The sequence below is a fragment of the Trachurus trachurus genome (genome assembly GCF_905171665.1).
Source record: "Trachurus trachurus genome assembly, chromosome: 6".
Classification (NCBI taxonomy): domain Eukaryota; kingdom Metazoa; phylum Chordata; class Actinopteri; order Carangiformes; family Carangidae; genus Trachurus; species Trachurus trachurus.
Window position 1 is genome coordinate 802,009 of NC_139897.1, and position 105,796 is coordinate 907,804.

The 105,796-nt window shown below is 43.0% G+C and overlaps 1 protein-coding gene across 1 annotated transcript; it reads right to left on the minus strand.

Moving 5' to 3' along the window:
• Positions 1-7,038: 7,038 nt before the first annotated feature.
• On the minus strand, positions 7,039-98,716 carry LOC310987838 (neuronal cell adhesion molecule-like). Its single transcript, XM_083974292.1, has 30 exons — positions 98,534-98,716; positions 57,347-57,419; positions 35,433-35,612; positions 33,469-33,574; positions 31,906-32,099; positions 31,378-31,500; positions 29,915-30,085; positions 29,319-29,375; positions 28,226-28,337; positions 27,919-28,103; positions 27,597-27,731; positions 26,435-26,578; positions 26,216-26,327; positions 25,959-26,125; positions 24,498-24,645; positions 24,087-24,211; positions 23,718-23,747; positions 22,824-22,925; positions 21,794-21,991; positions 20,944-21,014; positions 20,503-20,728; positions 20,249-20,364; positions 19,259-19,463; positions 18,700-18,822; positions 18,095-18,271; positions 15,646-15,765; positions 13,476-13,637; positions 12,619-12,750; positions 12,141-12,219; positions 7,039-9,175 (listed from the first exon to the last, which is right to left on the minus strand). The coding sequence occupies exons 3-30, from the start codon at positions 35,515-35,517 to the stop codon at positions 8,929-8,931; spliced, it is 3,852 nt and encodes a 1,283-aa protein (XP_083830418.1). The 5' UTR covers positions 35,518-35,612; positions 57,347-57,419; positions 98,534-98,716; the 3' UTR covers positions 7,039-8,928.
• Between the last annotated feature and the right edge of the window lie 7,080 nt (positions 98,717-105,796).

Below are 105,796 nucleotides of genomic sequence, written 5' to 3' on the forward strand. Positions count from 1 at the left end.
AGCAACAAGCAACAGGTGAGGAGACAGGAGGGCAAAGAAACCTGATTGGTGGAGACACACAAGGAGCAGGGCAGGGCTGACGAGGTGAAACACAGGACAGGTGTGCAAGGAGAGTGAGGAGGGAAAACACAGGAAGTAACACTGAACCAAATGCACAAGAACAGAACTACAAAATAAAACAGGAACTGAAGAAAACAAGAGTCCAAAACGGCTCAGGGCCATGACAACCTCCATTTCTTCTGAGTGCTTCAGTCATTCTTGATCTTTCCTCACCTGCAGTTGATGCAGTACTGTATGTTTTTCAGTCTCGACTCAATCAGACCTGCCCAGTGCCTACACACCTTCAATTAGTCATCAGTCCCAATTTGCTCCTCAACAAGCACTCACCTTCTTGCTTCAGCTTTTGACTGCTCCCTATAAGGGCAGATGTCACTGGCTCAGTGAATGATAATTTCCCCTACTGATCAGCCAGCAGCACCCAACCACTCTTGTTTCCTGGCTGCTCTGACAGCAGGGAAGTAGAGTTGGCTTCCATTATGGCAAATACACTACTTTCATTAGGCTGGTATAATCAGGCCTTATAGGTGGGAAAGTGCTGGCACTCACTGTCATATTATTATCACTATAGGCCTACCATCTTCTATTCCTCTTTCAGCATGTATTTTGTTAGATAAATTTAGGCTAATTGAATTACTTTAGTCAGAGGACATTTCAACACAGTGGTTTTACATCTGGGGTATGTCACTGGTGGAGGTTATTATTACATCTCTGTATGACTGATTCAGCAGTTATTTGAATGCTCTTCAGATCAGTTATGTAAAGTATAGCAGTTAACGTTAGCTAAATGTAACCAATCAGATGTGCTCTGGGCAGGACACCATGACACGTGCTTGTTGAGTTCACTGTCAGATCTCTTGACATGTTTTTTTTTATTTTTTTAAACAAAACAAATCACTGAAGTGCAAGTTTTAAAACGCCTTGAAGTGGTGTAGCTCAATGGGTGCACAGCGTAGGAGCAGCTACTGCAGCTAGTGACAACTGCTGGCCTGGAACAGAGGGAATAGTTACAGTTGTCCATAAGTCATAGAAAGGCGTCTCATGCCTGTAGCTAACTTTTAGCACTGTGTATCACAGTGAAATGAGTGTGATTAGCATGTAGCCTAAACAAAATAAACCATAGTAACAGTAAATGAGATAATTAACTAACTGCAGCGCAGCTGTGAAGGCCAAATTAAGAAATAAAGCATTTAATTTTTAGCATGTGTAGATGCTAAAAATGTATTCTATAGAGGGCTTTTTAGAGTGAGTATATTATTAGTATAGCTTTTGTTATTAACATGCAGTGACATGGCAGGCGGTTCGGACTGAAAACCAGTGTAAAGCACTATACAGTAAAATACCTCCAACGACCAATGATATAGAGATAAAGAACTGCAGACTTTCCTCATACTAGATAGGCTCACTGATCACTTTCTAAAACAGCATTTTAGTAGCAGCAGCTTAGAAATGGAAGTTAACATGTAGTCATAGTGAGCTGCTGTCTGTCATTATTTCATTCTAGACATATATTTAACTTTTTTTTTAATTCTTGTTTTTGTTTTGTTTGTTATGTCAACTTCTGTTTCGTCATGAGGGATGTCACAATGTTTCTGTTAAGGGGCAAAATCTGATGAAGCTACAAAGCTGTATCCCCAGATGGCTTATTGACATCAATTTATTTTACACTGCATAATCAGTGGTATAGCCTATCTGTAATTAGCAGCTAAAGCTAGAAGAACAAAATCACCAGGGTGGCATTTCTTCTTAAGAAACAACATTTTCTCATTTTCTTTCCCTTTTTTTCTTCTTTTTTTGCAGCAAAAGTTTCAGACTGAGATCTCACAGGGCTGATCTAAGTCAGTCTGAATGACTAGACACCACAAGGAGTAGATGAGAACTGGCTGTGTCTACAGTCTGCACATTAACTGTCGGCCAGTGTTTCATCAGTCAGATATCAAAAGGGCACCTCTACTAATTACAACGCCTTGGCCATGTGTCGATCCAAACATGAGACCGTCTCAATCCCCTGGGATTAGATTTAAATCTTGGATGTAAACACCACACAGCAAATAATAATCTGCTGTGGCGGCGCCCCATAAATAATGCAGGAATCTCTGAGAAAGAGCAGGGTAGAATTAATTGAAGGACTTAGCCCCCTTGGATGAATTTGGAAGAACATATCAAAGAAGTTCTTTTGAATGTGATCAGAAGCTGACTTCACATGAAGGTTATTGCTTTATATCAAATTGAGTTTTACTGCTTTTGTTCTTCTACGCTGTTGTTATTACTCTGACTTTTCATCATAAAGTATATTGTTTCCTCTGAGATGCGAACTGTTTTTGTTAATATGCGAGAAAACGTTATCTCTACCCCCAGGGTGATGTTTTGGAAAAATATGTCACTCGTCAGAAAAAAGCAAGGCCAAAGGAATTTCAGTAACAGTGAGTGAATTCATGACATCTTAATAGAGCAGCATGATACAGGCCTCAAAAAGGATATTATTTTGTGTACGGTTTATCTGAGATCTAGGTGTATTCAACCCGCAGACAAACACTTTTGTTCCTCGTACAACATGGCAGTGCAAATAGAGATAGATCCCACTGGTGAATAACACTGTTACGAGGCCGGTCTCTGGGGTGGATAAGAGGAACGGCAAACATACTGCTGTCTGGAGGAAAGAATAGGCGACTGTCATCTATCTGCCTTCATCTATCTGCAGAGAAGGAGGAAGATGGAGGAGGAGGAGGAGGAGGGGTGGGGGAAGGAAGGAAGGAGGGTAAATGTGATTTAGCCCCAGTGATCTCCATTGGGGGCTCATGCAAAGGTAACCCCCCCCACCATGCACCACCCATGCAGCTCAAATACACATGGGGGCTCAAGGGCGTGGGGGTGGGGTGGGATGGGGGGTGCATGGGGAATATGTATTTAGGTGTGGAGAGGGGTATAATCCTGGAGGTATCATGATAAAAAAAAAGGGGGGAGGTGGTTTGGTACTGTAGAGTGTCAGATCGATGGGACAAAGCTGTCTCACTTTATATTGCATCCATCCAAGAGGAGTGGAGAGCAGTGATCCCCCCCACCCCTCCATCTCCAAAGGTCTTCTTGGGTTGATAAGAACACTGGTGAAGAGGTGATTCCCCCACTCTGGTGTTTTCAAATAAACCCAACCTACCATTCAGGCTCCCAACAGCTTGGCTTTGACAGATACGTGTATGTGTGTGAGTGTGTGTGTGTGAGTGAGTGCGTGATTCTGCGTGCATGTTGGCAAACCGTTCGTCAGCCATATGGAAATGTCACAGAGTAATCATACACAATTATCCTCCCCAGCTCTCTGAGCATCAGAAAAGGGCAGATTTACATAAAGGCACAAAGGCTCTGCCACTTACATCTAAAGAACAGACGCCCTGAAGCTCAGCACACACTTAAAAAAAAATACCAGAAAGTAAATGATGGTGTTTTTTTTGTAATACCTGCTGCCTTTGATATTCTTTATTCTGCATCATGTCTTATTGGGAAGCTTCAGTAAATACTGAAAGATCACATCCCTCACTTTTGCGCATGTGGGATACAAATGATGTGCTTTAAAGCCGCCGGGTTGTTTAGGAACAGGACATGGCAAAGAGACCATGTAATGATCTTTTTATCCATTGAAAGCAGACTGCAGGTAGACATAAAAACCAGCTGTAGATCAATTCAAAGCAGGCTTTCCGCCCAGCAGTAAATCAAGGAGCTGGAGACAGAGGCAATGGGGATGGATAATGGATGCTGTGGCAGACGTACAGCTGACACAGAATGACTCCGCTGAGGATTGGATGAGGAATTAGGGGAGTGGTGGGAGGGGAGGGGGAGAGGTAAGAGCAGTGAGCCTCAAAGGTGGGTGGATGGGTGACTGAGGGGTAATGGGGCAGCTGCTTGTTTGGTGGCAATGATCACCAATCAACGGACAAATAATGTGATTCTGTTGCCATGAAAGTGAATAGCTAAGCCTCTTAGAGGAAGACTTTGTATTAGAGGACAGGGGATGTCAACAGAAGGCCAAACAATTCATAGGCTTAATATAAACAGTCGGCTGCAATGTAAGTCAATTGAGCATATTGTGATTTGAATAGAATATAGTATCTAATAAAGCATATTTTCATCCATTCTTTAAAAAATATTGATCAATTTTATTGACAGTTTGAATCATGTTCTTTGCATTTCAGATTTAATGTGTTTTTTATAAGAGAAAAAAAAAGCCTGTTGCTTATTTCAATCAGCGGTGTAATTGCCTCTTATCACTAGGTGGCAGTAAAGTCAAGAAGGTAATCTGTCAAAAACAAACTGATGAATCATCATCCAGTAGCTGAAGGTCATCAGGTCTTTGAGCTCATTGCTGCAGAGAGTGAGAGTCATTTGTTTTGGTTGAAGTAATGTAGACATTATTCCAGCTCGCTGCAGAGCCCTCATCCTTCAAAAGTCTCTTGGCTTCATTATGGGGAAAAAAGAAAAATTAACCTCCAAATCATACAAACGTGAATCAGAAATCTTTTCCCCCCGCTTCTGTTATAAACTGCAAAATATTCTGAAAAATAAACCCCACATAAGTTTACACTGGAGAAGGAATCAGTGTACCTGAAAGAACAGAAGGATGAGTTCTTGCCAGGGGGAGAGAGAGAGAGCATTTCCAAGACACCAGATACCAGACTTTCTCACTTCATGACACCATTGCTGTGTGATAATGCACCAGATGGCGGGCTGCTCTCTCGCTATTACCCTGACAATATGACTGTAATGGAAGTGGAAGTGCCACAAGTGAACGCCAAAATAAAGATGGAGCCCAACTGTTGTGTTCCATAAGGTCTTTCTATAGCTGCTTCGCACTAAAGATACTGAGGCAGGTGAATGCATCCATATTCACACAGCCCACATTCCCAGCCTGCTGCTGTCCCTGCTCACTGGAGTTTGGGGGTACATGTAGGTGTACGTTTGGTGATCATTTGGATATCCATTTTAAGATGCTCTTCTCATTTTCAGAGGTTCTGGAGGATAATTGGCACAGTTTACATCAGCTCTGTACAGCTCTATATCACTCAGGCATGTGCAGCAGGTGGTATTGGTCCAGTACCAATGCAGATATGCACACAGATGCACAATCATACACACACACACCAAACAAACTTGTGAGCACCTGTAATCATGCTTAGTCTGGGTCCAGCTGTATGTCTATGGCCGGTGCGTGTGCAATAATGTAGTCACATAATCTTTGTGTGTGCAGATGTACAGTATGTATGGCCGGTAGGTGTGCAATAGTGTAGTTATGTGTGAATGTCTATGGCCGGTACATGTGCAATAATGTAGTCAGTGTGCAATCATGTAACCATGCTCAGTCTGGGTAACGTAATCATATTTAGTCTGAGCGTGTGTAATCTTATGTTTTATAACTTAAAGCAGAAGTAAGCGGAATATTTGTGTTAATATAAGTCTTAAATAGTTTTATCTTCCGACAGCAATCACTTATATAGAGTGTTTGGTCTGAAACACGGGTCTGTCAGTCACTCTGCTCTGCTGTAAGCCGAGGAGAAAACTTTCCTTGTATCCTACAACCTTTATCCAATGAGGAGAGAGAACGGCATAAAGGGGCGGTCCTCTCTGTGTGTGCAGCGAAGGGATGCACGTGAATGTGGTGACGTAGGGACGAGGGCGGTAGTGATGCGCGGGCTGACCCGTAGCCCGCGGGTCAGCCCGCGGGTCAGCCCGCGGGGCGGGGCGGGGCGGTGCGGGTCAAGAAATCTTTACTTTATTTGCGGTGCGGGTCGGGGCGGGTCATTAAAAAAACTGACGATGAAGTCCAGAGTGTGTTATCAGGGCCGCGCTGATGTTGAGGGGAAAGCCGGCGGAGGTGTGAGGGAACCGGATGAGACGGCGGCTGGGAGCATCAGCAGAGCGGGGTTGGTTTCACAGAGAGCAGAGACCGGGGAGGATGAGAGGCGGCGGCCACCGCGGCTGCTACACGCTGCACTGTGACTCTTCCGCTCCTCATGAGCTCCACAGTCCACACTGACAAGCTACCGGCAACACAACACCTCTGTCTGCCCTTTCAATTTAAAAAAGGCCGCTGTCTGACGTTTAATAGCAGCGGGGCGGGTCGGGGTGGGTTGTGAAAATAGATGCGGTGGTGCGGGGCGGGCTGGGGCGGGTCAAAATACTTCATAGATGCGGGACCCGTGGGTTGGAAAAAAACCCGGCCCGCGCATCACTAGAGGGCGGGGACTGCTAACTCCATCAGCTGACAAGAAGTTAGCCAAAACCACCGGATCGCTTACTTCTGCTTTAACGAATCATGTCCAATCCTTTAATCCTTCCGCAATCATGTAAATCTACTTCTTTTGTCTTATGGGTCCTCTGTTTTTATGGACTTTTTATGTCAACTGTTTTATGTTTAGGGACTACGGATGAACAGTGCTAAGTCCGGTGTATTTACAGTGAATACTCATGTAGGCTACTCAGTGTCCATCAATATGCACTGTCCCGTCTAAATAAACAAATAAATAAAATAAAATAAACACACGCAAAAAAACTAGAAAAAATTCAGTAAAGAGCTCAAGTACAGTTTTGAAATATGTGAGTATTTTCATTTATGTTCCTTCTATGTATCTGTGGTTCCTGAACTTTTACATACAATAACACACAATCATTTAATAAAACACAGAAAACAGCAATAATGACAATACATTTGTGTAGCAGAAATGAATCAATTATCATAGAATGAACCACCACCAGATGTACAGTATCATGTAAACCTTTGGAGTGGACCTGGCCCTCAGGTTAGGAACTGAACTATCAAATAATGTTTGGACTTGGACACACATACACACACCAACACACATACTATGAATGCGCTCAACGTTCTTTTTGTAGCACTGAGCGTACCTGAGTCACATGGTTTTAACAGAAGAGACTGAAAGATGAAATTAAAGCAGATAATTATTTATTCATTCATTATATTTCCAGTAGCTTGAATATCATACTTGCACTAAAAGGATAAACTTAAATAGAGACAAAGAAAGCATCTGTTAGTAGAAATCTCTTTCTTAAATACAAAACCCTTTGCAATACTGTCGGAAAAAGAGCATCATTTTGGCAGTATAATGGGACTGCGTAGAACCAATACAAATCAAAGTAATATCATCCTGTGCATCAATTTATATTGTCCCTACACCCTCTAGGTTGTTGTACAATACCAAAGTTATACAACTCGCTGACGAGCAAATCAGAAAACAATCAGAATCCAAATTCATATGCACTTCTCTGTGCAGTTGGTTACAGTACAATGTACACTGTGCACAGCAAGGAGAAAATGAATATAGATATTCTCTACAGTAATCTATATTTAATACAGTCCTATCAACAAGTTAAACAATATCATGCACAATATTGCCTCTCTGTCTGCCTCAGAGGCTGCTTGTCCCTGTACAGTCAATTAAAGTATTTACAAATTCAACAAATACACGTCCTTAAAAAAAAATAAAACTTGATGCAAGTTAAGAGAAAAGAAATCTTGATCCCATCCAAAGGCCCTCAAGTGTAGTTAGTACAAGTGAACTTTTTTTTTTCCTAATGGGAATTGAATTTTGTACCATATCTGCACACATGCATTGCACACGCACACACACAACCGATACTCAGATAATCATACATTCATACACTGCAGAAATACAATCAGGTACTGTACATACTGACTGCAGAGTTTGTGTACCAGAAATGGTTTTAAGATTTGAGCCCGATCCAGTGTGGCTGTAGGTTTTGCTTCTTGGAAGAATCAAAGCCAGTCCAGTGTCTCCAAGTCTTTAAAGAGAGAGATTTGAAAAAGGATGTGATGTATGAATTGAATGAATTGCTCCTCTCTCCACGGGGTCTTCTTCTCAAGCTTATGTTATCCATCCTGGGATATGACTTCTGCAGTCCAACTATTGTCTCTGTTCCAGTCACTGAACTCACTTCAGAATTGAGTTGTGGTTTTTTCTTTTGTTTTGAAGGAAAGGCACTACCTGCTGAAGGAGCACTGCAGGGACTGACACCAGAAGCTGTGATACCCTCAGAGTTTCCCCACCAGCCCTCAGATCAAGCTCAATAAGAGGATGTCACATGCAGGGCAAAGGTCATTTTGACATGCCATGCAGCATTTTCAGCTTCACTCCTCCATAGGTGCAGATGGATCATTCAACACAGTGGTGACAGATGAAGATGTGTCAATCAATGCAGCAAATCTAAGGCGTGCTGTGTGCACTGCTCCCAGAATTCAGTTTACAGATAGTTCATTTATATAGAAGTATATATACACTCACTGTACACGATCTGCATTGTGCATTGTAAATGCATGTTGGAAATACATGAATTAATTACATTATTAAATACAGATTCCTGTACAAGCCTCTGTGTTGGAAAGAAATACATGGGATAATAATGATTTAGTGTAGACACTGATTACTATTTGAACATAGTAGATAATATAATAACTGATAACAAAAACAAGTATAGTTCAGACGAGCACTGCATAGTCCTGGTACAGCAAGAATGCAATACTAGTTAATATCAAAGTGTTAATTTATATAATATATAATATGGATTTAGGTAATATTGGGTGTTTCATGCACTGTTATTAACTGGTTGTGCTATTTCCTATATAATGAGCTATGTATGGGGTTTCCACACCACTCCATAGAGAGAGAAGATTTCCAAGTGAAAACAGAAATGCCTTTGCTGAGTCGTGGGTATTGAACGTGGCATGTGTGGCACCGGGGATGGACGTGTGATCATAAAGCCATGCAGTGTTGGGACAGAGAGATGTGGGGGATTGAGCAGTCAGTCAGTCAGTGCAGCGCCTCATGCTGGTCTGCGAGGACTGATCAGCTACACAAAAGAGTTCAAGGAGTTCATGGCGTTAATAGGAGACGGGGCCTCTGAGCTCTCGTGGCCCTCAGCAGTGTCCCTGCTGGCGCTCTTTCCGCTATACTGGCCGATAAACGAGCCATCCTCGTTGAACTGTCCGTCTCCTCCTTCCCCGTAGTCAACTAAACTGTCGTCACTGTCTTCTCTCTTAACTGTCCCATTAGACGGTGTGCGGCTCCCTTTTAACGGTTTATGGTCCTCATTGTCACTGAAGGAGAAAATAACATGCGGGTGTTACAGGTGAGATGATGTGACAGATGCAACAAGGAGATTAGTGGTTTACTTTTTTTAGATGGAGCACCAAACAGCCAATGGTTACTTTTACAGTACCACCATCTGCTGTGAGTTCAGAAGGTCACGAGAAAGTTTTTTTTTCCATGTTGAAAGTAAGTTGACTTTTTTTTTTTTTTAACTAAACCCAGCAGCTTTCATTAGTATTCAACAGTGAACACTTCTGCCCACTGCACAGGAAGCAAATTTGAATTTGGCTTGCTCCATGTCTAAAAAACTGCAGCTATGAATGATTAGTTGGTTTCCATCAGGCAACAGGGGAATAAAGCTCAAGCAATCATACCCTGTTCAAATTCCCCCTGAAACCAAAAAAAATGAGGTGGTAAATGTGTTGTTTGACAAAAGCATTGCTCCCCTCCCCCGACCACCCAAAGACAGAGGTTGTGATGGAAAACAGAAAAAATCCACAGCGATGGCATGAGTACGTAACACTTGGAAAGCAAAAGTTTTCAGCCAGACATCCCCCAAAGCAAGCATGATAATAATCACAAATTGGCAAAATGCATGGAATAATCTGCAAAGAAAGTTTTCTTTGGATATCAGATAGACAACATTCCACATCCATGAGTTGAATATCAATGGGATAAGATCAAAAAGCCATCATGATGCTGGGATATTCTTATAAATTATAATCAAATATGCAAAAGCATTTTCAGGAACGAAAAAGGACAGTAAAAACTGACTTGAGAAGATTTCTCTATGCACCGTACATGATGAAGGCTTTATGACCAAATATTAAACTTGATGACAGCTGTGAAAACCTGGGATGTGTATACAGCGGGCATTTTTCTCCACAGTGACCCAACTATCCGCTTAACCCTGCTTGCATGCTAGGCTTGCAGAATGATGACCCTCACACCCCCCCTCACACACCACCGTCACCCTTACCTTTCCTGAGACCTACACCCCTGGGTTCGGATGAGGAGATCCAGCTGATATCCCACACAACACAACAGTCACTCCTAGACATGATTGCACTATGCACACACTTTAAAAAGAAGTTGTATATAAGCGTGGCACTCGGACGGGTACATGTAGAGTCTGAACTGACAGTATGCTCTCCTGCAGTCACACAAGAACAGCTCAGTTGAGTTGAGTTATGCCTTTATTGACATACTTTAAGGTTCCAGCTGAGCCTAATGAAACAGCATGGATATCACTTTTACTCTCACAAAGGCACTATAATATTTGTACACTTTGCCTTGTGATTTATTGTCTACTGTGTTCTCTGATGTTTTCTGTGGTGTAATAGGCTCTTCTTCATAACTTCCAAGACTATAAGTTTAACGATTCTACAGTTTTCTTATTGGCATAAAATCCCATGAAAAGACAAAAAAAAACAATGAATTAATTATGCTCACATACAGTGTCATACATTTCATTCCCTTGTCGCATAGAGCTCCATTATTGTTCTAAATCTGCTAATAACATATGGCTAAACGGTTTAGCCTTATTGTAAACCCAAAACATTGTGCAGGGAAACATGCTCCCTCATTATGGACACTGTGGTCTATTTCTAGTCCCTCCTTCATCATTCTGCTGCTTTAAATGTGTAACAAGTGTAACATATCACCTGCGGAAAACAGCCCCCAATAAATGCATATACACCCTTTTATTACAAAAAGCTACAGCATCCAGCTGTGATAGGAAAATGTTCTGCTTTTAAAACACAAAAGTATTTTGTTTTTAATGTTCTTAAAGATTTAAATCTTTGTTACAAGAACTGAAAGAGAATTACTCATTGTAGATTTTGGTCTTTTCACAGAATTTCTTTGACAATAAAAAAGTAGAATTCTCCAGACTCATCCTTTAAGATGATTTCTTCTGACCTGTTATTAACAGCATTAATTAGCTCTTGCATACTCTGTGATGTCTGCTTCTCTCAAACATGCTGATAATTTCATAGTAGATCCATATGCATCTATATATTGTATATCTATATATATGACCAGTAATTCCATTCAACACATTATTGCCTAGAGCAGATTTTTTCAGATCTTCACACCATGCACATCACATATTATATATATATATATATATAGACTGTATATATCGATATGTATTTATCACAGCAGAAAATCCATAGAATAGATTTATGTATACATAATACAAAAAGGAATATAAAATATAAAAGCAAGACATCTTATAAATCGACTTATATAAAAACAATATTCAAAAATGCTAGCTATACAGAAGTAAAGTGCTTCATTTTTCTTTATTCTGCGTGCGATTGGAGAAGCAGCCTAAAAAGAGGATGCCAACAAGCATAGCTTGATAACTGCTGGAAGTGAGCAGGAATGATCGCTTCAATGATTTTCAATCCTCTGGGTGTCAGTAGCAATACACTAGGCAAAGTGTTAATACTATATACTTTACACACAATGTATTATGAGTAGCTTATTAGTTGAAATGGGATTTGACGATTGGGATCATTTTTTTTGTGTGTGATGAAGATGAATCTAGCTTATTTTTTTCCTGACTGTCTGTTTTGAAGTTTTAGAACACCCAACCCCCCAAATCCCTTGAACCTGAAGAATCCTGCTTCTCAAATGACACCACAATGTCATATCAAGTACATAAAATACAGAGTCCAACATAAGTAGCATCCAGGACGTCCCAAAACCCAGGAGAGAAAAACAAAATCTTGTGCTTCACGGTGGTAGAGGTTGAAATGTGAGGGGGCACTTCTTCTTGTTTTGAATTTCTGTTACTGGTGATCCTGGATCATTTATTGGTCAGCTGTAAGGGTTGAGAGGAGGGAGGGAGTGCAGAGCTCCAGCCCTGCCAGAGAGAGGAGATCTGGGCACAAATCAGGGACGGGGCAAGGGTTGATGGGTAAAATTGGCTCTGGGGACTCCAGAGGCCGGAGCACTTTCTCTCACCTGTATTCCCCAAAAGTGCAGTCGTCTTCTTTCATGGGCTGGAACTCTGGGTCTGTGTGTGCGTCCTCCTTCTCTTTGACTGGTGGGAGAAGAGGAGAGAATTTAAACAATGCGGCTTATGAAGCAGAGAAACCTGTGAGGGTATACACTCTTTTCTTGCAACTTGAGTGTTCTGTTTTACTAACAAAATTTAGAAATGTACTTTTCATATATTGTCTAAAAAAGTTCCCTGTTTTAATGGAAAACATTTTTTCCATAGATTTTCTGTGATAGCAAGTAATAACAATAATCATTTTGTGGTAGACAATAAAGACATTATCTTTACACGGAGAAACCTTTCATGCGTTTATGGTGAGAATAAAAAATGTCAATAAAACACAGAACAATATCGTAATGTAATTGACCACCGGCAAATAAAGAAATAAAGAGTGGGTTTATATATGAGTGTGCCTATGATGGTCTCTGTCTGACTGCTCACCTGGGTATTTCCCTCCTTTATTCCTCTGGATGAAGCAGATAATGAGGAGGATGAGGATCAGCAGGGCGATGGCACACATGAGGCCAATGAACCATCCCTGAGTGGCGATGTCCACCTGTCTGCTCGCCACAGCTGGCCAGAGGAAGAGGAGGGGAACACTTCATTTAGGACTGCACTTTATTTTCTCCATTTTAAAGGAAAGACCAAGGATCTATGATCCATAATTATGTGTTAAAACAAAGATATAACATGTAATAAGTTAGCGTTTAATGTGTTTTAGCATTGTCCTAGCTCAAGTTAGAGATTTCAGTTTACGAGTGGACCATGACTGCTTATGGTTACAAATACGGGTTAGATTTAGGTTTGACCCAAATACAACTTTTATGTTAGACAAGTTAGAAATCTCTTAGATCGAGTTAATGGTGACTTGAAGTCATTGAAACCACATTAGTGCTGAATGTAGATCAATCTTTGTCTCACAGCCGCACACAAAGACTGCCACGGACACACAGAAACACAGACATACACACAATTACTGTACACACAAACGGGTAGGTTTACGGGGTTATATTAGGTTGGATATTATAGCACTAAACATATAGTATTTCACCTTTATATTAGAGTGAAATCCAATTTTCTAATTACCAAATCTACAAGACTGACTTGGTTATGCCGACATTAGGTAAACCAAACAATCATGCACGCTGTATCTACATCACTACAGTACAGTACATGCCTTGCATATGGAGCAAACCCATGCTTGACTGGGCTCAACAACACAAACTAATACACACTCTACACACGACACAGTGCAAGGCCAGGCCGAGGTGGAGGCGACCGCCCAGGAACTGCCTCACCTGGTACCGTAACCACTAGCTCCTCAGAGTGGTGGAGCGGCTGGTCCTGGTGCCCTTTGGCCACCAGACGCACCCTATAGGCAAGGCCCCCCTTTAAGCCCTTCAGCATAACGTTCTGAGAGCCGTTCACAAGCTTTTTCTGCCATTCCTCTTCCCCTTCACCTGCAGGAAGGACGGTCATGAAGAGAGGTTTGATGGAACGAGCACAACTTCAAAAGAGCCACAGAGGTCAGCACATCACTAGCTGGTTGATTAAAGAAGCATCTACAAGGATGAGATTACACTACGGCCTATGCTAACTGTTTTAACTTACTTTAACAGCTCAATCATTAATTTAATCTATATGAATGAGTTATTACAGAGGCCTTGGGAGCACAACGAACTATAATTTCACTCACTTCACAGCACATGTGTAGGATTTAGAAAAAAACGTAGGAACCTGCAACCAATTACAGAAATGTTACACCTCAAAAAGTTTCATAAGTCTCAATCGGGTAATAAAAACTAAATTACTGTTCCCTTGAAACAGGGCAGTTGTGTTCAGTGTTAAATTGTTGTTTTCTCTGTTTGTTTTGAGTAATACCACACAACATGGTTTTTAATGTCAGTCCATTACTTTGGTCCAGACTGAAATCATATCATCATATCCACAGGATGGACTGAAACAGAGGATAATTCCTACTGCTGTCAGTTATCATCTTCCCTGGTGGTTTTTAGTGAAATGTCTTTCCATCTAACTCCACTGTCAGATCCAAACCTCAATTAATCCAAAACTTTATCGACAATCCCAATAGCATCAGTTGTACTTTGTGTTTTTAGAAAATTTTTGCATGCTAGACTAGGATGGTGCAAATATATAACACCTGTTAACAAGTTAGCATGGTCATTGTGGCTGTTATTACAGCCTCACAGAGTCATGGCAGTTACAGCCTACACTTGTTTTCTGAACGCTGCACATGTGTTGTCAAATGGCTGACGCTGTTTTCATCATTTGGTCTGTTTGCATGTGTTCTCTTAAAGGTACATTGTGTAAGAATTACTCCCATCTAGCGTTGCGGTTGTAGATCGCAAGCAACTCAGTCATATTTTTCATGCTGCATTCACGTGAAATCGGTTAGATGGCAGACGGACGACAGCCGCTGCACGTAACGGCTTAAACAAGCCTCTATGTAAACAAGTGGTCCGTCAGCACGAGGCAAAACAATACACGTGACAATATGTTGTCATGGTGATGTGGTATTGTTTACCTGACCCACGTTTTACCGGCTTTCTCTCCACTTCTGTGACTAAAATGACATCTGGTTTGACGGCTGTTTTTCCGACAGTCCTCACAGTCCTCACTGCGTTACCGTGGTGACTTTTCACAGACGTCACCTCGACCCGAGCCGACAGCTCCGATGTCTCCGCTGAGTTTCCGTGGTTTCCTACCGTCACGCTGCCACTGAACGTAAAAACATGGCGACACCACATGGCAGCAGCACCGAGCTTACCCGCTCCATGGAGATATGAATGATATGAACGGCTCATTCAGAGCTGAAAGGAACACTTCACTTGTTGATGGGGGGGAGTACTGGTTAATGAAAAACAGACTTTTGAATGAAATAATCGATTTTCGTGAATAGATAACAGGAGAAGTTACACAATGTACCTTTAAGTGACACAGGGTTGCGCTCTCAGGGCCGCTCATCATAACGTGTGGAAGAGCTAAATGTGAAAAAGGTCTGACTAATGATATTTTCTACACAACTGGGATCTATGACCATGATATCTCCCTAATCTAATTCATTAGCAGTAGGTGTGAGAGAGCCATACTACAACAACATGGTGCTTGTCATCCTCACTGCAGGTGGATAAAAACAATGGAGAGCCCCTCCAGTCAAAATCAATTGGCATAGCCGGAATGGTCGTGCTGCTTTTTGTGAAGTTTCTCTACATTAACTCCAGCAAAGATTATCACGGGGAAATGCGCGCAACTCTAGTCAATAACAGCACTGGGTAATTAGCAATCCAATCACAGGCAGCCTTGTTTATCACATCTGGGTCCACGTTGGCAGAAGCCAGCAGCGATATGACTGCCAATATTTCTATTCACCTGCACAAGCCAATAATGAAGTAGGGATCTCTTGCCACCTATGTGTAGAGCTAACACAAACAAAGACGCGTTGCTTACTGTTTTGCACTATGTATTCTACATAAATGTTTTTTCCCGGGCCCCAGTACTCCCAACTGATCAGGGCCCCGTCCTCTCCGACCGAGGAGCTAACGTTCCCAAACGGACTCACGGGCCGCGCTGAGTACACAAGAGAGAAGACAACCATCAAGATATACTGTAGGTCTGTTGATCAAAGGACAATCCAATGACTGGCACTTAAAGGGATAGTTCACCCAAAATTCAAATTTCACTCATTATCTACTCACCCTCATGTCGACTAAGAGCTGTGAGAATTTTCAGAGTCCTCCGTTCCTTCTCTGAGTTACGGGGGGGGTCCGCGCAGCAGTATTTGTCCATATAATGGTTGTCAATGGATACCAACTTTTTTTGTCCAAAAAGACACACCAAAAAACATCTGAATACCTCCATAGTGCTCGTCTGTAATGTCCCTCTTGTATTGAAGCCCTGACATGAGAAATTGTACCGCTGGTCAGTGCAAATCACAGGAAGAGCAGTGAACCGAGACACTGGGAGCTTCCGCTACAAACAAGCTTAAAATATTTAAATTATTTAATTTTTTCGGAACAATTTCTCATGTCGGGGCTTCAATACAAGAGGGACATTACAGACGAGCAGTATGGAGGTATTTGGATGTTTTTTGGTGTGTCTTTTTGGACGAAGAAAGTTGGTATCCATTCACAACCATTATATGGACAAATACTGCTGCGCGGACCCCCCCGTAACTCAGAGAAGGAACGGAGGACTCTGAAAATTCTCACAGCTCTTAGTCGACATGAGAGTGAGTAGATAATGAGTGAAATTTGAATTTTGGGTGAACTATCCCTTTAAATGCTTTCATTTCATTATAGTCTCTGAATCTAGACAATCACAGCCTTGTACTATAACAATGTCAAGTCAGGAGGAACCATGAGATGGGATGAGAGGTTTGAGGATTTCCTGTATACTACTGTCAGTATAGAGGGGTAAAGATTGCATAACACACAAGACACACACAAAACACTTTCCACAGACAGGGACACGACAAACACTGAAGTCATGATACACACTGCACACAGATCACTGGCACGCCAAGCAAAGCCTCGCCATGCAGCGGGAAGCAGCACCAGAAAACACGGAAGAAATGAGAGGAGGTCAAAGTTGCCAGAGGCGCTTACAATAAAAAATGTAGCCAAGTGCTTTGAAAAGACTTGTGTAACTTTATCACATGACATTATAAAGGCACACATCACACGGCATCTTTATCTAACGTGGCTTTGAACTTCTCCAGCTTTGAACTGCACTGGAGCGTTTTGGTGGGCAGCAGAATTTAAAAGAGGTAGGGGGGGAAATTCATGCTCGTGGTGGGTTTCTGAAGCCGCAGTTTGAACACAGAGAAACAACAGGACGGGTGAGACATTCAGCTGGTCATGCTGTGTCATGCAAGAGTGAATGCAATGTAAAGTGATCGGTCTGAGGTTTCATAACAGCATGGGTCACCGTTTACAGCAATGTAACTGGATCACACGCATGTTCTACACTACAGGAACATGTGTGTGATCACTGGATGGAATAACTAAGTACAGTATGACATGTTTGTAAAATATCCAAAAATAAACTCAAAGTGCTGTGGAATGATGTGCATTAAACTATACATTGAACATTTCACATACACAAGTATAACATTACATTATTAACAATCTGATGATTACGATCACAGCTAACATTTTCATCAATTCTTTTTCCATTCTTCCACTAAATTGTCTTGTCTAGAAAATGTCAGAAAATTGCTTGTTGTCTGTCTGCTGACTATTTCCAAAGACCAACATGGCCGATATAAAAGATAAAAGGGGTTTCTGAGTTGTTGTCATCTTGTCAATTGGTTTTTTCGACTAATTTATAAATGAAGTGGTGGTTTCTGCACTACTTTACAGAGGACACTCACCATCAGAACACCATGCTTTACAACAAACTGCATTCTGGGGTCTGGGGTCAGTTTGTCAATGTGAACAATACTAAATCAAGACAGAGGGGCAGTTGTGTGTGATTACAACACAAGCCACAACTCTCCTCTATAAGACCACACTTGATTTGTGTAATGTTTTGACCATCTGGCCTCCATTAGGTCTTACCATAATGTTTTTAATTTGATCTTTTTTTATAAGAAATGAGAATGTGAAAAGCCAACTCTTCCAAAAAATATTAATCTTTTGACTTTTTAACCATCCTGATGAAGGTCAGATGGATGAAAACACTGAGTAAAGTATGGTGAACTGAAGAGCTCTGTGATTAACTTTAATTTTTTTTGGCTGGACTTGGACTTAAAAAGTTTGGATCTTGCCATCTTGAAAAAAACAACAAAAAAACACATTTATCACCTTACAGTAAATATAAGTGTATGTTTCCAGCTGCAGAAACAAGAATACTGTTTCCATCAGCTTCTTTTAGTCGTCTACTTGTGTTGACTTACCTTCATCCATGATGGTGGATGCTTCCTGAGTAATGGCTGGACCTTCTCCCTCGCTTGTTTTCGCGTTCAAATAAAACTTGTAGCGTGTGTTGTACTTGAGGTTGGGCAAAGTGACTGAGGTCTCATTGGCCAGCAGGGCCAGCTGCTCCTCTGGGCCCAGCTCATTGGAGTTATTGACTACAGGGCGGAGGGAGGTCGGGTGACAAGAAAAAAACGGGATGGAAGGGGGGTGGAAGTAGTAAAGGTAAGTTGAATGGAAGGGGAGGAGGGGGTCGTAGATGGGGGTCGAGTGTCAACATGACAAAGGTGGAAATGAAAGCATTTGAAGCACGGAGGTGTGGGGTTCAGAAGGTGTAGAAGGTGGGAGTGACAAAAGTTGACTTGTTAATTTGTGTTGTAATTTAAGCAAAATGACTTGTTTGAAAAGATTTTAGACTATTCTCGTTATTCCTATCTGTCTCATTATCCGACTTTGAACAGAATGGCAGTACAGGACATGGAGAAGAATGACAAAACTACAAACTACATGACAGAAGGTGACATTTAACGCTGGGCTCACTGAGGCCTGAAGCTACTGTAGGATTCATTACTTTAAAAAGCCTCACCTGGCTGATACTTGAGGGTGTAGCCAGTGATGCGTCCGTTCCGCTCGTGAGGAGGACTCCACTGAAGGGTTAAAGAGTCTGTGTTTGAGTTGGTGGCCACCAGAGAAGTCGGCATCCCAGGCGCTGTGGAGGGAAAAAAAACACAAGATCATGAAAGCAAAGCTACTGTAGGGTAACATCATAATAATAATTATCTGAATCAATGACTGTGGAGGATTTTCAACCTTCACATAATAAAGTATAATGAAGTGAAAGCTGCAACACCCACACACTGAGCCATTCAACTTTTATTTTCATATATCTTTAATGGTTTGCAGTGGGAGTATTTCATTTATTGATCAAATGCATTTTAAACTGAATCCACCTCGTATTTAAAGATAACATGAGCTGTCATAAGATGCTGCGGCTGTGTTAAAATGTAACCTTCTTATTAAACAGTGAAGGAAGGTCGGCTTTGTGATTTTCACCATAGACGGAAAAAATAATTATCATTTTGAAATTCCTTTACAATTCATAACAGCAGACAGGTTAAAAAGAGAGAGTGCATGTCTTCTCTTACCTCCCTCAGGCGTCTCAAACTTCTGGGTGGGGCTTGGAGGACCTTCTCCTTTGCCATTAAAAACTCGGACATTAAAGGAGTAGAGACTGAAGGGGTGCAGGCCGGGCAGCAGGCCGCGGCTGTGGTTGCCACTGAAGGTCAGGATCAGCTTCTCCATGTGGTTGGGGTTGTGTTTGTGGAGGCTGCGCTCTCTCCAGTAGTACACCTACAAGATGCAGTTCAATTGTAGTGAGCATGGCTGTGTCTGGTGGCAAGGCAAGGTATCTTTATTTATATAGCGCATTTCATACCAAGGCAAATGCTTTACATAAAGACAAAACTTTTTTTTTTTTAAAGAACAGCATAAAAACAAAAAACATAAAGCAAAACAAAAGCAGGAGCAAAGAAGAATAAAAAAGCAAAATAAAAGAAAATAGATAAAGTTTAAAGTTATTAAAAAGAGCTCAGCTATAAGCACATGAAAATAGAAATGTTTTTAACCTGGATTTAAAAGTGCTTGGGGCTGATCTCAGTTCTGCTGGAAGTTTGCTCCAGTTGTGAGCAGCATAACAGCTAAATGCTGCTTCACCATGTCTGGTTTGAACTCTGAGCTCCACTATCTGACCTGAGTCAGTAGATCTCAGAGCTCTACTGGGTTTATACTCTACTAACATGTCATTCATGTATTCTGGACCTAAATCATTCAGTGATTTGTAGACCAGGAGCAGAACTTTAAAATCTATTCTGTAGCTGACTGGGAGCCAATGTAAGGTCTTCAGAACTGGGGTGATGTGATCTGATCTCTTTGTTCTGGTTAAAACTTGAGCTGCAGCTGTTTGGTATTTTTTGGGGGAGTCCAGTCAGAAGACCATTAAAGTAGTCGAGTCTATTGGAGATGACTATTGAGCATGAATCAGCTTCTCTTGATCTGTTTGGGGCATAAAACCCTTAAAACCCTGCTGGTGGGATTGTTGCACATGGCACATTGCACGTCGACCCTTAATACTGGACCTTGTATCCTTTGAGATGTCCCCGGATCACTCTGGGAGGCACCGGCTCCCAGTGCACCTCCACCAGGGTGCTGTTCAGCGGCACAACGTGGACAATTTTTGGAGCTTCTGCAGGCACTATACAACAGACAGGGGACACAACAAGAGTTAAATCTAACAGCCAAAACACTGAGTAAAATGTTACATGTCAGACAGCCAAATGCATCAACTCAGGCTCTCGCACACAGTCCAAAAGAGTCCGTCGGCCTAACTCACAGTCCTCTCCAGAGTAGCCGTGGGCAATAGCGGGCTCGGGTCCAGCTCCGTGGTCGTTCACAGCCTGAACTTTCAGCTCATATGGAACAAATGTGGGCGTTCCAGAAACAACAAACTTGGAGTTGTTGGCCACGGTCACTGATGTCCAGTCGCTTTCCATTCCCTTCTGCCTCCACATTACTCTATAATGAAGCCCTGGAGCGTTGGACTGGAAGCCTGTCAGCGGCTGCAGAAAAGAAAGTTTTCAGTGTTTTCAACTCAATTTTCAACAGAAAACTTAAAGAGTTTTAAATCATGTAATTTATGATTGTGTTGGCAGATTAGAAAGTAGAAATTTTTGAAAAGAACAAAGGAAAGTAGTAGTAGTAGTAGGAGAAGTAGTCCCTGGACACCAGTAAATGCCTCAGGATTACAATGGATAGCCCTGTACAACTTTATTACCTTCCATGAAATTACAAGATTGTCACGTTCTGTTCCAAATCCCTGCACACCTGCTGGGTTCTCATCTGGAGCTGGAAGAATTATTAATACAGACAAAATGAAACATTATCCAACAGAAAACCCTTCCAACCTTTCTCTGAGGCTCATTTCAACATATTCACTTGTTTCTGAAATGAAGCGTCCATCTTATATTAAAGGGATAGTTCACCCAAAATTCAAATTTCACTCATTATCTACTCACCCTCATGTCGGCTAAGAGCTGTGAGAATTTTCAGAGTCCTCCGTTCCTTCTCTGAGTTACGGGGGGGTCCGCGTAGCAGTATTTGTCCATATAATGGTTGTCAGAGGATACCAACTTTATTCGTCCAAAAAGACACACCAAAAAACATCCAAATACCTCCATACTGCTCGTCTGTAATGTCCCTCTTGTACTGAAGCCCCGACATGAGAAATTGTTCCGCCGGTGAGCAGTGAACTAAGACACTGGGAGCTTCTGCTACAAACAAGCTTAAAATACAGACTTATTTAATTTTTTTCGGAACAATTTCTCATGTCGGGGCTTCAATACAAGAGGGACATTACAGACGAGCAGTATGGAGGTATTTGGATGTTTTTTGGTGTGTCTTTTTGGACGAAGAAAGTTGGTATCCATTGACAACCATTATATGGACAAATACTGCTGCGCGGAACCCCCGTAACTCAGAGAAGGAACGCTCACAGCTCTTAGTCGACATGAGGGTGAGTAGATAATGAGTGAAATTTGAATTTCGGGTGAACTATCCCTTTAATATTTTTACTCAAATAAATTGCTTTAATTGTGCTGGTGGATTCACTAGAGCCGAGTCTCTACCTGCAGCCTCTGTCTTGTACATCCTGGAGGGGAAGCTGGGGCGGCTGAGACCCACACCGTTGTAGGCCACCACTCTGAAGGTGTAGTGGACATAGGGGGACAGTTTGAGGTGAGCCGTTGTCCTGGTCCCAGGGACCTCAGTGAGATTGTGCCAGTGACCTCGGTGGTGCAGCGCGTCTTCGTACTGGATCAGAAATTCTGTTTTTGAATTTGAAAGAAGAAAAAAGAAAAAGAAAAAGAAAAGCACCATGCATAACTGAACAATTGATACACAGCCTGATGTCATGATCACAACACTGGAACGAATGCCCTCATGGTTTATTTGGCGTCTGTTTCTCAAAAAGCAAAAGCTTTTGCCAAAATATGTCTAAATATGCTACTTCCAGCAGTGCGATGATGAGTGTTCACAACATGCTGACAACACTAATAGACAGTGGGGCGGTGACACATGCTGCACTGGTGGAACCAGACTCTTCTATGAATAGCTTGTTGTTTTTATACCAAGAAAACTTGTCACCACCGAAATGCATCATTACCTCTGATTCAGACCGACCAACTTCCTATGGATCTCTCTCTGAAACACAGCTTGGGTGTTTTCTTTCTTTCTTTCTTTGCAATCTGTGAAACTGAATTATGATTTTGTGCACATATCTCCACACTCTGCTTGGGGGAGTCTAAATCTAAATACAGAACATTTAATTGTGTCCATAATGTTGTGACTCATCGTGATATGAATCTAGGAACAGTGGATTTACTGTTAGAAGGCATAATAAAACTGTCCTCACATGTTACATGCCTCATGACTGAGCTGTGAAAATATGTGAAAATCAGTTGAGTGGCCCTTTTTAAAACTGCTTCACTCTTAATGGGTTTGTGTACACCCAAACACACACACACACACACACACACACACACACACACACACACACACACACACACACACACACACACACACACACACACACACACACACACACACACACACACACACACACACACACACACACACACACACACACTTAAGACATACTCTGAATAGGACTGTTATGTTCATCCCCAGGGGTCCAAGTGAGCTGAACACTCCTCTTTTTCTGGTCCGTCAGCTCGAGGTCAGTTGGGGGGTCGGGTTGCTCTGGGGGGAGACGCATCACAAGGAGCAACATTAACACATTACACCGGGACAATATCCACAGTGATGTCCTGTCACAGTTAAGAAGATGGATGATCCATGCCATGATAAGATGAAGCAAAAACAAAACAGGTTTCATTCATTTGTTTCCATATAATGATTACATAGTATGTTGTTTGAACCGAGCACACCGTTTCTTTACATGTTATTTAAGTTATTTGATCTTCGATACGCATGCAGACGCCACATCATGCATATGAAACGACTGATGCTCAGTCTCAGCATCTTCCATAATCACGCCGCATGAAATCGAGTCTCAGCCTCACCAGAGAGGCTAAATTGATGCTCATGTTTTGAAATTGCAGCGATAAAGTCAAATGCATGCTTTGAATAAATGAGCGACGAGCAAATGGTGCATTTGAAAATATCCCAAGTGCTGGAATGGAGAGAGATGTTTGCTTTATAAATTGTCTTCCCATTCAAGTGTGAGAGGAAATTGCTTCCCCTTGTGCCTAAATGTTTAATTTTTGCATCAGTGGCTTAATGAATTCAAAATTACAAAAATGAAAAAAAAAGGACTTGGGGGGGAGTTGTGTAAAAAAAAAAAAAAGACAAACAAATCAACACTGGTAGATCAAAAAGGAAGAAAATAAATATTCAAAATGGTTCATGATTGTCGAAAACAAACAGCATCTTCAGGCCACGACATGCTTCACTAAACAGAAACATGGAGAACAACACAAGGCCAGCGTCAGCAGGGCACATCTGGATGGCCGTGCGTGCTTGCAGGTTTACCGTATAAAACAGCTGGTGTTGGTGTGGCCTCTGCCGGGTCGGGGGGGGGCAGGAGTGAAATGAGGAGTTTAGTGGTCAGTCAGCCAGAAGACAACAAGAAGATTATCTGGCTCGCTAAGAAGGCAACAGTTAAATATTCATGGCGATGACAGGACAGGATAGCTGATTAAATCCGCTCCAGCCCTCTTAAGTAAACTCTCAGGCAATTAACCTTGGAGGACTGGAATTCAATCTGCTGCGCTGGTTAAGTTATTGGACAGATTCACTTTTCTGTGAAGACCTGAGATGGAGAGGTTACACTTTAATCATCCTGAGTTTTGTTTTACCAGTCAGTGAAAAATAGCTTCCACAAAGCAGTACTGTACATACCAACAACAGTGAGTTCAGCGCTGGCTGAGTCATGGTCCAGAGTGGTGTTCATGATGCAGGTGTATGTTCCCGCGTCGCTCTCCGTCACATCAGTGATGGTGAGGCTGTCAGAGTCTACAATCAGTCTGTTGAAAAGAGCAGTTCATACAGACAGATTAAATATACTGATAAAGCTATTTCACTTGTTTTACCATCAGGTGGTCAAGATGAGAATAAGCACCCAAGCCAGTACAAGAAAGGGAACAAAAGGTCATTTTAGGAGGTTGGGACCTCAAGCAGAGCCAGGTTCAGGGTGGGTGGCCGTCTGACTCGACCGGAAAAAACGCCATAAACAAATACTAACTGGAACAGCTGATGTAAAATGACAGCAAACATGAGGTTAATGGTCTGGAACGTAGGAAAGCATCTGACCTTTCGTCATCAGGCAGCTCTCCATCATCTTTGAGCCAGGTCATGGTGGGGATGAGCGACGGGTCGTGTTTCACTTTACACTCAAACACCACAGACCGGCCCCTCTGGACCTCTTTGTACTCGGGCTGCCTCAGGATACGGGTGGGTTCTGGTGGGACGGGAGGGACGAGGTCAGGGACAGTCGAAACTCATTCTATAAACTAGGGCTGTCCCGATTATCATATTTTGACGGCTGGGGGGGTGCGCGATCGTAGCAGAAATAATGAAAGTTATGACAAACAAACACTGCATATCTCCATAATCAGGCATGTTTCCAGGATGCCAAGTAGCCTCCTCATTTTAATGTAACAATTGCCGATGAGAACCGGTGTCAAAAAGGGAAAAAGGAAAAAAAAAAAAAATCGATCACGGACTTTCATGATCGATTACCATGGCAACGAACGAAGCTTCGAAGCTTTGAATTTTTTGGGTCAGCCCTACTATAAACCCTAGCAGTATCCTGTTCTGCACACCTTTGTTTGGTATTGGGGTAGACTTAAATAGTTTATATTGTGATTCAACTGAAGGTAATTTTTCTTCATAGAATTCTATAGGATTGTTTTGATTAATAAATGATTCATAACTCTATAAATTATTAAAAAGACTGACAGCTGTCTATTTAAGCAATTAAGCAATTTACAGTTTATGGTATTTGCTCACTTGCTGAAAGTTAGATGATATGCTTGCAATGCACTTTCCTAACTAAAAAGAGAAAATGAACAGGACTGAATGTAACAAGATAATAATATAATTAAAATCAATAATGTAATAATTGAATAAAAACAATGGAAGGGCCAGAATGAACTATTCTTTGACTGATTTATACATTTGTTCAGTAAAGAAAAAATCATTTGAGTGCCTTACATTAAAGAACATTGATATAGAGTACATTGTATTACTCAATACAATTCAATGTAGTTGTTCTTCAAGATGACTTGATGACAAGATGAAGTAATCTACAATTATAGAATCTGGAGCTCAGCTAATCATATAAAGAATCTCACAGAGGCATTGTTTTATTGTTTGTGTACAGTCAGGCTGCCCAAGTTAAAATTACAATGGTGCATTGTTTTAAATGTTGCTGTCACAAGCAGTTGTGGGATGACATTATCTCTTATCCTTTCACAAGTGAATCCTACGTTAAAGGAGATAAGACAGCGAGCATTGAAACTCCTTCCTCAGCATTTAGAGAAGTGGACCAGCTCTTATCGTGGCTGCCACTTAGATATAAAGCAAGAAAAAAGAAGATGTTTTTGACCATTGTAACATTTTTGGTCGAGAGGTTACGTACAGTATGTGCTACATTGAAGAGGAAGAATGTGATTCAACTCATAATACACATTTAAGTGATTCTTTTGTCAGTCATTTCCATTCTAAGCATCACACTGTGTCAGTTACTTGTATACACAGAGATTTTCTGACCTTTGACCTCCAGGAAGACGTGATTCTCGTAGATACCCAGAGTGTTTCTGGCAACGCAGATGTATTTGCCGCTGTTTCGAGACTGAGCTATGTGGATCTCTAAAGTCCCGTTGTCATGGTGGATGTAGGGGTCTCCTCCCAGGGTGCTGGACCGACTGTCTTTGAACCTGAGAGAAAAAAGAGAGAGGGCGAAAACCACTGTGAGTGCTTGAAGCAACATAATTCCAGCGCCCCTCTATAAAAGTTCATTAACTCACCATGTAATTTCAGGGATGGGTGACCCAAAGGAGGCGCAGTCTATCAGGGCCCGGTGGTTTTTGATGACCTGGTAGACTTTGTTGGCTGGTGTCAGCACTCTGGGCGGCTCCACTGCAGCGAGGCAGCGGCAATTATTGACATGTTATTACACTCCAGAAATCAATGTAAATGGAAAACACAGCATTCAAACACAAATGGATCCAGTGCAGTGAACTCACAGAGGACGTTGACAAAGGCGTTGGCCAGGAGGTAGCCGTAGTCGTTGGACACGTTACACTGGTAGACGCCGCTGGACGCCGTCTGTACGTCGGTGAAGATGATGGTGTCGTCCTCCACCTTTCTGCTGAGGTCTCTGGGAGCGTCTGTTTGTGGATAACACAGGGATGTGAGATGATACTCCGGCCTTGTGAATTTTGGTTGAAGTCAATGAACATAACTATTGATGTGCGCTCTCATTCCTGCATCACACACTGGCTGTATTTCAAACTTCAGCTCTTTTTCAGTAGCAACCAAAACACGTCCGCAATATTCAGTACTGAAAGAAATGATCAGCAGACAGATTCTGTGAGGGACACTACTTTTTAGCCTTGTTTTTGTATTCATTGATTTTACAAATTATAATTCTTTTAAGCTGTGTTTAATTTGTTGAAGTTCTGGGAATTAAACATTTAGTATTCTGGGAAATATTCAGTGTATTTGGTTTTTTGTTAAGGTAGATAAGAAAACCGATACCTCTCATATTTGTGCACTAACAACAAAGCTGCTACTAGTAACCAGTTATCTACAGTAAGCTTAGAATAAAGACTCATCATTTTCATTTTTTCATTTTCATCATTAGAAAAACAAAATGTGGAAATAAGTTGTGAATTTACAGCTGGTTGTGTGCAGGGACTCATTTTGGTTTGGTTGTCGCTGATAAAACATGAAAATAAGAGTTATTTCACAAAATGTTGAACTAATCCTTTAAAATAAAATAAGACATGGGCACAGCGTAGAGCATTGTCTAACTATTTTATTGTGATCTGTATTGTGAGTTTTATGTTGGGACTACAGATGGACATTAGCCCTAGAGGCTAAATCTGGTACAACCATCTTTTCATTGTTTTACCATTCACTAATGGTATTGAACACTGTCCTGTTATAATAAACTAAACTAAACTAAACTTTATACGTAATACAGAAAAAAACATCTTGCTCTTCATCACTGAGTTGTTTTACTGGCAGTATAAAAATGTAATGAGTGAGTAAATAAATAAAATTGTATTTCATATAATAGAATTTGATATTATCAACTCATGCAAAATGAAAAAGACCACCTATACTGGAAATTCATTTTCAAAGCTGGTTGAGCTTTAGTCAGACGGAGCCGGTTGCACTCACTCTCCACGGCGATGCCATTCATCGCCCAGGTGACAGAGGGTTTGGGCGTGCCGCTGGCCCTGCAGGTCAAAACGCCGTTCTCTCCTGGAGCTAGGACAAGGTTCCTGGGGGGGCTGCCGATCCAATATGGAGCAGCTGAAAATAGAACAGGAGGCTGGAGAATTAATCACCGAACACACTGCCCCTGTTGGCATCTGCGCATAAATCAATTATGAGACGGAGGGAGAGGGAGAGTGAAGTGACAGAAAAGAAGGAGCGACTGGCCCCCGATTGGACAGCGTGCGTTTCATCATCACTGACACACACACACACACACACACACCTTTGACACTGACGCGGATGGTGTGGTGCACCGTGCCGTGCCGATTCCTGGCGGTGCAGCGGTATTCTCCGGCGTCCGACTCGGACACGTTGACGATGCGCAGCGTCTTCTGGTAGTGCAGGAAGAAGGTGCGCTTGGCGGGGAATTCGCCGCTCACTTTGGTCCAGGAGAGGTCGGGGGTGGGCCTGGATTCACAGTGGAAGAGAGAGAGATGGAGAGGGGGGAAAAGGCAGAGGGATGTTGACACTGGAGCAGGTGGCCACTCGAGGCTCTCGGGACTGAAGTAATGGCCGATTCTTTCACTTACAGTCCGTCTGCAATGCACTCGATCTCCAGCACCTGTCCTCTCAACACCATCTTGGAACTGGAGGGGCCAGATGGGGTGAGGAAGACTGGCTTCCTCTCATCCACTGGGTCTTCTGTGGTCACACACACACAGATGCACAAAGAAAGCTGTCACCATCTCTTCTGCATGAGTTCATCAGAGAGTGAGAATCTCAATCCTTTCTGGCTCTGCTAAGGTTTATAAAAAAAAGCTCTGCTCACAATTTGCTATTTGCAATGTTGTGTTCCTCCTCTAATAATAAAGACTAAAATTAACTTATTCTAAAATTGAGAATTAATAAAGATACAAAGATCTGATTTCTGCGACTGTGACTCATCAAAGAAGTAATCTGTGAAACTAAAGAAATACAAAATCTAGGTAAATCTTTATGATATTTAAACAAAGAGAGAAACTGAGCCATGACTAAAATGAAGCAAGATGAAAATAGCACATGACAGGAAGATAAACAGCTAGGAGTGCTCTAAAATTAGGCAGAGCAGGAGGAAAGAGTGATTTAAAGATGAGGACTGCAGCCATTTGTTTGACAGGTGAGGAAAGAGGAATAATTATAACTAATCCTCACTTTAAGGAGTTGTGTTAGTATCAGATAGATTCTTTAATGTGTTCAAATTACCACCTTACTAATGTGTTTTTGTAGATATGTAGTTAATTTTTTTCACATGTCTGCTCTGATTGTCAGAACTGTCCAGATGTCTCAGTTATGTAATCAGCTCAGACGGCGCTGGAATCATCATGCGGTGCTAGTTGAAGCGGTTCATAGGAGGAAGTGAATAGATATCAAAGGGGGGGGGGGGGTTGAATGGATAGAGCAGGAATACAGCGGGATACAGAATTACCATGAGATCTGAGGTTTAAAGGTTAGTGTCGGTGGGTAACAGCTCTGTGTGGGGGTAAACACTAGAGGGTGCCAGATCCCACCCCAGAATACACCAGTGTGATTATAGGAAGCCTCAGGGTTGTCAGGATGGAGGGTTAGTGTTAGTGGGTGAGAGCCAGAGTTGGAGCACTACTGTAGGTTGAGGGGGAGTAAACACTAGGGGATGCCAAAACTCACCACTAAATAAATCAGTGTCATTGTAAAAAGCTGCCATTGTGTCATTGATTGCATCCACTGTAACACAACAGAAAAATTGCACACGCCACAAGTTGAAATCATTAGAACAAAGAAAAAAAACACATGCAACATGAAATTAAAACTGAACAGAACTAAACTTGAAATAAAAATAAGGAGCCACCGTCACAAGGCTCTTGTGGGAACAGCCCGTCGTCACGTTGACAACAAACTTGGGGCTGAATGAGAGCGGTCTTTGTTGTTGTGAGTGCAGACGTTTCGCACAAGAAATAAAACGAGCGCCGGCTTGGCAGAGCGCGCGGGGCGTCGTGAGAGAGAGAGTTCTGACAATATGTCTTTTCAGTGGGATGACGACCACTGGCGTCTCTCAGGATGGGATTAGAGATAGGACACGCTGTCTCCCTCCTACACAGCCCAGCTTCAACATACGACTGTAATTGAACCGCCTCACACAAACACACACACCGTATACACACACACACGTACGCTATAGCGCTCTGTTCGTCTCAGTCATGCTACCTCATTACATCTTCTGTGGATTTGGGCGCTTTCTTCTGCTCGCGCCGAGTCAGACTTACGGTTAAGGACCTTGACGGTGATGGGTTGTTTCTGCTGGATGGTTTGTGTGTGTGGGAAGCGGGCGTAGCAGATGTAGTCGTTCCTGGAATCCTCCCGGAGCACATTAGCAAAGTAGAGGTCTCCGTTCAGGGACTGGGACACCCTGGCGCTCTGAGGCAGCCTCTGGAAGTCTGAAATGTACAGCAATTTAAAATTCTCATGTGTCCGGTAGTTTAAATAAGTACTTGTTAAAGCTGCATGTCCTGCCTTCTTTTAAAAGACCGGTTCATCCAATTTAGAGAAAGAAATCTAATCGTTTGGAGAATTTCTGCCTGAAGAAAAAGCCCCTGTTTTCAAAGTATCCTCAGGACTATCTTAGGTAAGAGAAACTATTTCAGAAAAGAAATGTGGTGGTTAAATTGATGAATCAAAACCACAAGCGCAACTTTAATAACTTCCATTTGTCCTCGGGCATAAATCTCAGAGACAGAAATGTTAAAACCTGAAGAAATGAACCCAAACTGCTGCCGACTAGACAATCTCATCACCAGGTCCACTCAGTGTCTTTCATCAGTGCACAATCTTCCTCAGCAGGTGCAGCTGCACAGGACTGATGAAGAAGTGGATACGATACAATGAAAAGCTACTTAGTGAAGCAGCTATTGAGGTCGACTTTGCAGCTGCAGAAGTTTTAATTTCAATTTCTGAGTCAATGTGGGGAAAAGTTTTTAATTACTAAGAGAAAATGAAGTTAGAAGATCTAGTTTTCTGTGTGATACATCAAAAGCTGCAGAGAAGACACTGTGGTGTGGTGTTGTCAACTAAAGCTCAGTCTGTATCGTTACATTTGGCGTGCTGATAGACCAGTCAGTCAGCTACAGAATAGATTTTAAAGTTCTGCTACTGGTTTACAAATCACTGAATGGTTTAGGTCCAGAATACATGAATGACATGTTAGTAGAGTATAAACCCAGTAGAGCTCTGAGATCTACTGACTCAGGTCAGATAGTGGAGCACAGAGTTCAGACCAGACATGGTGAAGCAGCATTTAGCTGTTATGCTGCACACAACTAACAGCAAAATAACAGCAGAACTGAAATCTGCCCCAACTGTGAGCACCTTTAAATCCAGGTTAAAAACATTTCTCTTTTTATGTGCTTATAGCCAAGCTCTTTTTGAGAACTTTAAACTTTATCTATTTTCTTTTATTCTACTTTTTTATTCTTTTTTGCTCTTGCTTTTAACTCTATGTTTACAATTTTTAAATTAAAAAAAAATTGTTTGTTTTTATGCTGTTTTATGCTATTCTTTTTAAATGGTTTGTCTTTATGGAACACATATTGAGTTGCCTTTGTATGAAATGTGCTAGCTATATCAATAAAGATGCCTTGCCTTACATTTAAAAGTGTTTATATAAAGTGATCAATTATGGTGCGCATGTTCGACTAAAAAGAAATCGATCTTCCATGAATAAAGTGCTTACTATTGTCCATCCAGAATATTATGGGAGGGGGCAAGCCAGCAGGGGGTTGGCACGGCAGCACCAAGGACACGCCCTCCTGAACGACGATTGGCTTGATTTTCTCCTTTGACCACAAGGGAGACCCTGGATTGGTTGGAGGGGGGAAAAAAAGAAAAAGAAACACACATCAGTGGAAGAGGAGTGTCATAACCTGAAGGCTGCTAATGGACTGTCGCTGACGTGATGACAGAGGTGACGAGGCGAGGTAAGAGGGACGGTGCCTGACTGAATGACAATATGCCGGAGGAAAAACACAGAGGGATGTTGGGCTCTGTCCACAAGCAGAGCCTGCACAGTAAAACATGCTGCTTTCTATTCTACATGCACCTTTACCTTTCAGGAGCACGCTTAAGATGGACAATGCAACTTAATTGTTGGAAAAAGAAAAGAAATGACTTGGTTTAACATGTTGTGAGATATGAATGGTATTAAAATGGTGGAGGAAAAGAAAAAAAAAGAGATCTAATGACAGACTGAGTGGAGACTCACTGGACTGTCGGACGACTATGTTGTGGGAGACGGCGGTTCCATGTTTGTTTCTGGCTGTGCACTGGTACACTCCCTCGTAATACTCAGCCTTCTCCCTGCTGATGTCCACCACCAGGGTCCCAGAGTGGGGCTTCATGTTCACATTGGTGTCTTGTTCGATGTCAAAGTGGACCCCATTTCTAGTCCAGGAGAAACTGAGCAAAAAAAAACAAAAAAAAAGGGGTCATCAGCTAATAATCACTGTAAAAGGATGGATCATCACATTTTAATCACCAGTCCCATTGAGTCTGATCAAACTGTTCCTGATGAGGCAGATATGTTTTAACCTCATAATAGATGAGGTTAAAACTTTTCAGGGATTTTAAAAGAGCTTTTCAAAAGAGTTCCTCAGATCCTAAACCCTTATCGGTTTACATGAGACTTGGTTTTAGAGTAAGTGCAGGTTAAAAGAATAGTTCACCCAAAATTGAAATTGCACTCATTATCTACTCACCCTCATGTGGACTAAGGGCTGGGAGAAGTTTCAGAGTCCTCCATGGCTTCTCTGAGTTACAGGGGGTCTCGGCGTAGCAGTGCCAATGTCCATATAACGGTTGTGAATGGATACCAACTGTCTTCGTAACAAAAAGACACACCAAAAAACATCCAAATACCTCCATACTGCTCGTATGTAATGTCCGTCTTGTATTGAAGCCTCGAAATGCGAAATTGTTCCGAAAAAAATTAAAGAAGTCTATTTTTCAAGCTTGTTTGCAGCGGAAGCTTCTCGAAGCTCCTCTTCCTGGTCCGTCCAAATCTCGCGCGACTTATTTAATTTTTTTGGGAACAATTTCGCATTTCGGGGCTTCAATACAAGACGGACATTACATACGAGCACCATGGAGGTATTTGGATGTTTTTTGGTGTGTCTTTTTGTTACGAAGAAAAGTGATATCCATTTGCAACCGTTAACCCTAACCCCTATGGACATGCACCGCTATGCCGAGACCCCCTGTAACTCAGAGAAGCCACGGAGGACTCTGAAACTTCTCCCAGCTCTTAGTCGACATGAGGGTGAGTAGATAATGAGTGAAATTTCAATTTTGGGTGAACTATCCCTTTAACAGTTAATCAGTGGCCAGTTAGTCTAATCCAACCTGAACTGAGTGAACTATCCCTTTAAGAGCTACAGTACAGTATGAGATGTATTTTGCCAATGAGTTGAATACAAACACTTATGTGTGGGCTCGTGTTGGTGCCAGCAAATTAATGAGGTGTTACACTCAGATAAATAAAGGAAGGATGGTGGGATAATTTGGAGCAAAGGAATCAAATGAGCTCACACTGGCCTCTGGCAAGGATAGTGTGTACTGTACTGGAACGGAAATATTCCTTATTTATTAGAAAGTTTGTATAAACTAAACCTGTATCCATCACACTTTAGACTGAATTTCTGGAGAGCTGCTGTCAGCTGAGGCCTCTTACTGGAAATTTGACAGGTGGGTGTTGAATCCACACCTGGAATATGTTTTTTCTTCTTCTAACAGCATCGCAAATGCAAAATCACAGTCCACAGATTCCTACCTGGGATGAGGCTTCCCCTTGGCATCGCAGTGGATTATAATGTTCTCCCGTGGGTCTACGATGTAATCCTTGGGGGACTGGTGAGTTATGGTCGGCGGCTGCGGCACTAAAGGCGATCAGAAAGAGAAGGATATTTAAATCATGACCTCCACTGCATGGCTAAGCTGTTTTTTGTGTTGCAGTATTGACCACACAAGCCGTCGCTGATACCAGCCGCATGCAGACTTACCACACCGGCTCAAACACACGGCAGTTTGCTGACAGGCACAAAAAAAAACACCTCTGAGAACACGTACAGCAGCAAAAAAAAAAAAAAAAAAAAAAAAGGCATGCAGACTGCTCAGGTACGTTTCACTTTATTGTAATGATCCGATGCTTTAATGTATTCCTGCCAGCACTGGGGAGATAACTAATGGACTATGACAGAACAAATGACATAAGAACTCATGCTGTCTGCATTATGGCTCTATGAAAAAGGCTCTACCGCTGCAGGAGCACACAACAAAAACAGCAAAAAAAAACAACAACTTAGGGATCAATGCATGCAATATATTCCACTCCAAACCACACTCAGCATTTCATAACATAAAACAGACAAAATCTAATACAAAATATAGTCATAAAGCAAAATATAAACCTCAGTGCACAACAGAAGAAAAAAAAAACACACACAAAAAAAACGGCGAACACAACCTCTGCAGTGATTTCACACGGTTTGACACTTACATCCTTCCAGAACTTTTGTGTTTTCCCCGAGAATCAGCAAACAAGAAAGAAAAAATTGTGACAGTAAAGAGAACCAGACATTAGTGGGGAAAAATCTGTTCCTGCATTATTTATGCTTCAGAACAAGCTCTGGACAAGGCCAGTTCCCACACGAGCAATGCCTGTCTCCAATGATGAACAGCTCCAACCAAGAAATATAAGCTGAAGGTCAGTCTGGAAAGCTCTTTGCTTTTCCACATCAGACGCAGCCAGAATGATTGTGTCTAACTGTTGCTTTATGAAACCAATTCAACAACATGTACAGTTGGTGTTTATGTTGACTCCTGAGAAAACAGGAATATGACTTTAGAGATTTACTTATAGAGGGTAGTTCAAAATATATAGATACACAGAAAGATGAGTGTTTGTAGATCTGTCAATTTCAGGCTCATATAAATTTCATTTCATTTATGGTTCCATCTTCTCATATGCATTTATTTGCCATACACAATGTTAAATTGAATATGTGCAGGTTAGGATAAAACAGATAAAAACATAATCTCTGGAAATGTAGATTTTCTGAGATTTTGTTGTTATTTTCATTGATAACTGATGCTATCACAAAGTGTAGAAGAGGTAAAACAACGGAAAAGCTGTGTGGGGGGAAATAAAACTTGGTAAGATGTGGAAGTTTAAGTTAAAGCAGAAGTAAGTGGAATATTTGTGTTAATATAAGTCTTAATCACTTCTATAGAGTGTTTGGTCTGAAACACGGGTCTGTCAGTCACTCTGCTCTGCTGTAAGCCGAGGAGAAAACTTTCCTTGTATCCTACAACCTTTATCCAATGAGGAGAGAGAACGGCATAAAGGGGCGGTCCTCTCTGTGTGTGCAGCCAAGGGATGCGCGTGAATGTGGTGACGTAGGGACGAGGGCGGGGACTGCTAACTCCATCGGCTGACAAGAAGTTAGACAAAACCACCGGATCGCTTACTTCTGCTATAAGATTTCATCAACCAAATTTTCTAATGGACTGTGTGTTCAATCTAATGTCAATATAATAAAAGGCACAGCTTTAAATTTTGTCAAAATGCTGATCTGCATCATTCTCATGTTGAGTTTGTATATGTTAATATAAAACAGCAAATCCTCAATTCAGAATTCAATTTCCTGCCAATCAACTCATACATTTACTGCAACAAGATAAAAAAACCTGACTGCTGTCATCAGTCCATGTTCTGTGTCTTGGATGTTGCCTTACGGTCTAGTGGGACCTCCAGCGCCGCGGCGAGGTGTCCCATTAACAGCACCAGCAGCGCTATGTCCATCCTCCTCCTCTCCATCATCGGCGTGTGATGCGTAAGGTCTGCCCCCCCTGATACGGTGACGTCCCGCCTCTCCGCTCGGTCACACAGTCTGAGGACACGTGCGCACTCTACAACTGTGAAAGACAGAAGGAGAGAGAGAGAGAGACAAGAAGTGTCAGAGATGAGAGGGTGGACGCTGCAGCACAGATTACTGAGTCGAAGAGCGCGTATAGTTACTGAGGCCATCAATCATAATACTGAGTTTGTTCCATTTTGTATCCATCGGCTGCTGAGAGAGAGACAAAGGGAGAATGAGCGAGACAGACACATATAGCTCTGGCCACAGATCGATGTTCGTTGCCATGCAGTGCAGTTTGCTGGAAGCTATCTTTTTGATCTAGTGCAGTCCAACGGGGACCGACGCGGCCCACATGGGCTCATTTTGCTCAGCTAATCACTGCCGCGGCCGTGATGCCATTAGGCTTCTCTGCCATATCGATCACATCAGCCCAGCAGATGACAAGCCAAGGGACAAGACGGAGAGAGGAGGGGGCACACACTTCACTTTCCATTCGTCTCTCAGCTTTATCTGACTGACTGAACGACTGACTCACTGAGCCAGAAGCAAACTGACCTGCAATTAGGTCACATTTCAGACCACGAGCCATCGTGCTTTCATGGGATGTCATGTTGCGGTGGGATGTGTCATAAGTGATGGAGCACATCTCCCATCTCCGACGTCTGCTCCAGTGGGGACAGACGCTAAAAAGTTCAACAGGGTGTTCAGGTTCAACTTCAGGTTGGATCAGACTAACTGGCCACTGATTAAAGGGATAGTTCACCCAAAATTGAAATTTCACTTATTATCTACTCGCCCTCATGTCGACTAAGGGCTGGGAGAAGTTTCAGAGTCCTCCGTGGCTTCTCTGAGTTACAGGGGGTCTCAGCGTAGCAGTGCATGTCCATATAACGGTTGCAAATGGATACCAACTGTCTTCATAACAAAAAGACACACCAAAAAACATCCAAATACCTCCATGCTGCTCGTATGTAATGTCCGTCTTGTATTGAAGCCCCGAAATGCAAAATTGTTCCGAAAAAAATTAAATAAGTGGACATTACATACGAGCAGCATGGTATGTTTTTTGGTGTGTCTTTTTGTTACGAAGACAGTTGGTATCCATTTGCAACCGTTATATGGACATGCTCTGCTACGGCGAGACCCCCTGTAACTCAGAGAAGCCACGGAGGACTCTGAAACTTCTCCCAGCCCTTAGTCCACATGAGGGTGAGTAGATAATGAGTGAAATTTCAATTTTGGGTGAACTATCCCTTAATACAATCTCAACACAACTTGGACGGTAGACACACGGGGGGAACAGACAGGAAAACCAAAGCTGAAATGTGTGTTATCATATGAAGCATAGTGATTTTCTTTCCTCTTGTTGCCAGGCAGCTTGAGTGCTGCCTTATCACACCTCCATCCAACCAGAAGCAATTAAACCGAGTGTTTAGAATAATCGCCGTCATGGTCATCAAAAACCAGACGATAACTCAAGCTTCAGAGAATAATACCAACCGCTGAGTTAAAATGACTTTGCTCATTGAATTTATATTCATCTGCATAATTCAGCGCTGACACGACGAAATGATCAGTGTTATTCATTATTTTTATGTGCATGTGGATGGATTTTAAAAATAAGGAGGAAACGGAAACAGGAGAGGACGTGTTCTGTCTTTTAACAACAGCAGTCTGACCTGTTTTTTTTATTTTTATCTGGCTCTCCTGCCTGTCTCACCCAAGGCATCCTCTGGCACAGTATTAAAATGTCACAGCTTAATTTAGAGCCCAGGCAGACTCATTTGCTGCGTTATCACAACACCACACGATCAAATTTGGGACATTACTGTATGAAAGAATCAAATCAAGCAGCATTTAAAAAAAAAAAAGGTGGAGCTGCGTGTAGCGGCCTCCTCCTGCCTTTTGGGTGTGAGCTGGGTCAGATGAGGTGGTGGGAGCCGTTGTCTGGGACTGTGGGCCAGACCGCGAGGCAGTCAGACCCTGACCCGCTCCTCTCTGGGGGGAAGTGATAGATTTGTTAGTGTTGCCCTGCAGTGGTGATTCAGTACGGGCCCCAGAGCCGGCGTCTGGTAGCATGGGAAGAGACCCAGGCTAACGTCTGCTGCCCCGAGCTCCCACTATGTTTCTCCAGGGAGAGTCTGTATTATTCGCTCAGGGCACCCAATCACGATGCTGTGTACACCATCAGGCAGCTCCGTCTCGGGGTCTGACATACAAAGATCCAAGGTTGGGGGGTTGGGGGGCTGGGGGGTGAGCGGTGGGATTTCATCAAGTTAATTTGCAGGCTGCAGGCTGAGGCAGAGATGCTGAGGCTGGCTCTGAGTAGAAAAGCTGCATCAGACTCTCACCTTCAATTTGTTATATCAAAAATTCATCATCAGCTGTCACTTACCCAAAATCCATCCAAAATGAGCAACATATTATACTGTGATCATTTCTCACCTCCAATCCTCCTTTCAAAAACTTTGTCACTGTGAACAAATCTAACAAAAAAAAACTATAGTAATTTGAAAATTAAAGGGATAGTTCACCCAAAATTCAAATTCAAGGTCCGCGCAGCAGTATTTGTCCATATAATGGTTGTCAATGGATACCAACTTTCTTCGTCCAAAAAGACACACCAAAAAACATCCAAATACCTCCATACTGCTCGTCTGTAATGTCCCTCTTGTATTGAAGCCCCGACATGAGAAATTGTTCCGCTGGTCAGTGCAAATCACGCGAGATTTGCACTGACACAGGAAGAGCAGTGAACCGAGACACTGGGAGCTTCCGCTACAAACAAGCTTAAATATAGACTTATTAAAAAAATTTCGGAACAATTTCTCATGTCGGGGCTTCAATACAAGAGGGACATTACAGACGAGCAGTATGAAGGTATTTGGATGTTTTTTGGTGTGTCTTTTTGGACGAAGAAAGTTGGTATCCATTGACAACCATTATATGGACAAATACTGCTGTGCGGACCCCCCCCCCCCCCCGTAAGTCAGAGAAGGAACAGAGGACTCTGAAAATTCTCACAGCTCTTAATCAACATGAGGGTGAGTAGATAATGAGTGAAATTTGAATTTTGGGTGAACTATCCCTTTAACATTTATATAAATAGATGAAGTACGGCCTGAACTTGGCAATGCACAGTCTCAGGCCTGTGACAGTGAGAGAATAAATGTGTTAATTATACATTTTACGGTGAATCCCCAAACGCCTGATGATTCTTATCTGGAAAGGAGCCAGCTCTTCATTCAGGATTCATTTCCCAATTTAATGAGGTGTAGCAGCTCAGCACCAGCCGGTCAGCATGTGCGTGTCTTTGTGTGCGTACTGTATATGTGCGCTGGTATTTGTTTGTTTGTGGGCACTATAATTATCCCTCTGAGCTGCAGTGATACAGGCCAAGCCCTCACATCCCTCTCAAGTGAGGGGCTCTAAAGACAATGAACCAGCCACTGGGGCTTTAAACTCCTCACATCCTGAGTGAATGGTGATCATAAAAATGATGAGAAATAGCCCCCATTTCAACCTATTCATGTAAAGATGTGGAGAATTCATGTTCTGAATTCTAAGACCTTCACTTTAGCTATAAGGCAAAAGCTTGCATAATGAATACACTTAAAGCTTCAAGTTAAAGAAGCCCTGCATCTTAAAGAAGCAGCTGCGATTCAAAGCCCACATCTTATGCAGAATACAATTCTTCGCGGGGACGCACAATCAGAAGATATTCATCACTATTGTTGGGCCCTCCTATATGCATCTTGTGCTGACAGAACTGGGAAAGCCAAAGTCAATAAAGCTCATTTCAGTGCAGGCTGCTGAGGCCAAGATAAAACCAGGGCTGTGTTTGGGGTGCTGTGCCAGGAGCTGTCAGGCGGCGGATAAAAATCGAACAGTAAATGGTCTCTTAGAGAGAAACACGACAGGTTGGGAAGGACACTTCCAGTGATGATTTTTAGCTATTTTTCAAAACAGATGTGGTCAAGAGGATAATAAACTGAGGTGCTGTCTCACAGAAAACTCAATACAATAGTGACTAAAGACACTGCCTCATGAAGACAACTTCAAGTGTACTTACTGGACCGTAAAGTGATTTTACCAGGGAAAGCTCCAGCTCCTTAAACCTGCATCAACTGATTTCTTTGTGCCACACGAGGGCAGCGGATACAAATTGTACAAACATACATTACATTCTCACCCCCCGCTGGTTGTACGCAAAATATGTTGTTTTAATTATCGCCTGTTTTCTCAATTGAGCCACGTCTGGGCTGATTGGTGGATAACGAAATCTATAAAACCAACAGGGATCCCAGCCAAGAGACTCTCCGCGGTTTTCCAGCCACAGCTGTGGTAGCCGTGTCCAGGGTTTTGGTTTCTTTGTTTTGACTGATGGATCATTTGATCTCTGCTTAGAGCTGGATTTAGAGGGAAGACACCAAATCCTATGAGCCATTGTGGGCGGGTCTTGTGTCTTCACTTCTTGTGTTGTTTTCTCTTTTTGTTGTTGTGTTGCCGGGTAGTCAGTCAAACTTCTTGTTTGGGGAAAATATATTTATATTTTTCATTCCAAGGTTCTGGCTCAGTTTCGTATGTTTGGAATTTCAATTTTACTGAAAAATCTGTCAGATCACATATCCCCATGATTTAAAGGGATAGTTCAACATTTTTGGCCAATTGGCCCAATCCCGGCCTATAGTTTTAAGAGTAGCTTCGTTACCTTTAATTGTCGGTGCAAGCTATTTTTAGAACGGCGGAGCAGAGCCACGAGCTGCTCAGAGCTACGCTACGGAGGCTCATGGAATTTCTTGGTTTCCCTCATCAAACTCATCAAATACACAATCCAACAACTCCAAAATGCTCTCGTGGAGAAGTTGTGACCTTGATATTCACCGTGCTATGAGATAATAACAGAACATTACGAGTCCACGAGAGCGTTTTGGAGTTGTTGGATTGTGTATTTCATTAAAGGTACAATTAAATTAAAGGTAACAAACCTACTCCTGCAATGGGCCAATTTGCCAAAATGTTGAACTATCCCTTTAAGTAGATCAACAGAACATTGACTCGTCTTTTAGCTCTGTTTTTGGTCTCCACCCATCCTGAGGGAAGCATCTGACTCTTTAGCTACTAACTATTCACCAGCTAGTTGCCAAGTGTCTCCACCATGACGCATAGTGATGTGTTTTTGCTTTCATTCAATCAAGCCTTGATTAAACTGCATTAGTGTGACAAAATAAATTCACTCAACTTACTAATGATTTTCCAGTGGTTCAGAAATGGCTGTTTGAAATGGGTGGAATTAACAAACCTGAAACACAATAGTGCAGTTAGCTATGATACTAAAGAATTGTATTAAAAGAGGCCGACGTGAGCGAAATCACTGTTAAGGACCTTTAAATGCCAGTACACAAGCTGACTAGTTGCATTTCTGCAGAGGCAAACAATGTCAGCACAGTGAAAAGCTGTGACGTTAATTACTGTCTCTACAACTACATGAGACCACCTTCACTCAGGACTTGCCGCTATTCTCTCCGCTCATTTTGTCCGTGGAGAAAACACTCAGCACTTGTGTAAAAGCTGCATTGAGCTGTCTGGCCTCTCATTCAGCCAGCCTCTTCAATTACTCCATTGTCATTTTCCCATGGCCAGCTACTTCGCCATCCCAAAACTAATTGGTTTTGTGCACATGTCGGAGACGTAACACATGGGCAAAGACACATTCATGCACACTGGCTACGGAACGTGTGGGTCAGGACACGTCTCAGCACACAGATGGAGCTGACAGGGGCACGAGCACCGAGCACCGAAACACTCCAGTAGCATTCAGCGCTGCAGGAGGAAAAAAAGAGCCCCACTGAATCTCCCTTACAGCATCAGATAATACTACACCATATGCTTTATGCTAACCACTACAAAAGATATTGTCTCTGCCAAACAATAGTGATGCAACACTGCAACACGAAGAGAATGGCTGCTGTTGCATCAGTGGCGTACAGTTTTCACATCTATGATGAAAGACAAATCTCTCATGCAGGCACCCTAATTAACTCCTATAATCAGTGCTATTGATGGCTCAGGCAATCAGGGGTTTGTGAGCCTCGGTATGGCCTTAATGGAGCAGCGGGGATCCCCTGCAGACGGTTGAAAAGTGGGGGTATAATGATGAGAATGGGCTCAGCACTCAGGAAGGTGGTGATGAGAAAACGGATACGGTTGGAGGGGTTTATTTTTCGGAGGCTGCCGGCTTCTCCCACTGCAGCTCAGGATGTCTCTGCCTGCCATTCACACCCTGGGCTGCATCCCATTTCTCTGTGCCATTAAACAGCTACGGGGGGAGGGGAGGGGGAGTGTGAGGGTTGCTTCCGAAGGCTCTGCTGTAGGAGACAGAGGAGCGGAGCAGTCCTTCAGGCAAAGTTTTCGAAAGTCACAATCGTACAGGATTTGAGCATTAAACAGAGTTATCACTAATAGTCCTCCAGTGTCCTCTGCTTAAAACAAAAGCTGAGAGAAACATCCAGCAGCTGTCTTTAATTGCTTTATGGATTCACAGCTAATGTAGTGGACAGGCATTAGCAACGAACTATCGCATTATGTATGAGGTTGAATGTTCACTGGCTTTGACTAATACCTCTCACAGTTCTATTATCTGCAGCTACAGGATCACAATGGAAATTCTGCGCGCCGGCATCAGCGTGCGTTTCCCATAATCTTCTCATTAGCTTTTATAATTGGGGATCGTATGCAAATAATTGGTGTGGTTAACATATGAATTGGGGTCCTGTTGTTCGGAAAGACCCCACAGTTCAAAAACACTTTGTCCTTTCCATGCGCACTGTACAATACCAGACAACAAAGTGAGGATCTTTGATTCATCTCCTCCACTGTAAATGTGTTGTTGTTTATATCCTCTTTTCTCTTGTCTGATAAATACTGCAAGCTCCAATTACTGAATACATGACTCATATTATTTACACATCTAAGCTTTGTCTATTGACATTTACTGAAAACAAACCCTCATCTGTGACAGACTCAAGAGGTCCAGAGTTTACATGTAGTAGACCTAAAATCTAAATTGGGCTTAGAGATGACATGTTTTTTGGTCTGAGTTACAAACTAGCAGTGTGGAGTTTAAAAAAAACATGGGAATTCACCAGGCAGGAGGAGTCTGTTGAATAAGTGTTAACAAGTTGCACTGGGAAATTGGAGGCTCTGGTGTTGTTGGATCTTGATCCACAATAGGAAATACAAGTCACGATGTGTCTTGTCTCTGCTGGAACATTTTAACAGAAGTTTTTCAAAACTGTCTGAGTTAAGTCGGTAAAACTTTATGAAAGTTCAGTATCACAGCTCTGTATCCCTTTAAATATGCGTCGCTCTGTTTCCGATATACCCAGCTATCATTCCACCATAGCTTTTAATGCAAATCGGCATCAGCTACTAATGCAACGTGTCCGGCAATTTGTTTGGTCCTCCTCCTTTCACATTGGCATTCAATAAGCTTCCTCCCCGTGCACGCCAAAAACACTCTGGGATTTTGCTTTCTGTCCCCTCTGCCCAAATGCTAATCACCGCCGGCGCCGGCACTTCTGAGGGGAGGGAGGGGGGGTCTTTTTAGCATGCAGATGGAAGCAGCACATCAAGATGAGATACAAGTGTTACGGAGGAAATCCCAGCCCTGTTCAATCTGAATGGAACTGAAAGGTGTTTTGCTTTCATCTCATCACATCACCGCAACCAGCTAAATATAACATAGTGTATAGTCGGTGAGACACATCTTCAACGCATTGGTATGGGTGCATGAAAGCCTTTCTCTCTCCTTAGGATAATTGCTGGTGGCAAATTGGAGGTATTTCGATTTCTCCACAGCCTCGCGATGTAGTAACTGTTTAAACCATTAATTAATAAAGTAGCAATGGCAGCGAGGTTGCAGGAAGTTAAGTCTCCAAAGTACATTTGTACACTTTGTCTGACACCTGACTTGTACAGTGGCTCATTACTGGAGAATTAAGGGAGCTGGGAGGAGCGTCTCTAAAAAGCATTCATTAAAATGAGATCAGGAGAGGAAGCACAGGGATGAATGAGCAACTGTAGATATGAACTTGACCTTTATTTGATAGCTGATCCCCACACTGTAATTACTGCTTAAGAGAGGATGCTTCAATATCCTCTAGCAGTGCTGCATGTGTGTGTGTGTGTGTGTGTGTGTGTGTGTGTGTGTGTGTGTGTGTGTGTGTGTGTGTGTGTGTGTGTGTGTGTGTGTGTGTGTGTGTGTGTGTGTGTGTGTGTGTGAATTCATACTCCATTACATTCATTTGCATATGCATCTTCCTTGTTTATACGAGTTCACAGTGGATGGGTCAGTGTAGGATGTCACACACTTTGAGGATGGATCTTGAGAGCGCTCGCCCCGGCCACATGAGAGTGCTATGGGTGAGGCCATTCATATGCTGAGCAGAGGTTCATTATCATGAGCAAATGCAGGAAGAGTGGGAGGAATGCATGCCGACTGGCTTTCTGAATAGCTAAAAGGACTCTCAAAATCCCTGGCATACAACATCACAAGACACACTTTAGCTACAGAAACATAACAGCTTTGAGAAAGTAATCAACATAAAACCAATCTGCGGTGGGAGGACAAGCAAATCCTTTGAGACAGCAGACAGAAACCTTCATGCATGTGTGGAAACAGAGACAAATGCTGTTCTTATAGTTATACAATATAAGCCATCAGGCCTCATAGTTTAGCAAATGAAAGAAAATGTTTTATTGCTAAATATAGGGACTCTCCAATAGACTTTCAAGCAGAGCGGACCCACTCAAAATTGCTCTCTAAAAGGGCACTCTGTATCCATGGCAATCTCCCCGGAGCTTTCAGATCTCCATGCTGACAAAAAGATGTCAACCCTCTCATCAAACACCGGCATATAGACAAAAAAAAAAGCAGAGGGACAAAGATGCCCAGACCCATTTGTCATCTCATAAGTAACCTTGGAGAGAAACTGTACGCTTGACATCTGCTCGGCTTTAAAAAACGTCTCAACCTCCTACAAGCTCAACAAAAGAGGTATGATCACAATCTCAGTTTGCCACCGTGTCTGCACCGGATGGCTTACTCCACGTGTGAAGGGGTCTCTCAAGATGGGGCCAATATGTGGAGTTTACTTTAAGCTTAGTGGTGCAACAAAAAGAGTCTGCGTGAGACAGGCAGTGCAGGAAATTTTCACCTCAAGCACACAAAAACCAGCAGCCGCGATGTTTTTGCACCAAATGAATCCCCGTGGGCCATGTAAGCCAAGGTAACGCACAGAAACAGTGTTTATATGTGATTGCTCCCAGTCAACAGTTAATGCAACCGGGTCTTTCTAGAAAAGCGCTGCTCTATAATACACACTCTACTGGTGGAATTTGAATTGTGCTGATACAGTACAGGCAGGCACGGAGCGATGGGTCATTTAGAGCTATGTGCACTTTGTATGGTACCATTCAGTCTAGCAAAATCTGCCGACAACATCAGATAACAAAGCGTGAACACTGACTGTGCAGTGGAACAATCTGTTACCACTGCTTGTTACCAGAAAGTAGCAGGTGGACGGAGGCATCGAGGTCGAGTCCATGTCAGAACTCCCAATCATGGGATTCATTCACTGTGAGCGAAATGTTACATAAATCAAACTAGACAATCTCTTAATCACACACTGATTAAAAGAACATGCTAAATTGAGACAAGACCTTCAGTCTACAGCCAAACTAGTGAGCTGGATGCTAACATCAGCATGCTGCAAATGAGATAAAACTTTATCCTCCATTTGCATTAGATGGAAATTTGTCTTTGACAACAAAAATATAGAGAAAATACACAAAAGCCAATGTTGATGTTAGCATGTTTGCTCACTATATGTGTTTAGCATGCTAGCATTAAAGCTGTACAGAAAAGAAAATTGAATTTGAGCCCACTGTGGGTTCTAACATTAGTGTAATAACTCATCTATCAGACGATGTAGCCCAAAGTTTGTGCAAAATTCTATTTTTGATTAAATCCGGGATGAAAGTGTGGTATTTTTTTTCCGCATTGGATAATGCAGGCGCACGGATTATGCATCACGTTGCTCACGATTCATCAGCCACTGATATTGGAGCCATCATCCGTCAATCAAATCGTCTGAGACACACACACACCGAGCCCCAAACATTGAATATCCCGCCCACTCGATAATGACCAATCAAATTTGTTTTCCTTACTCGGGTAAACTCGTGCAGCAACTCGTGGAAACTCGGCGCGTCAAACAGGACAAACAGCCATTTCTGAACACCTTTAACATTTCGGTGAGGCTCTTGGGGATGTCATCAGTTTTGCAACTTGGTCATTGGTCATTGTTGGACAAACTCACATGGTACTTTGAAACATTTCACCACAAAACTATAAATATGAACTTCGGTGGTGAAAAGTGAGAGAAGTTAGAGGGTTAAAATATGCTTATTGGATACATGACCAGGAACTGGAGTCTTTGGGAGGTAATAGTCCCGCATCGGGCAGCCCTTTCCTGCATGTCATTCCCCCTCTCTGCCACCCCCTTTCCTGTCTATCTCTACTGTGTGCTATCAATAAAAGGTAAAAAGCCAAAAAATATACTTAAAAAAAAAAACATTTCCATCTCTTCGTCCATGCTGTTAACATGGCTAAAAAAAGAGCACATCGTACTGCTCCTGCAACATCAGATAAGAAGGCGTGCAGACTTGAGTGTGTGGCGCAACAATTTGTTGCCACTGTGTTACTCGAACATGTAATTTAGCAGTGAGAAAGTAGCGGTGAGAAAATCCCCGGCAGGTGGACAGAGGCAGAGGGGTCTAGTGTTATTGAGTGCCACCTCCACATTCACAACGTACCACAATGGGCCTCTCCTGCCGCTCCTCCTCCTCCTCCTCCTCCTCCTCCAGCCCCTTCCACTCCACCCCACCTGTGTCTGTGAAAGGTCAGCGCAGAGGAGGGTCCTCACCCCCTCCCTGAACCCACAGCTCCCACTCCACAATCATCCCCAACACTGGAGCCCAGTGCCAGGAAACGCAATCAAAGAGGGGCTTCAGAGGGCTCCAGACCTCTCAAAACCCTCCATTGTCTCCAGAAGGCTTCCCCACACCGTGGCCGGTCTATATGTAACACTGTAAGAGGAGTTGCTCATTACTGCCCGTCCCCGGTTCCACTTTGTCTCCTTTGTGCAGCTGACAGAAGAATCCAGTTGCCATAGCCTGGCCAATAAAAGAGAGTGTAGTTACGTAAAAAAAAAAAAAAAAAAGAAGAAAAAAAGAAAAGAAAAGAAAAAGAAAGAAAGTAAATGAGAAAAGGGATTTATTTGTAGGAGTGGATGATGTGAAGACACATATGTTGCGTGTTGTGTTGGTGGAGTTGTTGGTCTGGCGTGAAGGCGACGCGTAATGCATAACTGTCACCTGAGAAATGGGTCTTTAATGGCATCTGTTTAAAATTTGCCATTCATCCCACGAGTTAGTGAGTATTGACTGATAGACACACCGCACCACAATGTGTGTGAATGTCAGAGCAATCCATTATCACATAAAGGAAGCACTATGTAGTAGCCCTCTCTCTCTCCCTCAGCCCCTCCTCAGCTCTATTCACATACTGCAGGTGAATACAAATCATTTCCCCTCCGCTGCTCTCCAAAAGGACTCACCATCCAATTTCAGACATAGAGGACACAAACAATAGTCCTTTCAAAGTGTGAGAAAATCAAATCAAGGCCTTTTTTTTTTTAAATGGAAGACGCAATCAGGAGTTAACCCTTCCAAGATGTTAAACTCGGAAAACAGAAAATTTGTTTTTATCTTTCTCTCACAAAGACTCAATTGATCTATTTTTAACTTAAGTTTACACAATGGAAGTTCAATATTGATTAATGTGTTGCTTTTGATCGGGACAATGATGGCAGTACATCCTGTGTATCAGTGCCACAGGTTGAGAAGCCTGTAAGGAGGAGATGTTTCTGTTTCCTGTCAGGATCCTACCTGTGTGATTGTGCAGATGCATGCAGAGTAGACTGCATCGTTACAGTAATTAATCACACATCCAATAGTCAATTTTTCATATCATGCAAACTAACTGTCATACATCTTGTTATTGCTTTCTACTCAGTAACAGTCTTGTCCAAGAGAAGCTGGATAAACAACTCAGCATGATCAGGCGTTTCCATTCTGATGACTGACTAATTGATTCACTGACTTATCATCCCGGCCCTTGATTGGAGTTTGTAAGATATTTCCATCACTTGCATTTTCACTGAAAGCTATCAAAGCAGTTGTTGTTAAACTGGACACATGATGCCATTTACTTTTGCTCATTGTCTATGAAACGTGTCTAAGCTTTTACAATGGTTTTCCATTAGTCATACTTAAGTTGTCTGTCATTGTTTTTGTTGAGAAATGAAAAAATAAAAGCAACACATCTTTGTGAAGCCAGCAGATGCTCCATAAATGATTTACAACAATGAATTCACTCATTTAAATTGTTGAGATTTATAATGACTAATGGTCAACCCTACTTTGAAGTGACATTTTCTTTCCGGCTGAGTATTTGAGACATTTTATATTCACTCTGGTGTACACAGAGGCAGTGACTATGAATGATTAATCAATAATCAAATTAGACATCAATTAATGTTCTCAAAGTTGACTATTAAATTGACTAATTGTTTCTATTGTATGTAACATCACTGAGTGACACATTACAAGTTGCAATTAATATCTGCACACACTTCTGTTCTCCAAAACTGGCCGATATGAAGACTGACTCTTACAGAGTATAATTACACTAACCCATGCAGAGGATATAGACCTTGCTGCAGTCGGCCCCAGTTCGAATCCCGCAGCGGGCGGCTCTTTACTGTATTTCATTCCCCCTCTGTCTGCCTCCACATTTCCTGTCTCTCTCAACTGTACTATCGAATAAAGCAAAAAAAACAAAACAAAAAGAAACTTAAAAAAAAACACAACACAACACATGCAGAAAATATGCTGAATGTGAGAATAATGTGTGTGCCACCCGGGCCGATCAAACACTCTCTTTTAGCCAAGTCTCAATGAGCTTTGATTACACTGGCCTGAGCTATGGCCACTCTTTTCCTCGACTCTGGTTTTCATATGCTAAACTCAACAAACAACTCATGGGGAAGTGAACAATTCATCAAAGATGGCCCTGAGCGAACCCCTCTGACTGCATTCTAATCAAAGAGTGGCGCTGTGGATTTTCATTATAAATCTTTGTCGTCCAAAGACTTTTGATGGAATTTGATCTAATTAAGTTCTTAGACTGAGAAATGTGTAATATTTTGTCAAAAAAACATGAAAAAACAGAGAGACAACATCTCCCTTAAGCGAATGGAAATATTTTTTTGTTGAGAAGTAATTGGATGACCCCGTTTTATTTGAAGCACTGTTTTTAATGAAATGAAAAAGGGGGAATTTCTAAGATTAAAGAATACAATGAAAAGCCCCTGGTGGTGACTGACTGATAGCGTGCTGGCACTTCATCAAGGCTTAGAGTGAGCATGTTTCTATCTGTCTCATGGGTCCAGATGACTGAAATGTAAGCTAATGAGTATTAATGATACTAATGAAGCTTACAGTAGCTTACTCATAGAGGAAGATCCTTCATGAGCTGTAACACTCTCCTCACAAGTTCAGTTGAGGATGTGAAGTGAAGACACAGCAGAGACTCAACGCAGGGAAAAATAAGGTTTTCTGGTGCTACAGTTTAGAGATTTTCCCGATTCCATCCATCATTTGGAGAGTTTGAGTATGTTTGGAGTGGGTTTGGTACTTTTTACCCAGAGGGCGATGCAGCACAGACAAAACAGTGCTCCATCCTTACACATCGCCTGGCCCCATCAGAAATAATGGCCCAGACAAGAACTGCTCCATCAGCCCTCATTTGTCAAACGGTGATTCCGGAGGAAGCATCGCTCCCATTTAACACTAACAGTCCGCCTGGCTTCCGCTAACAGCCTCTGTCCTGTGTCTGCGTTTGACGGGATGAGACCGGTCGCTAATGCGGGAGAAGTGTTGGCTGAGTGCTGGATAATGCCTGTGTAGTGGAGCTGCTGGGTTTTCTTTTTTCTAAACTGCGTCAGTCTCTCAGTGCAGGCACAGAAAAGGTCAGCGGCGGGAGCTGATAACGGGCCGGCTGGACCCGGAGAGCTTGACTCGCCTCTGGGGAAGGAGACCATGGGGTGTTTCTGTTTGTTTGTGTCCCTCAGGGTCGAACATGACAGAGGAATGAATTACTACTTTAACAGATAATGGCCCCACTATCTGTGCAGGGACCACCTCGCCCTCCACTGTCTACATATGAAGAATGGATAGTGAGTGTGCATTTTATGGTCTCTTGTACTGTACATGTAGCATAAATGTTAAACAGTGTTTCAGTTAATACTTGTTCTGGTAACACTTGACCTTCCTGATGCTGCAGCTGATGCAGTACCTGAGTTTCTGCATCACAAATCCCAACCTCTGGATACCAACAACACAACACAACACAACACAAGAAAAGACGTTTAGAAAAAGGCCAAACCTTTCTCACTAAAATGCTATCTTAAAGTGAAATTTTTGGACAATTTCACACTGTCAATTTCACAAACCAAATCAAAAAATACTTCAGTCAAAACGTCTGTGCTTGCCTGTCCTGCAATAAAAATGTGTCAAAGGGATCGTGAGTGTGCCGTCTTTTCCTCCCCTTTTCAGTTTGCTGCTGTAGTCGTGCACCTCCTTAAGTTGCTCGCTTCTCCCTCTTTTTTTCACAAACCAAATCACACACAACCTGATAAATACATAGACCACAAATTTGAAGACACATTTAAGGCCAGCTCTTGGTGTATGAGCAACACATTTTGCTCTTGATTCATTTTTTTTTTTTTTTTTACTAGCAAACAATGTTCAAAACAATATGGTAATCATTTGCTGTGGCCTATTAGCAAATATAGAACCAGAAAAAAAATGTAGTTGTATTTAGTTTATCATCTCTACGTGCCTTGATTTTAAAACCTTTAACACCCAGACCAGTTGTTTTCATTTCCCCTGGCTGATCAAACACCACATCTTGTGGTGGAAGCTAAAAAAAAAAATGGTAAGAAGTTTGGAAGTTATACAGTTGGCTGTGTGGACATTCTGTGTAATGACATTACAGTCAGTGCCATATAAATCACATGTCAATTTAATTACACACACAACAGATTTTGGCTGATGTGTGGCATCAATGTTGGTTTTAAGGGCTCCAAGTTGGAGCTACTGCTTTTAATTAAAGTAAAAGCCTGTAATAAAAATCAAAGCCCCGACATTTGTAATTGTATGTTGGCATCGGAACCTTGGAACTCACAGGTTACAGGTCTCAATAATGACATTAATAATGGCTCCTTTCTATTTAAGCATCTAAATAGCTACTCCATGATAGGCAGTCATCAAGCACGACTTGACACATAAGTGGAATAAAACACGAATGTTATTAACTACACTCATGTCTTTCTGCTATGAAATGTCAAAATGTCACGATGAAAAAAAACATTAGGGATGATAAAGATGGACATTCTCCTCCTTAGATGCAACAATAGTAAGAGGAAAAGGTCAATAAAGCACAGTCTACATGCCCACACATCCCTGTAGAGTGGTCTAAATAGGCAGAATAAATTAAAACACCTGTGGAGATGTACCAATGTGACAGAGAGGCTTTCAATTATCCTGAACATTAAAATTCATAAAGGCCAAATCTAAAGATACTTAATGTGGGAATGGAAAGGATATAGATCCAATGCTGCTAGTCTGCTTTCACACTCAATCCAACACCAACGATATGAATGAATAAAGATGGATACGTTTGTCTTTGATTCAGTAATTCAGTATCCAATGGTGTGGGAATGAAACAGAACAAACAGATTGGTAGATGGAGGCTTGATGTAATTTACCCAGCAGTAGAAACCCACCGACAGAAGCCCGTAAACAGCCGGCTGCTCCGGTCTGCTCTCACCTTTCATATTTAGTCATTCCTTTGCTCTCTCTATCTCCCTCTCTTTCTCAGAGGGGAGAGATTTCTCATTAGAATTGGCTTAGATGCAGGTGAGCGAGGGGTTACATCTAAATTCAGCCATTTGTATTCCACCACAACACCCGGGGAGTCGGCTGTTTGTATTGATGAGCAGATAGACTTGGCCTTGGACCAGGACCTGCACCTAACAGCCACATAAATCATTTGGTTTCTTAGAGGCCCTTCCAAACAGACAGATCCCACCAGCTTATGACGGCGCGAGGACAATCTTCTGTGTCCTGAAGCCGCGTCAATACTAAACACACCTTTGGAAACAATCCGCAGTGTGAAAATGGATTAGCTTTTTTCCAAGTCAAAAGGATTAAATAAAAATACCTTTAACCACACTGAATTTCTCAGATACAATGTTCGCTGGAAAAAATAACATATTTTCCCTTAAGGTGGTAACATGGTCTGGATTTTAATCGCATGTGTGGCCACTGTGAGCATTATTTCCTTTACTACTTGCTCACTGTCTAAATAGCCTGAAGAGAAAAACCACTCAGGGCAAGTGGACTACAAGGTCTTATCTTGCTCTTGTTTTGGAAAATATTATATTCCTGTCAGGGCGGTCAAGTATTCTGTCGGAACATCTTTTTTTTCTGCAGCTGAAGTGAGAAACAGCTACTTAAATATTATGCGTGGAGGGTACGAGCAACATCTTGGAAACAAGAAGTGGAGCACTCTATTGAAGGAAAAGCTTGACATTTTGGAAAATATGCTTTTTTGAAAACCGGATCACAAAATGAAGCTATAGAGCTAGAAAACTGGGAGCTCGGGAGCTTTTCTTACTGTAGTTGATATTTATCATAGAGCACTGGAGGTCTTGGAAATGCTAGATCTTGATGCCTTTGGGTAGTTATCATCAATGTGCTACAGTAACATAGGTTTAGTTGAGGTTCAGCACAGAGTTATACGCTAGCTAGAGCTATTTCTTTGACAGAGCCAAGCTAGTCATATCCCTCTGCCTACAGTCCATGTTGAAACACCCACCTGCACCCAATGCATCCGGGGCCCATTGGCCTGACTAGTTGGTTAAAGCTAATTTCATATCTGGCATTATATAAACCAATAAAAATAAACAACAACGGGAATGAGGTTGTTCTTCAAAATGTCATATTTCTCACTAAGAGCAAGGACTTTACTCTTTACAAAGGCAGAGGGCAGTTATAATTAGCCTAACTACAGAAATGGTGAACATGAGACAGTTAACCAACATTGTAATAGTTATGGAAGTTGTAGAACTTTTATAAACTGTCTTTTTAGGGTCACTGTATAAAGACGTTGATTAAAATCTTTGAATTACATGTACATAGTTGCTATGTTTATCTTTAGCTTAAAGCAGAAGTAAGCGAGCCGGTGGTTTTGGCTAACTTCCTGTCAGCAGATGGAGTTAGCAGTCCCCGCCCTCGTCCCTATGTCACCACATTCACGCGCATCCCTTGGCTGCACACACAGAGAGGACCGCCCCTTTATGCCGTTCTCTCTCCTCATTGGATAAAGGTTGTAGGATACAAGGAAAGTTTTCTCCTCGGCTTACAGCAGAGCAGAGTGACTGACAGACCCGTGTTTCAGACCAAACACTCTATAGAAGTGATTGCTGTCGGAAGATACAACTATTTAAGACTTATATAAACACATACATTCCGCTTACTTCTGCTTTAAGTTAGCTTTACTTAGCATGAACTGCTAAATTCATATACATCAGGTGGTCTGACTCAGTCACTGCGATATGGCTCTGTGGAGCAGCAGTGAAATAAGGAGACTGCAGTGCAAACTGCTGTTTAAAAATGACATTATAATATTAATTGAGTCATTGCAATGAGAAACAGGTACATACAGGGTGATGGAAAAACTGCATTCAGCTTTACAAATGAGAAATATATCGAGGCTGGGCCGGATAATTGCACAGACAGGACGAGTGGTGAAGGTAGATCGAGGCCTAGAGGAAGGTTGTCCAGGTGAGGGAAGGAGGAAGGAGATGGGGAGAGACAGAGACACCAGATATAAAAGAGTGTCTCCTCTCTCCTACTCTTCAGGCTGTCTGCTCAACAGTTAGCGAGTCAGATTTGCATGAAGCCGACTTTCCTCCACAAACCCTGGGAGATGGAGCAGGGGAGCAGAAGCCCCTCAGGACTGGCCTCGCAACCTCTTTCACATCACTCAGACTCTTTCTCTCTCTCTGTGTCTTTGTATCCATCTATTCATCCTGTTTGTTTATTCATGTCTTTCTTTCTGACACTTAGCTGCTTCTCCTGGCACCTCCCTATGTCTCTGTGTGCTATAGAACCACACAGACGCTGAAAAACACACACACATGCGCCCATGCAGTCGCATCCACGCACGGCCTCTTTCTCACACGCAGCAGCTCTTAAACGTAACGCGCACAGGCAGGAGTGTTGACACAGGGAACCGTCGGAGAATCGTCAAGACACGTATCAAAGAGACACCTAAAGAGAAATATCCCGACGCGCTCATCTGAGACGACGTGCGCAGCCCAGGGCCCCGCTGTGTGTGTACGAATCCCTCTACTCATCTGCAAACTCGTCTGATCTCAGAACTGCTGCTGCGCAATATCACTACGTTATAAGCACGTACATATGAGAGGCTCCTGTTTCACTCGTTCAGGTGCTTTCACATTAATGGAATAGAGGTACTTATGAGAGAGTGAGTGGCTCACAGTGCAGCATTCAGCACCACAAGTTACAGCCATTTTAACACATGACCATGAAACATCATTTGACAAATTCATAGAGAAATTCTGGTTTGTGAAAAATATTTGGAATAGGAACATTTTGATTATTGCAAAAACTGATACTGATTACTTTTAACGGTACTTCAAAGTATTTCTGTGACATGACAGGAAATGAGGAAATGATATTCTGATCCACACAGGCAGACACAGTCCAACTGCAGACTTTCGCCTCCTCATACTAAATATTTGGTTGCAAATCCTTTGACTGGCTGAAATCTAAGACTCACAGACATCAGTAGAGGGCTGGCGTCGGCCCCGGCTCTGTTCTGCCAGGACTCTGCTGCAGCCATCTGCACTTCTTGCATGTGTCAGGGGATTTTTCATCTTTAGCCTGGACTCCAGCGAGTGAAACACATGATTAGCTGGTCTGAGGTCAGCTGACAGAATTGGACAATAAAGAGTTGGGTACTAAAACGCCTCTTTAGCCAATTCTGTGTTTTGTTCGACTATTGGGGCAATAAAAGGAGATAAGAGCCCTACTGAATGTGCTGTTTGCTATATGCACTTAACGGGAGTGAACACAAACAGCTGCCCTTAAAACTGATCATCAGCACTTTAAAGGGATGGTTCATTTTGGCAAATTGGCCCATTGCCATAATCCCTATAGTTATAGCAGTAGGTTCATTACCTTTATTTGTCGGTGCAAACTATTTTTAGAACGGCGGAGCAGAGCCGCGAGCTGCTCAGAGCTACGCTACGGAGGCTAATTGGTTTCCCTCATCAAACTCATCAAATACACAATCCAACAACTCCAAAACGCTTTCATGGACAAGTTGTGACCTGCACAATCACCACGCTATGAGATAATAACAGAACGTTACGAAACAGAGCCGTTTTCGAGGTAAATACAGAGACTGCTTGCTGAAAAACTGTCCCTGAACGCAACGCGCATCAGCGGTTTTGCATGAATTTACCTCTAAAACAGCTCTGTCTCGTAACGTTCTATTATTATCTCATAGCGTGGTGATTGTGCAGCTCACAACTTGTCCACGACAGCATTTTGGAGTTGTTGGATTGTGTATTTGATGAGTTTGATGAGGGAAACCAAGAAATTCCCTTAGCCTCCATAGCATAGCTCTGAGCAGCCTGCCGCTCTGCTCCACCGTTCTAAAAATAGCTTGCACCGACAATTAAAGGTAACGAACCTACTGCTATGACTATAGCGATTATGGCAATGGGCCAATTTGCCAAAATGTTGAACTATCCCTTTAACCTCATAGTTTTCACTTCAGGGTGCCAGAATGGAGTCAAAGAGAGAGAAAATGCTTCCATTCATAAATACTCGGTGACTGCACTGTATAAGAAAAGATCACATTATGTAATTCCGTCTCAGAGATTTACAGTCACACGTATAGAACTATTTCTGGAGAGGCAGAGCTCAGATTGGGTGATACTCTATATTTTTTTTCATCCTCCCCCACCAAGCATCAAAACACACAAACAATAATAGCACACTCCCTGACGGCCACGTGAGAGAAACCAGTCAAAGACAGCAGTGTGGAGGTAAACAGAAACCTCTGCAGAGCTTCTATTGAAGGGCCTGGGACCTGAATGCTGCTGCTCACAATGGACGCTTCACGCCTCAGTGTGTTTCAAACCACCAATGCGGTCTGCAGCTCCTAAGTGTGGCCCTCTATGACTCGGGCCCATTGAAAACTGTGGACTCAGCCTCTCTCTGGCGGACAGGCGCACACATTCACAACAACAACCCACACTCACTGCCACGGCACGGCTATGACAAGAGAGAAACAGGAAGAATGAGGCAAACAAGATTGACAGATGGGCACAGGCGAAAGCGAAAGATTGAAGCAGGCACACAAATGGATGAACTGAGAGTGAGATAGAAAGAATGAGAGGGAGAGAAAGAGAGAAATCCCCCCCCCCTCCGTATCGCCTAAAATAAAACAAGCGTAGCGCCGACAGCAGAGGCAGATGAGCTCCGAGCCGTCAGAGTCCCTTAACTCTCCTCTCTGCTGTGAGAGCAGCCTCCCCGGCCCGGCCCGGCGTGCAGCACGGCGAGGTGGGATCCTTTCTTCACACTCGGCTGGGCGGTGGACACACATCACACCGTGTCACCTCCACTCACGGGGCATTAGATCAACTCCCCGCTGAATCACAGACACACACTCAGCCCCGCAGAATGAGGGGATGAACTAGAGGTTACAGAGGGTCATTTTCAAAATGAGCTGCGAGTCAATTCTCTGGGCTCTAATGCACATGGAGACAAGGGAGACCTACTTCAGCTCTTAATTGTCCAAACTGCCATTAGGGGAACTTTTCTATCTGTGCGAGGCTCCATTACGACACATTATGTGTCAATAAGAGCGGCACTAGGCACAGTTTAGGCTCTGAGTGCCGTTTTGTGATTTCTGAGTATTGACGCCCACTGTCACAGCAGTGGGCAAGGCGAGAGAGAGAGTGTGTTACCTTGACAACCATACGCATCAAACAGATAGTTGGACACCAGCGTACAGTGTTCTGTTTTTCATTCCCTGCCAAAAGCTGGCTGCCAGAATGGATGCCGACACAAAAACACACTTTGCCAGAGGAACAAATGCCAGTCAAGCAAGCGGTGACCTTTGCCTTCCAGTCGGAACAAAAGTAGAGACGCCACAATGGAGATCGGAGGAGAAAAGAAGTCGCAGCGGCAGGAAAGGTTCGGTTGTTGTTGAGGGACTTTGGAGGTCTGCAGAGAGTGTTAATATTAATACATTCACACTCTGGCTGTATCACAGATGAAGATATTTGGACTGGAGAGACTTGCCAAGCATGGCAAACAGACTGACACTTGTGTGCGTTCACATCCTACGGGAGGAAAATTCCTTGTTTGATTCTGAAAGGCCCGGAAGTTCATACTGTTTTGGAAAAAAAAATCGTGTTGCTGGTGGAGATGATCTGAAGAGAGTTGGGGGAAAAGGAATCAGACAACCAGGCTGGAGCAGAAATGTTTCTATCTTACCAGAGAAAGCCCTCGTTCCTCCTCCTCCCTGGCTGCTCGCCTTGTTGCTTCTTCCTCTGTGGCTGTCTTCAGTCTGGTTAAACAAAAAATGGAATAACAAATTTTAGTATTCATAATTTAGATTTTCCCTCCTCTCCCTTTGTGGCAACCACCAGGACTTTAAAAACCAAGATAGGAAAATCCAGTGGTTCTTAATAAGGTTTCTGGGGAGAAAGTTTTGCAAAGCGATGCATTTTTTTTTTTTTTTCCGACATCCAGTGCATCAATTTAACTACACAATGGGCCCACTGCTCTGTGTTTGGGTTTATTATAAGCTGCTGAAATCCTCTTCATACAGGAGGTCTCCTGCTCTGCCACAGCCACACCACAGGTTGGCTGCCTCAGCACCAGGACGCTCCCACATTAAACCTCTTCTTCTCATCAAAAGACCAGCGTCGGGGAAGCAGGGATTCCTTTCTCTCTCTCTAAAGCGTAATCATCATCTGTGAGTGTGTTGGTTCTGTGGGAAATACACTTTAAACACTTCCAACAGTGACAAGTCTTGGTGGTGAAAAGAAAGCAAACACCCAAGCTGTGTAAACCAGAGTGTGGACAAGGATTTTCAGAGGCAGGAGTGTGTAATCCAAACTGATAGACACTAAAGCCTGTGGCTGAAAACTGGTGAGAGAGACATGTCTCCTCCTATGTCTCTCCTCTTGTCTTGTCTTATCTCCTTTATCTCTTCCTTTATCTCTCTTCTCTGTCCTCCTCTCCTTCTACCTGCAGCCATCCTCGCTCCTGTCCTCTGCTCTCACCCTCTTCCCTTTCACCTCGTCTCCTCTTTTGTCTTTCCTCTGATCTTCAGTCATCTTCATTTCCCTCCTCTCTCCTCACTCGTTCTGTCTTATCTCCTGCTTTCTAACCTGCCATGACCAATCCCCTTTTCTCCTCTTCTCTCCTCTCTCATTTCATCTCCTTTCTTCTCTCCTATCTCCAAATTTTTCCAGCATTAAGGTCAGAACCCTGTGTGAGCGGTGAAAATATGCAGAAAGTCACGCTACATTTCAACAGCTGTTTGTCTTGACATCGCTTCAAAGTTGCATTGTGATTTCCCTCTCTGTTCTCTCACATGACAACTTTAAATAATATGGCGACATTAAAGTCTGAGATAAACTGCCCTGCCCTCTTGTTTTTATCTCCTCTCATCATCATCTCACACCAGCTCCCTTCTCTTTATTACCCTCCTGTTCTTTCCTACCTGTTTAAGACATTTTCACATTAAGATGAGGACGCTCCATAAAGATCTCAGAAAGTGAAAGATGCTTGTTTTTGTCTCAAAAATGCTTCTTGAACACGATGAACGAGACACATCTTTGCACCAATCAGGAGAATCTGGGACTGAAACCACGAGCCAGAAAAGACTGAGACGTCCTACACTATTCTGTCTTTGTCTTTTCTCTCCTTTCTCTCCAACCACGTCCTCTCATCCTCATCATCCTCTACTCCCTCACACTCTTCATCCTTAAGATCAAAAGCCGATGTAGATGTGGGCTATGCTATCAACCACAGTCAGGCATGTCAAATTAAAGGTTTATAGCCTACTAACCTACTACCCTGGCACCAAAGAACACCCTCTTTTACTTTTTTCCCCCTTTACTCGAGTCACGCGTATTCATATTGACATATTTTATCTAATTTCAAATGACAACTGGTGACAACTCCTGGCTCTGATCATGTAAATGTGTTGGATAGCTGCCCTGTTCTGATCTGTCACACCCTCTTCTTTAATCCCCTCCTCTCTAATCACATCCTCCTCTCCTCACATCACCTTTCCTCCTCCTGCCTACGTCTTTAACTGCCAAATGTCTTTGTTTTGCTCGACTCTTTGTTTTCTTGCAACCCGGTCCTCTCTTCTAATCTCCTCCCTTCTCTTTCATCGCAGAGTTTCTCAGCTTTAAGGTGGAGAGCCCCCCCGCAGACAGCCGCACACAGTTTATATGCAGTGTTTTCAATTGGGAAAATGATTTTTGAGATTCATCTCCCAACATTTTTTGGGGCGATAAAAAAAATATGTTTCATGTGACTTTCCTCAGCTGTTCTTTTCTCTTTTCATTTGTTCTTTTTCTTTCCTGTTTTGTTCAGCTCTTCTTTGTTTAATAGCCAAACTAACCCCCTCTCCTCAGACGCTGTCACAACCAACACAGACACACCAATCGGCAGTGATGGACAAAATGATTGAAGAAGCCAATCCAATTTATTTCTAGCCAAGGCCTATCGACTTCAGTCTGCTGCTGTAAATAATAGTGTGGAAACCCCATTGAGAGGGGCCACTGTTTCCATTCAGTTAAATATGAACACAGCTGTCACTACACAGGCACAATTGTGAACTATTGGTTGGCATTAATTTTGTTTCACACAATCACATGTTTTTGTTCTTTTTGGGTTTTTTTGTTGAGTCTATTATCACCTATGATTCAGGTTATTTCTAGCTAAATCTACGCTATTTACGTCAAGCTATTCTAATTCACAGATTTGAAAAACCTTGACACCTGTATCTTCAGTAGCTTATTACCTCTTACACACTGTTACAACCAAATCTGATGTTCACACACCTCTGAATTCGAAAAGGAACCTGACCCAGATTTGAAAAACCACTGAAATACAGCATCGCATTATATTACTGCTGACACCTTACCTGAGCACAGACAGCACAGCTATCATCTTGTTCAGCTCTTGCAGTTCAACCTTATATAATTTCTGCCTCACTGTGCACTTACTAGATAGCTGCGAAACAGCTGATTACGGCCAAGATCTATGAATAAAACACAACAAAATGACCTTTTCCACATCCTGTGTGAATGGGCAGAAGGCTGATCCCATCAAACGCAGCCTCACCCCATGACATTGAGCCAGACATCCCACCAGCCCCACCTCTGCCCTTAGACACCACAGAGTCGGGGCTGAGCTCCGTCCAGATCTGCTGCCATGGTGATAAGCATAGGAACGGAGGGCCAAGACTGAAAATAGCCGGAGATGGGATGCCGGCAGTCGGCAGTGAGCAGAAGTACAAAACGCCTCACAGCGAGAGACCCACGGTGCCCTCAATACCTCAGGGAGCTCTCTCGTGCCACGAGTGCTGCTCAACAGAAAAGACAGCTGAATCTTTGATGGACGTACAGCAGCTTTTCACCACAAACAAAAGAGCCAAAGGCAAATAATCTGACACGATGATCTTGAAACATAAAGCTGCTCTTATCAATAATTTTAGGTACAATAAATCAGTAACATCACGACTGTGTGATAAGGATAAACTCACAGACAACCTTGTTACCCTGTTCAGTTTTTAGCATCTTTTAGCGCTTTTGTTTTCGTTTTACTGTTTCACTGTTGTAAACCATATGTGGAAAGGCTCTGACAAACCTATTGTGCATTGCCTGCCAATTACAAAATGGGCAGCTAGCTGGTGAATGTAGCGGTGTAGCAGTTAGCAGCTTAAGCACTTGATGTTTCAATCAGGAGTTGGTGGAGACCCAAACAGAGCTAAAAGACACATTAAAATTTATCAGGTGAACAAGGCCCCAAATGAAGTGCTAATACAGCTCCATGTTTGTATGTGTGTTTGTTGTAGATATATGGTTCATATTTGTGTTTACAGCTTGTTGCGCCAAAAAAGTAACAGCAATAGAACAAGCTGTAAAAAGCTATATGTTTACTGTAAAAAATAAATTAAAATTGCATTACTAATGAGGATTCTTGGCTTGGTTGTTTTTACCAAACAAGCTGAACATCAAAATAAATTTAATGTATAAACATTTAAAGGGACGAGGAGTTTTGGATTTCCACCACCACTAATAATAACAAAATAAAGATAGAGACAAAACGATATATTTATCGAAAATGGAGCCATTAACAAGTGTGGGTAACGTAGATTCATCCACATTAATATGAGACTTTTTTATTGTCGCAGAATTTTTTGTTCTGCCGATGGAGAAACTACTCGTTGTCCCTTTAATACTATGAATATGCTAAATAAACACAAACATGTCTTTTCATTTGTGAGCCATACACTGAAAAACACTTGAAGTCACTTAATTGTAACGCAGCAGCCTCCAAGGACATAATATATGTTTCTGTTTGTCACATCATGCAAATGTGACACGTGCTTCCATGTTGAGTAAAGTAAGATGTCCACAGGCTGAATAAGCACTGCTCACTGCGGATGATAGCAGGTAGTGAGGTGTCACATGTTTCTGTAATGACAGTCTGTTGGTTTTCTCCTCCAGGCTCTGTTGTTTTGATGTGTGTGCCCACCTGTGTGTGTGTGTTATGTGTGTGTCATCAGACCGGGGAAGGGGGCTCAGCCTGTGGGTTTAATTTTAGACTCTTTGCTAATGAGAGGCAGAGCGTGGCTGTGGACGATACCGCTTTCCCGATGAAGCATCATTACCACCAAAGACGGGAGAAATAATTAGAGCCGCAACACTTTTTTTTTCCCTCCATATGATGAATTTACATAAGGGGACGTGGCTCGCAGAGACAGAGATCAGCCATTAAACTCAAGACAAGCTGCGATTCAGCAGAATAAACAGCAGAGTAAAGATGATATGTTGATGTTGCAAGTGCTGGAAAAGTACAAACTATCCATGAAAATGTTCATAGCAAAGCTTAATGTCTCACTTGAGAAAAAAAGTCTGCTCAGGAAATTTTGAACCACACTGCAAGGAACATCCTCACACCTTCACCGACACCTTCACAGACAGAGCCAGTCAAAATCACATGGATTTGCCATTTAGGAGAAATTGTGAGGATCTTAAGATCGAGTGATGATTATACCTCACCAGTCAATCTGCAGATTCTATTTCCTAAAGTTATTTATCTATCAATCGATGTTAAACAGTGAAAAACATACATTAATAAATAAATATACGAAACAACAGCAGCCTAACCTAAAAACATTAAAGTTAAGTAGAAAATATCTAAACTGAAAAGCTTACATTTGGTGAAAAATTAAATATCAGAATAGTTTTTGGATCAATTTACTTATATACTCATCAACAACTGCATCACCATTGTTTAGCCTATAATCAACGGGTTGTTATGTTTGATGAGCGGTCAATGACTCTAACAACAGTAAAACCTGTGATGTTTTTGAAGTGGCTCAGAAGCATCCAGGAGGTTTCATTATTTTAGGAGTTAGAGAAATCCACCTGCACCATCACCATCACCTGCTGATCTCCAGGAGCATCCCGGGCTTTACTTTCCACACCACAGGTGATTATACGCCTCATGATCCCCGTGAACAAAGTGGAGTATACATCACCTTTATCTGTGCACGTGTCAGTGAGAATAAATCCCCTCAGTGTGTGAGTCCGCTGCTTCAGAGTATAGGTCAGTTTGTCTTAATCCCGGTGGCTGCGTATTCCTCGATGTGTCTGCTGTGACTGAGTGACAGTAAAGAGAGAGGAGTCGATTCCCTCACAAAATCAACCCCCCACTCCCCCTCCCTCCCTCCCTCCCCCCTGCAACACACCCACAGCCCCTCCTCCCACGTCCCTCCCCTGACCCTCCCTCCCCTCTCACAGTGGGATTAAAACAACCTTTTGTCTCTCCACAATAGGGGTTAAACATTTCCTGGTATCACATGGACAGCAACCAGAATCCACAAAGTTACCGGGTGGGTTTTTCTTTTTTTTTCTTTATTTCTTTCTCTTTTTTTTTTTTTAAACATGTTTGCACATGAACATTAAATATTCAAAAAGTTATTTGTTTTGCATCAGACGCAACTGTCGGCAGGATGAAGCGATGACAGAGCATAACATCCTTTGCAATATGAATTTGGCAGAGCATAAAAGCAAAATTGACACTATAATTGTGGGTTAAATCAAATGGAGCCCAGTGTACACCACAATAACTGTCAGCTGCACTGATTGTGCTCCAGTCAATGCAGCTCTCTGGATGTTCAAAAGAGGGCGGAGGTGCAGCAGAGGCAGCACAGCAGCACAAATAAAAAAAGGGAAAAAGCCTGGAGGCACATCCTGAGGACTTCCTTTCCCATACAGTGAGAAGCCAGAGAAAGTGCTCACCTACACTCAACAGATGTCCCCATGCAATCTAATCTAGTTGACTCGGTGAGGGGAAGCGTATTTATTGCCGACTCCTCGCCGGTATTATTGCCGCCCATTTTAAAAGAATAGATGTGAAAAAGGTCTTTTGGTGTCCGTTAGCTATGGTTGCAGAGGACAACAAAGGTTTGAAAGAGTCACTATTCTCTGGGCTCGGCCCTAAATAATGGACCTCTCACCACAAAAGCACAGAAAATGTAACATAATCTGTCTCAAAGAACATTGTCCATCACAGAGAACAATGATTTTAGACTCCAGTATCCGAAAAACACAAAAACATTATTTTACACCTCGGCCATGCTCAGTTACACTGCTGGAATGTAACTAAATACACTGTTGTACTGTAAAACAACAAATTTGAGTTCTTTCACACCGAGTATTTCCATTACATGTTTCAGTTACATCAAAAACGTATTTCCCTCTTTCTTTTTTTTTTTTTTACAATTAAAGGAATAAAGGAAGAAAAATGAATAAGTATGGGTTTGTTTATCTTCTCCCTCATCAATCATCGAACGAGTCCGCAGATAAGTGACCCTTCTGAGGGCCCCAAACCTTAGGTTGGGAACCACTGAACCCAACTGTCAAACAAACAGTGTGTGGTTAGAACTAGCTCCGACTTGATCAGCTACAACAACGCAATGCTGCCGACACGCCCATGCGTCTGTTGTTAACGATATAATAATGTCATAATCCATAATGTATCAGTCCCAGGAAAACACTGCACTGCTGAACCAGTTCATTTACTTTTCATTCCCTGATAAGACATCTGTGTTCACAATCCTACTGTACAGCAGCCAAAACAGGACAGGACTTGTTGTTTTGGAACTTTTATTTATTTAGTTTCCACTGGTGTGTGGTACTGCTTCCAGGCAAATAACCACTCAATAATCCCACAAAGGCATATGACTTCTGTCTGCACCAAGAGGACGTGCTCAATAGCTTCACAACATGCTCATTGTTGCATGGCGCTGAGACTCTATAATGTCCACCCACGTAGCGCGGTGGAACCATCAGAGCCACATTGGTGGTCGAGACCAGACCTGAAGCCTCTGCGCTGGAACTTCCACCTTAATTCGCTAATGAAAACTCCCTCAGTCGATTGATTTCTATGTAAACATAACTCAGCACATTAAGCTCCCTCAGCATCTAACGTCACCGCATGAGAAGCCATTAATTAAAAAAATGTTTCATAAATAAAAAGCATTCATCGTGGCAGAAATCTTTCAGAGATGATGGATGGCGGCGAGGTGTATGGATTATGGTATGAAATGAGTGAAAGGGACATAATTCATTGAGTGAGGGGCGTGATTGACCAAGTTTAATGGGCATTATTTCTGCACACTGACTCCGTTGAGCAGAGACACTGGGCGATCCCCGCCGACCCATTGCTCCTTCAGACTCACACTGAGACAGGAGCGGCAAGCCTCCCCGCTCTTTGTCACCACACCAATGGAAGAACGATATTTCAATAGCAACTGCATATTTCAATGGCAACTTTTAGCAGAACAAAGTTCACGCTGTGGTCTAGACCAAGCCCTCCTAACTAGACGTGCATGTGTGTGTGCAGTTGTGTGTTTCTATGTCTGTGTGAGTGTGTGTCCATGCATTCGCCTATCAGTGGGTGTTCGTGGTGAGGACTCCCTTTTGAGTTTCCTATTCAGAAAAGTGAATGGAAGTGAAATATGATTGGCCCCGGGAAGAGAATAAGGGGCTGGGTTCACAAGGCTATCGAGGCAGAGTGGGGGGGTGAGGGGGGCACTTCACCACTGTCAGAGACACACTGAAAGGACAAGTATGGATGATTTAGTCCTCTTAAGATCGCTGCAAACGCATTCCTACAAGTGATTTTCAACGCTTGTTTGTTTGAGTTCTCTCAACAGTTATTGTTTTGGAGGTCACATCACATCAGTAATTCCACTAATAAACCATGACAATGCCTTGATAAGACAGGACGGCACTGTCCTCTGGCACTCGCTCCACTTTCCACTTTGTCCTTGTCCGTGTGTCAATTTTCTCCTCGCCAACTCTGGCTGAACTCTTCGCGGCACAGCGAGACAGAGGAGTCTGGTGTCAAACGTATCACATGGCGACGCTATCGCGATAACTTGAGGTATCACGTTCACTATCGAAGATGCAACGTGAAGGAATTTCACACCGTCATCAATCAAAAGTTTGCATCAATCAAATGTTTGCATCAATCAAAAGTTTGCATCAATCTGCGGCGTCACATTCAGGTTGTGTTGGACAATGAGGAAAACAAAGCGGTCGGGGTCTTAAGGGAATTTACATGAATTACAGCATGAGGCCTATAGGCACGGCCGCGACCTCTCCTCAGCTTTTTGAAACCAAACAAGACCGTGATCCCGCCCAGTCTCACACACACACACACACACACACACACACACACACACACACACACACACACACACACACACACACACACACACACACACACACACACACACACACACACACACACACACACACACACACACACACACACACACACACACACACACACACACACACGTATCCACAAAGACACGCTGATAGAGAATGGTGTGACTGGTTTCCATGGTGCCAGGAGGCTCACTGACAGGGCTGGAGTGTTAACATGCTCACGGACAACAGAGAGGATGATGGAGAGAAAAAGAAAAGGACAGAGGGAGAGAGAGAGGCAGAGAGAGCGCAGTAAAAAAAACAAAAAAACAAAGGAAGAGTAGAATGGGAGAGATTTACCACACACAGGCAGCAGACCATCCCCGAGGTTAAGGACCTGTAGTGTCGTGTATCGTATTTCTTTTTAACTCAAAGTCCCTCACTGACACAAATCGAAACAGTTCAACTTAACAGAAGCCGGAGCAGCGGCAGCCTCTTCCTCTCTGACCCATACAGCATTAATGCTGTTTCTGTGTTGCACGTTATTGGAGGATCACTCTGCCTTTGATTCAATTTGGCTCTCATTTTTGTAGTTTTTGGCCGTCGTTAACACTGCGTTCACCGAGTCCATTGCTTAGATCTGGGAATGCAGCAGATATGACGGCTGACGGGACATGAAACGAGCAGCCGGACGATTATACCAGTTTTAAATTTGAAGAAAGCAATCTCAAAATCCTGGATTTCTGCTGATACATGTGCGCAATCACTTTAAAAAGATAATCTGCTTAATATAATGCAACAGCAGGACTAAATAATTCTCAGTCATCTACAGTCAAAGGAAAACTGCACTTTATTATGACTTTTAATTTTGTAGCTCAGCCGCTTGGGTCCCAAGCTGATAACAGCTGATCCCTAGCCGAGGAAGCTAAAAGCTGCTAACTTACTGTTTTTATACTGCGCAAATAAATATGCTGATGTATGTGGTACATAGACTTGCCACAACTCCCACAGTTGAGCTGATCTCTGTGTCACCATTTTCTGTTGTGATTTCTCTTGAACATATAGGTAGCTAGATTCCCCAACTTCACTCCCATCCACCGACTGGCTGTTTGTCCAGTAGCAGATCTAATAGGAGTTCAACAAAGCTGAAATGTAAGAGGTGATTCAGAAGTCTGGGACCAGGTTAGTCAGTATGAGTCAAGGAAGTATTGTACTCAACATCTCCTGACCTGACTTTTTAATACAAAAGTACTCAATTATAGATTTACAGACAAACAGCCAAATAAGTAGCAAAATACTGAAAATAGGTCCAATAATAAAAGCAGCAGAGGCCAGATGATCAGACAGGCTGTAAACAAGCAAATATGTAAATAATAATCCCTCCCAGCTGAGGCAAACTGTGAATCCACAAGACCAGAAAGTACAGTGGGTTAAAGCTCAACCAGTAAAGCCATCTGTCAGTAACAGATGTTTCTATCAGACACTTTAGGCTATACTTTTACTGCCTCACTTCATTTTCTCTTCTACATAAGTTTGTCTGACCTGAGGTCTGTTTATCACTTACAGTATATGATGGACTGAGTGCTTGTGTTTGTCGTCCTGTTGTTTCAATCTGGAGTAACACCGCTGTGCTAACATCTCAGTAATTACTTTGGTGAATATAACACGCTCACATTCACAGGTCCTAGAAACTGAGGCCAGAGCTTCACAATGAAAACACTAGTTGCAATTAACCAGAGTTTTTCGTCATCACACACTCAGAAGAAGTAAAAAGTGAATACACTTGTCAAGAAGAATAATGTATTTGTTATCCACATTATTTCTGTTTGACTGCACTGTTCCCTGAGGTTCCTTTACTTTAGTTTGTATTGTCTGCTTGCACTTTGTTGTCTTGAGCAGCTTCCCTGCAATATGGAATTATGATGATATTTCCACTGTGGTGGAGCCGAAGTTAAATCCATTGGCTTGTACACAGCATGTTTGATGATCTAACTCTGAGACTGTATTATATCAATGTTGTTGTGTTCACAGGTTTCATGACTTAAAGGGATAGTTCAACATTTTGGTAATTTTTTGAGTTTTTGAGATCCACGAGAGCATTTTGGAGTTGTTGGATTGTGTATTTGATGAGTTTGATGAGGGACAGGAGACCTGTACCATTCACCTCAATTGTGTTTGCTGAGCAGCTTGCGTCTCTGCCCCGCCGATCTCAAAACAACATGCACCGATAATTAAAGGTAATAAACCTACTGCTATGACTATAGGGATTATGACAATAGGCGAATTTGGCAAAATGTTGAACTATCCCTTTAACTTGGTGAACACAATGTAAACAGAAAGCCACAATAAACCATCTGAAACTGGTGTCCCTCCTCCTTTTTGCTATTGTTAGCTCGCCGTGAACGAGCCAGTGACTTTGAGTGACTTGCCAACAATAGTCATACAAGTATATGGCAAGCATTCATGTGGTAATGAAGCAGGAGAGGAAACTCTACAGCCTGGTTTGATACAGTATGTATGGGGCAGGCCTCCAACTGCAGAGAGCACCAGCTGAGGACATGACGGGAGGTGGAAGAGATCCAAGTGTTTTCTGCAGGAAAAGAGGGGGAAAGGCCCACGGAGCGGCTCCTCTGCTCTATATGCACCATACCGCCACCAATAAGAAGATCATCCACGGTCCAGCGAGCATCGACAGACGTCAATAAACACACCCTGCCACACACACACACACACACACACACACACATTGGACACACACATGGCCCCCCTGTTCCTCTCTCAGTATGTACATGTGTGCTGATCCCTGCTCCCATATGTGTCTACAGAAGGTGTAGGCATGTGTGCACCTCCTTCGCTTCCCCACCAGGACCAATTTCCCTCCACCGTCTGTGTGGGAGTGTGAGATCGATGCTGCAAGGGGCGCGTCATCCTGGCTGTTCATTACTGCTGGCAAACGCTGCAGCCACAAGCACAAACAACAACAACGCGCCCCATTGACGTATCGCACGCTATCCACAGCCGGATGGGTGGACGGGTGGACGGCAGCTTCGTTTAATGCCGGGCAGTGACATTACAGACAGCTACGAGTTAAAAAAAAAAGAAGCAGAACTGCTCGGCTGCCATTCCTGATTAACATTTCATTACTTTTCATTAGTTTCATTAGCGAACCACAACACAACAGCTGAGGGAGCCTGGAGTCGTCAGAAGCCATCTTTGAAGTGCATGTTTGTGGCAGCAGGAGGGGAATGAGATTTCCCTTCTTCTCCTCTTCTTCATCCTCACCCACGCTGTGTCCATCTCTCACACCACCTGTCTCCTCAAAACCACCTCCACCTCTCTAGAGCTCATAGTCATAACATCCATTCCACACTAACACAAACAAGGTACTGTATGATGGAAGTAATGTCAAGTACTGTAAGAGGTAAACAGGACTAAAGCTGAGTCCAGACTACTTTTTCATTTAAAACATTTCAAATCATTTACACTCTTTCCTGGCTGTTTTCAATCCCACATTTCACACAAACATCCACAGGAAGCAGATTGTCTACTCTGCAGTTGGATGGTTGCAGTAAATGATACAGACAAGGAAGAGAGAAGCAGCTGTAGCATTAAAATTAAGAATTCATCTACATGACAACTTCTAGAAAAGATGACAAGATGAGTAACACTTGGTATATGTTGTGTTGCATTTATTAATGGTAGTTGTGACTGATAAGGCCTGGAGCAATTATAGAGGTCTATTTCATAGTTTCCAGACGTTTCTCTCCATCCAAACCACAACACAGCCCCAACGTTTTCACACAACTACAACAGGACCAGCAGCGTGGATTTAAGTTAAAGGGATAGTTCAACATTTTGGCAAATTGGCCCATCGCCACGATCCCTATATAGTCCAGGCAAAATAGCGTTTTACGACAGACTAATTGTCACAGAAGGTTTTTCACCATCCATCATTTCTATGAGGTGTCCAGAACAACATACTAAAAGTCCTAAGAAATCCTAGTTGGGGAAATATGTTTAATTTGCATCATTATTTACTGTATAAAGTCTATGGTGCCGACAACAATACACCCCAATGGGGCTATTTTTTCCCTTTACTCCTATCACAATGAAACTTTACATGATGAAAGTATCCATGAAATGTAACATTTTTTGTACTACAAGTTTCTTTGAAAATGAATTTGAATATGCAAATGAGCCTTACACTAATCAAATATGCCCAAAATACACCCAAATAGGCTTCTTTTTTTTCCTTTACTCCTACCACAATGAAACTTTACACAATGGAAGTAGACATTAAAAGTAACATTTTTTGTATTACAAGTTTCTTGGAAAATGAATTTGAATATGCAAATGAGCTCAACACTAATTGACTTATGGTCAAGAAGCCATAAAACCGCAAGCAGCAACAGGGGCCAAATAACTAACACATTCATGTCCATTCAATAAGTTCACCTATGCACTGAGTGCTGTCACTTGCCACACTTGACTTATGCATACACACATGTCACTTGCCACACTTAAAAGACCTATATTGACCTTTAGAATTAATTGCACAGTCTTATCTCCAGTTGCTTTCTAAATTCTTTTTTTTTTATTAGCGAACAAGCCTTACCTAACGACTTTCCTCCCAGTTTGCAGAGAACACTTTAGAAGAAAGTCAGAATTCATCAAAGTCGTTTCAACGACTGTGTGTGATGTTATATTAAATATGCTGTTATGTTCAACAACATATGAGCGGGACTAAGAACTAAGTTATTTGGCCCCTGTTTTTGCTGCTTGCGGTTTTATGGCTTCTTGACCATAAGTATTTTGGGCATATTCCATTAGTGTATTGATCATTTGCATATTCAAATTCATTTTCCAAGAAACTTGTGATACAAAAAATTTTACTTTTAATGTCTACTTCCATTGTGTAAAGTTTCATTGTGGTAGGAGTAAAGGAAAAAAAGAAGCCTATTCGGGTGTATTTTGGGCATATTTGATTAGTGTAAGGCTCATTTGCATATTCAACTTCATTTTCAAAGAAACTTGTAATACAAAAAATGTTACATTTCATGGATACTTTCATCATGTAAAGTTTCATTGTGATAGGAGTAAAGGAAAAAAATAGCCCCATTGGGGTGTATTGTTGTCGGCACCATAGACTTTATACAGTAAATAATGATGCAAATTAAACATATTTCCCCAACTAGGATTTCTTAGGACTTTTAGTATGTTGTTCTAGACACCTCATAGAAATGATGTATGGTGAAAAACCTTCTGTGACAATTAGTTCTATTTTTGGGTCCAAAATGAGCTAAATTGCCTGGACTAATAGTCTTACGGCTGAAATACACTGGGAACGGCCGCGATGTGAAACGTGTGTCGCGCGACGCCCGCCGCAGCTCAATAGAAGCTCCTCCACCGGCCATGTGAGCGATGTGCACTCCAGCGGCCGTCGCGCGGCATCTCTCTTCTTTTTCGCGCCGGGTCTATTTTATTTCCTCGTCGCGAGGCTACGCGGCCCGCCAACAGGTAGAAAACTACAGAGAACTGTGTATAAAACCAATATATTACATTTAAAAGTGATTAAAATAAATGTCTCATGTACCAGAGGCAAAGCCAGTAGCAGTGCAACATTATGGGGTTTGTTTTTTACATTGTACGATGTGGATCCATGATGCTTAAACACTCCAGTTAATTGATACCATTTAATATAGTCTGCACTTGCAAACCCTACATAGTCAGCAAATTACCTGTGAAAAAAGTACTGTCAATCCATCTCAACAGGAGGGATGTAAAAATGTGTTGAGATACATGAAGTGCACTCATTTACTGTAGGCTTGACAAGGTGAAGCTGACAGCTGCAACAAACACGGTGAAGCCGTGTCGCGTCGCGTCTGTGCCTGGTGTAGCAGGTAAAAGATTCCACTCCGCCACGCTTACGTATCGCGTCGCGGCCGTTCCCAGTGTACTCCTGGCATTAGGAGTAGGTTCATAATTGGGTTCAACCTTTAATTGTCGGTGTGAGCTATTTTTAGAACGGTGCAGCAGAGCCGGTTTCCTTCATCAAACACATCAAATACACAATCCAACAACTCCAAAACGCTCTTGTGGACAAGTTCTGATGGAACGAGTTGTTTTCGAGGTAAATGCAAAACACTGGGCGTTGTCTTCAGGAGCAGTTTTTCAGCAAGCAGTCTCTGCATTTGCCTCTAAATCAACTTTGTCTCGTAATATTCCATTATTATCTCATAGCGTGGTGAATGTGCAGGTCACAACTTGTCCACCAGAGCATTTTGGAGTTGTTGGATTGTGTATTTGATGAATTTGATGAGGGAAACCAAGAAATTCCATGAGCCTCCGTAGCGTAGCTCTGAGCAGCTCACGGCTAAAGGTAACGAACCTACTCCTAAAACTATAGGGATTATGGCAATGGGCCAATTTGCCAAAATGTTGAACTATCCTTTTAATAAGCTTAGGTTCAGGGTTAGCTAACTCTCTTTTAAATCTAAAACATAGAATTGCTGACGTATAGGTGCTAACATGCTCAGTCATGCGATATTCATCAGGTGCGATGCTCACCATCTTACCTGAGCATACTAACATGATACAGTAACATGTACATTTGAACTACAAAAAGTACAGTACTGGTTCATGAAATCATAAACCAAGAGAAAACAATACTTGGAATTGAGACCTGGTTGGTTTGTGCTGGGTAGAAATTCTGCGGCACTAGTTGTCAGGATATTTCTCTTACGAGCACAAATGTGACACTAGAGTTTCATGAGAATATTCAAAGTCAGTAGGATTTATTCTCTGGGGACAGAGACTCTGCATGAAATTTCAAAATCCATCAAATAGCTGCTGAGATTTTTAAGTCTGGACAGAGCAGTGACTGACCAATGATGAAGAGAAGGCTAACTTGCATGTATCTATGATGTTTTGCATCAGCTTAAAAACCAAACACTGCATCAGTACTTGAACCTGCAGTGTAGTGAATGAGCAGAGGAAAGTGATAAAGATAAAGCTTTCCACGGGCTAAATAAAAGCATTGGCTCAAACAGGCGGCTAGATGCAGCTTCAAAGATAGAACAGATGGCAAAGCAAAAGCCATGAGAGACACCTTGAAGCACCTGCATAATAGGAAATACATTATCATGCGGTGCTTCTCTTTTTTCATTAGCACAAACATAAAATTATGGGCTTTTTAGTGAGTCCAAAAACTGACGGGCTGATCTTTCACCTCCTCCTCGTCCTCTGACGTAGAGTCCATATGGCTCTAAATGAGTCAAGCTGAGAAAAGGAGCATTTCTGTTCTCTCGCTCCGTCCAGATATTCCTGATATTCCTATATGAATAAATAACTTTGATACTAGTGAACCCAAGTGGAGACAGCTGGAAGGATGGGAGTGGCAGTGGCAGTGACGTGGGTTTGTGTGGAGGTGTGCTGAGACAGAGCTGAAGGGGTTTAATCAGCCTGTCTACAGCAGACTGATGCATGCACGCGCGCGCGCACACACACACGCACATCAGGTTGCTACAGGTGCTGAGATAAAAATGCAGAGGGAAGGAGACAGAGATGTGAAATATAGCAAAGAAAGGAGATATGCCAAAGGCAGGAGCAAATGAGCAGAGCAGCAGAGGAAGAGACAGGAAGGTGTGGAGGTGTTTGATTGTTAGCCACTGTCTGTGTGTACCCAGTGGACAGTACATATATTTATATGTGTGTGTGTGTGTGTGTGTGTGTGTGTGTGTGTGTGTGTGTGTGTGTGTGTGTGTTTGTGTGTGTGCGCGCAGTGGAAAGGGAGAAGTGTGTGTACATTCCTGCAACATGAATCTGAAAGTGTTTGCGCTTGTAAGTGCGCAAGTGTGAGCTTGTGTGTCTGTTTGACATAGGAGTACACAACACTGAAACATGAATCCCCTGTGAGTACTAGTGTGTGTCTGTGTGTGTGTGTACACTTGTACAGCTATACATGTGAGGACCAGTTTGAGTTTTAAACCATCAGAATGAGGACATTTTGGGAATGTGAGGACATTTTGGCCGGTCCTCACTTCCTCTGAGGGATGTTTGAAGGTTAAGACATTAGGTTAATAGGTTTAAATTTGGTTAAGAGTAATGGTTAAGTTTAGGCATTTGCTTTGGATGGTAAATGTATAATATGTAGGAATTCCCCCCATCTAGCGGTGCGGTTGCATATCTGAACGTATTCTTGATGTTGCATTCACGTGAAATGGGGCAGACGTCAGACAGACAACAGACGCTGCATGTAACAGGATAAACAAGCGTCTATGTAAACAAGTGGTCCGCCAGCACGAGGCAAAACAATACAGGCCTGACAATATGTTGTCATGGTGATGTTGTATTGTTTACCTGACCCACGTTTTACCGTCTTTCTCTCATGGAGTAAAATGACATCCGGTTGGTTTACCGACGGCCGTCTGTCTGACTGCACCTGAATGCAACACCAGTGCCTCCGTCCTTCCTCACACTACACAGTGGTGACAGTTTTAACAGGCCGAGCCCACAGCTCCGCTGAGTTTCTATGGTTACCTACGGTCACGCTGCCACTCAACGTAAAAAATGGCGATGCAACATGGCCGCCTCGGTTCGGTGCGTCGCACACTTATGTATTTGTAACAACTTGCAACAACTCATTCTAAGGTACCAGAAAGCTTTCATTTGTATGTGGGTGTGATTCAACTTCAGTGAAATACGTATTTATGAAAGACATATTTGATTTTTGCTAATAAAAAGCCAAATAAGTTACACACTGGGGCTTTAAGGTTAGGGTAAGGGGCTAGGGAAAACATTATGTCAATGAGTGTCCTCACAACTACTGCTGTACAAACATGTGTGTGTGCTATAGCCAGCAGCTGGCTAACTTAGCTGGAAACAGGGTGAAACAGCTTAGTCAGGTCTGCCCACCTGTTTCTCTGAAGCTCACTGACTTCCATGTTGTGTTGTTTGGTTGTTTGCTGAACACAGGCGATAAGAGAGGGCTGTGTGTACTTGAACACATCTCAGCCACTACTGTATGTGAGAATCTAAAGTATGTGCACTACAGTAGGTAAACAACCACTGCCTGGTCCTCTCAGAGTGTCCACCTGCCCCAGTGGAGGGAGACCAGACCACGCAGTCCTCCATCCGTCCTCTGCCTCTTTTCTCTCTCCACCTCTCCTTCCCTCCCCTCTTTATTTTTCCCAGACTCCCCTGCTCTTTGGTGCAGGTGACAGCGCGGGGACAATGGGATGATATCACTGGTCAGCTCCTCAGCAGCCTGCCTGCCTGCCTGCATGCCGCACAATAACAGACGGCTGCAGCAGCTCTAGTGTGGCACATTGTGAAGTTTGTGGGAGAGAGCGAGAGAGGAAAGGCTTTACAAAGAGAGGGTGAGAGAGAGAGGGAGACAAACAGTGCTGCTCGACAAAGACTGAAGGAGGGTGGAGGGAGAGCGAGGAGCAGAGATACTGAGTTGTCTGTGTGTAGCATTATGTGAACACTATGGTGGTCGTGTGTGTATGCAAAGTACACTGAGCCTATAGCCTGTGTGTGTGTGTGTGTGTGTGTGTGTGTGTGTGTGTGTGTGTGTGTGTGTGTGTGTGTGTGTGTGTGTGTGTGTGTGTGTGTGTGTGTGTGTGCCTATAGCTGAATGAATGTGTGTGGGCAAGGACTGCAGCAGTCTGTGCTGCCTTTTAATTACACCACCGCTCCTTCCTCCTCACACACACACACACACACACACAAAAACACACAGCACACGGCGCACCTGCCATGAGCCAGATTGGATTTACACTGCATCAATAATTCACCCACACATATATATCCCCAAACACACGTGAAAAACACACACACAGGCATACACTTGACACAGGTTGTCATTGAGTAACCGATAGCATTTAGAGGAGGCAGTGGTCACAGGCTGCAGGAGCACACACACACAGTGACACGGAGCAGATAACCGTGGTTGGAGGCTAAACATGTTCCGCTGAACTGATCCTGCATCAGTGCAGCTCACATTACCCCGGCTATTAAAGCTGAGTGAAAACAACATCCCTGGGCCTCCTGCTCCGGAGCTCCGTCATTAGGCTTCATGGGAGACAGGTTGAGCAGCAGCAGCCACTCAGTTGGAGCAGAGAGCCTTTCATCTGCTGCCCTGCTTTCTACTATACCAGATGCAAAATGGCTTCTCTTACTGTTATTTCAGCCCCACTGCTTTTACTTAGCCAGAAGTGTTGTCTGTAATGAACACTTGACCGGTAACCAATGACAGGAAGAACTGATTAATGGGCGGCTAGACGATCAAATGTTCAGGTCAGGTGCTCTGGTTTCACAGTTAAAGCAGAAGTAAGTGGAATGTTTGTGTTAATATAAGTCTTAAATAGTTATATGATATCTTCCGACAGCAATCACTTATACTATAAAGTGTTTGGTCTGAAACACGGGTCTGTCAGTCACTCTGCTCTGCTGTAAGCCCAGGAGAAAACTTTCCTTGTATCCTACAACCTTTATCCAATGAGGAGAGAGAACGGCATAAAGGGGCGGTCCTCTCTGTGTGTGCAACCAAAGATGGTTCATAAACCAAGACCTTCCATGATGAGTCAGCTTCCTGTATGCATGTCACGTAGGCTTCTGCACGGCCACGCCACTTTAGGGAGACCAGAGGCAGCATAGAATGTATTGACTCCAATGGGACAATTTAACGTGAACACAGATTATGGTCGATTCTTTCTCCCCACAGTCACTAAAGTAAATTTTGGACTCATTTTTCACAAGCCACATCTCTTCTGAACAGTTTGACACGAAAATGGCAATTTTCAGACGGACACATCAGGAGAAAACCCACTTTGTTCAAGACCTGTCTCTGTCTCTACGACATACTCTCGCCAGATTTGGCACAGATCTCCTAGGCAACGTCAAACAAACGGCCGCAAACTCCCGTGAAAATGATTTAAATTATTTTTGTCATGCTAAATATTACTGTTAGTAGTGTAAATATTTAATGTTATCATAAGAAAATATAAATATCTCACTTTCATCTACCTACAAATTGTATAAATCCACACACACGATCACAGACGAGGTGGGGTGACGGTTGGCCACGCCCATTTAGAGAGACAGGAAGTGTATACCATTTCTATCATTGGAGCAGCTTCTCATGGAGTATCTTTCCATATATTGAATATCTTTGGTGCAGCCAAGGGATGCGCGTGAATGTGGTGACGTAGGGACGAGGGCGGGGACTGCTAACTCCATCGGCTGACAGGAAGTTAGCCAAAACCACCGGATCGCTTACTTCTGCTTTAACCATAGACTGTAAAAAGAATGGACGTAGCACCGTGACGTCACCCATTGGTTTGGGGGAGTCTGTTTTGTGCCGCTACTACGGGGGTTTGAGCCGCGCCATGTTGGATTCTACTTGCCATATTTGGAGCGGTGCGGCCGTTGGCCGGCCGAGAGCCCGCCCACTGGCCTCGAAGCAGCGGTCTCCGGACCTGTCACTCAACGTTTCCGCGCCCTAATTGGCCAGAACTTTAAACCTAATAATAGTAAAACGGTAGAGTTTAAAAAAAATTCACTCCCCTCAGAGTGTGTGCGGGGGTAGAAACTATCGGTTGAGACCAAAAAAATAAAATGTACCAGGCTGTAAATATGTTTTTTTAAGCTGTAAAATCGGCTATTTTAACATGGGGCTCAACTGGAGTTGCTCCCTTCTGGAGCCAGCCCCCAGCGACAGCCGAGGGGATTGCAGTTTTTTGAACGCGGAAGTGAGCTTCACTTCTCAGACCGACAACTGCCCCCTTGGCTTTAACACATCAGACACAGGAAGTTAAAATGTTGTTTCTGAATACATTTAAAAAAAACAGTGGACAAGCTATTCTCTGTTCAACCTGTACATTTCATTTTGAGATCTGAAAAATGCCACTGCAGGTTTCTGTTCTGTTGACCTATAGCTGTGTCTGATCATTAATCAGCCGAGGGAAGAGGGAGACGGAGAGGAGGGCCAGGTCTCGGTACAGCGCTCTGCTCTCTGTGCCGGAGGGCTCAATGTGTTTTTGTTTTATTCATCTGTTTATACGTTAGAAAGAGTGGGAACTATTTGCCGTATATTTGAATAAGTTATTCAATATTCTCCTACATGGGAGAGGATATTATGCTGGTAATACACGGCGGACGAGGGGGCCAGAGGCTTTAATGTGTGTTTTGTTTACAGACGCTCATCTATTCTAAACATCACACTTTAATCTTGTCGAATAAAGAGAACAAGCTGAAAGAGAAAAATCTAAACACCTTATTATATCTCTGCTGTGTGATTAGATGTAGATCATCAGACGTGATTACTGAGGATCTAACCTGTGTTTAGAGTCGGTTTTGATGTGCTCTCTTTGAATATTACACATGCTACAAACAATTACTAATTAACAATTACTCTTTCATCTCTGTTAAATGTCATTCCTCAGGGCTCCAGGTCATGTTTTCATAACAGCCTGTTTGGATTAACCAACAGTCTCAGCAAAAGATATTCAATTTACATGAATATAAAACAACAACTACGCAATTTAGGAGGTGGAATAAAGTAATGTTTGTTGCTGATGATTAAAAAACGGCAAGTTCACTTTTCATTAGTTCAATAATTGGCTCACGTTTTCATCGGTAGTAAATATATAAAAGGGACCAAAGTTGTCTGTAACTATATGTGACAGGACCATGTGGTTCCTGTCACAGGGAGAAATGTGCTGCTGAGTTAGATAGCACATGAACTAGAGGAATATTTATTCAAGTTAACAATAAGCAAATACATTGAGAATTTAATAAGGACATGACTACTTTGTTTTACTATTTTATTACACTTTCTCCATTTTCTTAATCATTTCCAAAAACTGTGATGTCTTTACTGTATGTGGAAATGTAATATGTAATATGTAATATAAAAAATCTAATATCGGGAAAATACAGACTTTTAAATTAAAATGTCCATGGGGCACCTTAAAGTCAGGCAGTTGAGCATGCTTACAGAAAGTCTTAGAGATATAAACCAGTTGTACTACTTATACCAGTTACTAGTTAACTTTTTTTTCTCCTTATATAAAATCTTTGCACATAAACAAACCAGAAACCAAATAACTCTATTTCAGACATTACAAATTAGGTTTTTCTTTTGGGTTTATGTTTATATTACTGCAAACTATCTTGTTATTGCTGTCTGATATACAGAAATAAGTATCACTTTGTATCAGGGTGGCCCATGAAACGAAACAAACTACATACATCCATAAATGTCCTATTGCAACTCAGATGGCGCCTGGATTAAAGTGAACACTTACAGAGCTCTCCTATTCAACCATCTTTGTAATTTACAGTGGAAATGCTCATGTATTGATCAAACCACCCATTAGCACTGTCCAACAGGACTGTATTGGAAACACTTTAAGTGCATTCCTTTTAAATGTTTTGAGAAAATGGATCCCCAGCCTTCTCCGCTGGTATCTTATAATGCACTCATGGTGGATACATGCTTCCATTAGACTGAGGACTATATGAAAATCTTCCGTAATGCAAACCAACAATACCGGTCGACCTTGGAGGGTAATTCTTACTGAAATAATCTAATGCACTGTTGTTCTAAGAAGATCCTGTGGAGGGACGCTGGAATATTTTCTTGGGTCTAGTAATTTATTCACTTGGATGATGAACACAGGAGGGGGCAGGAATTTTGAGGAGTGTGTAACAATTGGGCTTTTCTTTCCCCAAATCTGCATAATTATTGAGGTTAATTCAACTCAGAGCTTGTGCACCATTGTCTTTGAATGTGGCTGCCACTGCTTAAATGAATAAATTAGTGACAAAACGAAGCAGACAGACAAGCGCTGCCTGAATGCACGGTGTCAAAGAAACTGGCTCCAAGAAGAAGAAGAAGAAGAAGCTGCAGGAAAAAGCCTCCACTTGATTTGCTGGGGACAACAGGCTTGTCATTTACGGGCCTGAGTTTTCTTTGCGATATGTTTTTCACTGGTATCTGTACAGTACATGCTTAGTTATTCACAACCTAGAGGGATTTCGACTGCTTCTACTGTCTGTGCGTTGAGTCTTTGTGGTCTGTGTTCCCTCTGACACACTCTTGATAAGAAAAACTAACGTCGCTACAGTTGTGACAAGGAACCGTGTATTCTTCAGGGGAATGATAAAAACAAAATGGGACAGATGCTCACCGCTGAAAAAAACAAAAAAAAAGACAGATAACAGCACAGAGAGTGACATAATAAGAAAAGTGATGGAATATATGTTTTTGATTAACAGATCACTATCACTATTTAAATTCAAAATATAGCTGGAGGGGATTTGTTGCAGACTGGCTGTATTGACAGCGTGCTTTAAAGCGTTTCCCTTATTACCAACAGCAGATGTCTTTTATGGACAGGTTGGGGAGAAAACAGCAAATTGGTATTCAACAAACTCCTCTCAAAGATGCTGTGGAGCATGTACAGCCACAGAGTGCTTCACACGAATCATCTCCTTATCATATCTCAACACTTTGTTTTGTCAGAAAGTAAAAAAAAAAAGAAAAGGTACATGACCTTGGTGTGTGTTTCTATCCCCTTGAACATTAGCAGTTATTTAAGGGTTTATTGGTGCATGTTACCTGTCTGTAATTATAATGTGAAGATATATTAGATTTTTTCAACTGTGTTTTGCTATACTATATCATCATTCATTCACTGCATCCACTTGTAGAGGACCACGAGAGAAATTACAGTTGTTAAACACATACATATCTTACAACGCATTATGCTGGTGTAAATCAAAACTCGGACTTAACGATGACAAAAGGTCAGGGGCTGGTCAGAGTGAATTCATCCCAAGGGGGGCATGAATGTCAATATCGGATTTCTTGGCAATCCATCCAATCATTCCTCAGTTAGCCTCACTAAAGGAAAAGTTACAGAATTATAAGGATGGTTACATCCCACCACTCCGACATACCACCGTTTAGACATACCGCTATCCCGACATACCGCTTTTCTGACACGCCATCATTCCACCATTCCGACAAGGTTTTCAATATAAGGGCATGTGCGTTACTCAACAGGTGACTCCCTCCTACTTATCTGGACTCTCTACTTCTGGACTCTCTCCATCTATCTGTCCTGTCTAGCCTCTACATTGTCTTTTTTACTAAACTTATCCAACTGCTTTCTTCATTGCCTAAACCCAACCAGTGCAAAATCTTTTGGGGAAAAAATACGCTATTAAAAGAATTAAAAGCAAGATGTTTAAAAAAATAAAAAAATATCGTCATTCCGCCCATAGGAGGCAAGAATTGTCGGAATGATGGGACATTTGATAGAAAATTAAGTACTTGCCATTTAGACAATTAGAGGCCTTATGGACTGGTGGGATGTTGGAATGGCGGTTGCCCCCCATAAGGATTCATCCTCTACAATCAGCGTCTGTACGATACAGTATATATATATATATATGTCACAATCTAAAGGCTGTTGAGACATTTCACACCGTCTACGACAAACTTTGACCTTATGATGGCTCAAAATAAGGAGTTGTTTACAGACCAAGGTCAGTTAGTTGAGTCTGTGTTGTTGTGATGCTTCAGTCTGAACTACAATGGAAACTTTGCTTGGTTTAAAATGAGCCATATGCTGTATTTACTGAAAAAAAACAGATGCAAAGCTTTCCTCAAACAGCAGCACTGTTTTCTCAGCTCCACATTGGCTCCACTGCAGTGCTACCAACCCACTGCACAGGCAGAAATCAAACTGTACAATTGGTTTATACACCCACGGTTACTTCCCTCTCTCCCACTGTGACATCCCTCCTCTGAGGTGGGACTAGATTTGGGTTAATGCACTTAAACGTGTCCCTGTCTGGGCTTTTATGTGTGCAGTGCTGCCGTTATTTCTTGGGGCTCTTGACATGATGTATATATGTGTCCTTGACGTGACTGATGACCAACTGGAGACCCCAGAGAGCTCTTGTCAGAGAGGATAAGCCCCCTGAGTGGTGCTGGGGAGCCGGTGGAACACCTCAGCTTCAGGAGGACGTCTGAGTGCTGCCTGTCTCCAGCAGCAAGTCCTTCTGGTCCTTCTCATGTCTGTGAAGGGCGGCTGACGAAGCAGGCCTGTCTGGGCCGGGTACCTCTGGCCTTTCAAGGTCTCTCTCTGCTTGAGTGCTCAATTAGTAAGTAAGAGTCTTGCCGACAGACTACCATTAAGCCCTCCAGCAGTGCTGTTTCAACATTGTCTCAGTTGTTTTTGAAAGAGGGTGACTTCACCATGAACACCGGGCCCTGAGGACAGACAACGATGACAAGAAGTTGAGCCCTTTCAACTCACTGACAACAAGCGGCGAGACGAGAGGAGACAGGTACTAGTCACACAAAAGAAGCTAATCATTTAACTGCAGGGCTTTTTCTGATCCCCTGGTTAAGCCTCTGTAGTCAAGCTGTTTTCACTTCACTTTTTACTTCTTGATTTGTTGACATACAGAGAAAAAGGTCTGAGAAGATCAGTTTCAAGAGGACACCTGCTACAGAGGTATCTGAGGTCACAGACTGCTGCCAAAACACATCCACTTAAAATGATCTTTTGGAGGATTCAGTCATTTTTGGATATGATCCTTTTTTTTTCAGGTGGACAAATATTCAAACTGCAGGTTTTCTTGTCTATTCATCTGTTGTGGGTGTAGCTGCTGACAGGCTCATTGGATGCCACAGTAATCTCTGTATTCTAGTAAATATAAAACAGTCCCGGCCTTGGAAGAATAGCCTGGATCAGCACTTTATACTGCGTTTCCTCTCTCTATGCAGCGATCACAATGCCAGTTAAAGCCTGCCTGCTCCTTTTCCTTCCAGTGTGTACACATTATAGAGTGGCAAGTCAAAAAGCCCCACACAGTGGTAGGCATCCTGATCCCGGTGTGCCTTTCACATGTAAAACAGTTTCAGATGGGCCCAGCATTGTGCCACTATAATACAGCATCTGCTTTATGGCATGGAAAAAATGCATTGTCACCGAGCGGCAGTGAAAGAGCCATTGAAGGACAGCCAGGGGCTTCGCTAAAATACTGGGGCTTTGACCGTGACACAGACTGGTGGGTGGTGGTCAGCCGACCTGCACAGTACAGACACTGAGGTTGTGAGGGGGAGAGAAAAAAAAGGGCCAAGATGGAAAATGAAAAATAAATGCACAAGAGTCAGTTCATTGAGGAACTTTACATTCCGGCCAAAGTTTGAAAACAGACGACTGAACTGCACAAACTAGTCGATAAACCGCATAACTTCATGGAGCTAAAACGTCTTTAATGAGGCCTTGTATCTGGGCTCAATGCAGCAGTGTTGTGGGTCAGACTGCTGCAGTGAGAACTGGAGCTCGGCCAGGTGGGAATGAGACACTAGAGACAGAAGATGCCCCTCATCCCTTAACTCTCCATTAAACATTTAGAGCAGTGCTCCTGCACTCAGAGCTCAGAGCTGCTATTGTGTGAATCTACAAGAGAAAAATGTCCCAGAGCTGCACATGTGTTCATTTAAGCTGCATCTAACAACAGTTTTGTAAGTCATCCAGGACAAAGCATGTTTAAGAAGTAAGAAAGCTTAGTTCTGTGTAGGAGATTAAGGTGAAGGAAGCAGAGGGATAAACAGAACAAGACCCTGACAGGGGTTATTTAAAATTAGCCCATGGGGATTATGAAGATGTTATCTAGCATTATATTAATCCACGCACTGCCAAAGTTATGGGCTGAGTGGTTTGGTTGATCATCATGATCCAAGTTGAAAGCTTAGGAAATGACTGATCCATGTGTGACTGTCCCACTTCAAATCATCTAATCACTTCAGTGACACCCAGAGAGCAAAGGCAAAGACAGGATAAAGCCTTTCTCATTAGAGCTGACATAACAATGCAATACATAGCGTGTCTGATGAATAGTGACAAATTAAAATGTCTCATTTTGTCTGACCAGCAGTCCAAAACGTTACTCAGTTAATGAATATGTATAACTAATAAAAAATAATGTTTTAGAGGATGAAGCCAGTAAATGTTAATGTTGATTGGACAATGATTCAATGATAAATAAATGATCAAAAAAGCTGCTGATTAATTAAAGTGTTTCAGCTCTGCCATTTATAACCAGATACTTGTGTGTACTATTATAGCTAACTGTTAAATATCTTAAGGTGTATGAAAACACTATGGACAATTTCACAGCATGTCTGTTATATCTGCAATACCAAAAAACCTTAATGTGGTATTTAACTTGTGAATTTATCAAGAACAGACATTCCTGCCTGACTGTGTTCCCTAAAGAAGTCTCTCATTGTGAAGTTTGAGTCATGTCAGTGCAGGAGGTCGTGACACGTGAGGGCACTTCATTCACCGAGGGCCAAAATATGTGGCTGAAAGCTCTGGAAAAAATGAGCAAGAAGACCTTGTGGTAAGAATTCTTTGACATGCTGCTATCACCAAGGTCAAGAGTGGTCAATAAAGGCAAACAAAAACTTAACTCACAACAAATACCAATATTCAACTGTGTGTGCCATCCAGGCCTCCCCAAATTGTCCAACCAAAAACAACTTATTTCCAGTCTGATCGAAGAAGCCAGTTCTTGGCACATATTCATGGCGAAAACAGAAAATTAACTCTTAAACACTGTTCTCTTGCCCTATTACCATATCAAGCACATGCCTCAGATTCTGCTAATTTTAGCATCACAAAACACAGATATGTTGAGGTTGCTCCAGTTTGAATTCACAGAGGCCCGGTGGTGAATGAAGGAGGTTAGGCATGCAATTGTCCAGTGTTATGTAAAAGAGCCACTTTTATACCATTTTACCATGTCTGATGTGAAAAAACAAGTGGCGTGTCAATCAAACTCCAGTGCTATGACGAGCTGTCCTGGGTGGTTTCTCTGTGGTCACCTACCCCATTATCCTTCAACCCCAAACAATATGAGTCACAGGAGTAAGAAGGGATGGCTTCACAGGACATTTAAAAAAAAAAAAAAAAACAGACCCCCATCATAGCAGAGCATTAGATCAGTGGCAGGTTTTAATCAGAGTCCTCTTTTCATTCTTTAAACCAGCCACTGGAAGGAATTAATTCAACGGGGCAGTCAAGGACACGGCCCTGCCTCTGCTGCCAACGCCGCTTCCACTCGAAATTCATATCCAGAGTCCCATTTCGGCTGAATCACAGCTTAGATAAACAGACAGAGTGAAACAAATTCAGGAGCTTTTGTTTTGAGGCCCTAGGAGCATTTTCTACTCTCACTCCAGCTGCAATTTGATGCTAGACTGGGAAACAACCCTCAAACAATTGAATCCCATGAGAAAGCAAAGAAAACATAATAAGCTCTTCTAACTTTGTTTTTTGTAGTGGAAAAGAAAAGAAAAGCTATTGTCCAAACAAAGTTGCATAAGAGATAACAGAATACTGGAGGCTTTATTCAGATGGGCACAGATCAGTGATACCTTGAAGAAACGGGGAAAGGACACATGGGGAGGGAACGTGTCCCCAGGGCTCCAGCAGGTGCATTGTTTCCACGATCAAAGGAGAAGAGCCATATTTCAGACTTGGCTGCATCCTGGTGAGAGGGAGAGCATGTCCTGGTCACCAGCTCTTCCCCGTCTCTCACCTCGTCCTGACCCCCTCACTTTCCTTCACCTCCTCCTTCCTTGTTCCTTACCTCCTATGGGGCCCAACGACTGATCAATTGTGGCCTCCCGTTGTGACTTTTATTCTCTTCGCAAACGGACTCTTTCAAGGACTGTTAAACTGCTACGGCCACAGTAAACATGTACTTTCACTCTGTCACAAAACAGAGTGAAAAGAAAAAACTCAGATTTCAGAGCATACATCCAACCCACATCCTAAAGTTGGGACAAAAGGGAGGATACTTTAGTGGGTTTTATTTTGTCTCTAAAGGCAGATTTGAGGAGGAGGGGGGAGGGGGGTTAAATTCTCTTCCAAAGCATGTTTTCTGTTCTCTAATCTGTCTGTTGTTTCCACCCATACAGACACACATCTAATTTGACTTCAAAGCACGGGGGACTGTGAGCGATACGGATGGAACTCTGCATGAAATCAGTTTTTCTATCATTATCTCCTCCCAAACAGGCTGATGTTACTGTAGCTATGTGCACCACTTCCTGCTGTGGCGCTGAGCGTTAACACAGGCTCCACTTTGGCAAAAAAAAATAAAGAAATAAATAAATCTCAAACTGCAGTGTCTGATTTGAACTTAATTTACCTGATTAAGGAGGAGGATGACGTGAGCGACATACTACTGAACCTGCGGTGTGACGTCAGATTCTGTTTGCGTGGGTTTCATCATGAACCCCCCCCTGGAGTCAGCCCCGGCCTCAGATTATGGGAGTCTAGTTATCACTCTCTCCCAGGGTTGGGTTTTGGGTGCAGGGCCAGGGTAATCCTGAGGAGATTGACTTGCGACGCCCGAGGCTTAATTAGACATTTTTCACTGCTGGTGACTGTGGAGAATCCAATCAGCCCGACCTCCATGTAGCTTCCTTATTCCGCTCTGATTAGCCACTATAGCAGTGAACGCCTACATTAAAAGCAGTTTTGGAAACAGGGAAATATGCAAGAATATAATAAATGCTACTAGTTTGCCTGAGGCTCTAACTCTGGAGAAGATTGTCTAAACATGGAAGCTTGCTGAATTATAACAACCTAACCAACTACTGTAGCCGATAAGCTAACTTACCTAACTGACAACTGACTAACATTAGCTTGCTAATACATTACAGATTTAGAGTAAAACAGAAAATGAGATATGAACACATCTTGTGTGAATAGTTGAAAGCAGAATTTGACAAAGCACAACAGAATCAGACTAAGAACACAAAAGGCTCCAATAGAGTCAGGCGTACTGTGTGCATACTGTGAGCGACGTGCACTGTCCACGGACGTTTGAGTCCACGCGGTCGTAAAAATTGAGCTTTGTGCGGACGTCCGATTTGGTTCCGCACTGAGTTCGTCTTGAGTCCTCCACCCAACTATGTGGGGGTCTCAAAGGGATAGTTCACCCGAAATTGAAATTGCACTCATTATCTACTCACCCTGGACTAAGGGCTGGGAGAAGTTTCAGAGTCCTCTGTGGCTTCTCTGAGTTACAGGGGGTCTCGGCGTAGCAGTGCATGTCCATATAACGGTTGCAAATGGATACCAACTGTCTTCGTAACAAAAAGACACACCAAAAAACATCCAAGTACCTCCATGCTGCTCGTATGTAATGTCCGTCTTGTATTGAAGCCCCGAAAGTCCCGGTTTGTCAAGAGGAGCTTCGAGAAGCTTCTGCTACAAAACAAGCTTGAAATATAGACTTATTTAATTTTTTTCTGGACAATTTCGTGGTGTGTCTTTGTGTTACGAAGACACCTGGTATCCATTTGCAACCGTTATATGGACATGCACTGCTACGCCGAGACCCCCTGTAACTCAGAGAAGCCATGGAGGACTCTGAAACTTCTCCCAGCCCTTAGTTGACCTGAGGGTGAGTAGATAATGAGTGAAATTTCAATTTTGGGTGAACTATCCCTTTAATGAAGAAACTGCAGACAAAAACACTAGGTCTGTGTGCAGTGATGGAGACTGTTCTGTTCCTCAAATGATTACATACAATAAACAAAAGCCATATTTTTAGCTTGAGATGTGAATGGCACCTTTTAATAAGACTACATCATCATCTTGTTGCAAATCTCTTCCTCTGTAATGGTTTAATGGCACCCGAACGGCAGAACCAGCATCTCCACCTGTTCTCCTGACTAACTAACTCTCACACTCAACAGCTGTGGATGGAAACATAGTTGACAGATTCCTTTGCTGAATTTCTACAGTTCAGATATCACTAACATCAACTATCTTAGCATAGTCAGAGATTCCATGCACTCATAATGAGTATGGATGTTAAGCTAACTGCAAAGCACACATTTCTTCATGTATGAACATACAAATAAAAACCAGGATCAACTGAGGATTGACAGCTGTATTTACAGCAAACTTTGCTTTAAAGGAGCATTATCGCAAATACAGCAGTAATAGCATAAAACAAGCTGAAATATGCAAAAGATAGGTCGGGGGGAGCTATAACTAAATTTACAAAAAAAATCGCCAACAGTGTAGTGTCCGTGGGGCAAATGCAGCATTTGTCTTTGTTATGATCTAAGCCGGCCCGGCGCTTGCTGCGTTCGATTGCACTCGGAACTCGCAAATCCGACCTCCGAACCGGAAAAATGCAACAGTAAATTGTAATGTAGCAGTGTCAGGCTGCTTACAGTCACTGGGGAGGACTAAACGAGGCTCCTCTCTCTCTCTGACAGCTGCCCACTTGTTTATATCTGATATGCTCCGCCTGGCTCCATCTAGTGGCCGAATTAAGAATTTGGATTTGCGATAATGCTCCTTTAACATTGCACAACTGTATATGGACTGCATTTATCCTTTTATCTCATGACATTTACACATATACTATTATTTACTAGCAAAGATATTTCAGTTTTAACAGTCAAATTTGAGTTTTTTAAAATCACAACCCACACACAAGACACTAGTGATGGATTTAAAAATAGCCTTCTGGTCCAGGTTCATGTTAAAAGCAAGTTAGCGAATGCAGATCTGAAATATACTCCAAGAGTGATATAGAAGGAACAGAGTCAGGAAGGAAAGGAAATAATCAGAGGAACAGAGACCAAGACAGAGAGACAGAAACACAGTGGTACAGATCGCTTCATAATCTGTTCTCAGGGCAGCAACGGCTCCTTCATTTAAATCACATGGCTACAAGCTGAGATTATAAAACAGGTTTTTAATAATTCTGTAAGTGCCGCACATATCATGGTCTCAGAGGAAGGCTGTGGAAATGAAACTACAATTTTTGTAATCATTATTATTCAATCAGGGAAGATTGAGATTTTTTTTACTGAGAGGGTTTTCTTTTACTAATTATGTAAAAGCTTCAGATGTTCACTTAAGTTTAGCTCAGATATCTGAAAAAAATTGCTATAAGCTTGGAGCAGCCAACTGCTCCCCCCCAGTACATTAACAATTTCATCTGTTACTCCACACATTCCCTGAAAGCAGTTGTGAACAACTAAAGATTGCCCCTTGACTCAGAACTAAGCCGTTCCCGCACCTTGAAATGTCAACTACAATCAAGACACTGACTTCAAGACTCGGAGCTTTATGAATTCCACCTCAGTGACACATCACAAATGACCGACGAGGGAAAGCGTCCTATTTTCCTACTCACAGGATCTGTGGAGGCGTGCTCTCTGTCACGCACAAGCCCCTTTGAGTAACACGTCCACCATGGCTCCGCACATGGAGAGATGTGGTCATTGTGCCTTGAGCCCTGAGAGGCCCGAAACCAGCCAACCCCGAAGACCCGAGCATTAGGTCTGCCTCAGACCGGAGTCTTTTCAACCTCTGCCAGCACAATACCGACTAAAGCAAATATAAGGAATGCCATTCATTTCCAAGATCCAGAAATACAATGGGGTGATTGTGTGTCAATACGGGGCACATGGAAACAACGATTTCCACCACTTTAAATCTCTGCAAACATAAAGATTATTAGTGTCATTTTCTCTCTGAGACTCGGCATTAACGCCGCAGAGCTTTGGCCATAAAACAGTGGCAGCCTGACAAAGACTCATTGATATTTCCACACAGACAAGCAGAGTGCTGAAACAGCCCAGTGTTGGCCCAGACGCCTCTCGGCCACACTAGACATTTGACTGGGTTATCAGGCCGGCGAGCCTCTGAGGAGACTCTGATAAATGAAGTTGCCATTTGTCCGTCCTTCCCTCCTCACTGCTGTGCTTGCCCACAGCAAGGAATTATCTTAGTGACAATTACATTCCTCCAGCTCCTAAAGGATGCCCCGCACAGAGAAACCAGCAAAGGACTGACTGCAAGGAGATTATACTGATTGCTATTCCATTGCTCGCATTTGATCTTCAATTTCTCTGGCGCGGCGCCCGGGCAGACAACTCCATTGTGGATGCCCTGTTTTTTGGAGGGTTTGTTTTTTTTGTTGATAAATAAAATTCACAGACATTTTTCTTTCCATGGTGCTTTAAAAATTATGACCATGATAAAGGAAATCCTGAAAGATGCTCAAACCTGTTTAGTGAGCTGTATTGTGTTTACAAGGGACAGCGAAACCAATTCAACATGGCATCCATAAAGCCTGGAGTACAGTAGAGCAGATAGGGCTGTTTTTACTGTTTGACTGACATCTGTTCATTGCACCAGTTCAGATCAACAACATAACATATCCTAGTCCAAGATGTCTGCAGCTACAATTAATCTTTATTTCCATTATTCATCAATCTGTGAATTTTTTTTTTTTTTTTACCAATTTGTTTAGTTTGTGCAATGCCAGAAATGACAAAATGCCAGGAGCGCTGGATGATTGATGGTCTCTGTCCCACCACCAGTAAAAAAACAAAACAAATATGTTCAATTTAGAATGAGAGAAAACAGAGGAAAGCAGCAAATCCCCACATGTCAGAGGATGGAACCAAAAGCTGATTCACATACTTGATAAATGACTTGCAAAGGCAACATGGCAACATGATTATTTAGATTGACGATGATGAAATCAATTAACACATTTCCCACTGTAACCTCTGCACCCACTTTGGACGGCTCAGCTGACTGCTGTAAAGGAGGGGAAGGGGATTTTGACAGCAGCACCAAATTTTATGATTCTAATGGTTTTCTGACCTCAATCTTCCCTAATCATTTTGAAGCCTGGACAAAGATTATCCGGGTATAGATTATGTTTTTTTCACAACACGTGGCAACAGCACAATAAAACAAAAATATTTCAAAAAAACAGACAGTAGCTGAAGTCGGCACTGTGTTTTCTACTTTTGATATCCCATGGGACACGCACATTTATCTTCTGCTGAATGGAGAAATCTTGGATCTACACTTGGATTTGTTTACCATCCCATTCCTTTGTCTCCCCCTGGAGAATTTTTTTTTCCCAGGATTCCTGTGGCTGTGTTTGGGGGGTTTAAGGGATGAAAAAGAGGGGAAAGAAAAGCCCATTGGTCTCAGCAGCACAGAAACAGCATCCAGAGCCAAGCTGTCATCCCACTTGGATTAAGGGCCCTTCACTGGTAGCTGCTGAGCTGCTAACATGGTGTCTTACCCCTGGGCCAGGGTGTGGGAGGGGGTACAGGGTGGAGCAGAGGGTAGGGGCATTAAGGGGCCTGGCCTAAATAAGACCTCGGGGTCAGGGAGCCTTCTGAACCATGGCAAAGCCACTTTGTGTTTCCATGTCAACTTTATTCATGAGCTGACAGCTAAGTGTCCCCTTCTTTCCTGTTGATTCAGCCACTGTTGCATCATGTGCTGGGGCGACGGAGATAATCTACGCCTTCGCCCCGCTTATCTCTGCAGACCCCCACTTCCACGACAAGTTTATAAGCTGTAACGTTCCACGGCAGCCTGTGGAGGCTTGTGCTGGAATTCTTGGCGGGGTCCGTCCTTTACATCTCCATCCCTGTTACGAGCAGAATAAAAGCCGTGCGGATGATATTTGCTGAGCTATTAGACATCACGAGTGGGCAGCGTCGCTGTGCCAACACAGAGTGGGATGTGTGGCCGAGAATTTCTTAAGCTCTATGCAAATAGGAGGAGGATGCTTAACTAGAAAGCATTCAAGTACATACTCCTTCCTGAATTCCCTGTGATTTTGGCGAGCCTACGCGCTGCCGGTGGAGCGCTGCCCACCTCCTGTTGTTCGGCGAACAGGAAAGGGAAGCACCGGTCCTTGTTATGTGCTGCCACTGGGCCACCGACTACCTCTCAAACATCTGCTGCCCATCCAAAGTTGGCCGGGGCTTCAACGGGGCCTGGAGGCTCTGGGTAGCGAGGACGGCCTCTCCAGACCCTCTTCAGCAGGAACAAAATGTGTGTTCAAACAAGAGGCTCCAGCACCAGAATTTCTATTGTGGGTCTCTTCGGGCATAACCCTGCATCACCCCCCTAACACTGCAAGAAAGAGGCTGGAACAGCCGCCCCACCAGTGTAGACGGGGGGGAAAACAGACCCCCTTTGTTCCCCCTGCCCCTTCTCAGCGTCGACTGAGGTACATGATCCACCCCCTCCTCCCCCTCCCTCCACAATCCTGGAAGCTTCAAAACAGTCCCACTTTTTTACTTTCCCTCCCTTTGCTTCTTCAATTGGGGCGGGGCAAGACAGCAAGACATCTTAAAGACCCCCTCCCATGAAAATCATGTTTTTCGTGCTTTTCACATGTTCCTGTGGCATTTCTCTTGTGTTAGAGGACATATCAGCAGAAAAGGAAGTGCAAAATTGCATTTCTGAGTTTTTCTGCCTTCAAATTGCTGTGAACCAATGGCAGACTCAAACTGGCAGTTTCAGGGAGACTGGGGTTGACACGTCACAGCTCCAGGGGAGGGCACTAGTGCTACAAGCTCCCGCCCCGCTCTGCATCTGGCTCAGAGGTGAAAGGCTTGACAGCTCGGTGTAGCTGTCAAGGTATAACAGGTATAGCTCACCTGGTAGAGCAGCTTATACCGTGAGCAAGGACTATACTCCAGTCTGGGTTCGAATCCCAGTGTGCCGTTTTGCGCTGAATCGGTAATTGTACAATGTCCAGCTGTCAGCGAGGGGTTGGCTGGGCGGGTGCAGAGCAGCGCAGGCTCCGCCCCCCCTCCAGAGGTGCATTGCTAATGAGCTGCTGGTGCTGTGCAGAAGGAGAGCCCTGGGAAATGGCACAGGTTTTGTGATCTTGGCTAAAAACTTCATAATTACAATTTAAAGACCACAGAGAATGTTTTAAAATAACCAAAAAGGGTCGCGGGAGGGGGACTTTAAGTGAATTCATATAAAAAAAATGGTTTGAGAATACATGTCATACCTCGTCTTCATTTGTTCACCTCAGGTCCCTTAATTCAAGGTTGACTATAGTGGGAGTCAGATCCAGTGCTATACAGAGCCAGTTAACCTGTCAGGCAGTCTGCCGGGAGCAGAGGGAACACAAAACCCACAATATTACATTCCATTATCCCGACCTCCCACTTCAAAAGGAGGAATCTATTGCCGTCGCTCTGTGGCGGTCGGTGTGGACAGAGAGGAGCGTCTCTGAATGCTTTGTTCTCACTAAGGGGTGTAATAACCCGATGTGGGCGATAACAGCGTTCCCTGGGCAACCTTGAGTGATTGAGCTTGATGACTGTCATGGTGTAAAAAGCTCTGGTGTAATGATTCAGTCACAGTGAATCATCCAGGGACACCCGCACTGACCGCTACTCATCCGCCATCTGTCCAAACTGCCTACTGCCCAAAAATTACAAGCTAATCTAAAAGTGCAGCAGCATGCCACAGTGTAAAGGGCTGCAAATGACCACTTTATTAATCACTGGTTTATATGTTCAGTTATTCTTTTGGTTTAGAAAACATCCAGAGATAGTTGTTTTTCACAAAGTTGACATTTTCAGCAGTCTGAAACCAAAGGATACAGTGTTTTTGTTTGGTAAAATGAGTCATGAAAATTGTTGCCAATCTTCAACCAATCACTGAATCAACAAATCGTTTCCTTTCAATATGCCAAAGCATCACACAACGACCTCAGTTTGTTTCATCACCAATTTTCTTTGTCAATTATGTTTTGATGATTTGATCAGTCTTAAACTGACAGAGAAAGTGAAGTGTCCATCGAATAGTCTTTTTGCGGTGACAAAACACAGATAAGAGCAGTAAATCCTCACATTTCAGAAACTGAAACCTGGAGATTTTTCACACTTTTGCTTGATGAATATCTTAAATGATCGGGTCTGCAACCTGATCGTTGCAGCAGACCCGATCAATATTCATTATTCATCGTTATAGATTAGTCATTAAGAATTTATGTCATGTTTTGTCCAAGCAGCATCAAGACCCAAATTTACAATTACACGAAGCAGAAAATCCTGAAAATCTTCACTTTGGAGAGGCTGGAACTGCGACATGTTTGGAAGTCGCTTAAATGATTCATCAATTATCAAAAGACTTGCTGAATAATTTCCTCTCTGTCGACTCATCAACTGATTCTTTCGGGGAAAACTTAGCATAAGTCACCGAAGCGGCAGATAAAAGAGGAAAGAACAAAGCAAGCGCACAGCTTCAAATCTAATTTACTCAGCCAACCCGTCTGAGTCCATCTCTGAGCAACACATAAATCACCTGGCATTCATTTTTCACAGTGATCTGTCTGTCACCATCACTCCTCTTAATATAATACAGGTCTAGGATGTAAACATCAACAGTTGCAGCTGCGTGGAGTGGATTCGCAGGAACGTGTCAATCCCCATTAGAGCTGCTGCCTAACTGAGTGTGAAACCCTAATTGCGCCGACCAGCTTGCAACCATGCAGACCCCACTCACAGAGGGACACAGAAAGTGAAACACACGTGTGTATGTGTGTTTGTGTGCATGTGCGTGCGTGCGTGTGTGTATATCTTTCTTTACATGTCCTCATGCCCCTTGCATATATTTGTCCAAATTACCACCAAGCAAAGTGTTCAGGCAGCCGTGAAGCGGGCGGGGACACCTCTCCCGCTGCGGTCCTCTAATGAGGCGCTCATCAGTCCCAAAATGAGACGAACATGACTGTGACAAGGAGGTGCAGGCGTTGTCAGAGCGCTGAGCTGCTGTGTGTGACGGGGTGGGGGGGGGGGGGGCTCACCGGGAAGAATCACCCACACCGCGGTGACACTAATGGATAGGCATGGGCCTCCGTCAGGTCCCCGGAGGTTCGGCCTCATCACAGCTGAGCAGCACAGCTCTTCTATTCACAACGGCTGCTGGATCGTCTCCACTCAAAAAGTACACGTGTCTCTCCAGACCAGAACACACTCAATCATTCAGTCAATCAGCCGCAGTGACCAATGATGGCACGTTATTGAACTTGGCCCTGTGCAACTGTGCATGAAAAAGAAATTACTGTGCCACTTTATTATCTTCAACTGGGATCTCTCAGTTTTAATAGCCGGGCTCAGTGCTGTCTTCCACCATATAATGAAAACACTGTTGTGGCTAAAACATATCTGCTGGGATCTGAGAACATACCAGTAAACAGGAAGTCAGATGACGACAAAAACCTCAATCACAGGGTCAGATGATCAGATATGTTTTGAACCAGCTCCTGGGTCAATTAAACTAGGGAGTAAATGAACCGCAATGATGATCACCAAACCATCCACTGTAAACATCAGCTGCTGTTCACAGACCAACACCAGTTCAACGTACTACAGTATGAAGTATGAAGCACCTGTGACCTAACTGTCTGATGGAGAGCTGAAACTATTCATTTTTATTATTGAAAACATGCAGTTTATTTTCTAGGGCTGCCCCCAAATAGTCGACCAAGCACTGGTCGACCAAAAAATCATTAGCCAAACAAAATCTCATTGGTCGATTGGTCGTAGGAAAAACAAAAAAACATTTGGAGCCGTGTCTTGTCAAAATTAAGTCAAAATCAATATGATTTTGACTTAAAGTGATAGTTCAACATTTTGGCAAATTGGCCCATTGCCATAATCGCTATAGTCACAGCAGTAGGTTCGTTACCTTTATTTGTCGGTGCAAGCTATTTTCAGAATGGCGGAGCAGAGCCGCGAGCTGCTCAGAGCTACGCTACAGAGGCTAATGGGATTTCTTGGTTTCCCTCATCAAACTCATCAAATACACAATCCAACAACTCCAAAACGCTCTGGTGGACAAGTTGTGACCTGCACATTCACCACGCTATGAGATAATAACGGAACGTTACGAGACGGCGTGGTTTTAGACGTAAATTCATGCAAAACCGCTGATGCGCATTGCCTTCAGGGACAGTTTTTCAGCAAGCAGTCTTTGTATTTACCTCGATAACGGCTCCGTCTCGTAACGTTCTGTTATTATGTCATATCGTGGTGAATGTGCAGGTCACAACTTGTCCACCAGAGCGTTTTGGAGTTGTTGGATTGTGTATTTGATGAGTTTGATGAGGGAAACCAAGAAATCCCATTAACCTCCCTAGTGTAGCTCTGAGCAGCTCACGGCTCTGCTCCGCCGTTCCAAAAATAGCTTGCACCGACAAATAAAGGTAACAAACCTACTGCTATGACTATAGCGATTATGGCAATGGGCCAATTTGCCAAAAAGTTTTTGTTGTTGTTGTTGTTTTTACAAGGCACGGCAGGTCTCTCTCTCTCTTTTTATTCAAAAGCGACTTTTACCGATCATGTTGTTACAGACGTTTCTGGTTTAGAGACTCCGACGTAAAAGTATGTATCAGCACTGTTTTCAACAATTAGCGGGTGCTGTCAGCGGTCGATTAGTCGACTAATCGCCATAAATGATGACTACTGGTCGACCAAGAAAATCTTTGGTCGGGGGCAGCCCTATTATTTTCTTGGTGTATGACATGTCAGAAAATGTATAATTTTTCCGACAAAGAACGGAATCAAACTGTCACATGTGAGAAGCTGGAACCAGAGAATTTGTAACATTTCAGCTTGAAAAGGGTCAATTTTGCCAATTTGTTCGACACACAACTAATCAACAGTCATGTCTGTTAGCCTCATCAGAAAACCCATCAAAGCTAAATCAGAGAAATTATACACCAGACTTCAAACTCAGACCCGCATCAAGCCATTAAATCAAGTGAAATTGTTGAGTTTTTCAATGCCATTCAATGGAAAGGTCTTTGAGTTTCTTCTTTTTTAAATGTCTATACCATACTATTAACTTCTAATGTCTGTCACGCTGACTGCACTTATTTGTTAAGGAATGTGAATATCCTTGAAATCTCTGAATACAGCAAATAAACCGTCCTTGGTTAATTCATCAAAAGAAAAGTCTCTCAAGTTCACATCAGTTCCTCAGAGAAATGATGTCATTGTCATCACCAGAAGTGACACAGAACAAGTCTCTCTATCTATGAGACACTTTGTCTGGTCCATGCGGTTGGCGGAGTTCACAATGCCACAGACGGCAGCTTACAGAAGGAGCGTTGATCATTCTCGCAAAAAATACTCGGCGTGTTTCCCCGGCCCACGGAGTAAAATTAGTGGCATTTTCCCTCCCAACACCCAAGCTTTTCCCATAGCCCCCGGCCCGGGGAGCGGAGCTGCTGCTGCTGCCCCGCCACTGGTTTTTCAGGTCAGCAGTGTGACTGACTGCTGCTCTCACAATAACTCCGGCCAACGTGTGTCATGATAATCCCTGAGTTATGCAAATCTGCCAGGCCTGGTGGTGCCGTTTGTGCTGAGGGTGAAAGTAAAGATGGCAGCCAAATGTAGGCCACTATCTTGTCCTGATTTCTCCACATTTGTGAAATGAGCTCGAAAAGTCCTGTCAGTGGAGCTCCGGTGGCCGTGGAGTGATGGCTGGCTCTCTCTCTGTCTCTGGGCTCTGGCTACATCCTGACTCACCACAATTCAAACTCAGACTGAGTGACGAGGCCTCCGAAAAAAATAAAGATTTTTTTTTTTAAAAAGCTCACAAACAGTCTCGGACGTGCATCTGTAAAGCGTTGTCACACATTTTGCCGCCTGTTTCTGAATGAATGCAAAGCAGACATAAGGCAAAGGATAGGGGGGACATTGTTATCTTCTTAAACAGATTAACAGTAGTCTGCCCGGGGTGAATAAACATTACTAGAAAGTGTGTCAGCCCTCTCAGAGAGCAGTATGAGCGGGAGCCTCAGACAATGAAGAGGGGGTCATTAGCATTGTATTAATGTGGCTATCTGAGCAGTTAGAGAAAGTGTGCAGCTATGGGCATGTGTGTTTGGGTGTGTATGAGTGAGAGTGTCTGGGGATGAGCAAAGGGGGGAGAGAGAGGAGAGCGGGGATGAGGAGGGGGGGAGGGTTCCCCCTTGACTGGAGCTTTGACCAAGAGGAGATAGAGGGGGGAGGAGGGGGAGGAGGAGGAAGAGGGGATTGAGTGAGAATGGAGGGAGAGGAGTGGGGGTCTTCCAGTAAAGCATTGTGAGATACATGGTGAATCAGAATAGTGATGTGAGTGTGATGAGGGGAAATTAGAGCAAATAAACGGAGTGGTCAGTCAAAACAAGACAGAGTGTGTGTGGAATTAAACATGTGGGGAGGAGATCAGCTTAGGGCATGAGGGATTTTGTGTATGATGACAGCAATGTCAACACAAAACACACACACACACACACACACACACACACACACACACACAAAACAGCTGCTGTCAAATACAGCAGGTCTGTCTGTCTTTTCTTCAGCGTGGTGGGAACAGAACAGATCGTATCACAGGTTCAAGCGGAGCAGTGACAATACAGTGTCTCAGCATCTTCTCCAGCAGCTCGCCTCGCCGTGTGTCCGGCTGTAGGGTTTGACAGCCGTGCACACCTGCACCTGCTCCCCCCGCTGATGACCACCGAGCTGCCGCCTCGTCTGGAGAAGTGCGGCTGTGTATTTATAGAGATTCAGCTTTGAAAACAACCCCCGCGCGCACTGAGAGGGGAAGGAAGAAGAAAAAAAAAAAAGCTGCAAAGAGCTCAGTGATTTTCCGGGCAGCCTTTCAGCATCCAGCTGAGTGTACCCCGGCTACTCCCCCCCACCACCACTACCAGCACCAGCAGCACCACAAACTCCTGACACTGAACTGGAAGCTACACGGCACGTGTTTATCATGAATGGCATCGTTTAGCTCACCTTATCTCTTCTCCTCCGCGGTGTGAACACACGAAGCCCGCTCTGCTCTCTCCGCTCCCCGGCCACGTAGCGCGACTCTCAGGCTGTTTATTTACGTGCAGTCCCGTCCAGCGCCAGAGCCTCCCGCACTTGTCTCCACTGCCTCAGTCACTGGTCCTCCTCTCCTCTCTCCTCTCCTCTCCCACCAGTTCACTGACACACACATTCAAGCGGGCGGGGGCGCGCAGCAGCGCTCCGGGGCGTGCGCACGCCCTGTGCGCGCACTGCAGCGCCGCTGCCGATGTATGGTGGCCTCAAGGAAGAAAAAAAAAAAAAACATTGTAGCAAATTGTTATCCAAAACATTCCCGCTAATAATACCTACAGTAGTTTAACCCCCTGCACAGATGGACAACAGCTGGACCACTTTTAGGATAAAACAAGTCAAAAGTTGTCTTTTAATGCTCTGCAATGTTCTTTTCTGTTATTTAACAGCAGGGAGCAGCTTTTCAATTTAGCTGCTGTATAATCATTGTTAGGTTTAAGCGTCATGAAAATGCCACAAGCACTAATAATGTTCAACACAGAAATAATTCCAAGCCTTTAAGGCTCAATAATCCCTCACATTTTCATTAGGCAGGGAAAAAAAGTGAAGTGAGGTGAAAACAAAACTGGAGTAAAACATCAAATCCACTACAATTGGTCGGATAGGAGTACTTTCACTGTTTAGACACTGAACTTCATCCCAGCTGTTGTGGATCTTAATTGCTTGGAGCCATTTGCATGCCCTGATACACTCTCTCATTTTGCCCTGAGAGCAGGATTGCACTAATAATCATACAGTAGCCTGCGGGATCAACCAAGACTCTGCAGGGTGAGGTCATGTGACTTTAAAAGCGACATTTTCCCTTTCGTTCAGTCTGCTGCCATGCTCTCCTTTTCTCAGTGCATGTCACACACATGCATTATCCCAGGCTTAGCAATGGTAGCCATCTGCAGCCATAGCACCAAACACACAGAGAGCAAGTGATGCAGTTATTACTGGGATAAGCCTGGTTTGGCAAGAATACAGGGTTTTCTGGTTGGAGTTGCCATCGAGACACTGGTTGATGGAGATTAGCTAAAATTAGGCTGAGGCACAGATCTGAAGCAAGATGATAATGTGTTGACAGTTAATAATCGTTTTCAAATGTGCTGAGGAGCACTTCATCAGAAGGTGCCTAAAGAATGAAACTAAATTGCCTTTTCAAAGGATAAAATCCATAATCCCCTCCAACGTTTTGTCACTTTCTTCACTTCTCCATCTTTTCTATTGATATGTGAAACATAATTTCTAAAGGCGTTCTGCTTAAATAAACAGCATGGACTCAAATCTGACTGGAAATCGAAAGAAAGAGGAGCTGACATGCAGCCAAGGTCATTTTCTGGACGTAATCCCCCGTGTGGAAAGCAGCAGTTTCCCTAATCAACCAGGGACCAGGGAATTCTTTTCCACATCTGCCTTCCCAGTGCCACACTGGAAGTATTGTAATTGCCCTTGCCTCTCATTTCAGAACGCCTCCAGATACGTCTGAATACCTTTAGAATCTCATTATAATATTCTCTTAATTTCCCCAATGCATATTATCCATAAAATACTCAAAGGGATTTTTATAAGTTAATGGACACAGCACCATGGAAACAAAGTTGGCGCTTTGCAGCTTGCAAAGTGGATATTTTGTCAGGGCTTTGTGTTGAAATGCAAGAAGAAGAAAAAACACCAGAGAAGGAGAAGACATCGTCTCTGCTTCACTGGTAACTCCAATTATTGTGCCCATTACTGCGGCAGCTCCTTGAAGTCCTCTGCTCGCCGAGATGCAAAACTTCACACATGGCGTGGGTATTGTGCAGGAGAGACAGAGTCATCACTTGGCCTGTTTTCTTCACTGATTCAGTGTTATTTCTCTATTCTTTCCAAAACAAAGTGGATAACAGATGCAGCACCGAGCCAGGCCAACCATGAAACGGCCTGGCTCCCATCAGAGGTGATGATTAAGTAACACAGATTCAACAGAGATCAGCAGGCTCGGATCACAGCAGTCTGAAACAGCATCAGTCAGAATCCAGAATGCAGTCTTTTGGTTATGATGAAACAAGAGCTCGGTTTTAACAGTGTTGTCTATCTGTTGTGTGAAAGTTTACCACTCTCTCAATGTTGTCATCTTGTGTTTGTCCTTCTATCACTTGTGCATCTGCCAGTTGTTGTTGTTTTTTCCAAATGTGGCGCTCATATTTTAAATTAAACTCTTTATGTCGTATCTGAAAATCAGCCGCTCGCTCCAGAACTAATTAAGTGCTAATGAGCTGGGTGTGTGTGCTGAGGCTAAATGTTAGGTGTAATTGAGTAGCAGCCACCCTGAGGGTAGAACAGTTGTTACATAACAGCGGAAGATGGGGAGAACAACAGTACCTGTCAAAACCTCCTCGAGATACGCTCCAGACAGGCAGCGGAGAGGCGTATTGATATTCAGAGTCTGGAGGTTTGGCCAAAGGTGCAAGAGAAATCCAATTACTGATGTGATTACTGCTGGGGGACGAGTTCATGAGTCAGATCTGTTTACATCAGAGGGGGATGCATTTCCTCCCTCAGTCTGCTGTTTCATTACATTATGACTTCTCTATATTGAGTGGGAGCAGCCTTTACTGGATGCCTAATCATGTTAACTCACAGGGGGGCAAACGCCTGACATGAATCCACTAAATACAGCACAGTGACAACACGTGGAGCACCTGTGCCCCAGTGGGTAACATGTTGAATATCTAATCCATCCATCCATATAGGGCAAGGGTTGGTACTTGCTGAACGGCACCAGCCTGACACAGACTTTACATATAGAGTCAAATAACCTCACATTCACATTCATGCCTAAGGGCAATTAAGTGTTTCCAATCCACCCTAATGTGCATGTCTTTGGACTGTGAGAGTAAGGCTGAGAACCTATAGATAACCCATACAGGCACAGGAAGAACATGCAAATACCACCAAGAAAGGCTCCAGGCCAGGGAATCAAACACACAACTTTCTTTCTGAGAGGCAACAGTATAAACCCCAGTACCCGCGTGCCGCGCCATGTTGAATAATACTGGAAACATCGCACATGTGAATCATTGGTTTGTGTTTTGATAGCCTTTTTCTTACTACATTATAGTGAGAAATATTTGTAACGTAGGTCCGCGGATATAGTCACAGTCACGAGGTAGCAGCGAGGAGAAGTGACAACGTGTGGTGATTAGCCGTACTGAAGTTAAACTCACTCACCCGTAAAAAACGTGCCAAACCACTTGCCAACTGGCCACTTGCCTCTTGGCAAAACGGTTAGCATTGTCGCCCGCGATGTGGGAGACCCGGGTTCACAACTCGCTCAGGGCAGGTCACAGAACAACTTCGGTCATATATATACACATACATATATGGGCTAGGCTTAAGACCTTCCTCTATAACAGAGCTTTTAGTTAGGGCTGGTTCAGGTAGCTCTGAACCATTTTATAGCTACGCTGTTATAGGCTTAGACTGCTGGGGGACACATCTGGTTACATGGAGCCCTCTCCTCTCCTCTCTGCATATTTTGAACTGTCATTATCATTATCTGTTGCACTTAGTTCAGTAGTTTGCCCTTGGTGTCTCGCACTCTCTCTATGTTTCCACAGATCCACCGGAGCTCCATCTCCCCGCACCAACCGACGCCTGCATCGCCCCCCTACCCACCCCTTTCTCCCCGGGTGCATGGCGTCTGTCCGACTACCCATTTCTCCGACCATACATTTCTTTATTTTTGCGTCCATTAGTCCGACCTCTCACTTCTCTGACTTGAGTAGCCCTAACCCTTAACCTTACCCTAAACCTAACCTTAACACTGTAGAATGGGTAGTCGGAGAAATGAGCCGTCGGACTTTTGGGCAGTCGGACTGACGTATGCTCCCCTTTCTCCCCTGCTGTTACAGTAAACCGGCCTGTGCTCCCCTCCCATGAATCAGTCTGCCATCCAGTCCTCCCATTAGTAAGTTGGCCTGCCCTCCCTGCCTTTCTTCCCACCAGAAGCTGCCTTCATCAACTCTTGTCAACATTTCTAGGTTTTCTACATTCTGTGTTATAAACTTTTTTCTTGTCTCTATACAACATCTATTGCACGCCTTCCCGTCCTGGGTGAGGGATCCCTCCTCTGTTGCTCACCCTGAGGTTTCTCCGATTTTTCCCTGTTAAAAGGGTTTTCTATGGAGTTTTTCCTCAGTGGATGTGAGGGTCTAAGGTCAGAGGATGTTGTTACGATGCCATGTAAAGCCCTTTGAGACAAACTGCCTTAAAAAAATTGCCTTACCTTGCCTGGGGCCCTTCTATATGGAGTTTGCATGTTCTCTCCGTGCATGGGTAGGTTCTCTCCGGGTACTCCGGCTTCCTCCCACAGTCCAAAGACATGCAGGTTAGGTTAATTGGCGCCTCTAAATTGCCCACAGGTTTTGAATGTGAGTGTGAATGGTCATCTGTCTGTCTGTAAATGTCCCTGTGATTGACCTGTCCAGGGTGTAGGCTAACCCCACCTTGCCCTAAGTCAGCTGAGATGGCTCCAGCTCCAGCTCCCCTGTGACCCTATACAGAAGATGAATGAATAAATTAATGAATATTTATATATATATATATATACTTTGTGATAATTTAATATCACTTGCGAACCATGAATGAAAAGACTGTAATGAATATCATCTTTTCTGTTAACAAGTTCAAGCTCTTGGCCATGGTCAGCACATCTGTGTTTTTACAGCACCATTCACTCAGTGATGTTCTTCATTCAGCCCTGGGAATGTGTTTTTAATGACCACATATCTGGGTTTAATTATTCCTCACTGCTGTGTCAGAGTGTGAACTCGCTCTGAAAAGACGCCACCGGACCAAATTAAAAAGTAGAAAACACGTAAGGTCACCACTGAAAGTCGAAGTCATCAACCTCAGCGCCTGAATAAAAAGAAGCAAAGTCAGTGCATAGACAGCTTATAGTATTAACTCTAAATCCTAGAGTATGTGGGAAGACCTGTCTCACAGTTTGAAGTTAATAAACTGTCCCTTAGCTTTAAAAAAAAACACATCTATGCTCTTTGCAGTCTCTCAGAAGCTTTGGTGCACTGAAAAAAGCTCCTTGATAATTTGTCACGGGGTTAACAGTTCTCCTTTATATTCTGCACCCATGACCTTCAGTGAAAGCCACAAAAGAAATCATTGAAAATATGTGTAACATGTTTGAGTGCAGTAAGGTGAATGCAGTGTGTAATGTCTTTCTCCTTATTCACTTAAGTCACTGTAGAGCAGGATGTTCCCAATGACGCCAAGGTTAGACCAGATTCAGACCAGGCTCCCACAGATCACATAAAGATTTACTAATGGATGTGTATTTACAACATAGTGGACAGAGGATGCACTCAGATGCACTCATCTTGTCACACCGCTCCCTACAAGGTCAGCAGCAAAGAGGTGTGATCCACACCTTCTGGAAATTCATGCAACCAGGGATGCTATTCTAAAAAACAGCCTTCACTATCAGTCTGCTACTAATTTGAGTTTCATTTATTAACCTTCATGATTATGTCTGTGTTTTTATTTGTTAGTTTGTAATTCTCATATCTATGTGAATCCATGTGTTGTTCTTAAATTAGTAGTCTGCAAATCTATACAGGTTTTCACCTGTATAGATTATACTACACGTAGATGGAAACTGAAATGTCAACATATTCTTCATATCATCAGATATTGATAGACCACACTAATCAATGTGTTCTAATTGTCCTCTTTTTGTATTGTGCATGATAGTATTGATGGGAGATTGTGGGAGGAAACAGCGCAGGGATTCTTAATCTGCTTCTTATCTGATGATTAGCTGCACTGTGTTGTAAGACTGGTGACTGGCTGACTGGCAGAGAAATGGTTTCTCCAAAAATCTGATTTTCCACTTGCAGGATATGAGTTATATTGTTGTTGAGAAAAAGGCATCTCTTGAATACTTTATATTGCTTATCTAAGTATCTTAAGTGTCAATAAATGAATCTGGCAGCATATCATGGAACAACAGCTTCCTCTTTTTCTCTGTGATGAGTCTATATTTAGGCTACTGCTGCTTTGCTTGTGTGTGTTAACTAGAGAACGCTGTTAACCACATAATCACTTTCAAAGCACAGAACCTGTTACATTAGAGGAGATGAAAGCCCTTCATCAACTAATGATAGAGTTATTCTGTATTTTTTTGATATTCAGGATGTTATTTTTTTGCTGGGTTAACAATCAAACTAATATTTGTTAATGATAAAATGATATTCTTCTTTTATTCAAATTTTTTCCATGATTCTTTAATGTGACCTCTTATATTCCTTTTGAATGACCTACATCCTGTGTTCTCTCCTCTACAGACCAGTGTTGATAGTGTTTGTTGTGTCCTCTGCCTTCTGCGGCCATGGCTGTGTTTTCATGCGTGTAAACAGTCGGTGGAGAGCCGTGTCAGTATAAGGTGTTTACGCTGGAGGGAAATGTGATCCATCACTGGCTGGGGCTTTTACCCAGGTGTCTGAGCACAGCCTTGCACAGTCATCTCATCTCGCCTTCCTCTCATTTATGACAGACAGCTCAGGGATGGGCCTTGAGATTACCCTCTCCTGGAAGATACAACCTTTACACACACAGAGAGAAAAAAACAACTTATATTTGAGAAAGAAGGAGAACAGACATTGGCTGTTCCTGATGCGCCTGCTGTGGTGATTTTCTATATTAGTATTTGAAGCTAATCAAGCTACGCACCTTGAAAAATTGAGGTGAGGGTGCATATCAGTTCAGATCTCTGTTGGAATAATTATGTAGTCATGTGTACAAGTTAGCAACTTAATATCTGCACGTCCCTGCGATGATCCACAGCAGCTTTCCTCAGATCACAATCAGCTAATCTTCATATAATTAGGAGGCAGGATGCAGCGAGGTTTGGTGATGGGTTTTTAATTACATACACTCTCAAACAGTCTTTATACACGATCAACAGGAGAACAGTGGAATTATATTAATCTGGGTAATATCTGTGTCCATTTTATTTTTTACAACAGGTCCTCCAGGGCCAGTTATACAGTACTTGACCAAGTTTAACATGAAAATGAACATTTGCAGTGCATTTTTTTTTTGTTGAAAAGCAGCAACACAGTATAATTTTTTTCAGCCATGAAAAATCAATAAGCGGGTGCCTCTTTTAAGTCAGTCTCAGCTAAAGCCTGAATGATTTCA

Bases quoted from the DNA above. Each gene is read 5' to 3' on its own strand.
- LOC310987838 (XM_083974292.1), bottom strand. From the start codon at position 35,517: ATGATGGAGAGGAGGAGGATGGACATAGCGCTGCTGGTGCTGTTAATG. The intron at 20,729-20,943 runs GTAATAAAGTTG...TCTTTTCTGCAG, and splicing joins ATCTTGTAATTTCATGGAAG to CCGCTGACAGGCTTCCAGTC. The intron at 9,176-12,140 runs GTGAGAGAAAGT...TTTCTCCTTCAG, and splicing joins TGCACTTTTGGGGAATACAG to TGACAATGAGGACCATAAAC.